Source organism: Ciconia boyciana, chromosome 4 (genome assembly GCF_034638445.1).
Source record: "Ciconia boyciana chromosome 4, ASM3463844v1, whole genome shotgun sequence".
NCBI classification, from domain to species: Eukaryota; Metazoa; Chordata; class Aves; order Ciconiiformes; family Ciconiidae; genus Ciconia; species Ciconia boyciana.
Window position 1 is genome coordinate 45,998,826 of NC_132937.1, and position 121,896 is coordinate 46,120,721.

The 121,896-nt window shown below is 41.3% G+C and overlaps 2 protein-coding genes across 3 annotated transcripts; one reads left to right on the plus strand and one right to left on the minus strand.

The window, feature by feature from the left end:
* The first annotated feature begins 33,458 nt into the window (after window positions 1-33,458).
* On the plus strand, window positions 33,459-35,188 carry TMEM252 (transmembrane protein 252). The gene is made up of 2 exons (XM_072860925.1): window positions 33,459-33,736; window positions 34,831-35,188. Exons 1-2 carry the CDS (start codon window positions 33,459-33,461, stop codon window positions 35,186-35,188), a joined length of 636 nt encoding a protein of 211 aa, XP_072717026.1.
* A 7,097-nt stretch (window positions 35,189-42,285) lies between these two features.
* PGM5 (phosphoglucomutase 5) lies at window positions 42,286-121,323 on the minus strand. Of its 2 annotated transcripts, XM_072860138.1 has the most exons (12): window positions 120,895-121,323; window positions 110,401-110,563; window positions 107,718-107,864; window positions 105,088-105,213; window positions 102,370-102,560; window positions 101,328-101,482; window positions 99,400-99,447; window positions 72,207-72,322; window positions 62,985-63,120; window positions 61,823-62,006; window positions 55,643-55,777; window positions 42,286-43,857 (listed from the first exon to the last, which is right to left on the minus strand). In XM_072860138.1, exons 1-12 carry the CDS (start codon window positions 121,153-121,155, stop codon window positions 43,768-43,770), a joined length of 1,752 nt encoding a protein of 583 aa, XP_072716239.1. In that variant the 5' UTR covers window positions 121,156-121,323; the 3' UTR covers window positions 42,286-43,767. The 2 variants fall into 2 exon arrangements, with proteins under 2 accessions (XP_072716239.1, XP_072716240.1); XM_072860139.1 differs by lacking the exon at window positions 99,400-99,447 and having other exon boundaries at window positions 120,895-121,321.
* Window positions 121,324-121,896: the final 573 nt, after the last annotated feature.

Sequence of the window (121,896 nt, forward strand, 5' to 3'; positions counted from 1 at the left end):
AAATTATGCCCATGATCATTTCTGAGGTGTGACATTTCTTGTATGCAGGAGAAGGGGATAAGGTGCAATGCTTCAACCACGCAGGTTGCTTAGAGAAATGGGAAGATGTTCCTATGGAAGAACATGGGAAATGGTTGCCTGAGTGAAAGACGTAGTATATTAAGAAAATTTCCTGCTGTGCAATAAAAGTTAACATAAACTCTTTCTTTGTTTTTTAAAATATCACTATAACAGATGAATATATAAAAATAATTATATATTGATATATAAATATATGAATATATAAAAATATTGTGCCCCTGTGAAAACCCTTTTGTTCATGAAAAAATAATGTTTAAATGCTGAAGTATGGTAAAAGTTCCCAAACAAAAATGAGTGTTCATGAAATACTTTCATTTTATGTCAAGTGTAACCAGATGTAGAACTACATTATGCTACCTGCTGTATCTTTTGAAAAAGTCACTTTACTTCTAACTGCTCAAAAATACTTTAGATGTCACTGAAAGAGCAACCGAACCAACATTACAGTCTGGACAGGTTTATACTAGTTTCATGCTTTGCAATTTACAAATGATAGTTCTGATTACAGCAAATCTCTCCAGTTGCCATTCTCCGTCGTAATCTGTAGAGCACCTACACAGTATTCAAGGCAAAAGTCTCTTCTGTTTTTGAAGCCACAATTATTCTATTGTGTTGTTCCCCTGAGCTAATTTGGGGTTTGGTCATTTTTTTTTTATTTGGAGGAAAAAAATTTTATTAAAACTAACTCCACTCCTGTTAGTCTTGCAGACTACCCGTATCACGTGGAAAGGGATTGGTGCTCAGATTTGTGTTAAGACAGTGAAACAAGATCCCTGTAATGTCATATGTGGTGGAAGGGGGAAGAATCAGCAGCAAAGCCGGTTTACTTCAATTCTACATCCAAGACAAACTTTCCAAATCTGCACTCCGCTTCAGAGGTCCATGAACAGGTACATGGTGCATGACCTAAATCAGCGTGGTGTAGGCAGTGGCAGCTCCCATCTGTGTCTCTAAGGTTGTTTCTGAGCCCTGCAGCTCTGGTCCTTCACAGTGTTCAAGCTTCACCTCCAAACAGTGGCCACTTGTGTGCAGGCATTGAGCTGAGCTGTGGAGAGCATCTCCTCAGGCAATTGGTTTTTCAGTAATTAACAGCCATCAGCTGTTGCTGGCAAATTGTTATGTGTGTGGCAGATCCTGGTCCCCCAGGCAGCTCTGTTCTAGCTCAGTAACCCAGCCCAGGACACACTGCAGGAATTGTAGGGTTGCTATAGTGCCATAGCAGGGACGCTGGTGACAGGGGTCAAGCCGAGTCCCAATTTGTGGGACTGCAGGAAGCTAGTGGTGAGGTTTTATGTGGGAGGCATTATTGCAGGAGGTGTTATGGCTCCTCTTTTGGTTTGGTTTGTTCAGGCATCATTGGTCAGGTACACGGGGACTCCGCAAGCAACTACAGACAACATAGAAGCACGAGGCAATCATTTTATTGACTAACACCTGTGAAAAGCAGGTAGGCTGTAACGAGCTATTAAGCTGAGCACTAGAGTGCTCACCACCCTAGGCAGGCAGGATGGGCAGGCAGGTACCTGCATCCATGAGCCATTAACAGTCCTGTCTCACCACCCGGCTGCCTGAGTCAAGGTTATGCAGCAGTGTGGTACCAGAGCTGGGACTTGCATCCTTGGCAGACAGGCAGCAAAACCCTGGGATGGGAGAAGCTTATAGAAGAGACACAGCAAGACACTGTTGCTGAGCTCCTACCTCTGGGGGAAGTAAAGAAAATTACTGCTGTTTTTGTGGGGCAGGGGGTGTTGGAAAGTACAGTCAGTACTGCCTCTGCTGCAGATTGCCCTTATGCCCTTACGCCAGCTGCTGGCGCTTGCTGGTATCTGAGCAACTTGGTTTGAACTAAGTAATAAGTATTTAAGGAGTTATAACTAGATTTTGGGTTTGTTCTAGCAAGCTTCCTTGTTCTACAGCAAATCTTGAAGAAAAAGCAACCCGAAGTTCTGCAGGAGCTGGTAAATACTGTGCAGTCTCACTTGTTGAAAGGATGACAGTGTTGAATTTTTATATTTTACTTCAAGAGGTTTGCTAAAGGACTTCTGGACTGTGCACTTAATCAGACAAGGTTTCTTTTGAAGTAAGGACTGATTTAGGATTTATAGATTGTACATAGGGGAAACAAATAGTAGAGAATCTGTCAGCTACTGCTTGCTTTTGCAACCCATGAGTACAAGCCAATCCCACAGCAGGCAAATGTCACCTCTGTGTAGACAGGAGGAATGTAAGCAAAGTAAATTATTTTGTGACAATATGGTGTGATTTATTTTGCATTCATGTTTTGGAAAACTGCAAATACATGTATATCAGTTGCATTCTACATATAATATGTTTTTGGATGCAAAAGAAACTAAGTTCAAGTAACTTTCTGCTGTGCTCAGCTTCTGGTGCTTCTTTTTTCCAAATTTTACTGTTATTTGAAGGCAGTGGTTTTATTGATGTATGTCTGTGGATGTCTGCTGGAAGAAATCATACACACTGAGTTCACACCGAGTTGCTGCACACCAGTACTGATATGTATGCTCAGAGATGATAACACAGAGGTAAATTTTCTACAGTTGTACTGCCCAGAGGCTTTCTTTAGCAGCCTTCTGGAAATGCAATAATGATTATTACTGCCTCCTACAAATACCCAAATTATCTGGCATATATGTATCAGATGGAGGCTTTTTGTTATTTTCTGAAAGCAATGGAAGTACATTTCAGAGCTCTGAAAGAGTAATACTTCATGGAAACAAAATAGCAAAGGGAACAATAAAAATGACTGTTGCCAGCTTATTAATGGACATGTTTGTTCACACTAGGAATACACCAACGCACATATCTTTCTTTTGCTGAAAGTGTCCTGTGTCTATTCCTGGTGAGAAGGCCTCATCCCTCACGCTATGCCATAAGTAAACCCAATCTTGCCAGAAATTCTTCAGAAAAATAAATTCTTCAGAAAAGGGGCCCTTTAGTGTCATCTCTTGGTGAAGTGTGGGAAGAGCCCCTGAGCACTTCCAGGGTTCATTGCGCTTCTGTGGAATATACAAGTAATAACATGGTACATTTTCAACTGAGGTCCCATGTTACCATGGCATTATCTGGCAATTTGTATGCTGCATACCTCTATAGTGATATAGGTGTAAGGGTATGTTTCCCTTATTTCAGCTCTTCAGAAATATCAAAATATAGTCCACACACCATAACTTGGGCTGGATTTCCCAGTTTGACAGCCAGCTGTGCCACGGGCGCGGACAAGGCAGCTGGCCCTGCGCAGGAGTGATGCTGTGCACCAGGATGGAGGTGTCCAGCAGAGCCACTGCTTGGGACAGGACAGTGCAGCCCCCTGGGGCTCCGTCCACTCCAGGAGGTTTTTTGGGCAGGAAGTCCCCTCCCGCTAACTACGCCAGGTCCACTACTCTGCTTCAGCCACTGTTTTACGGTGGGTGACCACTTTTTTCAACCATATTGTGCCCCATGTGATTTCATGCTGTCCTGTGACTGCCTGCAGGACCAGCTACCCCACCAGTGTACCCAGAAGCAGGTTGGGAAGGGAAGCCCCCACACTGCTCCAGGCAGCATCATACCCCATGCGCCTTCCTAGCACAACATTCTCCTACCCAAGGGGAAAAAGGGTTGGGGGATTTTTAAGCCAAATGACAGTGTCAGATATCCCAAGACCCGTTCCCCTCCTTTTGCATGATGAACATAATTATGGTGTTAAGGATGCCAGGAAGGTTTTTGGGGTGAGAAATATCTGTGAGCTTTGTCATACATTGTATAACTACAGCCATGGCTGTAAATACTATTGCTGGCTCTGCTTGCCTCATAATCGTGCAGGTGACAAGGGTCAGGTGCACCAGCTGCAGGCTCCTGTGCAGGTCTGGGGAAAGCTTACAGATTTTACAGAATGCTTATGGTTTTCTGTGAAAAGTGCAAGGCCTGTGTAGGAAAACATCACAAATGTAAAGTCTGGAAGTGTGGGCTGCACGGTGAACAGATCTGTAACGTAAACCAGCACCAGTGTTTTGTGCCCACGATCAAAACTCCAGAGGCAGGGCAGGGCTGTACTATCAATGATCTGGGACATGCAGGAAAGCAGGACACATACCCCAAACTACATTTTTGCCATGGAGTTAGGACCAGATGCCCACTGGGATGCAGAAGAAGGGGCAAAGAGGGAAAGATCTGAATGGGAATGGGAGTTTGAAGAGGACACACATCTGGTAGACTTAATTCAGCTGTTTATGGACACAAAGTTTCAGAGCCATGCTTTCCTAACAGGTAATGCCAAAGGCTATGGTGACTACTTCATTGCTAGTCAGCTTCTGAAGGAAAAAATGGATGTGCAATTTATCCCTGAAGCTGGTGAACTCATGTGCATAGAAGTCACCAGCCTAATTATGCATTTCACTGACTCTTTAAATTTTTTACCCCAGCGTTCCCCAAGCTTTGGGTATCAGGGTCTGCCCATTATTTTCAACACTGCTTAAAGTTTTGTGGGGCCTCTCCAACCACCAGAACATTATGGAGTGGATGGCATGATGTTTGAAGAGAAAAAGCTGTTCCCAGCATGGCACACAGCTAGTCAGGAGAAGATTTCTGCCTTGCAAAAGGAACCTAGTTACTATTTCTAGCATGATGTACACATTTTGAGGAAGCCCTGCAGATTGAAATTATGGTGATGATCCATCTCACACTCTGAGAAAGAGGGCAATGGAAAGGTGGAGGTTTATCACTGTGGAGATCCCTTCCCGTATACCGTGCTGCCCTCTGCTTGCACATCCATGTACCAGTTTATGTGCCTCAGACCTAACATTGCAGCACTCCTCCCTCCATGTGGCATTTTGTCCGCATTACAAAGCAGCCCCCAATGAAGAGATAAACTACTGTGATTTTACTAGCCTCTATCCCTTCATCAATAAAAGAAAACCATACCCTCTTGTGCACCCCAAAGCTGTTTTTGAGAATTTTGACACACTGACAGCCTGTTTTGGGATGGTCAAAGCAAAGACCTACCTGCCTCATGGGCTCTTTTTCCCCTGAGAGTCAATGGCAAGCTATTTTTTCCCTTATGCTACTCTTGCTCTGAAACCTGCCAGGCCTCCTGCACCTGGTGATGAAGAAAGAGCCCATGTGGGCACCTGCTTTTCCCAGGAGCTAGGAAAGGTTCTGCAGGAGGGCTACAGGCACGTTTTTGCAAGGTTTTGCATGGAGGGGTAGCAGCCTCTTCTCAAATTGCATAAAACTGCACCTCCACCAGAAGCAGGAAGCACCAGGCTACCCAGCCTGGTGCACAGATGATAAGAAAAAAGCTAAATATGTTGAAGATTACAGGCAGAAAGAAGATGTCCTTCTGTGGGCTGAACATATTAAGAAAAACCCTGCCAAATGCCAAATTGCAAAACTGTTTTTAAATTCTCTGTGGGGGGAAATCTGGACAGAGATCCAACCTCCCCAGCACAACCATCATAAGAGTTGCATGTTTACCTCTTTTCTCTGGCTTATGATGTGTGCTTCTGTCATTTTTTTGATGAGGGATTGATCCTTCACATGGCTGCTGATCATATGAATGAGCTGCATGTACTCTCGCACACAGCGTCCATTCTCAAAATCGGGCTGCAGCAGTCTCGCTGGTCTTTGCTCATCACCATGTGGCCCACATACAGCCACATACAAAATTTGTATCACCATGTTGAAATGGTTCTTAGCATAATTGCGGCTAAAAGTGTCATTATTTACACACCCAGTAACAACAAACTCCAGCAGCTGTCCCAGAAACAAATTTTCCTGGCTGCTGACATGACTGCTGGATGGTATGGTGAGGACTTTCGTGCCCACCCGCTCCATAACCCGCAGTCAATGGGCAAGGACACCACCACTTGGCCTCTCCATCTGATGCTTACCTTGAGATATAGTTTGCGATTCATGGGCCTATTGGCTGGTTCTTCTGGTTCATGTGGTCCTTTTTGGGAATACCTTAGGGTATTTTTCTTATTTGAAATAAATAGTTCACTATTGTGTCCACACCCAACCAGTAGGCTTAAGTCGCATAACCCAACTCAGAGCTTTCTCCAAAATCCCATTTCAGATTCAGTCTGTAAGAAGTGGGTGGGATATAAGCTGATGAGATTCAACTGCAGCATTGGTCAGCTCCAGTCCCAAGGGCTCTGTGGGCACACAAGGCCAGCAAATTAATTTTTCACCATTTCCGTTACAAGGATGTAAGTGGAGACTAGATGCTATGTGGACCTTGAGATCATAATACAGGGAAATTTTTGAGAGGCCTATTATTAAGGCCCTGAGTCAAAGCCTGCTTAGTTAACAAGAGTCTTTCCTTGCATTTCAGAGATTTGAAAAACAGCATCCTCATGCACATCCTAAGCTACCCTGATACTATGAATCATACACTTTTAATGTATCACTAACATCTGTCTCATTTCATACTAAGGAACTTGGCGAACAGAGCACAAACAGGATCTTTACTAGCTAAAATATACAGGAAGTCATCCACAGGGGGAAAAAAATACAAAAAAAATCTACCATGTAGCCCAAAAGCTTGGACACAGACACATTTTGTAGTAGTCATCTATTAAGATTTCTCAAACGACTATGTACAACTTATGTATCTCAAACATCATCTGCCTAATTATTGTGAACTAAAGGGAAAGCAAAATTCAGACCTTTTGTATCCTACCTTTGTTCTTTTCCATTTTATTTAAATAGCCCATAGAATTTCTCTCTTTTTCCTGTTTTTTGGGCTTCTTTATTTCTTGCTTTATAAATCATTATAAAGGCCAACCTCCACCTGGTTTCATCTTCCTTCCTACCTACCTGCTTGCTCTGTGTGATTCAAGTATGCATTCTCCTTTGTAGCTAATGAACATGGATATATTTTTGGTGCGACATCTGCATTGTATTGCTACCAATAATCCAATATCATGGATTCAATCTCAGATAAAAAAATCCTCCTCTTGGGCAGTACAATGTAACAGTGTCAGCTTTGCTTTCTGTGCATGGCATGTGCTTTTCTGCAATCCCACTCAGTAAGAGAGTGGAACTCCAACTTAGATAACCTGTATTTTAGGACTATTGGTTATAAATACAGCTCTCTGACTGTGATTGTGTTACTCTCAGTTATGTACTACATGCAGCTAAGGTCTTTTATCCTGTATTTAGTCTGCTGTCTCTTCTGCTCAAGGGTATTTTTTTCACCTCATACTTTTGCAGCGCCTCACACTATTCACATGAGGCCAGAGTTATTGGGTGGGGAAACTGCACAGGGTGAAAAGGTGCCAGCACTGTATGGAAATATGCATTGAGAAAGGAGGATTTCAGGTTATCAGGGAAGATAAAGAGATGGAAACATTATCAGTAATTTTTATTTTTAAGAACATTATAATCTTTTCAGGTTGCTATTTAAGAGATAACAGCTAGGAAAGTGAGCTGAAACCCTTAAAATGGACATACACTTCCATAAACATTATGAAGCAATTTAATTCTCAATTTATTTCACTCACTGGAGAAGATAAAACACTCCCATAATCACGTTTTTCCAAAGCCATGGCACACAGTTTCCATTTTCTTGCCTTGACCTGGAGCATTTAGTTTAATTTCCATCTTGTTAAGAACAAAATCTTAATTAAAGCAAGAAATCTGTTGGGGGGGGGGGGGGAGCTGGTTTACAAAGCTATATCCTACATACAGATGAGTAATTAGACTGCACTAGATATGGTGGTTTGCCTTTACCACCGCAAGATGACTTACTTTCATCAGATAAATATGAAAACAGAGCACAACAGAGCCTTAACATTAAAGTTGTCATTAGCAGTTCAAGATGTTTTGAGTCACACCAAAGGAAATGGCTCCCACAGTGAGATCACAAGTTGCACAGTCCAAAGCCTGGCTTTGTTATTGCACAGTTGGGGGGGGGCAGGGGGAATAATTAAAGTTGCATTACAAGAAAGTAACAACACAAAATTTCATTATTTCTCTTCTAGTCTGACCCTCCCCCAGGAAAAAGAACTGAACAGCAACAAATGTTCTTTGAAAAGAGTATGTTTCATTCTGTGATAATGTGTGAATGACAGGATATAGCAGAATTAAAATTGAGGTGTGAAAATGAAGACTCATTGGATAAGGGGACCCATGCTGAGTGTGTCTGTACTGGAATGGCCCTGTCCCTATCACCTGTGGTACATAACCAACTTGAGGGAGTATAGAAATACAGCCTCTCTCCTTTTGTCACTGCAGAGTTGAGACATGGGGAAGTAATAGGCTTGTCAGAGTTGCAAAAAGCTGCACAGTCCCCAGTTCTGGTCAGTGCTCAGAAACACAGCTTTCAAGTGTATTTGGGCTGTTTCATCATGAGAATCAGGCAGGTCTGGTGTGGTGGCTGCCCCCCAGCCCTTTGAACCAGTGGAAACAAGGAGGCAGAAACACAGCCGTCTCCATAAGGGGTCATTGCTGTGTGAAGAGAGCAGACGAAACTCACAGAAAAGTGAGGGGAAAGAGAACAAAGGAAGAAATACATGAGCGGGAAGGAGGGAGAGGGCGGTAAGAGACAAAATGCAGGGATAAGGGACCTGAATCAGCAAAGCAGGTAAGGAGAAAGGCGCCTCTTTCTAAAGGTGGTAACCCTTCCACGTATCTCACAAAATACATAGTAAACAATCCCAACACACAGCAAGGAATACTTTTTTACAGAAGACAGAAGACATTCACATTTTTCAATAAAGCACATGCCAGCTGGCTTGTGATCTATGGCCTCCTCCTTTCGGTAGGAGTTGGGGTATCTGACCTGCCCGCCGAGCAGTTTGAACTAGAGGTGTAAGAGAGCATCTGGATGCACGTCGGTGCGGACTGCAGCTGTGAATCCCGCAGGTTAGCTCAGGACACCTGGTGTGTTTATCTTGCCAGCTCCACACTTTTATTACTCACTAGAAATGCTGCCAAACCTGAGGCAACGTGCTGATAGCACAATTTGTCTTACTCATAGTTAATAATGGACTTATAGAAACGAGTTATTATGATAATCACAAAAATTTAAAAAAGAGGGTGCTTTGTCAGCATGTGATACTGTATCCATGGTGAAATGGCAGTTCTCTGAATTCCCTTCTCTTCCCTTCCCACTGATTTATCCCACCTGCTCACTTCTGTGGCTTCTGGGATTTGCATTCATACCTGTTTTTTTAATACTTTGATTCAAGGAGTTGCCTTACAACGAGAAGCAACTAGAGAGACTCCTCTTAGTGCAAACTCGTACAGCACTTGGAATCACACTGAGTTCAAGAGCTGGTTTTTAATGAAAGATAAGTATCATTCATGGGCAGCTCTACAACAACCAGAGGTTAGTCTATTTTTCTTTTTGGTAAAAACCAAATGAGCAAGTAAGATTGTGAGATTACTTTGTGAGATTACTTTGAGGATCCAAATCCAGCCCCCATTAGGCAGATATTCAAAAGTTCCTCACTCACTGGTAATCATCCCATGTTCGTAGCACAACCCTCTCTGTAATTCTGCAAAGAGTAACATAGAAACCAATGCACTTTCTCTGTGTTTAAAAAAATGATTCAAAGCTCTGCTTTTTCAGCAAGTGGACTGTGATGATTTTGGAAGAACCACCTCCTAAATGTGTGTTTCACAGAGACTAGGCTATCATTTTGAGAGACCTGCTGTAACTTCATCTTTTTCCATTAGGCTACATAATTGCAAAATAGTATCTCCTTTCCTCCAAGAATTACTAGGTCAGGTTCTCCCATTTTTTGGAGGCTGGATTTAACAGTCGTACCTGTGGGACTTAAGAACCACACCACAGACTCACAGAATAACTCAACTTGGATGGGCTTCCTCAGATATCTTGTCCAATCTCTCTGCTCAGAGCAGCATCAGCTCGAGCAGGTTGTCCAGGACTGTGTCCAGCTGCGTTTCAAATATCTCCATGGATGGAGGCTCCACAATGTCTCTGGGAAACTTGTAGCAGTGCTTGATCACCCTCATGGCATTAGTGTTTTCCTACGTTCGGATGGAACGATGTTTCAGTCTGTGCCCATTGCCTCTTGTCCTGTCACTGGGCACCACTGACAAGATTTGGGCTCCATCTTCTTCTTTCTCTCCCATCAGGTATTTACACACATTGAAAAGATCCCCCTGAGTCCTCTCTTGCCCAACATGAACACTCCCAGCTCTCTCAGCCTCTCCTCAGAAGACAGATGCTACAGTCCCTTGATGATCTTCATGGCCCTTTGCTGGACTCACTCCAGGCATTTCAGAGATTGCTTGTGCACTGCTCTGTTGCACCTCCAGCACATATCTGGGTGGTTCAAGTCCCCCAAGAGGACCAGGGCCTGTGAATGTGAGTCTTCTTGCATCTGTCTGAAGAAGAATTCATCTACTTGTTCTTCTTGATCAGGAGGTCTATAGCAGACACCCACTACATCACCCAGGTTGGTCTGCCTGCTTGACCCATATGCTGTTCATTGGCTTCTGACCCACCCCAAGGCAGAGCTCCATGCATCTCTGCTCCTCACTCACATAAAGGGCAGCTCCCCCTCCTTGCCACCCCATCCTCTCTTTCCTCAAGCACATCTATCCATCCACTGCAGTCCTTTTTGTTCCCTATGCTGCATGCATTAGTGTAGAGGCATTTCAGAGAGGCACCCAAGTGTCCTGATTCCCCAGAAAGGGCGTGAGAGTGCTCCCCCTAAAGCTGTTCCCCAAGTGCTTCCTTCTTTACATGTCTATGCTTGAGGTGATTCCAGTGTCCATTCTGTTTAGAGACTACAACTTTGAACATTAAGATAGTGCATGTAGAATAAATTAGATTTAACAGATGTGTTGTGGTTTGTTTGGACTACTTCCAGCTTGTATTCTTGCTGCCTGAACATGTATTTCTGTGGGGCTCATGACAATGCTCTCCACAGCCATCGATTCCTACTATATTTTACAAAAAGGCTTGAGCATGAAGTAAACAGCAGTCTCATGCACGCTACATCTTCTCTGAGTTCACTTCATTCCTTTGAAGAGATCCCTCAAAACCTACAAACCACTCAGAATGTGCCCCGGTGTTAGGTTTGAAAAATGACTGACCATCCTCCTGTGCTCCGGCCACTCATTTTCACCTGCTCTGTCAGTGTCAGCATGAGCCAGAGCTGGGAACTCATTTGGCTGAAAAACTACTCAAGGAAAAAGGTTATTCTGAGTGGGATCCATTTCCCAGCGTGCCCTGGGGAAGACCTGCACGACTGCTGGTGCTGGCACCACTGCAGGCAGCACGGATCAGCGGTGGTGGCAGCTTATGCCCGTGTTGCCACTGGAAAGCTGTTTGTGAAACCAGACCACCACACTTGGCAGCAGAGCTGCTTCACAAGTTATTTTTCAGCTGGCTCAGCTCACTAATTAGTTTATTTTTTGCATGAATATGTGTGCTGGCATGCTGCTGGAGAGGCTGATGGGGGGTGGAAGCAGCAATGGGCAGCCAGAGACATGAGAAGCAGCAACTCCTCAAGATGCCTCTGCAACCACAGACATACATTGCCAAAAAAATCTTCCCAAATCTTGGCTGAAGTGCAGACTTTTTTCATAGCTTGCAATTCAATTCACAAATGCCTAAGCATTATCAACCCCCAAATGAGTATCCGTACTTATTTTACATTTACAAAAATCCGTATCACATTTTACATCATAGAGATCTCTGTGTTAAAATATTTTTTTGCATCTTTTATTCTTCATGGAGGGGGATTTTTTCCTCTACTTGGAATGAAAATGCTATCTGTTATTTATTCAAAGTTGAACAGTATTTTATCACTTTTGCTCAGAAGTTTTAAATAACTCAGAATAGAAAGCTTTCGGGTTTTGGCACTTTTTTACAAGACCTAGTGCATTTGTACTGTGCCCAGTGTGCAAAAATTTGATTAGCATGTAATTCTCTAATTTCTTCACATCCTTCATGTTTCCAGAACCAGGAAAAATAGCAAAGTAATTTTTAAAAACTCCCAAATTTGCCGCTTGGTGGTGACTTCAAAATCTAGAGTATTAGGTGGAGCTTTAGTGCTGAGACTGTATTGAGAGCTTTACCTCTTCACTCTGATTTTGTAATTCACACAATAAATTGAACAGTTTTATGTAATTGGCTGTGATGATGACAAACTTCTCTGGTGGGATCAGCTATTTAAAAAATGCTAAATAACTTGTTTTAATGCATTTTGTATTTGAGTTAGTTTGATGTGTATTTCTTTATTTAAGTGTCATGGTTTGATCTGCTTCCACTGTGGCTGGAGGGCTTGCAAACATGTGCCCATATCCTTGCTCTCAAAATTAACCTTACATCAAAACAGGATTTTAGAGAACACTGGCTCATAGAACCTAAGCAATTAGTGGATGACAGCAATATTCTTCAGCTATGCTTTAGATAGTAAAGATAGATACTGATCTGGTCTTCTGCAATGAACAAAAGTATTGACCAATAGCATGATTTAGGGGAGTGAAATATTATTAAAAAGCTGAATTTTTAATACAATCTTATGCCCTTCCCTCCTCTCCCCCCAAAACTAAGATCTATATAGGAGTCTTCCAGTTCATGTGCAGACATTCTGCATTTAAGGATAACAAGTAATTTCAAAGAGCTCTCATTTTCCTTTTAAAAACACTGATGTTTGTTTTCAGCAAAACGTTATAATTTGCTGAACATCACGAGTCTGAAGAATAATAGCAGAGTTAAAATGCTGCTTATCAGAAAAGAACTCTTCACATGTTGAGGTGTTTTGTAGCTGAGAACTCAAAGAAAAGAGCAAAGTTTCCAACAGCCAAACCCTGTAAAGATCTTAGGTATCTTTCCTGTGAGAATACGTTACCTATCATGCTTTTCATTACATTGATAATTTGAAGATTTTCTTTGCTGACCTCAGCACTTCTAGAGGAAATGATCCAGAATAAAGTCAGAAAATAAGATTAAATGAAGCTGAAGGCAAAGTAAATTGCAAACAAAGGAGGTACTGAAGAATAAGTCGAGAACAGGAGACCACATCAACTTTTGGCGATACGCAGAGTCAAGGGTTAGGGATAAAGGGAAGCAGCATTCCCTTTTTCAGTCAGCATGAACAGGACCTTTACAGTTCAGGAAAGTGGATTACAAGGATACAGGAGGGAGTCAACTAGAAAGGTGGAAAGTAGTGAAAAATGTTGAAAATATACAAGTACTGGATACTTTCTCCCTCTAAAATATAGTTATCTTCATTAAGCAAATGACATACTATAAAGGAGGGATAGTCTGCAATGTTTCCAAAGTGAGATGTCTTATAATAAACTAGCTGATCAGCTTAAAAATAATAAACCTACTTACACATACTGCTTGATACTAACAGAAATGTTACACAATATATCATAACATGTCTAAGATTTGTTTAAATGATTCAGCAATGAAGTGGACAGCAGTCTCTTACATTACATGATTTCAAACATATAAAAGGTGGCATTCTGTGAGCATCATAAATATGGAAAAATATTGCCAGCTACCTTTCTGCACTAATAAGCATCAGTCCTCGTGACAAAATCCTTATGCTAAATGATACTGTGCTGTTAGAGAAGAGCTTGCTGCTAGAATATGAGTTAAATACCTTGTTGTATCTCATGGTCACCATGACAAATAATGGCAGTTATGCTCAAAGTACTAGGTACTAGATTGCTGCCTTCTAGGCAATGCCAAAGAAAGGAAGGACTTAGACCAGAAGGTGCCTGTGGAAGTCACCTAATCCAGCCTTCTGCTCCAGGCAGGGCTAACTGCAAAGCTAGGTCAAGTTGCCAGATTTTAAAAATCTGAACAGGGGGAGATTGTACAGTCTCTGCTCTGGAGTTGCACCACTCCCATGCTTCCTTATTGCAACTTTTACTTATTCACTCTTTTTTCTTCTACTGTTTCACTTCTGAGAAAAGTTTGGCTCTGTCTTCTCAATAAGCTCCCTCCAGGTGGTGGAAGGCTGCTTTAGTTTCCCCACCTCATCCTGCTCTCACTGGGCTGAACAAGCACTCCTCCCCTAGCTTTTTCTCATACACCACATGCTGCAGCTACAGCTATTTGAGTCATCCTTACCTAGACTTATTCAACTTTATTGATATCTGTTTTATAATGGGGAGCTAAAATTGGACACTTCATTGCTGTTAAACTTGAAATTTTCTGGTTTCAAATACCAATGCAGCAGCAATAAAGAAAGAAGTTGGCTTTGCAAAGAGGATTGGGTAAAAGGCAGGAAAAGCTGGGAGAAGATGGTGACAAAGAACGGGGAGGGGGGGGAGAAAGTGAGTGAGAATGAGAGGTAGAGAGCAGCACTTCTGTCTGAGAAATAAAAGACCCTACCCAGAACAGAGGTATGAACTGTTTCTCCTGTGGGTGTATAATCAACAAGTACACAGATGGCAAAAGGTGAAGTTCTGCCCTTTTTCCTGCCCCAGCTGCCCATTTCTAGCTGCTCCTTCACTTGGGTCCAGGAGTTGAGCAGCTGCAAGGTGAACCAGATCAGCAGAAAAAGGAGAAAAAAAAATAGTTCCCTTCTCTGATTCACACTGTGGTCATTTGAATATGAATGCTGGATCAAATGGGAAGGGAGGGAAAGAGGCTGGGAAGGACACGGGGCAGTGACTGTGAGCTGGGAGGTAGGCACATAATCCCTTGGGTAGTGGTTTATGCTGACTGAAGAGCCATAGCATTATTCCAGAAGCTAAATTACTTCTGCACAATGTTTAATAGGAGCTGAGGAGTAAATAAACAGGACTTCAATTCTTCTTCTCCTTCAAGGTCAGATTATTGAAGGCTTTGAAGGATCCACATCCCTGAAAAATCCAGGGGGTGAGTCCAGACAGAAGAACCAGTTCTGGATACATGCAGTAATATGAAGACAGGGCTCAACAGCTGCATTTTTAGAGGAGGAACCTTTGAAGTTGTATTTTTAATAGCTTTTGGTGTGCTTCAGACAAGTGAACAGATTCAGTGATTGGGATGTGACAGTAAAGGCCACAGATATCAGGAGCGTGGGACGTCCTACTTATGAGACCTAGCATGGATCAGGTGGATAGAAACAGTGGTCAGTGATGGACATGGGTGCCAGCTGGGACTGTCGTCTGGGAAGAGGGAGCTGGGGAGGCAGCTCCTAATGAGTTAGCTGGGAAAATGACACATTAGCCATCAAGCTAGCGCAAGGTATCCTGCAGGTGTATGGCTCACATTTTTTCTTTCTCCAGAGAACAAATGATCAATAACAGAAGTGAATTATATTGCTGACACAATGAATTGGAGGCCAGCTTCACCTTAAACTTTGCAGGTAAAATACCCCTGAAAAACCTTTCATGCCTCCTGCTTTGGAGGTAACATGCTGGGAAGGAAAGAGGAAGACAGACATTATTTCTCTCAAAGACAACACTGTTGTTTTAGTTAGAGTATGTTATATGAGTTTGCAAGACAGTAAACTGTGGTTCAGGTTCATCTGTTAACATCAATAAGTGAACTTCATAATCCTTACAGGGTTTATATCCTCCTTTTATGGAAGCCTGTTTATGCAAAGTGTCTTGGGAATACAGGACAGGGAAACTAGTCACTGCGGATGTGAATTCACTGGCACTTAGTCCCTTTCTATTAAGCTATTTTAATAGCTGTTACATTTTTTCCCCTCCTGATTGTGAAGTGAATCAAGAATTTCCCTCTTCTAAGCCTACTCATTTCCAGGCTAAGTTTCTTCCTGGCTATTTTGAATACTTTTTTTCTTGTGCTTCCATCACTAATATTTTTAATAATTCTTTTTCCCCCCCCTTGGTGTTCATTTGTTGATGTGTTTGTAGACAATAACCACATTGCCTCTCCGCTTTCCTTTTGCCAAGTACAGCATGTCCAGCACTTTCAGTTGCTTCCTGTACAACAGGCTGTTGATTCACCTGTTTATTTAATAGCACTTCCGTGCATCTGCTACAGGCTCAGAGGATCCTTGACCAGGATAACGTAAGTTGTGCATGGCATCATTGCCTTGAGTATGGATATTAATGTTTCTCCACCCCTGCAGAAGAGATCTTCCCTGATGCCTCCTATGGTCGTAACTGTCTGTATTACGGTTGCGTCACCAAGCCATGATTGTCATCAGCAGTACTGCAGGTTTATCCTCTCTCCTCTTGTGAAGCCATAAATCTTCTCTGTGAAGTGTTTATCTTTCTCTGTGTAGTGCTGTTGGTTCCTAGCAACTTGAGTTAGTCCAGTACAACATGCATTCCCTGCCTCTTCTGCTTCTTACTAAGAACATATTTGATTCTATTTGCATTTTCTCTTTCAGTTCCTCTTAAGTCATAAGTTCAAGGTGGAGCTGCTGTTTGACTCATCCAGAATTTGCTTTTGGTTGAGCTGTTTTCCAAAGAAAAAGTTATTTTTCCTTTTTTTCCCCTTTTTTTCCAATTTTCTGGTAACTTGCTACTTTTTTCCTGTGCCTTCCATTCTTTATGTTTTCAGTCAAACGCAGTGGCTTTCTTAGCTTCTTTCTGAGTGTCATCATATCATCCACCAGATCAGCATCAAATACCTTAATAATCTGTCCAAAACAAAAATCTGTTTTACACCCTGTGGTCTTACTAGCACTGACTCTGCCTCCAGCATCACCATCAGCTCTGGTTCTACTCTAGGGTTCTACTGGTTCTACTACTAGGGTTTCTAGTACCAGCCTCATCAGCTGTACCATTTAAAATCTCCCTAAACTTTATACCCCAAAGAATAAAGGGGTATAAAGTTTAGGGAGCTTTGCTACCTTTTCCCACTGTGGCTATAGATCCCAGCAAGGGGTAGGCAGTGGGGTGCTGGACCACAAGCACAGTTTCTACCTCCTCTATGAAGCATCAAGGTCAAACTGATAGCAGTTGGAGTTGTTGATGTATTTGGACCTCCATGCTGTTGCAGCCCAGGTTGTATCTTAGGCATGCATAGATCACTCTGTATCATCTCTTTGACTAGAAACAGTGTTCACCCTGCTTCTCCACACCTGGTGGAAGGGCTCAGCCAATGACTTCAAAAGAGGCCCACTCCTTTCCTTCAGATCATTGATGACCATGCTACCAGATGCCTCTTCTGAGGTGGGAAGTGCCCATTAGTCTTCTCTAAGTGTAAGGCTGGTGACCTACAAAGGAGGCAGAGTTTGCATGTGCCTTCTGTGGAGCTGGAGATGTTCCTGTATCGTATATGGGAGGGCATCTTCAAATCATGACACGCAATGCCAGTATGGTATCCTGTACCAACCTACAAGGAGAACAGAGATCCTTCCTGAAGAAGTGAAGTTAGTCAGCTTTTGCAGTTGGACTATCAACCTCTAAATGCACCTGTTGGTGGTGCATTTCAGATCCTGCAGTCCTAACAGACATTTCTTCTTGAATCATCAGGGGGATATCAGTCTCCTGCACTCCATTTTCCCATCCAGGAGACATCTAGATGTAGGCCTCCTTGCTTCGTGCATTAATGAGCAGTGCTGTGTAGGTACTGCCTGCCAGTATCAGCAGTTCTGGTTTCTGAACTGAAAATTGAAGAGCACTAGGACGCTGCTGGTGCTCTGCTGATGTTCCTAGGTCCACTCACCAAATCGGAGACCTTCATCTCTAACCTCTGCCTGCTAGGACTCTCCATATTATTCTGGCCTCTCTTTTTTTTTGCTGAGTATGGCTGACAAATTTTCCCTCAGGCATGCCTGTTCATTCACACAAAAGTGTGAAAACTTTACACAGTGCAAGCTTTATAGATGCTACAGGCTGTAGCTTTTTTCTGCATCTTTTCTACTTAAGATTCTGAAAAGTTACACCTGTAACAATTAAACTCTAACTACTTGTTAGTATCTGATATTTGATTGTAGAGCTTAGCCAACCTACTGGAATGACATCAAATAAGAAGAGTTTCAGGAGGTTCAATCTAATTACTTTATAATATTTAACTGTATTTGAAAGCAAATAGGAATTCTTGTTTTAATATTAAGCCTTGCAGCAGAGCCAAACAGCTAGCTGTAAACTTTTTATGCTTTGTTAGAACAAGAGCTATCAGCAGTTCCTTCAAAGTTCACTTTTAATCTACTTTTGACAAAACAAACAAAGTCTTACAGCCAAGCCTGAAGACCCAATTTTGCTCCTGCTGCCAATGGCAAATAGGCATCAGTGCCAACAGGACTGTGCTTCAGTGCCTTCCTCTTTGTAAAACTAAAGACAGATTAAACAAGTGCCCAGGGTAGTCCTCACCTTTCCTAGAGGAGGGCAGCATGGTTCATATGGGCAATGTCATATGTCAAATGTTTGCATGCTTATCTGAGCCCTGTTTGGAAGTATCTATAGAAGGTGTATGTCTTGCCTTGATTCCTTGCACAAAAATATATTTTACCCTTAAATCTCAATTAAAAAAGCAAAGAAGCTTAATCTTAGGACAACTGTCTTCTCTATGAATGAAGTATGTAGGGGGAGTGAAAAGAAAAAAGAAAAGATTTTTTAAAAATTGACATATAAACTTTGAATTAATAGTATTGCTTTTACACTTTCTCCCTAAGTAAATTTTTTCCCAAGACATTTTACAGTGTCATTAAACAATATAGTCAGCTAATTACATACTATAGCCCTGCTTTTTAACTAACTGGTGATTGTACACTAATTTATGATTAGAAGTCTGCCAAAATCCTTACGTGTGTAATGGTGGATTAAAAACTTTCTGGAAGATGAACACTTCAGTAGGCACACCATCTACACTTTCAGTGCATGAACAAAAGGGAACTTGTCTCCTGTACAGAGGATCTTTATTCAGCAGGATCAAAGTTATCCATGTTTGCTAAGCAGTGCTGTAAATTGTTTCCTGCTCAGAAGACATGCCGATACTACTGTCCTTGAGGCACCACTGAGTAGTAAATGGTTGGTAAAGAGCAAAACGGAAATGACTGCCCTATGTACCTTGTAACTCGCACCACACAGTCAGACAGTCACCCTCTTTTACCTATGGCTCTAATTCTTATGCCTAAGTAAACAGAGAGCAAAGCCTTTTGTTTGGTGATTTTTTTTTGCGTTTTAAAAGCTTTCTATTTCACTGTACACATAACAATTTTTAACCCTTAATTCTACAGAAAGAACCATAATGTCTGGTTCCATAGGAATGCATATGCTTTTCATAGCTTTCCCACGCTCTTGGATATCATGTAAGATGTGGCATTTTTAAAGATGTGAGTATGAGACAAATACAGCATGCCTGTATTTCCACTGGTATAGCCTTCCTTTATAACTTCTTGCAGACAGAAAAAGACAAACATCATCTACTGATATTTTTTTGACACAGGGAGCTAGCATTCTGTTTTTGACAGAAAGAAATTAAAAGGGAAGCCATCTCATCTGCTGAGAATCCCTCATGTTCATTTCAATTTTTTTAAAAACTACAAGTTTTAATAGATTCATTAACAACCTGACAGGCAAAGGTAATTCCACTTTCATTAGGGAACTGTCTCTTTTTGTGTGTGATTTTTTCTGACTAGCCAGTTCACAACATCACTCTAAACTATTAAAATGTTATCACAACCACTGCATTTCATTCTTTTCGTAAATAAACAAAACAATAAAATTTGGAAAGAATACCTCGAAAACATGAACATGTGAGTTATCAAAAAGCAAATTTAAACATTTGTTAAAATATTATGTGTTAAAACTCAAGATTTTCTCAGTAAAACTTAATATCTAACTTCTCCTTATTTTTAGTATAAGTACTTATTGTCTGTTTGTTCTGCCCACTTCTGGGGTAGACTATTCTCAACTGTTCAGGGAAATTTCTCAATAAAATTCCTGTAGCTTACTGTTTTCAATCAATTATTTTATCCCTGCTCCTTTCAAGTATTTGTAGAATAAATAAACTCAGTTTCCTTTATGCAGTTCAGTCATTCATTCACAAATAGCAGCTAGACCTTGAAACACCACAATGTCTTCAAAGACAAAGAGTAGCCCTGGCTGTGTTCACACATCTAGGTTTGCACAGGAATCATCAAATTCACAGGTTGGGAACTGTTCTGTGAAATGTGATTTTCATGTTCATATTGCTTCTGCTCTCATTCAGTCTTAAACTCTGCTATGCTCTCAAAACCATTGTAATTAATTCAGGTATGATATGGAGAAGAGACTACATCTGCAGTGCTTAAAATAATTTCCCATGCCCTCAATTGCAAATTTTTAATGAATACTAGAATTGCTAAAGGTCCGTTGGTAAAACTGCACTGAATTATTGACAACAATGTACAATACCTTTAGAGTCATTTATTATCAATAAATCATGTCAGCTAAGCGTGCTAGAAGGTGAGAGAAGAGGAAAAAAAAATGGTTTAAATTCTGAGTTTTCATTTCATTAAAAATAATACATTTCAGACTAGAGCAAAATGGATAATCTTGAAATTTCTGGTAAAGTATCACTTTTTGGTAGCAGCAGCACATGTGACCTCTAACCTAATGTAACCCAGGTGGCCTGATATTATCTTGTATCATGCACTATCACATGATATGCAGCTGGGACTGCTACATCCCATGTATTTCCATTAAAACATCTATTTATTTAATTTTCTGATTTTAAAGTTTTCCATTTTATTAGTATTTTTTAAAATATCTTTGTGTTTCACAACTTTCATAAAAATGTGTATGTTTTCACAAAATTCTTTTTGAGAAGCACAATTCTAGCAATTGGTTTCTGAGAAAACTGCCTTACAGGTTTCAACAGGATACAGGATAAGCAATGACCTTTTCAAGTGAAATGCAAATTGCAAAACAATCGCAGTCGTCAAATCATCCAGTGGAACATCCATTAAGTCCATCTTCAGTCAGATTTCCTAAGAAGTGCTTTTTGTGCATCTGGACTGCTACCTTTTGACCTTGGTCTGCAGCCAGTTCTACTCGGCAAACTTTACACCATGTTAGCTATTCCCTTTTCCCACCTGATCCTCATTAGAAGCAACTTTCTTCCTGTTTTGTAAGAGAAATAGGAAACCTGCTCATCCAATCTGATGCAGTCCAAGACACTCACTGCCAATAAAACACTCTAGCTGCAAAACATTAGGGGAGTTGAAAAAGGCCAAGAACAACATTACAGAAAATCTTAAGTGACTGAAAATAAGAAAAATAATGGGAACCCTGAGAATTAAACTGCATTATGGGGCTATTTCATCTTCTCATCTTCTCTTCCTTTTTCTTTATATACCTACTATGTGAGATGCAGTAATTTGAAATCAAGTGCTGTTTTCAAGGATAAGTACTTATAGCCTCTGCTCATAGACTTAACTGACCTCTGGCAGAAAGCACCAAACTGCAGCTTGCAAAAATAGGAAGGTCTGCAAATGTGAAACAACCGGCACATATATAGCTTTCCCATAAAAAGAGATCCTTTATTTTTTCTTCTCCGACAGCACCACAACCCCTCATTCCCCGGTCATACCTCCATCCCCAGCTTTCATGCAACGTTGAGCAGTCGCCTGTTCACGGCACCTTGCAGTCACACTGCAAGCCTGCTGCCTTCCGGGGCGTGCTGGTTCTGCTTTTGCCATGCTGTGGAGCCAGTAGCTGCCACTGACAGGTCTCACTTGCTTCTCCTGAATTTTTTTTAGAGTTTCTAGGGAAGTGGCTGGGATAGACAATTGATTTATTTTTCCAAGGCTGAAGTTTATCATGCAAACCAGTTCTTCCACAAATGTGAGGTGTAGCCTAGTCATTGGCTTTTGATTCTTCTGAGAGTTATAAAGATTATTTAATCTTTGTAACTTCTTCATTAAAGATTTTTCAGAATACCTCTTCTTACTTATTTTCCTAGGATAGAAAGGGAATGTACCTGAATTCTTAAATTTTTTCACATACTTAGAATATAATTTCCTGTTCAGCTTTTCCTGTAGTGATTAACTTAGCCTGCATCACCACAGATGTGGTGCTGTCATGTTTCAACTATAAAATTAAAACAAGCAGATCAATGAGTACCGATCAATAAATAGAAAACAGTAAGTAAAATGTGTTTTCATCAACATAATTATTTCAGTAAATACTGTGTAGTAGCAGAAGGACAAGTACTACAGAAGATGTGAATTACAGTAATCACCTGAACTTTGGATAGCAGTCATGAACAACTCAGTATTTCTATTTATGTATGTGGGTGGTCTGTAAGATCTGAAACATCAAAAGAACAGAAGTAAGAAAAATTATTTTGTAAACTAAAATATGTTTAACAGATAGAGAGAAAGTACAAATTATACAGAAAAAAATGTTATTGTAAATTGAGATGGATCTGTTAGCCTGTGGGAAAATAAATTGCAGGAAGAGCATTCATCATATTTGAAACAACGAAGCATGAAGCAAAGGCACTCTGAGAGGCAGTCCTACACTAGCAGGGAGATGAACTGGAGGACATCATATTCATAGAATCATAGAATCGTTTAGGTTAGAAAAGACCTTTAAGATCATCAAGTCCAGCCATTAACATAACACTGCCAAGTCCACCACTAAACCATGTCCCTAAGCACCACATCTTTTAGATATCTCCAGGGATGGTGACTAAATCACATCCCTGGGCAGCCTGTTCCAATGCTTCACAACCCTTGCCATGAAGAAATTTTTCATAATATCCAATCTAAACCTCCCCTGGCGCAACCTGAGGCCATTTCCTCTCGTTCTATCACTTCTTACCTGGGAGAAGAGACCAACACCCATCTCTCTACAACCTCCTTTCAGGTAGTTGTAGAGAGCGATAAAGTCTCCCCTCAGCCTCCTTTTCTCCAGGCTTAACAACCCCAGTTCCCTCAGCTGCTCCTCATCAGACTTGTGCTCCAGACCCTTCACCAGCTTCGTTGCCCTTCTCTGGACAGGCTCCAGCACCTCAATGTTCTTCTTGTAGTGAGGGGCCCAAAACTGAACACAGTATTCGAGGTGCGTCCTCACCAGTGCCGAGTACAGGGGCACGATCACTTCCCTAGTCCTGCTGGCCATGCTATTTTTGATACCAGCCAGGATGCCATTGGCCTTCTTGGCCACCTGGGCACACTGCTGGCTCATATTCAGCCAACTGCTGATCAACACCCCCAGGTCCTTTTCCACCAGGCAGCTTTCCAGTCACTCTTCCCCAAGCCTGTAGCGTTGCATGGGGTTGTTGTGACCCAAGTGTTGGACCCAGCACTTGGCCTTATTGAACCTCATACAATTGGCCTGGGCCCATCGATCCAGCCTGTCCAGATCCCTCTGTAGAGCCTTCCTACCCTCAAGCAGATCAACACTCCCACCCAACTTGGTGTCATCTGCAAACTTTCTGAGGGTGCACTTGATCCCCTCGTTCAGATCATTGATAAAGATATTAAACAGAACTGGCCCCAATACTGAGCCCTGGGGAACACCACTTGTGACCGGCCGCCAACTGGATTTAACTCCATTCACCACCACTCTTTGGGCTTGGCCATCCAGACAGCTTTTTACCCAATGAAGCATACACCCATCCAAGCCATGAGCAGCCAGTTTCTCCAGGAGAATTCTGTGGGAATTGGTGTCAAAGGCTTTACTAAATCTAGGTCAACAACATCCACAGCCTTTCCCTCATCCACCAAGTGGGTCACCTTGTCATAGAAGATCAGCTTGGTCAAGCAGGACCTGCCCTTCATAATCCCATGCTGACTGGGCCTGATCATCTGATTGTCCTGTACGTGCTGCATGATGGCACTCAAGATGAGCTGCTCCATACCATTCCCTGGCACCGAGGTCAGGCTGACAGGCCTGTAGTTCCCTGGATCCTCCTTCTGGCCCTTCTTGTAGATGGGTGTCACATTTGCTAACCTCCAGTCACATGGGACCTCCCCGGTTAGCCAGGACTGCTGATAAATGACGGAAAGTGGCTTGGTGAGCACTTCTGCCAACTCCCTCAGTACCCTTGGGTGGATCCTGTCCAGGCCCCTAGACTGGTGTGTGTCTAAGTGGTGCAGCAGGTTGCTAATAATCCCCTTGGATTATGGGGGCTTCATTCTGCTCCCTGTCCCTGTCTTACTATTTGTTGCTAATGTATTTATAGAAACATTTTTTATTGTCTTTTATGGCAGTAGCCAGATTAAGTTCTAGCTGGGCTTTGGTCCTTCTAATTTTCTCCCTGCATAACCTCACAACATCTTTGTAGTCCTCCTGAGTTGCCTGCCCCTTCTTCCAAAGGTCATACAATCTCTGTTTTTTTCCTGAGTTCCAGCCAAAGTTCTCTGTTCAGCCAGGCCGGTCTTCTTCCCTGCCAGCTCATCTTTCAGCACATGCGGACAGCCTGCTCCTGCACCTTTAAGGTTTCCTTCTTGAAGAATGCCCAGCCTTCCTGGTCTCCTTTGCCCTTCAGGACTGCCTCCCAAGGGACTCTGTTGACCAGTTTCCTAAATAGGCCAAAGTCTGCCCTCTGGAAGTCCAAGGTAGCAGTTCTGCTGACCCCCCTCCTTATTTCTCCAAGAATCAAAAACTCTATCATTTCATGATTGCTATGCCCAAGACGGCCTCCAACCATCACATCACCCACAAGTCCTCTGTTCACAAACAACAGCTCCAGTGGGTGCCTTCCCTAGTTGGCTCACTCACCAGCTGTGTCAGGAAGTTATCTGCCACACACTCCAGGAACCTCCTAGACTGTTTCCTCTCTGGTCTATTTTATTTCCAGCAGACACCTGGTAAGTTGAAGTCCCCCACGAGAACAAGGGCTAGCAATTGTGAGACTTCTGCCAGCTGCTTATAGAATATTTCGTCTGCCTCTTCATTCTGGTTGGGTGGTCTATAACAGACTCCTACCATGATATCTGCCTTGTTGGCCTTCCCCCTGATTCCTACCCATAAACACTTGTCATGGTTTAGCCCCACCTGGCAAGTAAGCCCCACACAGCTGCTCGCTCACTCCCCCCGGTGGGATGGGGGAGAGAATCTGAAGAGTAAATGTGAGAAAACTCGTGGGTTGAGATCAAGACAGTTTAATAGGGAAAGCAAAAGCTGTGCACAAGCAAAGCAAAACAAGGAATTAATTCACTCCTTCCCATGGGCAGGCAGGTGTTCAGCCATCTCCAGGAAAGCAGGGCTCCATCAGACGTAACGGTTACTTGGGAAGACAAATGCCATCACTCCGAACATCCCCCCCTTCCTTCTTCTTCCCCAGCTTTATATACTGAGCAGGACATCATATGGTATGGAATTGCCCTTTGGTCAGTTGGGGTCAGCTGTCCCAGCTGTGTCCCCTCCCAACTCCCCACGCACCTGGCAGAGCATGGGAAGCTGCAAAGTCCCTGACTTAGTATAAGCACTACTCAGCAATAACCAAAACATCTCTGTGTTATCAACACCACCCTCAGCACAAATCCAAGACACAGTCCCACACCAGCTACTATAAAGAAAATTAACTCTGTCTCAGCTGAAACCAGGACAACACTCAACCCTATCATCACCTTCATTAAGCTCTAGACAATCAAAACACTCCCTAACATACAGGGCTACCCCACAGCCTCTCCTTCCTTGCCTATCCCTTCTGAAGAGTTTATAGCCATCCATTGCAGCACTCCAGTTGTGCGAGTCATCCCACCATATCTCTGTGATGGCAACTATATCATAGTTTTCCTGCTGCACAATGGCTTCCAGCTCCTCCTGCTTGTTGCCCATGCTGCGTGCATTGGTGTAGATACACTTCATTTGGGCTATTGATCTTGTCACCTTTCTGGGGGGAGAAGCCCTAATTCCTGCGTGACCATTCTCAGGTACTTCCATGGTTTCTAACACATTCATAACTCTTGCATCTTTGCTGTCGCATGGATCTTCATCCCCTACCTCCACTGAGACAGCAGACCAAAGGACCTTGCTAGCACACCATCCCTCAAACATCAGCATGCTGCCCTCATGCAAGCCTGGTTTTATTCCTCTTGCCCTTCAAATCTAGTGTAAAGCTTTTTCAATGAGTCCTGCTAACTCCTGTGCAAAGACCGTTTTCCCCCCCTTGAGACAGGTGTACCCTGTCTGTCGCCAGCAGGCCTGGTGTCATGTAGACCGACCCATGTTCAAAAACCCCAAATTCTGCGGTGACACCAGGCTCGGAGCCAGGTATTGATCTGCTGGCTCTTCCTGTTTCTTCCCTCATCATTCCCTGCAACTGGAAGGACAGAGGAGAACACTGCTTGTGCTCCTGACCCCTTAACCAGTCGTCCCAAGGCCCTGCAGTCTCTCTTGATTGCCCTCGGACTTCTAGTTGCAGCTTTGTCGCTGCCTACCTGAAAAATCAATAATGGCTAGTAATCTGAGCAGGGTAGGAAGTTTTCTCTTCACGTCTTTTACCCAGGCCCCGGGGAGGCAGCAGACTTCCCTAAGAAGTGGCTCCGCTCGGCATATTGGGCCTTCTGTTCCCTTCAGAAGGGAGTCTCCCATGACAATGACCCGTCTTTTTTTCTTTATGGAAGCAGTTTTGACGCAGGGTGTAGACCGACTTAACCTGGGCAACACCTCCAAGCTAGATGAACCGTCGTCCTCGTCATTGTTCAGTTCCACTCGCAGAGCCTCGCACCCATTGTGCAAGGGCACCTGGGAAGGTGGGGCAGTCACAGAGGAGACGCCCCTGCTGCGCCGGGCAGGAGCTCGTCGCCATTGCCCCTGTCCCTGAAGTCACCGTGTTCAGCCAGGCGGAGAGAGGACGGGGGATCCTCCGTGTCACGCGTCCTGTCTGCCTGCCGGGCCTGTCCCAGGGAAGGTAGGGTGCGATTCCAGCAGTCTGTCTCTCTCTCACTCTCCCTGATACTCCTCAACCCACTCACCTGCTCCCGCAGCTCTGTCACTAAGCGGAGGAGCTCCTCTGCCTGGGTCCACCCCCACGGGTGTGCTCACTGCGGCCGCCGGCACTGCCGTAAGAGCAGGGCACACCCTGCAGCCGGGCACCTGGGCCTGCTCCCGCCGGAGCCCTGTCTGGGGGCCTGCGTCAGCCATGGTGGGCGCAGGGCTTAGAGAGGCCATGGCTTTCTGCCGGGTGGATACCATTGCTCCCTGGTCGAGCTGGCAGAGCTTCAGTGCCCTCCCTGCACGCCCTTCTGTGTGAACTGCTGCGCCATGCTCTTACTGACACACCATGCCCTTGCTGACACACAATGCCCTGGTCGCTAGTGCTCCCTGAGGGCTTCTTTTATACGTGGGGAGGCTTGGCTGCTGTCACTCCTGGCCCCGTCCACGTCTCGTCTCCTGGTGGCTCTCTGGGCTCCCCTGAGGTTCCCCTGGGTCAGGAAACCCCTCTGTGCACCGTGCTGGAGCGCTCTGCTGCAGATCGTGCCAGCACCAGAGCTGCTCGCCTTGGCAATATTAGGCAAGACAGATGTAAATTACATGCCCATTTAAACAGTTTATTTTAATGTGTTTCTGTCACTTGCTTACACTTTTGTAGTTACTTTTCTGGTGAGCAGGCACACAGCAACACCGACTCTGCCGTGGCTCTGAGGGGTCCTGCTGTGCCCCACCTGCCTCTTGTGCCCCCAGCCTCCGCTCTCATCTCCCCTGCACAAACTCCCAGTCCCAACACATCGTTTTGCCCCTCCCGGTCACTGTTTTCCTCTGTCACAACTGAGCCATCTCCTTTAAAGACCTGAATTTTGTGAAACCAGTGGCTAAACTAACCGTTTTCTGTGATCCCCTGGTCCCTGACAAACCTGCACCTCCACACATGCTAAGTGGCAGCTCATGACAGTGGGAATTTGCTCCACTTTATGTCTTCTGCCACGGAGCAGCTCTTTTAAGGGATGGGATCAGTTTGTTGTGCTCATCAGCTGCTTTTGCAGATGAATTTTTGCTGTATTTTGCAGCTTGAACCTTACTGAGCAGTATAGGGAGGTGTGAGCTGCATGTTTTAATTCCCATCAGTCCCACGTTAAGCAGTGGGGGAGCAACCTATGAGTGGTATTCAGAGCACAGCATGGCTTTGAGGTAGCTTCACATCTAGGAAACCTGCTCACTAAGAGATGTATGGCCTCCCGCTCCCTCTTCTGGGAGCTCCCAGACACCCCTCAGGGCCACCCTGGGTCCCAGTCCGAGGTGCTCAGCTCCTTTATGGACTGTGCAGGGCACGCAGGTGCTTAACATCAGCTTCTTAGGCTTGCTGCCCCAGGGTTATGGATGGAAACACCTAGTGCTTAGACATGTAAATCCTTTGTTGAATCCAGCCTGATACCTGTCAGACACTAATATTCTTCACTGCTGCCTTATCTTGACAATACAGAGGGAAAAAGTGAGATGATATCCCCTCTCAGAGAGCAGCAGTTATTATCTATGTATGCCCATTTCCCTCTCATGTTAATGTCTGTATGTATGCATATGTATAGATATGCATCTATCATACATACCTCTGTATGTTCATCCTGGTTCATCCTCAAGGGCTGCTGGAACACATCTTCCAGAAAATGTGCAGGCTCACACAATGGAGGATTAATGGCTGGTAGGCACCGCCGTGAAAGCAGCCTGCAGCCTGCCTGCAGTGAGACATGTGAACTGAGAGCACGTGGGAAATGAACTTGTCACACTTACCGCCAGTTTCAGAGCAGTATAGCTATCACATGAAGTCATGCCTTTACTGCAGGATGACAAGAGCAGAATTCGTCTTCTCCGTAGGGAGCCTTCATTATAAAAGAACTAAAATCCATTAAAAGTACTAATACACAACATTCACTCCCATTTGTCTAAGAAGGAAACACAGTACAGGAGAGCTCACTGTGAACAAGATTCACTGTAAACTTCCGCGACACAAAGATAAAAATTTTATAGCTCATTACAAAATATGCATATGCAAAATTCAGAGGAACATACAGAGGAGTTTTGTCTTATCATAAGGATCAGAAGATTAACCTGGCATTCAGTTAAGGTGCATTCTTAGTTCTAATTTCAAGGTAATTTTTTTTTATTATTAATCCATAAGAAATAGCATAGAGCATACGAGCATGCAGTGCTGAACTCCTTCGACAAATAAACAGGTTCTCTGTGTATCTACACTCTGCTAAAATGCTGAATGATGCAGCAGTCTTATCTGCAGCATTAACTCAACATGTCAATTCACTGGGTTGTTCCCCCTCAGCCTCCTCTGTAAAGGGTGCGGTGAAAGCGGTCACACTGAGAAATAACACCCCACTGCCTGCACACACACCAGACTCGTGTGCAGCAGTTCGGCTGCAGGGGAAGCATCCCGTGCTGTCAGTGCTGCAGTGGTCTGAGCCTCTCTGCAAACTGCTTCACTCACTGTGTCGCGGATGGAGTGTTCACGGCAGTGTCACAGATGGAGTGAGAGTGCACTTCAGTTGTAAGAGAGAAGTAAAAATATGGTTTATTGATACAGAATAGGGAGTTAATAAAGTTCAATGTGACAGTGGTTTAACAAGATTCGATGGCAAGGTACATTTGATTATTTACTGCATAGAGGACAGGGTCAGACATAACTGTCAGGGAGACCCTCCCGTAGAGTCATGAGATTCAGAAAAGGACCCCCTTGCCTTGCTTTCTAAAATCCTTCTCAGAGAGGAGTCTATGTACAGCTAGATCCACTCCTAGTCCCAGACTTGGTCAACAGTTTATGTCTAAAGGATTATATGTGTGCAATCAATCCTTTATATCACTTAGCTAAGATTTCAAAGTTTAGCATGCTGGTAGTCACTTACCAAGGATCTGTTGTGGCAAGGAATCTCTCAACCTCAAGGAGTAACCTTGAGAGGCGTCCCTGCTCAAGGGGAGATCCTGGCGCGCAGCCCACTGCCATGCAGGAGAGTTCAAAGGGCTTTTGGGCTGCTCACTATTTATGGGGGGGTAAGATGATTGACCCATAGTCACATTTGCATGCCAACCAACCACAGAGATTTTAGTTTCTTCGGTGGGCACATCACACGATAGCCCTAGGCTTTTGTGTTGTTATCTGTTTCCTGAATCCACTTTGAGCCAGATGCAGCCATCATGACCAGATGCATCCATTACGATCACCACTGGTGGTTATCACCTGAGCAGGGTAGCAGGAGATAAAGGTCAGAGGGTGCGGGAAGCACACCATCACAGGTGGAAGATAATCAGTTTGCCCTTTCCAAGGCAAAAATGGTGGTAGCCCAGCAACGTGTAAAACTTACCTGACTCCAGCCTGGGGTGAATGCTGCAACCCCTTTTCCACGTGGTGACAGGGGCCAGATCCAGTCTGGAAGTGCAGATCCAGTGTAGGCATCAATCAAACTATTATTTTGGCAACAGGAGAAGATGCAGGGCTCAAGACTCAGTGACAGGTTTTTTAGCTGTAGGTCTGCGTGATGGGAAGTCAGCATGGTGCTTTGCATGGCTGATGCAGATTTTTAACGGCAGATGAAACCCCTGTCAAGCAGGCCAGAAGTTTTGAAGCAGGAGCAGAGGTCCTAACCAGCGCTGTTACACAGTCCTGGATCTGCAACAGCTGGATGAGAAAAAACACATTCCTGGAGAGGCAATGGGAACTTGTTTTGACCTTTCAGGGACATGCAGATGAGGGGCAAGAAACACTGAGATTCAGGTTGCTACTTCTTTCCAAAATTTGCTATCCACCTCCCCAGTTGAACAGCATGATTGGAAACCTGTAGCAGTGGTACTGAACAAGCCGCAAGCTTCCAAGGGGAAGTTTGCTGAGCAACTTTCATTTTTATTCATCTATGAGCAGTAATGACAATGTATTTCCCAAAACTATTAGCAGATTTTCTGTGAGGACGTAGCCCAAACTATAGACATAAGCACATAATTATTACCTGCTTCCCCAGCTACATCACATGAAAATATGAGGAGAGATTTGCCATTGCACATGCTGCAATCAAGGGTTAAGTGGAGACATCTAAGTGGAACGTGTACAACAGTTTTGTGCATCCAAGGCATCTGGAGATTTGGTGTATTTAAATATGTCTGTGAATTGCTATTGTGTATTATGATCCTGAGATATCAGTCTGTCATGTCCTCATGCCAGAGAGTCACAAGAATATTGACAGCCTAATATGTTACTGATAAGATCATTTCCTTCTTGTCATAATTGAACAGGGTAAATATGATACAGGAAACTACACATGAATGTAAGTTTCAAATACCCAGATCAGGTGACTTTTGGTAAAGGAAAAGGTGGCTTACAGGAAGTATGACCTGAAGGAATTGCAAGAAGGCATTGGAGAGTGGGAAGCACTCGTCTTATATCACCTGGTTTATATATCAGCCACAGATTAGCTGGCACTCACTCATGCTCCTACCTGCACGTGAAGTGGTGCCACACTTCCTTGGTGTTGTGTAGGTGGCTGTAGCCAAGGGCTGAGAGAACAGGACTATTTCAACTTTGGCAGGGTTTTCCTCCGAAATGAAGACTACTCCAAATCACTCCTTACCTGAATGCCTTCCTTAGGAAGGGCAGCAGCTGGTCTTGCTGGGTTTTCACTTTTGCTATGATATAAGAATGACCCACCGTAGAAAAATTCTGTCTAATGATTATATTGTTTAATGAGATTTGTTCTTGATGTTGACATCCTGACAGATCCTGAAAACAAAAGTGAGAATGGCTTCACAGATCCTTTGAGAACTAAAGAAGCAGTAATGGTGGTGGGAGCTTGAAATAATTGTACTTGATCAGAATGTGTGGCAGCTTTGTACCAGCTGCTGTTTCCTTATAAATACTCTGATTTGTTGTAAATGAACATCCGCCACATTTGGATAAACACGGGGCAGAAAAATTCAGTGCTGGTTGAGCAGACATGAAACGTCGCATGAGATACTGTAAAGCTTCTGTGAGATATAATGTGAGATTGTGTGTGGTGGTGCAGCTCACACAGGTACAGCCCAGCACAGGGTTAGACAGGTGACCCAGTACTTTCAGGACTCCTGGCCAGTCAGAAATCAAAACTGTCTCCTCTAAGTGGAAGATACAAGGTTCAAGCACACTATTGAAATTGCCTGTGAAGAGCTTCCCCCTCCAGAGCTGCAGAGGTCTACACTGGGAAGAGCTGGAGCCTTTCTCATCCCATCAAACTTGACTCCCTCTTTCAGGATTTGCATAAATGACCTACAGCATCTAGACCCAAGCAGTATATTAGAAAGTTTTATTACATTGGCTACAGAAGTCCTACAGCTCCCTCAGACTGCAGTAGTGAAATAAAGAGTCCACAGTAGGTAGCAAGGAACCCTCTTATAGGCCACAGCAGAAAATTCTCATAATCATTTGTTGTTACCCATACATAACTCACCTCATTAAATATCGCCCAACAATTATCTGCAATAAACTCGTTATTGCAATAAAGATTTGAGCCTGAGCCTATTTTTTGAATGGTACCCTGTTCTAGTTTGCTCACTGTGTGCAATGGAGATTTTACAACAAAACTAGGCAAGATCTGGTTAATTAGTCCATTGTTGAAAATATTCAGAAACATAATTAATAATGTTCCAAATAAGGTAGCATTAACAGACAAGGCAAGTTCTGATTATGGAGTTTGCTACACGCTGTCAAAAACTAATGGGTATACTGTGCAAGAGAAAATCCATAGGCTAATTCTAGAGATTATTTTTTGCATTGGAGGTAGCAATATTTAGGCCTAAAATCTGTTGGTAGCAAGCATCTCTGAATTTCAGATGTCTAAGTATATTTGGAAAACTGAGTATAGGTGTTCCTGCATAGCTTTGAGCACTGACCTTTTTGAAAATCAGTCAATAAAAATTTCTGGAAGAGAGAAGAGAATAACAGTAAAGGAATCATAGTACAATTGAACCTGCAGACAGAGAAGGAGATTTCTTGTATGCCTATGTCCTTTTTTGACATTATGCAATTTTTATTTCTTTCATTTTATATACTAAATTCATTGATTATATCACATTGCAAACTAGAAATGTATCCATTTTCAAAGGACTATTAAAAATATAAAGCCAGTTGAATAATGTGTTAAAGACAGAAGGAGACCAAAATCCAATGAAAGATTAAAATGCATGATTAAGAAAGAAGTATATTTTCCCTTCAAACTTTTAACAGGGAGTTATGAACAGGGTTTTTGTTGTTTGGGGTTTTTTTAAGACAAACAAATACAGGTCTCATTCATAAACTAACAAAGTGTGTAAACCATTGCAAATTGCAACACTCAACGAATGCAGCAGTTCAGGACGCACTCCAGAGATTACAGTGGCAAAGGAAGGGTGCAGGAAGTTTCTGTTTCCTTTCTTAAAGTTGGTTTAAGATTACAAATTAATCTCAAAAGAGATTATGAGTATCTCAAAGAGTTAATGAGTGTCTTAAAACTGCCTGTTTCTCTTAATTGTCCAAAGGCCAGTTGATCCTAACGTGTATAAAATACCAATGCATGAAGATGAGAAGCACAGCTGAGATAGCCAGCAAACAAACAGCAGACAGGAACCAAGTGCTGTGTCTGCTAGGAAAGATGCCAAAAGGTGTTTTTACCTGCATTCGTCTCTTAGTGCTCTTACTCGGTTTCTCCATTATTTGTCTGGGAGTCCTTTGGGTTTCCACAAGTTCCTCCACATGCAGATGTGGAAATAAGGAGCTGGTGTTTTATTGCCTGTTAGCTTTGGGGTTCTTTCTCCTTGTGACTGGCATTTTCTGGAGCACTGTCCATGAAGTCTTGAAATACAGGGGCCTCAGCAGCATCTTCATTCGAAATCCTAGCTGTAGAGAGCTACGTATCAGCACCATAGACAGGTATGTGTTGCAGTACTGCTGCTGATCAATTGGGAGGGAGGGATGCTGTTTTGTAAACATACTGTGAGAAGAAAGAAGCAATACGAGGTTTTTACAGAATAAAAAGTATGTAGCCATTTTGTTATGTTTCTATGGAGAGAACTGTAGTCTGAAATTTGATTTGCTAGAGCAAGCAGCAATGTGCAAACAGCAATTTGTGCAAACAGTACAGAAGGTAAGGTATACTACAGGAAGCATAGCAGGTTGCACGGAGTGGTCCAAAGCTATGCATGGAGGGAGCAGGTGCAGCTACGCCAACTTCATGGAGCTCCTGCAGGAGCATCATTAGTTCCATCTCAACAGACAATTCCAGATGTGCTGCTGTGGGATATGTGCTCATATTACTTATCACCAATGAGGTATGCAGGGAGCTTCAGCTCCCTATATGGTCCCTGCTAAAGTTTTCTTGTGTTATTTTCCCTGCTATTTCTGAGCAAAGTCTGATGCTTTGAGAGACAGAGTTTCTTAAACTGATTGGCGTTATGCCTGACAAGTCTTTAACAGGGTATCACTGGATACAAATTACTTTTCCCGGACTGTTGGGTAACCTGCACCAAAAACACCAACAATGGGTGCTCTAAAAGCACTATAAAAACTGCAATCAGCAAATTTTGGTTAGATAAGAAGAAACATGCAAAATGTATTTTTAAACTGTGGAAAACAATGGTTATTGTAATAATAAATAACTCACTAATTTAACCTACTTTGGACAGTGATCTCTTTCTTCTTCCAAATCAAACTTTTCTTGGGCACTTGTTGAAACACAAGCATGAGTGTTTGTATGGCATGGGTGAGAACTCTCATGGGGAAGGCTCATCTTTTTAGAATGCTGTGTTTTAATATAACATTTTGCAGAAAGACACAGGTAATGATCACAGATATACCAACTGTTTTATATTAATGCATTCTGTTGACCTAAACCTGCTTAGGTTTCCATTTACAGTTTAAGCCTCATCTAAACTTTGGAAACATAACAGACAAAGCATCTAACCAAGCTCTCTGAGATAAATCACATTTCACCATGATGTGTTCCTTTTTGGTTTGCTTTTTGCCAGGCCTGACTTCTATCCCTCCTCCTATGAAGACAGCACAGATCCTGAAAAACAAACCTCCCCGCTGCCAGTTGCCTCCACACTAAAACAGCAAGAAGTCATCAATATCCCTCCACCTCCATATAGCGAAAGCAGTGCAGAGTTCATCCGTGAAACTAATGAGCAGGAACAGCCACCACCATATGAATTATCTGTGCGGCAGCTACGGCAGAAGCAAACAGCTGACCAAGACTCAAACCCCGGAGAGGAGTCAAATTCTCATCCATCCACACAAGAAAATAGTTACCAACAGGATGCAGACTGCCAGGGGACCTCAGAAAGAGCAACACCTGTCAGAACATCTGAGACAGGCAGTGGGTAAAATCCTGCATCTGTGAAGCAGGGAAAATTGGAAGAAGATGCATGTCAGCGATCCCTAATAGTACACCACTTAGGGCAAAACTGCCCAGGAAAAGCATTGGCCATTTGTGTGTTTGAGTGGAGTTGGAGGGGATATATATAAAGGTGCTCAGTATTTCAAAGCAGAATGAATCTCCATAGAGATAGAAATGATCAGGCTGTATCTTATAAAAGTCAACATCACTGGCAATAGGAGTTCCTTATGCTGCAAGATAAATGAAGCATCAGGCTACTACCAATCTTAAATGTCTTGTGCCTCTTAAGGAGTTTTGGCTGAAAGTCCTCATTTGTGGTTTTGTAACATTAGCTGACTTGGGAAACCTATTAACTCAGCTTACGTTTGGAATTTATAAATTATTTGTTGTAATTGATTATTCTTGTATCATATGCCTTTCAAGTTACTTGTTTTATTTTGGGGTACTAAAAGCTGTATTTTACTATTGAATTAATTAACAAATTTTGTATTTAAAACAGATGACGTTTGCTTATATGATGCAAGGTGTCCATTATTCAGGATAAGCACACGATACAATATACACAATACACTTCATAGCTGCTAAACAGACAATCCTGGTTATGCCCACAGCTCCTCAAAGGGAACTAGCAATTGCAGGAGGAAAAACCTTATCTGACTCACTCCTCTGAGCTGTCTCTAAAAGCAGTTGCTTCCACTGCTGCTTACTCAAGACTGTGGGAGCTAAGAAAGGGGTGCTGTATCCTGTTTCTGACACAAGTGGCCTCATGGTTAGGGAACAAGTACCAGAAAGAGGACAGGCTTGGACTCATCCTTCTTCTGTTACATTTTTCCTTCCTTCCACAAAATCACTGAGGCAAATTTGCATCCAGGCCACTGTCATCTATAATTCCAGATGACAAGAAAAATTTCATGGAGGTTCACTCAGATTTAGACCTGCAACACTGACTATAGGTGGAGTTTTACTTTCTGTTGCAGAACCAGTGGGACAGAAAAGTTATCACACTTTCCAGATGCCCACATACCCTAAGAAAATAACTTTAGCATTATGGCTGCATATACATTAGAAATGCAAGCCATGGTGGTGATGGTAACAATGACTAAGGCCAGGGAAGTGACAATCATGTCAGTTTTTTCTTCCAAAGATTTTCATCCTTTATGGGAAGGACCTATAAAGCTTCAGTTGATGTAAGAAGAAAGGAAAGCAGGATAAAATAGGGTGGAGAAACTACAGAGAGAGGAAAATGAATTCAAGACAAGTTGAAGAAGAGAAATGTATTAAAACAATCACAGGCTAAAAAAAGGGTCCCTGAAGAAGATAGAAGCTGATAGAAGATGCCATCAGCATATAAAGATTTTTCAAAGTGACTGAGAATCGGCACAGCACAGAGGAGAACAGTAAAAGCCAGAGGAACACTGCGCATTATTTCCAAAACAGCTGAAGTGACGATCTCCTATGCCAAGTGTCTGTGTTACAGTCTTATCTCCTAGCTCTACCATATCTGCACCCTGAAATCCCTTGCTTCTTTACTCCAGGCCCCCGGATCCTGAAAGCTGTGGGCACTGCACAAGTATTGGTGCAGGGATCAATCACAGCAGATGAGACTGATTAGCCAGGAGACCTGCCATGGCAAAATGCTCGTCCTGTGCAAGTTCACCTTTGTTTTTGCTGTGGGAATCTAACTTTTCCGCCAGCTAATTTTTAAAGCAAGCCCATGTGAGTGGGAAATAATTGAGAATACAGGTAGCTCTGAGACAACTTCCTGCAAGAACTTTCCAGTGATCCCATGCTTTTTTTAAATGACTTACTGACTTTCAGCATAGAAGAAGCATTTCGCATCTATGGAAATTGTTTTTCTCTGCTGGATCATATGTCTCATTAAGAAGTTGAAAGACTTTCTGCTCTAATGTACCCCACTGCATAGATCTAATTTCAGAGGTATAGGGTGCGAGGTATGGCATGATTTCTTTCATGTAAAAGCACCTAAGTCATATAAACCCTTTGCATAAATAAGGCCTCCTTCTCTAGTCCCTTTAGTACAGGGAGGGTACAGCACCTAGCCATTTCTTATGTGCTTTCTCACATTTACTTAAGGTGAATAGAAGGTTGATCTTGGACCACTTTGCTATAACAAATGAGATTCAGATTCTTTCCACATAGTTTATGGACAACCGGGTAGAGCTAAACCTCTCTTCCTTTCCCCCAATCCCAGGGCAGTCCTGCAGTGTCACTTTTTAGCTCCAGCCCTCTGCAGATGTTTTGAGGTCTCAATGGATCCAGAAATGTGAAACCGAAGGTAACTGCATCTTCAACCTGCAATATGGAAGGAAGTATTTGAGACATGAATGTTATTGGGATAAGGAGAAAATAAAGGCTAATACCTAATATTTTGTTTGATACAATCTATTTTTCAGTTTGTCTTTTCAGCTAATGAACTGTCTGGCTATGACCTTAATGGAAAATGGTGGGGGCAATTAGCTCAAAAATGTCAACAATCTTAAAGCAGCAAAAGTTTTTGAATGGTTTGCTTTTGATCAGCCTTACTAGCGTGAAGTCATCTTTGCCAAGAATAGCAGCTAGAAGTTTTAGATTAAAAGGAATTTTCTTTGGACTGAAGGATATGAACTGGTCAAACAGGCTTCAGAACAGAACAGGTTCTTTCAGTGCATTGACAACAACTTCCTGACACAGGTGATTGTATCAGGACAGCCAACAAGAAGGTGTGTGGCTGTCCTGATACAATACCAGAAGAAATGGGTGGGCATGTGAAGGTCTTCACTGCAGTGATAGGAGATGGTGGAGTTCAGGATCTTGAGAGGAGGGAGAAGGGCAAAAAGTGGGACCAAAGTTAGCAGAGCAGGCTTTAACCTCTTCAGAGATCTGCTTGGAAGAACCCCATGGGTTATGGCCCTGGAGAAAAGGTGAGTCCAGGACAGCTGTTTGATTTTCAAGGATCACCTCCTTCAGGCTCAGGAATGGTTCATCCTGAGATGCAGAAATCAAACAAAGGCAGCAGGAAGCCTGCATGGATGACCAGGGAGCTCCTGACTAAACTCAGATATGAACAGGAAGTGTATGACAAGTGGAAGCAGGGACAGGTGACCCAGGAGGAATATAGAGACACTGTCCAATCATGCAGGGATGAGATTATGAAAGCCAAAGCCCACCTGGAGCTGAATCTGGTGAGGAATGTGAAAGGCAACAAGAAAAGTTTCTACAGGTACATTAGGTGAAAGAGGACATAGAAAAGCCTGAGGTGCTCAATGCTTTCTTTGTCTCCATCTTTACTGGTAAAACCAGCCTTCAGGAATCCCAGGCCGAGACCAGAGGAAAAGTCTGGAGCAAGGAAGACTTACCCTGGGTAGAGCAGGATCAGATTAGGGAGCACTTAAACAAACTGGACATACACAAGTCCATGGGATGACTTGGGATGCATGCATGGTACTGAAGAAGCCGGGCCATGCCATTGCAAGGCCACACTCCATTATCTTTGAAAGATTATGGTGACTGGGAGAGGTTCTGAGGACTGGAAGAGAGCAAATGTCATTCCTGTCTTTAAGAGAAGAAGGAGAATCTGGGGAGTTACAGGCTGGTCAGCCTCACCTCAGTCCCTGGGGAGGTGATGGAGCAACTAATCCTGGAAACCCTTACCAAACCCAGGAAGGACAAGACGGTAACTGGGATTAGTCAGCATGGATTTATGAAGGGCAAATGATGCTTAACCAACTTAATGATGTTCTGCAATGAGATGACTGGCTTAGAGGATGAGGGGAGAGCAGTGGATGTTGTTTGCCTCAACTTTAGTAAGGCTTTTGACACCACCTCCCATAACATCTTCATAGACAAGCTGACAAAATACGGTTTAGGTAAGTGGACAGTGAGGTGGATTGGAAAGTGGCTGAACAGCCAGGCCCAGAGGGTTGTGATCGCTGCTACAAAGTCCAGCTGGAGGCCATTCGCCAGCAGTGTGCTCCAGGGGTCAATACTGGAGCCAATACTGTTAACAACTTCTTTAGCGATCTGGGTGATGGGTGCACCATCAGCAGTTTTGTGGATAATAAAACACTAGAAGGAGCAGCTGACACACCAGAGGGTTTTTCTGCCATTCAGAGGGACCTGGATGGGCTGGGGAAATGGGCAAACAGGAACCTCTTGAAGTTCAGCAAAGGGAAATGCAAAGTTCTGCCCTGGGGAAGGAATAAACCCAGGCACCAATACATGCTGGGACCAGTGGGCTGGAAAGCAGCTCCACAGAGAAAGACCTGAGGGTCACATGCTGGACAACAAATTGACCACTCGCCAGCAACTCATCTTCACAGCAAAGACAGCCAAAGGCATCCTGGGCTGCATTAGGACGAGCATCACCAGCAGGTGGAGGGAGGTGATCCTCCCCTCTGCTCAGCACTGCTAAGATGCATCTGGAGTGCTGGGTCCAGGTCTAGGCTCCCCAGTACAAAAGAGACATGGACATACTGCAGTACCTCCAGCAAAGGGCCACGAAGATCAAGGGACTAGAGCATTTGTCATGACAAGAGGCTGAGAGAGCTGGGAGTGTTTGGTCTGGAGACGAGAAGGCTTGGGAGGGATCTTACTGATTTCTGTAAATACCTGATGGGAGAGAATGGAGCCAGGCTCTTCGCAGTGGTGCCCAGTGACAGGACAGGAGCCAATGGGCACAAACTGAAACACATGACATTGCATCTTAACACTCAAGAAAGCTGGGGGTTTTTTTACTATAGGAGTGGTCAAACACTTGAACAGTTTGCCCAGAGAGGTTGTGGAGTCTCCACCCTTGGAGATAATAAAAAACCCGACTGGACATGGTCCTGGGCAACCTCCTCTACCTGACCCTGCTCTGAGCTGGAGGATGGACTAGGTGATTCTAGTCCTGATGCACTAGATAGTCCACTCCAACCTCAAGGATTCTGTGATCCCACGGTTCAGGTGAGTACTGCTGCCTTTCAAATTGTCTCTGAATACAAAGTGCTTCTCATCCTGCCACTATCTCTCTTACAGAAGGGCACTTCTCCCAAGGTAAAATGTAATTACCATTTAGCTGTGCCGGCAGCTGAACTGGCTGGTATTTTATGACTTAGCTCAAACCACATGATGCTGAAGAGCAGATGCTAGAAGCCTGTGTGGTAAAAAGCCACAACCATGCTCCCCAATGAGACTACGCCAAACAATTTGTTGCTTCTAGTCACATTGGCACTACACTCTTCTACCGTTTTCAGTAATTCAGTCTCAGCTATTGGTCTTTGTAAACTGTTAAAGTAAGTTATGTCAGTCACCAATTCATACTGCTCCCAATTTGCCCTTATTTCCCGCTAGTGTAGACTATTGTTTATCTTAGATCATGACAGCAGTTACTACAATACACTGTCATTAAACAGGTGAGATTATAGACAGTTTTCTTTAATACCAAATATTATTAAATCATTCTTAGACTATGCTCTCTTCCCACCTTTACTTCCTTTTTCTCTCTCTCCCTCTCTCAAATCAGTTGTTGTGCTAATAGTATTATTTTATCACATCTATCTCTTTCCAGCTGAATCCAGCAATTTGTCCTCTCCTAATCCTCTCTGCCACCTGCTGCCTCTTTCTCTGTTCCTGGTACCCACCCAAGCCCTGTCTTGGTCAGCCCTCTGCTAATGTACCTTGAAATTGTTCTCTCTCACTCTGGTCTCTCTGAATTCCTCTTTCTTCTTTTCCTCCAGCATGCTGGGAGTATATCTTTGTATTGCTGGGTACAGAAAAATCTCAGGTTTTGGGAAACAGAATTACTGTCCAAGTAAACGTTAGAGCAATCACAGCTGAACAACGCAGGAATCTTGCAATTTTCAGACTTGATAAAAATGTTAATCCAAGAACAGCCACAGAAGGCTCTGGGCCTCTGTCATAGTGCCCTAGACACTGTGATAAGACAACCAGTATTAGTAATAGTTTTCTGCTGCTAGATGTATGGTCTGTTTTTAGAACCCTTGCACCTTTGTGTAAGTTCATGTATGTTGCTCTTTTCCATGCATTCATCCCTCATGTTAATAAGTAAAACACCTCAGGAAATGCAGCACACTTTAAGAGATTATGGCTACAGTCCTTCCCCAAAGACATCAGATACAAAGATATACACTGTACTTCAGCCTTACAAAGTTTTATTCACCTTCTTGCAGAGAAAAGCAATCAACTGGTGGAAAATACCAGTTGTTACGTTTTATCAATATCACCAGTCATCATAAAAAAGGGATGGTGCGTGGATTTGGGGTTAGGCTAGTTCTGGAAGCCTGCTGTTTGACAGCTATTCAAAACCACACACAAACAGCCCTTTTCTCCATTTCAGTATAGAGGCACAACTATTGTTTCTGAAGCCCAGGACAAAGTCAGTACTGAGATTTTTAAATATATCCTTTGTTCATGAAGACTGCCTTCATGAAAGCAGACTGCCATCTACTGCAGCTAGTGCTCTAGTGACTTTTTGATCAAAGCAAAAGTATGCTTCTTCACAGTCCTGATTTGTTCCTCATGAGTCTTCCCACCGCATCTTGAAAGACACCTGGCTTCAGTGCATCTTATTTTTCAAAGTGCAAGTCCCAGTCCCAGAAGCCTGGCAAATGGGATACTTGGTACTATAACTAGCTAGTTCACCATGTGATCAAAAATTATTTCATTGTCAGAGAATGTGTAAGAGATTTTAGAAGTTCTTGGACTGCCTTTCAGAACGTTCTTCCATGCAGCCCAGTAATTTGAACTAAGTGTCATAATCCAGAGTATGTCTAAACTTGAACATGTGTGATCCACTATTTAGGAGCTTCCTATCCTGCACCTAGAGGAGTTTAATCTATAAGAAAAATGAAGATTAGATAAACAAGGTTTCTGTAAAGATGAATATTCTTACATTCAAAAGTAGATGTCCAAACTGTGTGAGAATGCCATGATTGTCTCCAAAAAAAATCTTTATAAAAAGAACTAAAGCCTTAAAATCTCTTTGGTTTATGGGAATACTTAATGGTAAGGTAGAATACTATGTGAGAACATTAGTACCTCATTTGTTTAGAGTCAATTAAGTAGATAATATAATTGTATTAAAAGCAGTTTTATTAGGGTGCTTGAAAGTGCAGTGTGTCTTGTCCACAATTATGTATTAAGACAGAAATACAGCATTACTCTTTATTGTGTACTAAGTGCCATAGCAATTTTTTGACAGAAGTGTTGAAAGAAATCAAAACAGTTTCCTTTGCTGCAATATTATATAAATTGCACTAAAATTTGACAACCACAATGAATTGAAACACACTGCAAAGAGGCAAGTTGCACAAAGCCACCTTGACAAATGATACAAGTGACCACACTGTTCCCAAGGAGCAAAGCTTTCAAACAAGTCACATGCATAAAGTGTTTCTGTTCTTCTTCAGAGCACAGTATTATAGCTAGAACTGCAGTATCATTTCACAAGCAGAAAAATGCTGATGTCCATATCCCCAATATCCTTCTCAGATCTATGCCGGGACATCTCTTCTGCCTTTGCACTCCCCAAGTTTTTATTCCATGATCCACTGTTACAAAGAATCTAACAGAAACTGTGTCCAGCTGGTGAATCAGACAAGTATTTCTACTTAATCCATTAGTGTTTGTTTTCATTTCCTCTTCACTACACACTTCACTTACCACTTCATGGTAAGTGTAGCGTGAGTATTCCAAAGACTTAAAAAACTTCCATAACTCCTTCATGAAAAATTGCTGAACTTGCAGTGATTACCTTTCAAACACAGTAAGCACCAATATCATCTGCTGACATGAGGAATATTGCAAAAGACAGCCAGATTCCACACCCAACATATTTCTGGAAGGACACAATCAGCTTCTATAGCACAAATGCCTCCCTTTGGAGGAAAAAAAACAGAGTCAAAATAAAAGGCACAAGTCACATTGATATGCTTTGAAAGCAGGGGTAAAAAAAATATATGGGATAACCCCTTCTTTGGGAGCACGTGCAAGTGTGGATACAACACTGCTGCCAGCAAGCATCTGTGAGCAATGGGAGAGCCAGGAGAGGAGGAGTGGTGTCAGGTGAGGAAATACACCCTTTGCAAAGCTTAGTATACAGCCCTTATGTCTCAGATGTGCTCTGTATACCTCTTTGTAAACCAACAAGAAGGTGATGAGGATCCCAAACAATATTCACCAAGCGTGTCTTTGCTTTGCAACTCCTCCCCCTCTCTCCCTAACTGAAATTTCCCCAATCTTTATCACAGCATTCAAAAACAAGCAGTTTTCCTTTCTGTCACATTGCTGACAACATTTGAAGGTTAAGGCCTCTGTCTTTGGCTATACTGTTATCTGAAATTAAGGTATTGCAGGTAAAACAAAGAAGTCAATGCACTATTGTATTTGGAGATCAATGCAAATGAATATGCTTAATATTATATTGAATTTTTCTTCCCACCCTACCTCTACCCCCAAGAAAACTTTTAAAATCATACAAGGCACAAATGGCTAACACATTTCAGCAAGGTCCTGTCTCTTCCTTGCTGTTCCTCTTTTGGCCCTGGTTTAACAATCTTCCATGGCTTCAGGTGATGACAGTGGGTCCCTTTCGCCCTGTCCTCTCATGAATCTGAGATATTTTCAGTGCGATTGCTATAAGAGGACTCAACACAGCCTAAAGAGGAAGAAATACATTGAATTACATAAAGCAGAAATATCAACAGACATCTTATATTTATAAATTCCCCTTTTAACAGTAGTATTATATAATAATAGTAAATCATAGAATAATAATAAACACTGACACAGTTACAGTGTCTATATTGCCATACTTGATATAATGAAGTATCATGCTGAGCATATGTTTTGTGAAGCGTTACACTGAGTATACCTAAGCTGTGCAGAAAAGAGAAACCAGTAAATACGCTATACTGATAATGTCTCTATGTAACAGCAATTGTGGAGCTCTTGTGAAATCTGCTGTACAAAACAACCTAGAAATCACAAAAGTAGAATTATTTCTATTCTGATGAGTGGAAGCCATGTATATAAGATTTTCTTCCTATACACACTTAATCTGTGAAGCTTAGGGTCAGAAGGTACTGTAACAATTACGTTAACAGATATCACAAAAGTGTGTTTTGAGTAATAACACCTGTAATTGTATTAAATAGGATAAATTTCAACAGAAGCAGCATGAACTCTCAAGTTTCAGGCTACAGACCTTATTGAATGGCCATGTGTATGAAACTGCCTAGATGGGTGAGTGCAGATAACAACTATGATAGTACCATACAAAAACCAAGTAAAATATAATTTTTCAAATGGTAACTGAATCTTCTCTCAGTTAATTAAATGATATACAAAGATCATATATTTGATTACCAAACTAGTAAGGTAATTTTATGACCCTCAAAGATTTCCCCCTGCTGCCTCTTTCAAAAAAAATACATTCTGACTTTAACCTGTCAGGTTTAAAAATCAAATGAAACAAAACTGTAATTCTGGAGAGCTTAAATTTACAGATATCATTTTTATAAGCTTAATATAATCAATGCTTTGAATCTGTTTCAGCCACCTAACAGTTTCTGACAGTATGAGGTGTTTGCTTTATGTATACAAATAGTCAGATGGTTAAATCAAAAGTGAGGAGACGAACTAACTGTGCAAGCAGAGTAATGGAATAACCCCATGAATGCCATTGGTGTCAAGTGAGTTTATGATCAAACTTAGTTATGCACAAGTGTGAGCAGTCTGACATGTTATTGTTCAAAAAGCTCCATATTTGTAGATATCTGTCTACTGAATAATCGTTGAAGCAGAATACAAGTCCATTAAAGTCAAACATGCTTAGAGAAGATTAATATGCAGAGCACAAATTTGCATCTGTGGGCAAATGCTGCAGAAGTAAATATTAAATGTGCCAATTTATAAGGTCTGGATCATATCATTTCTTCCCTCCAGCAACATGGATTAAGGAGAACTGAAAGAAGACCAAAGCATCTGAAGTCCCTCTGGCACTCCCCTAAGAAACCTCCTCCTTATTTAATCTAAAAAGCACAGGAAAATTTAAAAAGCAACCCAATGACCAGCTTTACTTGACCCTGCTTTCTTAAGCAACGAATGCACTCTGAAGAAAAAAAACAAAACCAAACAAAACTCTACACAATGCTTTGAACAGAACACAAAATCAAATGAGTTTATGTGACACCCATTTACATAAACAATTTAGCTGCTCTTCTTTTGCCAAGTTGTTCCAATTACTACTAAATATTCTGCTTGTTACAATCATGCTTCTCAACAGAGAAAGTTCTATTTTAGTTCTGTCCTCTCACACTTCAATTTAACTACATTTTCTTCATCCTGCAGATGTAAAAAAAACAAAAGTGCATTCTCTTCGGAATGGCAAGAGCGGGGCAGAATAACAAGGAACTAGAGCTGTATATGCCTTTTAAAAACTCCTTTATCTCTGCAATTAATAGTTTACATTACAGTTGCAAAAGACAAATCCCAGCCAGCAATCATTTATAGTTAATATTACTCTAGAAAGACTTCTATATCTTAAAGAGATTTTGATTTTAAAATATTTTTCAAATAGTTCTTTCTACATAAGAAATTGTAAAACTTTACTATTGACATGTCAACTTGACATGTCATTGACATGTCAACATGGCAACTGCAATCACCCCATACGTTAATAACGTATTTATCTCTTGGAAACTGTTTGGGAGATATGGCATGTTATCCTTTAGATAAAATTTAAGAACTGAATATTAACAGAACTGACTTAAATCAGAATTTTGCTTTAGTAATAACAGATAGAAGTTACACGTCTAAAAAAATAACTAGTAGGAATGATTATTCATACCAGGAAACACATCAAACAAGCAGATATCTAAAATAAGGCAAATAACGATCAAAAGCCTTTTGCTTGGGAATAATCTGTACCAGAGCTGTCAGAGGTGCATCATTCCTGCTTGGCTCATGTAGCATTTTTTCTCTCTGTGATCTTGCAAGAAAATTCCGTACAACTCCCTTTCTTCTAGTCAAGTTCTCAGATAAGATTTGCCCCATGATGCACCCAGTTTATCAAAGGCTCAGGCAGGGCTGAAATGTACCTGCTTGCGGGTTAAAAGCTCAGCATGTGTCTGGGGTCTGGGTTTAGAAAGTGTTTTTCTCAGAATAGGTGGACAAATGCCATCTACATGTCAAGAAACAGCTTGTGAAAACCTACTATGTGTAGCACTTATGCTAAAACTTGCCAACTTTCATCAAAAATTCATGCAGTTCTGATGCAAAATCATCTCTCCAGACTTTGCCTGGAAAGCTCATGAATCTTTTCTTTTCAGCCTCTCCCCCAGTCTGCACTGAATTTCAGTCTTGTTAGGAAAACCAAATGTAGGTGAGTTTTACACAGTCTAGGCATGGACATTTTCCATAGGTCTCAAATTTACTTTTCCCAGTCCAATGTAAGTCTCAAAAACAAGTTGCCCCATCAGTCTCATCAGTGAAAAGAATTCTGCAGAATTTATCTGGGAAAAATAAAACAAAAAAAAAGCTCAGAGAATGGTAATACCCTCAAATAGGATCCAAACATTTTAGTGAACACCAGGTAACTACAACTCTCTTATACAGTTCTCAAACGTTTGCTTTGTCTTCTCTTCCTGTACAGATCTGCATTTTGCATTCAACAGAATGTCTACCAGTGTTATTTTGGGCTCTCTCAGCTTTACATATACCCAAGTGAATGTACAGGGTGGAACACTAGGAACACAGGTCAATTATTTGTATATATGTCAGTATTTGTAAAACATTAATCACTAAACCGTTTGCTCCCTGTATTCTGGGATCACAGGGAGAGGTAATGGAAGGCCATTCAAATTAGCCAGTCTTAAAATAATGTCCTATTTGGGGACAAAGATCCAGCATCAATCAGCTAAACCTTGTGTGACTGTTACATAGGTATTTAGGCACATGAATTACTAATAATCAAAATTACACTTCGGACAGTAATTATTTCAGAACAAACATTCATACCCTGTGACAGATTTCTAAGCAGAGCTGGCATAGTACTACATGTTCCAGAAGAATTCATTTCCCTGGAACAATTATTAATGCCTCAAAATTAAAGAGAGATAAACAAGTGGCTTAGTACAGCATGAAGTCGTCAAAGAAGGGCTACAGTTTAACTTTTGGAGCTCTGTAAAGACAGAAGATGTGCCAAGTGTTTTCCATCTCTGCATCTTCCCTCTCTAAAAACTGCTGTCAAACCCCAGATTCCACCTCTTCAGCTGCTTGTCTATCAGATTTAGTACCAATTAAAGTAGTTTTCCAGTTTGTAAACGTAGCCTTGAGAAAAACATGCTTGCAGAATGCTTTGAAGTCACCAAAAGCTGTAATTGCTAAGTGGTGGTGGTACTATTATCGTATAAATTATGACAAGCCTTGACGTTTCAGGCATAGGCTAGAAATCCTTTTATCTCCTAAGACTTAAATTCATTCTCAGTCCTTCTCTATCATTCAAACATTACACAGAAGGTTGCTCAGAGAGGTCAGAGCAACTGAGAGAGCTCTAAGTCCTGGAACAAGGACAATAACTCCTTCCTTTCTTACTTCTTCCTGCTCCCACGTCATTTTCTCTTGCTTCATGTGACTGATTAAAGCTGCTGTTAGCCATTTGTAACCTGGGCAACAGAATCACTATCACATGAACTAAGGGAAAGAAAAAGAAAGGCAGAAGAGAGGGGCAAATCCCTGAAAACATGTTTTGATGGTCTTACCTTTTAGGAGCTTTTCCTTTGTCTGTAATGTACTTTAAATTCAAACCAATACACTTAGAATGCAACACTAAAGTGATGGAAGAGACACAAAGAATGGAGTGGAACAACGACAAAGTGAGCTCAGCACTAAGGTCACACAATCTGGCACCACAGCTGTACCTCCTGCAGGGCGACTGCCATAAGGGCTCAACACACAGCACAGCTCAGCATGCCTGCTTGGGTCTTGCATTCCAAAAACCAGAAGTCTTTGGAAAGATTTATGCTACAGCCACCCATCCTAGAAGATCTAAGGAATGTGGACAGCCTGGTTCATCATAGAAAAAACTGGTCTGGCTCCGTAACATACACAGCACTGGCGGTGTTCACTTTATTACCATGAAGCAGCACACTCATCACGGGAAAAGGAAACTGACCTCTCTACTCTTGTGCATGGTCTGCCTGCTAACTCAAATAAAATTACAATAAAGGTCAGCAGGCCAGCTGTTCTGCCCCTAGCAATAGAGGAAGGCAAACATGAGGGGTGAAAAAGACAGGAGGAAAATGTAAACTGAGTGGTGCATGGAAACATCTACGTTTGCAACAGATTAGTTCTCTCCTAGTATATTCAAAGAGCTTTGAGTGAAGATTAGGTTTAATGAACTCATTTCCTTGATTCATTAAATATTTTATAATTACTGTCACATGAAGTATTTTCCCTATGTAATAGGAAAACAGACTTTCCTTTCCAGTTCCAGCTGATTTAAAATTTGTTCACTGTAAGGCTTTGGGCAGAATCAGAAGCTAAATTACCTGAATAGCACAAACATGCTGTGTTACCTAAGAGTGATCAAACAGGTGGAAATCTCCGTATCCCACGTCCCCTCAAAGAAAATCTTATGAATTTTAATAGTAAAGGCAAAACTTTATATGATTTCTCTGGACCGTACTCTATGTTTTAATAGCCGACCAGAGCCATGCTAAAAGACCCAATGCTTCAAAAATAAATGAAGAGGCAATAATTCTCTAGCAAACTTCACTTGTGCTTAGGGTTGTAAGAGTGTCTTGACAGAATTATATAGAAAACTTTAATTTTATCCCCATTAAGTGATATTGGACACAAGGACTTCTGGGTTATTGATTTCAGTTCCCTGCTCTTGGACAAACTCACATCATAAACAATTGCTTTATATAATCACGATATATATACATATATATATAGTCATAATCCTTTCATATACCGACCAAAATCGACCTGAAAATCAGTTTGTTTTTTACTCTGCTACTTGCCATTCAAAAATTGTTTCAGAAATTCAGTCTTTGATTTATCCCAATGATTTTTCCTTTAATTGGCATGCCTTTTCGGATAAAAACACAAAGAAACGACTCCTGCCACAAAATCTTTACTTGGCAGCTGCTAATCTAACGATTCTGTAGCTAACTAACCGTACTTCACTATTCTTTGGCAAAAGTAATTGCAGCATTAGTGACTCACTGCATCCCATTTAAAGAATACCTGATATAGACTGCATAGGTCTATGACAACACCTATTTATTGCTGTTGCAATTCACATAATGAATAATAATATACTGTAAACAGAGCTAGTTAGTCCATATTCACAACAATCCAGATTATTCACTACACTATTCCCAGGGCACTTATCGTGCAACAGCAGCACAACCATGTTGTTGAAGGACACACTGGATTTACAAATAAAACAATTCAAAACAACTCTGCATAATGAGTCATTTCTTTCTTGTTCTTCATATATGAAACTTCCTGTTTGAATCTTACCCAAGTTCAATAATATATCCAGGTGGCTAGACAAAGGACAAGAAGATATTAACCATGTATGGAGATCTGCAAATAACAAATAATTACTTGATCCATAAAATGAGGCTATAAATGAGCCTAAAGGTCAATAAACTCTTATTTTAGTACTTCATGCCCATTGAACATACCTCTAGATTTTCCATCTGTGTTAAATTTAGCACAGCCAATAACTCTATTAACTTCAGAAAAAGATACATGCCAATGCATAAAGGTCCAAGACTTCAGGTAGAGGCCTCTCATTTGTTATAATGAACTGAACTTTCTGAAATTGCTAGTTGGATGCCTATTTGACCGGTTAAAACAAAAGAAATAGTATTTTTAAGGAAATCTTCCAAGTTAGCTGGAAAGCAATTTTCTCAGGAATGCACAGTGATGAGAGGCATCACCAGTGACAAGGATCATCAACAGAGTGGTCTTTCATTCTAAGGGGAACACTCCAGTTTTAGAAAAGCATTGGGCATTGTTTTCAAGACTTTGTTTTAGAACTAGATTGCATCACCACTATAAATTCCATAATTTTAAAATGCTTACACTGAATTGTTTTCAATATAGTTTGCACAGAGCATGATCGTAATTTTTCTTTATTGCTCCTGGTTTTTACTCCTGTTGGTACTGGCTTATAGGAAGAACTGAACTACTCATGGAAAAAAAAGTAGCCACTCCTTATCTCCCAGGTGACCATGAAATTGCTTCTGCCAGTTTCCTTCAATGGATTGCTCAACAGCCAGAAGCCACCGCTATTCACATTTATCTATGACCTCAGACTTCTAATTATTGGCATATTTTACTACTTTCCGTTGGACTCTTATTTTGTTTATCAGGCAGTTGTCTATGCTTAATTTATTCTAGGTGGAAAGTATTAGCAATTAATTGTATGAAAGACGCTACTAAAATAAGATTTGGGTGACCCTTACATTCATTAACAGCTACTGTTTGGCCTACATATAAATTGGCACAAAAGGTCCTTATGAGCCTTGCTTCTGTCTGGTTACAAGAATGCTCTTACAGAAGCTCTAATGTTTCTGAAGGAAAATAGACACTTAAAGGCAATAAGGCCTGAAAATCAGCTCTTCCTGTAAGATTGTGGAAAGTTACACAGTACTGAAGCACAATAAAGTATGAAGAGAGCTTCACTTGAGCACCACTCACTTGAATGTCTCCCTGGGGCCAAAATTAAAAGGCACAGCTTTGAGCAGCCCCAATAGTGCTTCAAAGTACATCAGGCTTTCTGATGGGTATCAAACCAAAGTAGGGCCTACAGCTAGCACTCTCATGGTAGTTGAACCTGGATGATATTGAGCATTGTTACAGATCTTTGTCCAAATTTTATTCTGGACAAGGGTTCATCATAGAACAGCCCAGGTTGGAAGGGACTGTGAAAGATCATTTGGTCCAGCCTTTTGTGAGAAAGGATTTACAGTCATCCATAGAAATACAGCACCTTTAATGTGAATGATTAATTCTGTCTACCTCAAGTGAACAGTTGTTTTTAAAAGAAATGTACTTGTATATATTGTCTTTACAATATGTCTCAGTTAACACTTAACTCAGAAAGTGCCATAATGTCACACTGGTGTTTCAGGACAATATGCATGTCTCAGCATGCATACTGGAAGGTGTGGTTTAGATTTCTGCTTATCTGTGGAAGATTTACCATCAACAGTTACACTGTCAAAGAGAACAGAAGCAAACTAGAAAAATGTGAAAACTGCTGAAAAGTTGGCTGATTAATTTTGGAAAAGGCTTTGTCTGAAAGGAAAGGGGAAAAAAAGGACACTAATATGAGGCAAATGCAAGCTAGATACCATAATGGTTCCACAAAATGGCACTGTAACTACCAATATAAATGAGCTGTCTATCAAGACAGAGAGATTTATTTCTTGTGAAAAAGAGCCAAAAAGATGACTTAGGGTACTTTTGCCTTTTGTTTCAGGTATTGACTGCAATTGTCAACAGGCAAAAACATGGAGCAATGCAAAGCATTCATCATGTACTTGTCTATATAAACAACAAAAAGAAGGTACTAGAAGGAGGCGGTCCAATAAGCAGAAGCAACCAAGTGTTCACTTAAGCAGCCAATCATCAAATAATTTTAGGTCTTGGTTTATGACATAAAAAGTATGGAAGAGAGTTTTTCCTGATCAGCTGTTCCAGGCAGAGTTCAATGATACAGAAGCTACATGTAGTCATCTACCCAACTACAAATATCAACTACACTTAAAGAAAAATAAGCATTTATCCCACATGTAACAATTTCCTTAAATACTACAGATAAGGTATATACTTTACATACTTCTTTACGTCAGTGCTCTTTGAATAACTGGTCACTTATGCATATGTTGACTATGCCCCTATTACTGAAAGTAAATAGGAAACAAAGTGATTAAAACTTCAAATCTGTCACAGCTCTTCTAGATGTACATGTGTCCAAAGCAAAGTAAACAATAAAGGAATCACATATCAGGAAAACTATGCTGCCCCTCCCAGCAATGGTGGTTTCTGAAAAAGGAGTTTGATATTCACTCTCTTCCACATATTCCACTGAAGATTATCAGATGTTCCCCTGAGAAATTTTTAGTTATTTTTGTACTAACATGAGGATCTCCTGAAATGAAATTTATGCACTCCCTTGAAATCCACCATCTGCCTGTGGGATACAATCTATGACCTCGCAGGTCCTAATGCCCTCATGTTGTTGGCAATGTATCCAGCCAGGGCAAGGAAAGAAGAGCAGTGGGAACTGTGCAATACTATACAATGAGAAACCACAGAAAGAATTTATTGCATTAATTGAGAAGAAACTGCTATTTGTCCCAGATTTTGTGCTCATGGCAAGAGATGAGGAGGGTGTTTACAGTACTATGCATTTCCTGAGGCAGTCTGGATGTTAAAATGTCTGTCTGCACTGCATGAATGCAGGAAAGTCCCTGCAACAAGTTTCAAGGTAATGACGTTCCTACCCCTGGGATTATCTGTTCACTAGTGAATACCCTGGATAAACAGCCAAAAGTGTAACCAGCTGATAGGCTCTGGTACGTGTATAGAAAAGAACCTTCCAGCCTTTTTTCTGACCCTAGGAATAATGGACCCTTTTGGTCTAGAATAAAAGACCAGACTCTGAAAGCCCTGAGGGCAGTGATAAGCCCTCCTGGCCTTGCCCAGTCTCCCCTGAGGACTCCCCCCTGCACCCTGCCCATGGGCTCACACGTCCCATTCCAGCCTGCCCCAGGGGTATTATTCCCTGCCTGCGCTATGCTGTAGGAGGGCTTGTCTCCAAACTCATCTCTAGTTCTGCTGCCTGGGTGGACCTCAGACCTGTGCTATAGGTAGCTTCTTTCCCTAAAGGACCCCTTGGATGTACATTATAGCTTGTCTCCAGTTCTGACTTTGACCCTGTCTCCTGGATGGACACACACTGTTGCCTTGTCTCCAGCCCTGTCTCTGGTCCCATCTCCTGCTGCTCCAGACGGACCCTGAACCTGACCCATCACTTGCCCTGTCTGGGATGGTAGATGGAGCTTGTATCAGAGCCTTGCTCTGCCTGCTCCACTTGTCTGCTGTGGGACTGTCCCCTGGACAATGAGGGCACTGCCTGTGCTGTAGCTGCTCTGGGTGCCTGGCTCCTATCACCTTGTGCAGCAGCCCCATTCTTGCTGCTCCCTGGACAGCCTGTGCTGCTGGTGAGACCACTAGACCTTACAGTGGACTTTACGCAACTCTCTCAAGCAAATCAATGCAGAACAGAGATGAAATGTAATGGTAGGGCAGCACATTCCTCATTTTTTGAGAATAACCTCTGCTCCCTCAATCTAGTCCCTTCACAAGTGGAAAATTCACTGGGAACATTTGCTATTTTCCACTCATTTAAAAAACCAAGTGTTAAATACTGGGCATTGATTGTAGGTTACTTTAGGAGACACCCAAGTCTAAACTCTGCCAGCACATCACTTCTCTCATATTGCATACCTTGTAACAAGTAGAACAATCTGTTTATGCAAAAAGGACTCCATTTTAAAAGGCACATTCTCATTTGTAATTAAATAGTCAAAAGTTTAGCTAGATGAATGCTGCAAGTATATGCTCTATTGTTTTCTAGTATTTTTTGTTGGGATTCGTTATACAGGAAACATGTTCAGATCACACTTTCTGTGTCACATATCACAAGGTTACTGTAAGTCCACTGCAAAGCTCTAAAATGAACTCTTAGTCTGTCTCTTACCATGACTTATTTTCATTTCATCTATGCCTTGCCTACATAGCACAAAGAACCATATTTAAAATGGTCAGCTTAATTGCAACTGATAAACAATTTGTGCTGTAACAAAATTTGACATAGCTGTGGTGCGTTGACCTTGGCTGGCTGCCAGGTGCCCACCAAGCTGCTCTATCACTCCCCCTCTATTCTTCACTGACCTTGGTGTCTGCAGAGTTGTTTCTCCCACATATTATCACTCCTCCCTCCCTGCTGCTGTTTCACAGCGTTTTTTACCCTTCTTAAACATGTTATCACAGAGGGACTACCAACATAGCTGATTGGCTCAGCTTTGGCCAGTGGTGGATCCATATAGGAGCCAGCTGGAACTGGGTCTGTTCGACATGGGGGCAGCTTCTGGTGCCTTCTCACAGAAGCCACCCCTGCAGCCCCCCCACTACAAAAACCTTGCCATGGAAACCCAACACGGTAGCAAGTCCGAATGGGGTTGTAGCAGTGTTCTTCCTTGGTCAAAATATATTTATAACCCTGCTAGCTGGCTAAACCTGGATGCACAGAAAAACAATAAAATGGCTAAAAAGTGGTCCTTTACTCTGTTGGAGGCTTAACATTGTGAGTATTCTATCTAAGGCGTTACTGAGGATGCAAACTGTTTCTTTAAGAAAAAGCAAATACAATGAATAGCTCACATCTGCAGGAATGGAGTCTGCAGCATTTCTGGAAAAACTGAAGCACTTTTCATGACTGATAGACAATTGTTCAATAGCATAAGAAGAAACTCGCTAAGTTTATGGTGGGAACCTGGTGAAAAAACAATGTCAAACATTTACCTAGGGTTCAAATGCATTTCACAGCTTTTATGTTTTCGGAAATTTGCATTTGCATTCCAGTCATGAATAGACAACTACATGGGACTTCAAACTACAGGGTTTTGATTTACTACAAGCCAAATGCTTATGCTCTCTTCCATGAAACATCCTTAGTCCTCTCTTGTTGTATATCACAGCATGAAGGTGTTTTACTGGGAAAAATCTGAGAGTTCAAAATGTGATTTATATTATGAATTGGTTTAGGCGTCTGCTGGACTATACTGCAACTTGCTCTCAACCTTTACTCTTCTTAGGAAAGAGTCTGGTTATGATATGAGATAATTCTCAGACAGCTGCAAGTCTTTCCCTTACAAGGAATCCCTACATTGTTTAGACTCTGGAATCCATATTTCCCAACTGTACTCTCATCATGAGGAATCCCTGGGATGCCATAACTCAGTGATACCCAGATAACCTGCTTGAAAAATAATTATCTTTTTTTAATACGTTCTATAACCCAGACTACAACACTTGCAAAAAAATGTGTGAAAAATTAAAAGTAGCAATGGCTTCTCTTAATAGACTGAAAGTCATAGCCCAGCATTTATCAACGGGCATCTCAGCCCTTGACATTCCTGTTGTGTTAGATATTACACAAATGTATACTAAAACTGCTGGTCCTGCCTCAAAACGTGTACCATCACATGATTAGGAAAATCATCCATAAACACAGTAAACAGGGGTCAAAGTGATGAGTGTTCCTTCTGCTTAAAGATGAAAACCTGTAGCCATTGCTGTTACAGAGGAAGTACATTACTTATCGACTTACTACAATGCTACTGCATTACCTGTGGTTCCTTATTGTGTTGGCTAGGATCCTTTTCATAACTCTCTGCATAGATCCGGAGAGTAGCTCTCACGTGGCTAGAAGCACTCATTCTGAAGATGAGCCTGGAAGCATCTGAAAAAATAATCCGCAGCCCCTATAGGAAAAGAATGAGCAGCATATATGTAAGATGGCAGTACCTTTACAAATCACAGTTCACTGCTTTAAAATAAAAAGTGAAAGGAAGAGTCATTTGGATGCAATTCCTCTTTCCCTGTAACTTTGGACAACTCATTTATTACTCTTTTTTCCCCCCCTCTACAGACTAGAAATGATGCTGTGTATTCCCTCCCACTCATAACAAGGACTCTCTTACTGCTGTTTTTATTTTCTTTAGCTGATTTGTTCTTGTTCTGTGTGGCAGAGCACAAAATCAGTGGCCTGAGAAATAGTTAGAAGATCAGCAAGGATCAGTGGCCTAAGAAATAGCTACAGAATCCCAGGATCAAAAACCAGTTGTCAGTAGTGAATACAAAAGACAGGATCAGTTGCTACCCCTCATAGACCATGAATCAATATCTGATTACAAGAATTTCAACAAGAGTCTGTAGTACAACTTGGGAAACTTAACTTAAGGTGTTAATTAATTTCAAGTACACTAATTAATGCACATTAACTGTGCATAGAATAAAAAGGATTTATTATTAATTAACTGTGAATTTGCTCTTTGCGCCCATCTTCACCTCTTTTTTTCTTTCCTCCTCCCCGTTTCGTACTGTATATATGAACACACTCTTCTACAGACCACAGACCATATACTTGGATCCACAGTCAACTAGACTTGCTGTACCGGAAGGCCATTAAGGCCAAAGGACTAAATTGCACAGTTAAATAGTTGTAGTGTTTCAATACTCTACCAATTCTGCACTAACACGCAGTCTAGTTCCCTTTCTTAGGTCCCTAAATGGTACCTAAGGGTACCATTTAACCCTTAGGCTAAGTGCCACCTCTGCTATGCCACTGAACTTTATTTCCCCTTTTAGTCCTGCTGTTGGCATATGCCTAGTGCATAAACTGAGATCCTTGCTACTTTTGCTTAAGGGGCAGTAAATCATCAAAAAATGAGAGAAGATAATTAAGAGAGAAGCATTTTATTCTTCCAGTTTTATCAACTGCTTGAGAAGACACTGATGTTAGCAACACAGTGCTCCAATATTCTACAGAATAAGTAGAAAACTTTGTTTCCTCTGGTATACGTCAAAACATCTTCAGCACCATGTAAAGCATTGTTTGGCTGATAATTACAGAATCATAGAATGGTTTGTGTTGGAAGCGACCTTTAAAGGCCTAGTCCAACCCCCCTGCAATGAGCAGGGACATCTTCCACTAGATCAGGTTGCTCAGAGCCCCGTCCAACCTGACCTTGAATGTTTCCAGGGATGGGGCATCTACCACCTCTCTGGGCAACCTGTTCCAGGGTTTCACCACCCTCACTGTAAAAAAATTCCTCATTATATCTAGTCTGAATCTTCCCTCCTTTAGTTTAAAACGATTACCCTTGTCCTATTGCTAGAGACCCTACTAAAAAGTTTGTCCCCATCTTTCTTACAAGCCCCCTTTAAGTACTGAAAGGCTGCAATAGGGTCTCCCTGCAGCCTTCTCTTCTCCAGGCTGAACAACCCCAACTCTCTCAGCCTTTCCTTATAGGAGAGGTGTTCCAGCCCTCAGATCATTTTTGTGGCCCTCCTCTGGACCCTCCAACAGGTCCATGTCTTTCCTGTGTAATGCCCATTAACACTAGAAAATATACAACAGGAAAATATCCTACATGGATAAAGTGTTAGATTAGATGGCCTAAGAGATATTTTCCACCTCTAACTTTGGTGATACCATGAAACTTTTTTTAGCTGCCAGTATGGTATTATATATTAATTTTAACATGTATTGGCAACATAAATGTATCTAGTAGTCTCAATATGTACAGCATAAGTGACAAACAGAAATAATTTACATTCAGAAGATTGAGCTTTAGATCCTGTTTTTCTAATATTTGCTATTAAGTCAACTTTGTAATGAGATGGTTCAGTTGATGCTGATCAACTGACCAGGCCTAGCAACTCCCACAATGACATGACTAGCACGACCACTTGAATACTTTTCCACATATTCCATGTTTATCTGGCAATAATAACAAGCCATCTTGGTTTAGTACATCTGAAGTCTCACCACTCATTAAATTATGGTCTTTGGAATAAAAGGACTTATAAACACTCCTCATAACTCTTCCCATAACTTTATGATGCAAAAATGCTCCACCAAACTACAGTGTCTGCAGCCAGTTTGATGTTACAGTTAACGTCACTTGGGATATTTATGCAAGGTATATAGACACACAACCAACATTCAGACAGTTCACTGTACTACTTCTGAGCTTATTATTTTATTTATTTTGCCTTTCTCAGGGACACATGACTGACAGTATTGATTTTCACACACTCATGATGACAGCTAATATTTGTCTGTAAGATTAGGATTCCTGCCATAGAGCTGAAAATACTCTGTAAAAGGGAATTACAGAGACACCGTGGCTGTACTCCTTAAAAACAATAATCCTAAGTGACAGGGAGAAATCATATGCTAAGGAAACAATGGCCTTCAGAGCTGGACTGTCAAAGTCAACTTTTAAAGTCACAATATTTACAGCTGGAGGTTTAGTTTAACTCATTTTTCAGACAGCCCAGCAGCAAAAAATCTGACTGTTGACTCTCCCTTGGAAACAGTGATTTAAACACTAGCAAAGCTTTTCACTCAGGAAGGCCACAGAAATTAATGAGAGCTATTAAATTTTTTGTATTCCTCACTGTTTTCTGGAAATTATACCTAAAAGCTGTGAGTTACAAATATTTGTTAAAGCCAAAAAACCCAGACAAAAACACTGTTACCAAATAAATACGAAAAAGCATTGCCTGGAGAATAACCTGTGACTCTACATCTTGTGTAAAGACAATACCAAACAGGTTTTCCACGCTTGTTACAGAATACCCAGTATAACATACAAAAGTTTTCCTTTTTGACATTTTTGGGCTTTTGTGGTCAGCAAGGTCAAAGCAAGCTGGTGAAATTGCAAGCAGCCTACTTACTGTTTGTCATGATGGTATTTTTTCACCTGACACAAGCTCCGTTAATTTAAAGCCACATATTTGCTATTTAATATACAGAAGGTGTCAGCTCCATGAAACATGAAATTTTCTATGCAGAATTTATAAACCAACACAAGAGGAAAAGAAAGAAGAGTAACACACTGAAAAGCCCACAGGACAGAATAACTTCTAGTCTTCATAAAACAGGACAGACTATTTGTCACTAACAAGAATAATGTTTTCTTATGGGAATAGATTTTTTTTTTTTTCTGGAAGGAAGCAGATGAAAAGATTCAGTACAGCTCCCACACTGAACATCTGCAGATATTTATTTTAGGCAAATTGGGCCTGCTAATGGATATTAATGAGCTGTGTGGAAACTCTGAAACAAAATTATGTTCCATGATTAACCCACTGGCTTTGAAGCTGATGTGATGGAGCTAGTGCTTCACAGGGATTTCTCTCTTTTACATTACAATCCAGTTAAACAGCCTACTGATGTATTAGTACCTATGAAGCAGTCAGAAAACTAAACCTAGTACATATTGTACTATGTAGTTTGGTTTCCAGTGGTTTGGGGTTTTTTTCAGTTACCAATTTCATAATTAAATAAATAACAATAAATTAGCATAATAAGTTAGCATGAACAAGACTAAGCAGCAAACTTAAAGCAAAATATCTTAGGATTTCAAAAAAGATTATTTAAGTATAATGGCAGGGAGTAACACCAGTAGAAAACCTAGCCTAGCAGCAACATATTAGACACAGAGACATATACATAAATTAGGAGCATGTAAAAGGGCTATCCTTCTACTTCAAAATACTGCAATTATCACAATTTTTATTTGCTCCTCTACAGACCCTTGAGTGTCCCCTAGGCATAGCAGGCCACTCTCACTACTCTGACAGGAAATACCTTATCACTGATATACGATTGAAATACCATTCTGAACAGAGAAGAATTTTTGCCTTATCTCTGGAGAGTTATCTGAAATAACTTTTTTCCAACTTTTCCAATGCCTGTTTCCTGACTCTTGCTCAAACTGAAATGCAAAAAAACCAAGACTACAGGCAGAGCCCTTTGCATCCCAAATCTAATGAAGGAGCAAGAAGACCTTAATTAACTTTTAATAACAAAACTCCAGAGTTTTATTCTGTGAATCTCAGAATGTAAGAACGCTTCATTACAGAGCTCAAAGTGAACCATTATAATGGGCAACTTGTACTTCTTATCCTTCTAATGCAAATTTCACAGGAAAATGCAACTGGTCCAATTTCTGGCTTGCAGGATCCTCAGGAGCAGCACTATTATGTGCTCATGTGCGCAAAGGCTAGCACAATATGACTTTAAAAATGAAAACAGTCTTCAAGAACAGCAGAACGTTTCATTTAATTTTATGCCTTATTATTGCACTGTGATAAACAATAGTCAGGGGTTTCAATAGTAAGAACGAATTAGAAGCTACAGTCTGGGTGTACTGTTTGCTGCCTATTTTGTTGTTGCTGTGTTTGTTTTCTGAACCTGCTGTTTATTAACATTGATTAATTATCATCTAGCCAGCTTCTTATTCATGAGATATAGTGCAGTTAAACTGAATATAAATCTCTCTCCCCTGCCTACTGGGGAACAAAACTTTGAACAAGTTCCTGAAAACACAGCTGGAAAATCTGCATGAAGCTCATGACAGTCAGAAAGAGGCACCTGCATTTACATGAAGAGCAAGCTACCTGAGGAAAATGGCAGCAGTGAACTGGTGTTTCATTTGCATGGATCAATGTCCTCTTTATTTTATTGTGCTTGGAGAATCCCACTGAGACTGCAGACACATGGAATGTGTCCTTGCCAAAAGACAAACTGGTTGAACTCTGCTCTCAATGAATACGTGCTTCTCCCTATGAAAAGACATGCTTTCTGGTTTTATGGGCTCACTTTCAGAGTCCATCTGAAAACAGGCCAAGTCATGTTTCTCTGTTTGTGTTACATGGTGATATGATTAGCAGTTATATTCCAATTTAGGACAAGGTCTTTGGATTAAAATTAAGGGAAAGAAAAGTGCACTGAAAATTCACAAGCTGTTTTTTAAAAGTACAAGGGCCACAAGTCTGCCGTGCCTGTAATTTTCCAGTGGACTTGGATATGACAATATCCTCGTATCTCGTTTCAGCAGTAATATGCACAAAGAGAGTAGCTCAGTGGCAGGTGGGCTGCCTATATTTTCTGGATGCAATGGAAACTATAAAGACTCCGAGCAGAATGGCATGACAATAGTTTTAATGGCTTGTAATATCATTTGCTAGGGTCTGGTCAGGTCAAGTAATTTACAAACCAGAGAAACTAGGACAATAAAAATAAACAGCATAAAATCAGAACACATTTTAATATGAGTCATAGCTCATATTCAAGATGTTTGAATATACATTTACACCTAGCAAAAGTACATGGTTAGTTTTGAGATCATCATGAATTTCAGAACACTGAAGGCTCAGTTTGAACTGCAGTTCTCTATACCTAAGGAATCTGATTATGGGCACAGCCCAGAAGGAACACAGAATCAGTCATTTGGGCTAGAGAAGTCAAACGTGCCCACATATGGTACAATCCACTAAAGTCTTCTGCATGCTATTGGCTACAACAGCTATTGTGCCTTAATTATGCAAACCCTGTGGGTCACCAAGAGCAAGAAAATTTTAACTTTTTTTGTAATGTATAGCAAGTGGAGATTTCAGATAGAAAATAGAAAAAGGAGAGACTGTCTTTCTAAATGACACTTCACATTGTTCAGGAAAGGGAACCCCCCCATACGTGCATTGCTGTCAACAGGGACTCCATCCTCTCCTACATTCTCTGTGACACTACTACCTCCAGTTATGCACAGCAAATGCAAGCTAAACCAGAGGTGGATTATCTTATCCAGACCGAGCTACTCTGAAGTAGGAAATGCAGTATCTATCAGAGCAAAGAAAACACCATCCTATAAATAAATGGAGAGGCTTGCCAGCTGAACATATTAGAGACGATATGACAGTTGCAAAACTTTGCTACTCCACCACTACAGCCATACCTGTCTTTTGGTCACAGTGCCATCCACAGGATCTATGTACTCAAAGCTGTCTGTTCTTTCCACACTGTAGATATTGTTACCCACAGCAAACTGCTGATGGCTGAATGATTTGTCAGTGATCAAAGCTTCCAGGTCTCTCATTATGAAATACGCTGTTCTGGGTTCCAGTGCTTCATAATCAAACCTTGCACATATATTAAAAAAATAGAACCAAGAGGTAAGTCCCCTACAGCTGAGAAAACAGTTCTGCTTTCACAAAACTCAATATACTTACAATTAGCAATTTACTGCTTACTTCAAAAATCAGAGGTGGACCACTGAAGTATAGATGGCAAATTAAACCAGCACACGCATGCAAGTCCTGTGTGTGTGCAACACTGTGTGTGTGCACCACAGTTCTACACTGGCCACTTGACTCTGAGTCAACAGAAATCATTTGGAAAATGCACCGTTTCTAAAGTAGCATAGAAGATGTCATTGATACACAGCTAGCTTTCCAAGATTAAGGACACAATAAGCGTAGTGCCCAACAGCCAAGTGAAATAGAGAAAACTTTGCTACAATTTTTGAGGAACAGCTGTGTGCAAAAGACCTTACGGATATGTGAACTCCTCTGGATTAAGTCTATTCTGAGAGAGAGAGGCAGAAGCTAAGATGTAAACGACAGTTAGAATTCACCCTTTTGAGTCTTTAATAAAAATGAGTACACATTCAGATCTTTGGAGGAGTTCTCCTGAATTAAAAGTAGGCATAGCTCCAGTTCTCACTAAAACCCTGTCACATGGAAGCACATACAAATGCACGAGTAAATCTTGCTGGGATTTTGACGTTTTTTCAACACCATGTAATGAACTATGCCTACAGATTCCACAAGTAAATAATTCAAATCTTTCTGCCATTCGATATCAGAAAATTCAATTACTCAGATACTAGAAATGACATACACCTGCTGCTCCTTCAGTAAGTAAATAACTTCTACTGCCACTTACTCATCAGAAAAAACCTGCCTACAGAACAGTGAAGTTCTGTGGCAGATTTTTATTCTGTGGACACAGCAAATGCACACCTAAATGCAGCTGAGCACAGCTAAACAAGCCATGGTTGTAGCAGAATTGTCCTATCAACTGTGTAAGTTCCTGTGCCTTTTCCTCATTTTTCTCACCTGCAGTAGTAGTGCCGGCCAAATTTTGCCCAGTGATCCCTGACAATCTCCTCCACGCTCTGCTTTCGAGCTGCTAGGATTGAAAGCCAAACTAGCACAGCCCATAGTCCATCTTTCTCTCGAATGTGATCAGACCCTAAAGAGATATACATAAAGCACATTATTTGGTATCACGGCACATCAGAAAGCAAGGTAAAGAGGCTGGGTAAATGTCTCATTTAACTTTGTATGTCACATAACAGTAATCAACAGTACTAACCTCAGCAACTCTGATATCTTCCAGACAGACAACCAGAACTAATGTTTAAAATGTGATTTCTTTATATATGACAAAGTCCATACTCTTAAGGTTAAATAAAAAGATGTACAAGTATTTGAATAGAAATGGTAGCAGTAGGAACACATTTCTCGTCATAATTCCCGCTCACTGACATACAGGGTGTTTTCACATCTCTGGTACTGTTTTGCAGAACTGGGCTAGGTATGCAAACCCCTGGCCATGAACCACAATGTTCTGAGTTACATGAGTCAAGTTCAACAGCATCTCCTTATCTCTGCAGATGTTAATCTGTCAAGCTGCAAAGAAAGGATTTTCCCATTTCAGGAAAAATGAAGATTTCCAGAATGTGCATGACCTCCCATGAGGGCAAAAAACAAGAGTCCGAAAAAATGTTTCTGGGAAAAAAAAAAACAAAAGCAACAAACAAACCAGAGAATAGCACTTCTTCCTCTTTCTATATTTCTCCATACCTCTCAGTGGTAAAGATGTTTGGATGCTCAGATCTAAATCCCTTCCTAGGTTTATATTTATGAAGTGAGAAATTGATCCAACAATGGACACTAAGAACAATTTTGGAATAACCCACAGGATTTAGCACACACTCTCAGATGTGGGAGGTACAAGCTCAAGTCTATTATCTGAATTCAAAAGAGCACAGACTTGATCTTGTACTTCCCATGACGAAAGCCAAAATGCCAACTTGGAGTAATAGCTGCTCTGCAATAGATGTGTAACATATCTTAATCAGAAATTCTTCTATGAAGCTAAGCTTTGTTAATAATGCAATGTATCAATCAGCAAAAAGTTTCAATAAAATCAGTATTTTCTAACAAAAGATTATTTCATGGGAAGGTTCTTGGTCATCTTGGCAAGTGCCCTCTTCTTTTGGATAATTTAGAACAAGCTTCTGTGGCAATATGTATCTAACCCAGATTACAAAAAAATCACAAGGAAGCATGCATAAGAATTAACATAAAGATCCAAGACATCTGACACTCAGTAGATACTGATGACAACTATATAAGCTAATAGAGGCATCAAGTATGTGGCCATTGCTCTGGCATAATAATACTAGATTTGGTTGAAGTTTGTTAGCTGCAACCTTATCATTTTCTGTCTAGTCGCACATTATTGAAACCCTGAGTACAAAGCAAGTGCAGTAATTCACAAGTTTTGTTTCCTCCATGAATTACCTACCAATCAGGGAGGCAACCAGTTGGACTATCTGTGCCCTCAGAATATAGCTAGCAAAATTCCTCCAGAGAGGAATCTAAAAAGTCTTAGGTTGAAAACCTGTTTTATGAAGTATCCTCCTTCCTCAAACACAAAAATCCTGTGGTAGCAAGAGTGCTTTGCAGTGCTGTGGTTTTATGTAACAGCCTGCAAGGTCTACACAGTCATCTGTCAAAACGGCTGTGTTTTGCTACTGCTAGAGGACATGGTTCCCATAATATAAATTGATGCACTGAAGCTGTTAATCCTGTGAAAAACTGTCAACAGAAAATTAAAGACATATAAGGAAAACAGCAAGACGTGCGGACAGCCATTGTGATTCCTGGGGTTCAGTCTTGATGTCCATCTTCCAGTCACTGCTGCTGCCTTGGACTTGCAGCCCCTCTTCCTGGGAGACAGCAACAGCCACAGTAGCAGCTGCTACTCATACACATTTGCTAAGAGCCCATCGTCCTGGGCCTGCCACAGCTCTGCCTCCCACTTAGTCTTCTTGTGTTACGTTCAACGCCGGAGGATGTTGAACGAGACCCCCAACACCCTGAATCTAACATTAAGCAAGTTAACTACCACAGAGTTAACTAAATGCAAATCACTATTTCAGCACAATATCAGAGCTGTATAGGAACGATTACTGAAGACTTGTGAAGAGGAAAAAGACTTACATTAAGATTATGTTTGTGTCTGAGTTAGGTAATGCAGAAAACAAGGACACTGAATACTGTAGATGGATTTAAGAGCTGAGACAGATGGTAACGTTCCTTTGCATTTACGAAGTAGCTGTCATGATAGTAAGAATACTTCCTTTCTGCCACTTTTTATCTGCCTTGATCTGTCATCTGTGAGCTCTCTGCATCAAGGGCAGTCTCCTACCACAATGAGCAGAGCTATGGGCTGGTCCTGGAGGAGCTGCTGTAGGAAGAGTGACAGCTCACTCTGTTCCCTGCTCCAGAGTCCCCGGTGCTGTGAAAGCATGGACTGCCAACTAATCAGAAGAAAAAGGGCAGGGTTATTTATGAGCTCTCATATCTTTGCAAATAGCTTCAGATAAGAAAGGAAAACAAACGCCACTCCACAGGAAGTCAGCCCTTCAGACAATCAGGTCCTCGCCTTTTCTACTCCCTCGCTGCGGTAACACAGTAGGTCAGCTGAGGGATGCCTTCCACAGAAACACCAGCAATATGGGCTACAGATAATAAAGTCAGCTTACTCGTAGGCAAAGCAGACGGCATGGTCACGACCATTGTTATTGTAGCCAAGAGTCTGTTCCCAGATATTGGTGCAAGTTTTTGCCACTGCCACCAAAAGAGAGACCTAGAATAGAGCTGTCACTTCCCACCAGCGCCCATCATTCCTCTGGTAGCAGCAGGAAAAGTCAGCGGCTGGGGCTCCCTGGGAAATGGGAGCACCAGGGGCTGCCCCAGGGTGGCAGGCAGGGCCCGGCAGCCAGGGCCCATCCCACCGCCCCAGCCGGGAGCAGGGCAGCGGGGGGCACCGGGGCAGCCCCAGCCCCAAGCATCGGGCACCTTCCTGGGGACGGGGGCAGGCTGCGGCCAAGCCACGATGTGGGACCGCAGGTAGGCCTGGCCCATGGCCAGGCAGGGCAGGGCTGTGGGGAGCTGGAGACCGGCCCTGCTGCAGGCTCGCTGGGGCAGGGGCTGATGGCCCCGGGGGCTGACGTGGGGTCCTGGGCCGTAAGCAGGGTGGGGCAGCCCCAGGGGGCTGGGCACGGCCCTGCTCACAGCAAGCTCACCCCAGCACGGCTGTTCCTTTCCTTCTTAACCTGCTTGCCTCTCCTTTCAGCCATTCATCCTTAGCACTGGAAAACTCAAATTCACCTAAAAAGTCATCTCTTTTGCTGATATTACCAGCAACTTAAACGGCTTAAGTGTCTCAACAGACACCAGCAAGAAGTGGAGACATGAGCTAAACACCTCAGCAATTTGTTCCAATGTAAACGATCATTTATTCTCCTGTTGTGTAACACTCCGCAGACTGCAGGCCAACAAATCGTACAGTGAAAGGCACAGCATTCATTCAGCAAAGTGGTCTATACATCATGACATCTGTGCAACGGTCTGAACTGAACACCAAAGAAGAGACGAGTTCTGATTTAACAAACACTTTGAGTATGTTTCATTGAACCAAAATGGTCCAGTGAAACATGGACAGAAGAATTTTTGGAAAGCAGTCTGTTGTGCTCTGAGCCTTGTTCTGGCATGGCTTAAGCTCATAAATCTCTATGAAGAGGGATAAGTGTATACATGTATCATTCTTCTGATCCATTTAGCAGCTTTAGCATGTGCTGTGTCCTTGTGTGTCCTTCAGGAGGACATACAGATTGTTGCTTCTCTGGAAAGAGAAAGCATTGGAAGAAAGCAATCCAGAGGCAAAAGTCTCTATGGAAAAGCTGGAAACAACCCAACTGTTCCTTAATCACCGATTAAGAACACTAGCCTGATGTGAGTACAGGGAAAATAATCCTGTGTGCTCAAGTGTCTCAGTTCATTATTCTTCATAGGAGGAAAATTGACAACTAGGATTTCTCAGAAATTGTTTATTCCACCTCTTTTATTTCAGCAACATATCTATCAACTGGGTTACTATATGCACATATGTTGTTCTATTTATTGCCCTTCTTTTAGCAAATTAAAATCTTTACCGCAACTCTGTTAGTAAACTCTGTTTTTCACCTGCTGTACCGTTGTCTGTAGGTGTCTTTACTCTCTCTCTCACTTACTCCTACTGCCCAGCCGACATGGTAGAAACTCTAGGGAGGGAGCTAGTTCTTCTGCCTCAGCTCAGCTAACACCATTCTTCTTTGCTTTTTAGATCCGGTATCTGCTGCTGTGGATCTGCAGAGGCAGAGCTGCCCTGTGCAAAGGGATCAAGTAAAACGTGCCTCGCAACTATGCATTCCTGAGATTGCAATACTAATAGTCCTCCTGGCTTGCTGAGGGTTCTCAGCAATCTCAGGATAATTCCCAGTGATATTTTTAATTGAAACAAGGCATTAATGAATTCTGGACTCTGTTTAAGGAGCTGAAGCAGAAAGAGACAACAGAACAGAGGAGTCAACAAATATTTTTCTGATTATCCCATTATATTTAATTTGCCTTCGGTAAGGGGAATTATAATAACTGCAACTACTTCAACAACTTATTTTTAAGTTAATTTGTCACATATTTCTCCATATAACAGTAGGAAAAGTTATTTTTTACTACTGCAACAGTCAATTGCTATGGCCGGACTCAGAGTAAACAATCTGGGAAAAACTCTCAGAGAGAGTTCCCATTCATAAAGGAGTGCTCAGTTTAAACAGGCTTAAACAGAAGTAAAGTCTTGAGAGGCAGTAGCCTGAGAAACAAAGTAAGATCATGCAAAAATGTTCATATTATGATTTTTCTGGTATTGGAAAGCTGTTGGGCATGCAGGCTGTCATTTACTTGTCTAATGTATTCTGTATCTGAGATTTCCAGTTCTGATAGAGACAGTGAGCCCTGAGGGTCATATGCATGAAGAAAATGTAATTGCTTTTCCCTAAATTAGTTATCTGTGTCTAGCATATTCCGTTCTGTAAATGTGATTTTAAAACAAAAATCTGACTGAAGCGAGTATACAAACTCATGGTAAATAATTTTGTTTGCACACACTTTGAGTCTTACAAATTTATCATCCAGCAATCTGAAACTTGATGATATTTTAGGCAAATGGAGATTTAGGGGCATTCTGTTATGTTCCTTTATTCAAGTTAATGAGATTATTTTAGATTTGTGTTACTGTAACAGATACCACCAAACAGCTTTTTTAAAGCTTTCATTCATTTCAGCAGCAGCACATTTTTCTATTCTCCACTAGTTCTTCTTCTACATAATCTTGCAGGAGAAGACAGCTGACGTTAATAGCATCTGGAAATTCGGAGATGAAGCATGCAAACTTATGAAAGATGTAGCAATTACTGAGGTGGCTTAAACTGCAGAAAGATAAATCAGCCACACAGATCTCCTAATCCTGATTAATAGTTTGCTGATGAAATTTAGAAACTAATTGCTGCTGCTGACGCCCTTCTCTGAACTGTGTCCTGGGCATTAGTCATAGAACCAGAAAGCTACTAACCTCATCTGACAAGCTCCCCACACTGCTACAAAAATGGAAGAAGTTTTTAAAGCATTGGTTGAGGTCCAAGATCAGCTGCCAGAAAACAAGTCTGGGAAACACTGCCCTATGGGATGTTTTAAAAATCTTTTGTCCTTTTATAGCAGAAAATTTGCTTTTATTTACTTGCCAGACCAAAATCCCTTATGTTATAAAATCAGGCCTCTGTATTATTTGGAAATTCCATCTGGGCTGGATTACCTGGGTACACAAGCAATTGGTCTTCAGTGCTGTTCGGTTAGTTTGATGACAGAATGTGGACCTGTAAAACCCCTTTCTCTTGCACAGAACAGCAAGTTTCCCACTCTGATCAGCTATATGGTACATTTCCTTAAATATTCTATGCTGAAAGCTAAAGAAGTGCCAAGTTTCAGTTCCCTAAATAGATATGATTGAGGGGAAAGCTGTAAAATTGATTCAAATGCCCAATACTGGCAGAAACTTGTGAGGGTCATGCAGCTTAGGACATTACTAAAAGATTCGCAATAAGGTAAATATTTATTGCTAAAAACAGCTTGCATCGCTAAAGTATTGGTCATCTACAGACCAGACTGCATTTTACAAATAACCCTCCTGGCATATGAGATATTTTCAGACAGCTGCATTGAATTGAAAGATGATAAGGAAACTGAGGCAGGGAGAAAAACAAACTTCAGGCATCATAGTCATTGCATAATTCCCCTGTAGGCACTGTCACAACTCATTTACACAGCAACTACACACGCACTGAGGAATTTAAACCCAGTGCTCAGGTTGTCTGGATGCCCATGGGATTGAATCTTGAGGGTTCAGATTAGCCTTTAGAAGGCACTGGCTTAAATGGGAGGTCAGGATGATTTCTGCACTGAAGAGCTGCAGGTACCACAAAAGCTCATCTGCCCAGAATGTGCCGGGATGCACAGATTAAATATTGCTGTAGAGCAGCTCTTCATGCTGGCCAGCAATAGGTTGTTCAACCACCCTTAGAATTCACAAGAGACAGAATTTATCAGGAATCTGAAGAATTAATGATAGGATAGGAGAACCAGGTTAAGACAGGAACACAGCGAGTGCTGGGAATGCAGAGACTGGTCTGAGGTCAGGAGACAGGAGCTGCAAAATCGGAAGGGAGGCTATAGTACAAAATGCACTTCTTTTAGGGCCCTACAGAAGGATAAAAGCAAAGGAAAAAAGTCAAGTGTAAGAACACAGAGAAGTTAGAGGAACTATCTTGCCTACCTAGAACAGACAAACTCCAGAGGCCCTTCCTCGATCTCTGTGAGACACCTGTCCCTCTTTCCCAACTTCAACAACCATCTGATAGGGTAATAGTTAGGTCAACACAGACCACAATGCCCTCAGTGTTTCAGTAGATCAAGCCCTGAAATCACTTCTCTTGATTCCTGTACAACTGATCTGCAGGGCTAAAGTCCACCAATGCTTGGGAAAGCCTGCTTAGCAAAACCTGAACATGCCTTTTCAATGTGCTAGGGAAATTTGATGTTTGGCTTTTTTTATAACTGCACCATAAAATTTTAATGACAAGTCTCCTTAAAGGAGACAAGGCTTCTACTAAGCAACCAAAGATTCCTCCCTTCTCGCTGAGACAGAAAGCATCTGCAAGAGTTGTACTCAACATCACCAGATGGTCAGGAGCCTCACTTCCCAAGCAAAACGAGGCCTGAGGCAGTGGTTTCTCATGGCATATGGCACATAGAGGCCACCCCTGCCTGCTATACATATCTCTACAGATAAAACTGCATGCAGCAGGAGATGCTGCACTCTGTGGGCTGAGGTACCCAGATGTACTTCAGCCTATGGGAACTCACCATCAAACTCCTACAAGCTCCTTCCAGCCAAAATCCACACTTCCCTTTCTTCAGCATGATGATGAAGGCAGGAGTTTTTTTCCAAATAATTTGAGTGTTAATGAGGTCATACTGATGTCTCAAGACCCACCCAAGTTTCATGGAAATATTTGGGTTTGGATGAGCAGGAGGAACTTCAATAGTTAGAAGGAAGGGCTACAGAACTGGCCTGGTGAAAAAGCATCAAAAAGCAGTGAGAGTCGAAAACTCCTAAGTCCAGACCTCTCATGGGCAAATGGAGATGCACTCTAATAACACACCGCAACAAATGGCAGTACATTCTGAAACGTACAAGATATTCCTGCCCCTCTCTCCAAGTTAGAACTCACTCAATGACCTTGCAGAACACCCTTTGAAAATACCTATTCAAAAGATACATTCAAGGCAATATAAATCTGTGCCTGTCACATCAATTAAGCCAAGGCATCCAGGTTGCTAATCATGGGACGTTGGTTCCCATTCACAACAGAAACAAAATAAACATTCATTATTAATTTAAATTCTCTTACTTTTTACAGATAGACATCCAAAGAAATCTAACACATTTTTGGTTCTTCCATCATAGTCCATTCCAATAATTACAGAGAATTAATGACAGGCTAACACAGCAAGTAGCCTGTCTCTGGCCTAAAGGTATCCTCATTTTTAAAAAAGCAGCATTCTGCTCTAATTGACCTTAACCAACAAACTTAATACTAGACTTAACTCAATCAAAGCAAAATGAAATTTGTAACCAAGTTTTACTGCATGATAAATTACTTTCTATGAAAAGCTGTAGCCAGTGACTTGTACACCAAAATAAAGAACTCCATGGAACTCACATCAAAATGTAGAATAAATTATTACCCAGGCAAATGGTTAAGTTATTCTGATATGTGGTCATTCAAAACCACTTATACCATAACCCTACTAATAAATAAAAAGAAGAAAGAATTTCTGTGCCAGAATCTAGGAAAGAAAAAAAGAAAAACTGTGAAATTTATTCAGTTTTTCTCATAAACCAAAACCACATTTGTGCAGATTTACCAACTACATATTTTAATGGTTTCCTCTAATTCTTCCTGTCAGTACTGAATTCATGAGGGATCAAATTTGCCTTTCATACTGCATTCTATTGTTTGATTGGTTCTTGGGACAGATAAGGGACAAATACTTAGGGAAAACACAGATGCTGACTTGTAACTGAATTTCTTCTAATTATGACTTTATCCGAGTTTTGGTAATCATGATGTTCTAAAAAGGGACACCTGCAACAGGTTTGATTAGACATACCATTAGACATACCAATCCTTATAGTCTGAACCCTGAATCACATTAGGAAAAAACACATGGATTTTGCCTGGTTTTCCACAGGCAAAATCCCTCCAAATGCTGTTGCAGTCTATGAAAAGACTATTACAATGGCACTGGTGAGACCTTTCCACATTATGTTCAAGTCAGAAGAGAGTGCCAGGCACCTTCAAAAGCTGTCTGGAGAGTGATAAGATTGCCTATGGCTTCTGAATGTGCATCTTCCACATTTTTTATACCTCAAGGTAAAGAACACCAGAGTTGCAAGACGACCCTCAAGATGTGAACAACTGACAGTTCTCTGTTCCAGCACATGTCAGAGTTAATTTGCTGATTCTTTTGGCTTTGACTTGAGGCACCCAGGAAAATTAAAAGTTGTCATTAAAAGTCTGTGGAAATTTTTTATTATGCATTACATACCAGTGCCAAAGCTTTCCTCCCCACAAAGCGAGCAACGTCCAGAGTCCATGAGATTGGAAAAATATCTCCATCCTGTTGGTGTCTCATACACAGGAACCTTCATTACTTTTGCCACTCTGGAAAAGACACAATAAAACATCACACGATTAAGACAGTGTATTTTTTACATATGGCTTGAGATCAGTTGAGGAATATTCTGGGTCTTGCTGCATCTCCTGACAGCTGGGCTATAAGTAAAAGAAAAAACAGAACAGATCAACAGCACCATTCAAAACTTGTCTCAGAACCTGACTTCAGCCAGAACCCAGGTATGTTTATACACTAAGTGTAGTATTTTGGAAAATGTAGGACCTCAGCTCAATAGACTTTACCAGTATCTTTCTCTTGTTACTGAGCAAGAAACAGTTGTACCTAGAGATACACAGTTTTGTTATACTAATACTTTAATGAAAGTTAAAGCATCATGTTAAAGTACCTTCCTTTACAAAAAACAGGTGGCCAACACCGATATACTTGAAAGACCTTTTACTTCTGTTCATGTGTTCAAAGCCAAGACAATACAGGAATGTTTCCATGATGCGGCATCTCCTCTAAAAACGCTTTCCCAGTCTCAACCTGACTCTGAACTTACTTTCCCTGTATCCTCTAATGCACCTATATGAAATATTCCTGCTAACTGGCTGACCTGTCAATATTTTCAAGAACCAAAATAAACCACCATATGAGCTGGATGTGCTTTCCCTTCCCCAGGTTGTTAACTGGTAATTATTCCTGTTACAAACTATAATAAAAAATCCTTTTTTGGACTAAAAAACAAGAAAGAAGAAAAAAATAAACCCTCTAAGGAACCCACTACCAAGCTGCGATTTACGCAGAATAAATATTACCATTCTTCTTGTTTCTAATTATATTTGCTTGTTTTCATTGTGTGCCTAGGATTTTCAGAGCCAACTCTTTTTTAATATGAAAAATAACACTTGAGATATGGTCAGGCAATCTGACTGACTAAAAAGGACATTACGATCTCTCTAGGACTGCTGCAGCAATCACACCTAACAAACATTTCCTAAATTCCACCCCCACAGAAGAATACGTGACATGAGACGACTTACATAATTTTAACTGCAGTCAAGTCCAGGCAAAGCAGATCAAAGTGGGATTCAATGTGCTTAACACCATCAAACTAGAAGTTACGTGTTAAGGCGAAAGCAGTCACCTCTCTGATCGACAGAGTGACACCTCTTTTCAGACAGTCCATCATCTGTCTTAAAGTAGGCATGTAAGGTAGATGGGATGAACTGTCCAAATATGCAAATACTGACCCTTTCAAAACCTGGTACATAAATGTACCTAAATGACAGTTCAGCCCTTCAGTATTCTCTCCAAAATCTTTACATTGTTAATCAGCACTGGTATTAAGTCTCCAAATCCACTTTTTTTTTAATGTAACTAATATCCATTGCTAAGTCTCCTCCTATTCAGCCTAGGTGTTTGTTTTTGTACTTATATATTACATCTAAAAAGAGTGGTTTTTATATGAGAGTAAGAATTGCTGATACTTATTTGAAAAGAGCTGAAGAGGTACCTGGAGAAAAATATATTATCACAATGTTTAATCCTAAACTTGGTTTTCATGTCTCTAGTTTAGAGGTAGAGGCAAGTGTATACCTCCTTGTGTTTATACACCATTAGCTATATTATTGGCCCTTAGAAATGCTGCTGCATAAGGGAGGTTATACAGTGCAGAGCTGAACAGGCTTCTGGCTGGCTCTGCAAAAAATCAAGAACATAAAAGGATTTAATCTCTGTGTGACAGTAACTTCAGGCTGGGAAGAGGACTAAACTAGTATGCCAAAAACTAGAAAACAATCAACCAGAAAACAATGGCTAACATGCTGGAAGAGCAAAACTCTTGAGGTAGCCTAACAATACAGCAGGAATATTTCTGCTTGCAGAAATGTTCCCACATCCTGGTACTGTTTCTGGAGAAGGAAATCCTTTCCCTTTCACTTTTTTCTATTCTTCTAGTCTGGGGACAAACAGCCTTGGATGGACCTATCTTGACCAGCACCAAAGGCTTCCAGGGGCTGTAATGGTTTTCAAAGACTTCTATGCACTAGGCTAGCACTGAAAATACACATGTTGATTCTGCTGGCATTGGGCTTACTTTAAACTAAGCCTTTCAAATAAACAAAAGTAATATACATATAAACATATACATACAAAGTTTATAGTGAAATATGACAGACTGTTCCTTGCAGTATTTTTTTGTTCTTGACTCTTAATATTTTAACAGAGTAAATAAGTAGAAGCACACTGGAAATTAAGCATACTCTTTTTTTATTGCCATTTTACTGAACTAAAGAATCATCACTGGAAGTCTCAATAAATGCAGAATGTGCCTTTATGCAACCTATAGACATTTAAGGTGAATGATCCCCCCAGGAAACATGAGAGGGGTTCCCACAGGAAGATGCAAAAAATTGTCAAAGCTGCAGACTCAGAGAAATAATGTGCTGCATCAGATCAAGCAAATAACAACACAAACTACAGGAAAATACCCTCAGAGGAAGGAACCTAGTATTCTGTAACTGGGAAATTACTAGATCTTCAAAGCCAGGGAAAACAGGGATTAAATGTGGGAAGGGGGAGGGATTTTTAATGCTCCTACATCTACATCTTTCTAAACCAGAAATATGAGTGGTATGACTTCAGTGCAGAGAAAGTAAAAAAAAAAAAAAGTATCTTCATTTACCAAAACTTTTTTTTCACTTTACATTCACCAGTCTGCTTTCTTGTAGACAAAATGACAAAATCAGAGCTTTCAGTCACTGCTACACCAAGTAGCCAGATTTTTTTTTTTAAAAAGTGCCAGCTGAGACAAAAGGTTAGCATCCCTTGTGGACCAAAATTTGGAAATTAGTTTCTATGTACCACTGAAGATTTCCAGCACTACTTAATGCAGCATACGACTTCATGACAAGCTTGAAAGATACTAAGGAAATATTTTATTCTGCTAGGCAAATAAATGCTTAGGATGAGGGTTTCTGGAACTTATAATTCTGCAAGAACAATTGCTGGTGAGTTACAGTAAAGGTTTTTGTTTTATCTATAACAAATCACAGATCCATTAATTACAATCTATGATGTTTTAGCAATGTACCTTCACAGGACAGTTGAAACAAGTCTCTATATACACAGCTTCTTAAGTTGCTCTTCTTTCTGTACATTTACACTGGAGTCCCTAAATTTAGGGAGTTAGAAATGGAAAGTAAAGCGGTTACCATAAAGATTTTATTGTCTACATGAGATCTCTTGGTCAGACAGGATACTACTTCTCTCTGAAAGTGAGTTTTGGAACTGGTGCTGCAAAGAGTTTATATCTTGCAGAGGTCTCACTCATCAGAGTAAATTTTGTATGTCCTTATATGTATGTATAATGCATCATCAACAAGATACTGATGCAGTAGTGCTCCTGTAAGGGCAATACCTCAGTCTCTGAGTTCTCTAGGTGAAGGTGTTAGCTGTCAAAAGGCCCACCTTGATGGATGGAATATACTTCCAGAGCAATGCAAAATAAAAACTGGAAAGAAATATGCCATATGAATAGGTTCATTTTCCTAGTCTATTTGAAATAAAGGCATTCTATTTACGTCTAACCACACAGTTGATATACCTGTGTTTATATGTTCCATGAGTATGAACTATGTAGAAGGAATACAACAAACCATGGACATTCTGGTTCTTGTTACCTCAGACATTTAATGGGACTGACTTCAAGCAGTATTCTTGCTTGCCTTCTTTCAGCATAAGTGCTCACTACATCAATGAGATTACACAATAAAGTTTCTTCTGTCTGTGTGTAGCTCTTGCTAGACTGGGAAACAGGGTATTTACACTTGGACCTAAACTGAAGGGCAATCACCCTAGTTATTCTGCCCATATCAGAGCTAAGGGCATTTATGTTCCCAGTATGCTGAAATACTAATTAAGGAGAAAAAAAAATATCAAAAAAGAGTGGACTGTACTTTTTGCAATTACCCACATAATTTTAAAATACATTTTGTGAATTTAAAAAAAGCAGGAACAGCTGTTTTTAAATGGGAAGACAATAAAGGGAGTTAAAATAAGAATATAAATTACTGTAAGGTTATATAGTTAAATTTACCCTCCTACTGTACAACTTCACTCTCATTTTTACTTTGAAGAGCTAGTTCCACACTACCTATACTGACCGCCCAGTTTTTATTAAAACATAAGGAGAACACATACAACACAACCGTGAGAAGCAGTTTGAGTTATTTAATCAGTAGAAAACAGAATTATTGGAGAGTTTAGTACCAACACAGAACTGTTAAGCCAATTCATAGCCATATGAATGCCATCTAACTAGGAAAACAGAGGGTACTGGACTCTTGATAGCCCAAATGATTTTCCTTGGAATTACAGTAAAAATATTATCCTGCTTCAACTATGTAAAAAGATAACTTTCCATTGAAAAAAAATGTTCTTTTATTTAAAAGGGTTAAAGGAATATCCTTGTGATACCTTTCTTTCAGTTTTCCACCCAGTGGAGACAACAGACTATTTTTCACAGATGGTCGAATAAAGCAAAGTGGTCCTTGAGGGTATCTCCCAGTCACTGTGGTTTTGCACTAGCAAAACGCCACTGACTTCAGGAGAATTACCTTGACTTACATTAATGAAAGTCAGAGGGAAGTTTGCTCCAACCTATTCCCTACATTGCCACAAAAAGTCCTGATGAATACACATCATGCAGATACAACAAATGGCCTGTGGCAAGCTGACTTCTTTGTGCCCAGTGAAACTTCTGTAACTTCTGAGAATAGATCAGTCAATCAAACAAAATTATCCTGCCAAAGTCGTGATGCCTGTTCACCACAAAGATAAAGGTCACAACACTGGGAGAAGGGCTTTCTCTGACAGGCCTCACGAACGGTTGTAAATGACTGGGTAGAGTTTTGCATTGCAGGTGAAATGCTGGCTAGGTTGAACTGCAGCCTCACGTTCACTCTGGAGGGTAAGCCTGAGGGAAGAAAAAGATATAAATGAAAGAATCACTAAAGAAGCGGCTATTGCATGTCCTTGTCTCTCTTGTCTTCCACGACCTGTAGGTATCAGCTGCATGCGTGAAAGATGCTCACAGACACTTGGCTGAGCAGGCTTCAAAACACAGACTGGTGTTTCATGGACACATTTTTTTTAAATTCTACTCCTCTCTGTGGAGCCAGTGCTGAGGTAGACAAGGTGCTGTAATTTAGAGAGCAACGAGCCTGATTCTGCAGAAGGCTATGCACTCTCAGGCCCTAACAAACAGGAATTGAAGGAATTTGTGGGACAGACATGTGGGCCACTAAAAGTGTGGGGTAACAGCATTTCGCAAAAGATCAAACCTCTGTAGTGGTTTCTTTCAGAGTTACTGGCTATAGAAGAACAAGGTTTCACACTGGGTCTTCTAAATCTCTACTTAGCCACTGAAGTAGACTGTGTTATCTAATCTCTAGCTGATAAAAGCCTCATTTGATTCAAGGCCTGAAGCATATTTTATTTTAAAGATGAGACTATGGTTTGACTGATCCTTCTTCCCACTTCTGTACTCTTTCTTCACACAAAGAATTAAAAATATCTCAAGTAAGGATCTGCATTTGATTTATCAAGAAAATAATTTCTGTAGCTGAAAATAAGTCTTCACACAGTCTAAGCTTGGCATACAAATGTGTTTTATTTGATATTTTACTGTCTGAGATGCTTCAAAATTTTTGTAACACTCCGGACACTTCTGAGATCAAAACAACTGACTTAGGTTTGCCTACATCAATTTTCCATCCCTTTATTAAAGATCCTGCTTTTGCTATTTTCTAACCATATCGTACAGTCTTTGCCTTGATGGACTAACTTAAGTGTACACGCAACCAGACCTAAAATTTCATGGGTTCATTCTTTTGGAGTACTAAGATAACATCCGGGTTTGAACTCCTATCATGCTGCCACAGTTTCTTTTCCATCTGATCATTTGCATTACTTATCTCATTCCCTCTCCAGCATTCAAATTTATTTTGCAAAGAATTTTTTTTTTAAACTTTATTGAAAATTTAGACACAATATTAATTGCCTTTTTAGTCACTGAGTCCCTATCCCAGTCTCACTGCATGATGTTTCCACCTGTTCTTTCTGTGGTCTCTTCTTGTTGATGCTGAAGAGCTGTTGCTACTTCATTTCTCAACTCTGGAAGTCTAATTCAGCTCACCTTTGGTCAGTTCCCTCTTCATTATTATTATTTCTCAAGGTGCAGGAGTCATGAACTAAATGGTTTTAACTTTTTTCTTCAGTCTCATCTGTAAGTCTCTCCTTTATAACTATGCAACTCCAACAGCCTGTGAGAAATTCACAGTAGTAGCAATGACAGCACCAGCACTGGCACCAACTATAATGTGAAATGGATGTTCTGCTTCTGGATGTTTTCACTCTGTCTGCACCGCCTTCCCTTAAAAGGCTTCAACTGCATACTGTGCAAGGAACAGAACTAAAACAACAGTCACCCCCCTTATATGGTCAAGTATTACAGTGTTACTCCTTCCCAGTCTTTAATTTATTAAGCAAAAAGCAGTGGAATGCTAAGCCCTCACACACAACACAGATAACTAGGACATATCACTAAGATAAGATGTAAACTGCCATGGCTGGCAGAGAGGCTGTCAGGAGCACAAGGCAGAAAAAAAATAGTTAGTGGGCAACAAGTTCCTTTCTTTTCTGCTTTCTAGTATGCTACATCTCACAGAGAAAGATGATACTAACAGAAATCAATAAATATAAAGTATCTGAAGACACTTTAGCTACAAAAGATCTAAAAACATTTGGCTTTTTTGATTTTGCTTCCTCCCCTTCCCTACAAAGTTTTAACTCTAAAATGCTTCTGCAGGTGCACTAAAGGTACACTAAATCAAGGTCTGATGTTCAGAGTTAGTTTCTGTCTTGAAAACTGGTAACTTTAGGTGGATTTTTTTGGCTGACAACAGTTCTGAGGGCAGTTATGGATTGCTAATAACGGCAGAAATCATCTCCTTGTCAAATTCTATTCAGGACAATTTGAATTCCCTTTCTATCAGTGGAGCCTCCTGGCACCCATGCAACGTAACTGTGGTGCCAACTAACTGTTCCAATATTCTCTCTTGCCTCTCAGGCTCACATTGGCCTTTCCCCATGTTTGAAATCTTTCAACAGCAAAAACTAAAAATTATCCCACCAGAAAGGCAAAGTCCTATAAACACAACCTACCTTGCTCATGCCTTGCAACACACAGCAACCATACAATACTAGAAGCTTACTTGAGCTACATAGAACACATTCACATTTGGCACAACCACTATACTCCAAAGATGTGAACTATTGTGTGGAAGGTCAGCCCCTTGGCTTTAAATTCCTAAAACAAACAAATTTAAAACTTTGTATCTCCCTTTAAGCCCTTCAAGTTCATTGGACTTTTTCTGTCTCCTGTAGGAGCAGACTTGAAAAGGCTTGCACCATCACAAGGATAGTTAAAACACTCATCAGGGAACTCAGGCTCCCCAACATACACACACTGGGGCCCTGCAGTTATTTACACTCCTTTTTGCCACCTATAGGCCATGGTGTGAACACACAGCTCAATGTTTCATACCATCAAGTTTTCCTGCACACAGACTCTGTAATATCTCAGTCAAATGTTACAACCACCTTGTGCAACATACCAAAAAGACAGCACTTTTCAAAGTACTTGAGACACTTTACAAAATGATGGTAAACTAATTTGTGTCCCAATCCCGACAGGCAACTTTCTGATTCAATCCCAGGGGGTAAAAGTAAATTCACGTGCCTAACTTCATAGCCAGCTACAGAGCCAGGGGAGCACTGCAGAACTGAAATGCATTTGTAAGTAGACCAACAGCTGCAGCACAGCTCTGCTTCAAATCTCTGAGAAAGGGCTGCAGAATGCCTCTGCCTCTTCCCTGCTCTTCAGGGAGAAAGTGGTCAAAGTAAAAATAGCCAGCACAGCTCCTGCTGAGTGTGCCTTTGCCTTCAAAACTAATGTGATAATCCTGTCCACTATGGGCAGGAGGTGCAAGGATACTTTTTATGGACACTGTACTTTAGGCTAGTGTCCCTAGTTTGCTGTGGAATGAACTGCCACTGATGCAGAATTCACTGGTGAACAGGGACAGTAAATGCACCTTTAACAAATACACGAAGCAGATGACATGCAAAGCTGGAATTTTTCACCCCATATTTGCAGGTGTTGCAAGTAGGTTATTGTTGTAGTGATCAAGATATGAAATTACTACCAATGTTAAAACTATCAATAGCATGCAAGTTACATATGTATTATCACAGTGAGATTGCTACCATCCCCAATTTGTGGACACTATGAGGCATTAAAGAATCTTTTTCTGAGAAGTTAAATCACTTCTAAGAAGTTATTGGAGGAGACCTCATACACTGGAGGAGACCTCATACATAGGCTTAGGTTTTAGGGCCTTGAGTACAGCTTTGGCTTATAAGTTCCTCTCTGAATTCTGGATGATAAAGCAGAGTCCCAGCAACGAGGTTCCATGGGAGAAAAAAGTTCTCTGAAGAGCTAAATGCTTAATTCAATTTAATTGAAGTTTGTGTGTATGGAAACTAAGAACTTTCCTTCTTTTCAAGGAAATACAGCATTAAAGAAATCCCAGCATGAAAAACTGGACTTTATCAGAAGCCTCTCCTTTAGACAGGAAACTGGCCAATGAGCCTAGAACATCTGTTTCTGCTCAGCCCGACTATCATGGTATGGACAGTGCTGTCAGCATGAAAGCACTGTAGCTCAGACTACAAAATACACAATTTTTTGCAGTCTCCAGAAAAAAAACCCCAAATCCCCTCTGTCAGCTTTTTAAAAAATCACAGCACTTTGACAGATTTTAGCATGGAACAGATGTTCAGGAAAGAATCAGAAATGGATACAACTGCTAGATGCTAGACTTTTGCACAATAATAATAAAATTAAATTTAATAAATACTGACTCAGTGGTGTTTGCTATGAGTAGAGCTACTAAGAAGCACTTTCTTGAAATTGCTTTTAACATTGGAATTCACCTGTAATAAATATATTAGCAGGTCAAGAGAAAAAAAATTCTTCCTGTCTTTTTTTAAAAGAAAAATTAATTTAATCATTAAAACAAATATAATGAGAAACTTCTAATTCCAGAAGTATTTGTGCTCTTATTATAGGCAGTGGAACCAGGTCTTATGTGAATTCACATCTAACTGCTAGAAATGATTCTCAGTTACTTTTTACTAGGAATTAGTTGAGTGTGAAATTCTGTTTCCAAACTATTAATAATTTTACCCTTTTGAATTCCTCACATGGCCAACCCTTCTCTTTTCTTTCCCTCCCATTGAATGATACAAGTTAGAATTAATCTACTGTGTTTAAAACTAGCCCAGACTGTCGGCCTGAATGCCTGTATCTGGACTGAGTTTGCTAAGAGCAAGAGTTTATTCTAAGTACAGTATTTATACAAGTGTCCTTTTCTGCTGAGTGTGAGGGAAAACACAGACATGACAAGATGAGAAGAAACAAGAAAGGAGACCAGGAACAAGCCTGCAGCATTTCTCAGGTGCAGCTCCACAAAATTCATAGCCCAAATTTTTGTGGGAGGAGAGGACTAGAGTGATTTAAGTCCTGCTGGACACTCACCAACCTTAGGCAGCTCTGAAGGTGCAAATGACAGTAAAACATATGTCATATTGTGCAGCTGAGCATGGTTGAGAACCTCATGGCGAAGAAGCTATCCGTTAAGCAGGAAGCAGTCTGGTCCCATCAGTGTGGCACTGTGCCCCCTTGGCTGGTCTCCTTCACAGGCCAAGTTTGGTGCTTTGCTAGCACAAACGCACAGGCAGTGGGACTCTAGATAGTGTCTCTGCACTGCTCTGTATTGTACCATGTAGACATAAGGGCTTATCCAGGCTTCCATGAAAAACACTGCACTGTGTGAAGTAGGCATGATTCAGGCTTTGCTGAATTACTGCACTATATTTTCCTTAGTTGGAGCAGTGTTCAGAATATGCACAAGCTTTATACTATTTCAAACTACAGTACTGCCTGTGGACACGCAACCCAGTCTACTGAGTTGTGTTCCTCCCACCCCTTCCACTTCTATGTCTTCTCATGTCTTTTCAGCCCTACTCCACCATGCCACCCACGCTGAGGTTTATGGAGAGAAGCAACCTAGGAGGTTTGTGCTAAGGGATGCTGACTCAGCCACAGCACAACTTCAATTTCTCTTTTGCAGGACAAGTTTTTTATACAAGGGCTCCATGCCAAAAAGTAATGAGGATAGTACATAATAAAATGGGGAAAAAGATAAAACATTGAAGTAATGGAAAAACTAGTACTTTTGTGCAAAATTTCTTTTTTCTATATTCTACATTCATTTTTTAAAATAAACTTTTACAAAAGGTTTTTATATTTCCATTCAAATCTCTGGGGGTTCTCATGAGTCCAAAAGTTAATTGTGCTTAAGTATTTTGCTGAACTGGTGCCAAAAGACAAAAGTCAACTATTTTGCTTTATTGAGTATTAAGCACCCATTATAAAGGAAGACTAGTTATGTATACTGTAAGACCTGTTTCCAAGAAATCTGCTACAAATCCAGTACCTTGCAGACAGAAATACTGCTCCTTATGAAGAGAAAAAAAATTGATGCCAAGGTGCATGAGGTCTGTGTAAACAAAGATAAGTTGTAAGGTTTATTGTTTTAAAGGGAGGGAAGAAGTAATTTCAAAGTGCAAAAACGGATGTGTTCATCCTCTTGCTTCTGATTTCTCTTCATTGTGTACATCTATATAGAAAAACAGGATGCTGCAGACACACCCTATACAGAAGCCCAACGATTCTTTAGTGTAACTAAAGCTAGCTGAGATGTTTATCTGTGCTGAGACTGTAAATTGCATGTGTTCCTCCTGCCTTCAGACCCCTCCTTTGTCTTTAACCAGAAGTACCAATAGGAAAATTCTGTCCTTTATATGACTTTATTTAAACTTGTACTCAAGGCCCATCAAACAGATTAGCTTGACCAGGTATCAGTCATCACTAAAAAATGAATTGTAGCTGAGACGGACTCCAAAGCTCACGGGAGGAAGGCCAGTTTGTCGGATCCACATGGGGGAAGAAAACTTTCTGGAATAAACAGTTACTCAATGTCAAGAAATTATTTTTCTTCTCTGAGTCTCTGCCCATATGGATTCAACTTACTTATGGTGACTTTCCAGCAATCTCCCAAGTCACAGGGTGATGTTTAAAAGATCCTAAAGATAGCTGGTTAAATAAGGAGCGTGTAAAACAGCTCTCCTTAAATTGGGGCATGAGCAACAGGCACAGGAGGAACTCAGTAGACTCCTTGCCCATTTTATCTCAGGCATGGGAATACTCTTAGGCATGCTAAAGTGTTGCCAAGACTCTCATCCATTCATTGGTAACAAACCTTCAATGTGCTGAATGATCCATTTGAAGAATTTCCAAAAATATATCACCAGGCTTTCCACAACTCTTTCCAGTGAAACAAAAAATTGACTTATCTGGTACAAATAACAAAGTTCTCTGAAAACATATGACATGTGGAGCTTGATTCATCCTGCATTTGATGGTGGCTGTAAGGATAGAAAAGGAAGGGTCTGATGGGTTAGTTTAAGCTGCAGCTAAATATTATTACAGTAAATTCAGCAGGACATTCTACCAATACTTCATTCCAGTGAGTTACAAGAACCTGAATTTACTCTCTAATCATGTTGGCTGAGTGATACCCACCACAAAGACAATTTTTGCAAAGGAGCAAAGTCAGATTTAAACTGGATGAGGAGCACATAGCTCACAGACTGGTAACAATGTCAGTAAGATCCTAGAATTGGCAAAAGCAAGCATGACTCAGGCCTCTTAAGCATTTCTAAGTTATGTTTGAGCAAAACAAACCATGTTTGTACAGAGTTTTGACAAAAAGAAGCTAAGAGAGCTTTAGGTGTACCTGATGGGGAGCAGATTCATTTGAACAAGAGGAAGTAATCTTACAGATCTATCAGCTCACAGTAGGCCTCTTGAGAACATACAGACCCTTATGATTTTAGACCACAATTTCTTGTGTTTCTGAATAACTATCTAAGGTATCTACAGTACTATTCAGCTAACTACAAAGGGTGTAGAATTAGCTCTTGATTCTGGAAGACTCAAGAACCAAGAGCTGGTGTGGACCAGTGCACAAGGGCTGACAACCAATGCTGTCTGGCCCACAAAGGAACTATCCTTATGATCACATCGTGCCCAGTCTTCCCTAAGAAATCAGTCTTCCCGTGGTAAGAAAGATACTGAGAAAAATATGACACTGGATGACGGCAGAGGTAAAACAATCCAGCAGACTACCCCAGCAGTGAGTGATCAGCCAGTCAGGGGCAGCTGCTAAAGAACTTAATTCTCTAATTTACAAATAGATCTATGACTAAGCTGATTTCCTAACACAACCCAGCAGTAAGTGTATGAAGACATTTGCTATGTCTATATTATTCCTCTCTGGAATTACAGAAAGATTCTGAAGGCCAGTCAAACCACCTGTAATGCTTGCACATTGACATTAAGTAAGGAGGCTCTCTAGCATATTACAGGAAACTCATAGCATGCTGTGAGTTTACCCATCAGAGGAACAATAAGAGTTACTGTGGAAAAAGAGATAGGGAGTGGCACCTTTAGCATGCCACCTGGGAGTCTATCCATAGAGTTCTGTCAGTCTTGGGCAGGGGGGAAGCAAATTCTGCCACAGTATTGTGTTGTTTGGTGGTAGAAAATAGCCAAAGTATGACGTTGCTCTCTTACTCTTCCTAGATGGAAAGTACACAGTAAAAGTTAAAAGGAAATGTGAAAAACTTGAACAAAATGGAAACAAGGAGCAAACAACAGGGCACTGAAAATCCCTTAAACAATATAAATTATGGTGATTATGGATGTCTCTTAACCTAGACGACCTATAATGATTAGTAATGTTTATGACATTTCAATAAAATGACATACTAGAGTACCAGGAAGATATTGCTGAACTTTGGTAGTTAAGAGATGGAAATAAATACCTTCTAGAGCACACACAGACAGAGCACAGGTTCCCATGGTGCTGTAGTCCTACACATACCACACCTGAGATCCATGCTACCAAACAAAATAAAGAAAAAAGAGCAATACTTTAAGGAAATTTACAGGCTGTGGCTTAGTCCACACTAACATTTTGGCAACCTCATGATGCTGTTTTAGAGGTAATAAATGCTACTTGGACAGCAAAACCCTAATAAGTTTCATCCACAACAAAGCCCATATTTCTTCTCAGAAACTCAAATGAGTGATATAACTGATGTGTGATGAAAACATGAAAATTCTCACTGGTCTCCCAGCCAAATCAGCTAGGGTAAAAAGCTATTTATGCATTACAGTCACAAGCTATATGTATGGGAAATTACTACTCTTCTCTTTAATATAAGTAACACATGCACCCCCCATGTATAATATGCAAGTTCATGAAAATGCCATCCTTGTCTTTGAACCGTACATTTCCAGGAACCCAAACTTAGGAGTTTGAAAACTTCTAACAAAAAGTATTACAGTAACTAATATTGTTTTCAACTGTTACTCTTGGTTACAAATGTATTGGAAAAGTTTGCACAAGATGTAGTCTTTGTAACTCTTTCTTATTATGGGGTTGTTTTCTTCAGTGTGTGGGATGCTAACAGGTGTACTCATCATGATGTTCCACACCAAATGCTGTTCTCATGTTGCTTTAGTCATCAGCTCGAGATTCAAATCCAAAATGCATAACTTCGCACCCTCTTTTGTAAATGTTTCAAGAGTCAACTCCCAAAGGAAGTACAACCTTCAGGACAGAGTGCCTGTGACTCCCTGCCTTGTGAAAACTTCATTGTCCCCTTCACACAAGCTCTAATAGAATGACTAGAAACAGCTGTTGACATATACAATATCTAGATATGGCTGTGCTAAAAGTAAGGATAAAGCAAGAGACAAAAGCTGCTTTGCTAAAGACCACTAGCAAACACAAGCATTTCTATGAGTATACAATGAGGGAAAGATGTGCTTTGGCAGCAACATATCCCAACAGAATTTTGTCTTTCACATAATAAAACCAGCTGGCACCGTGCTCAGAGTCCCTGTGAGGTGAAATTAGAATCATAGAATCAGAATCACAAAATATCTCAGGTTGGAAGGGATCCATAAGGATCATCGAGTCCAACTCCCCACTCCTCACAGAACTACCTAAAACTAAACCATATGACTAAGAGCGTTGTGCAGACACTCCTTGAACTCTGACAGGCTTGGTGCCGTGACCACTTCCCTGGGGAGCCTCTTCCAGTGACAAATTGTACACATATGTACTGTAGATCCACACAGAATCTGAGGTTTGATTGCAGAGTTCATAGTACTAATGAAGAAAAGTCCAACCATCTGGCAAGCATGTGGCCATGCTCTCCAGATGTACTGCAGTAATCCCTAAGGTTGTTCATGCCCTTTCTGGCTGAGACACAAGAATCACTTTTCATTACTATTTCAGCATTCATATGCCTATAGAGTAAGCTAACTCCTCCTTGTCAGTAAATTAAAGGATGCAGGGAATGGACGGCAATCAGGTACGATGACTTCTAGCATTTTCAGTGAATTTTTACATAAAAAATGCAATTCCTTTACAGATTCCAAGCTTATTTTAGCCTCCGAATTCTGCCATAGCTCAGCAGCAGAAAGATAATGCCTTGTTCTAGGAAAGATATTGTCCACTTCTTTTATAATTGCAGCTGACTGTGTTAGACAGTCTGTGCCTGTCCCACTCCCAACAGCATGGCCTGTGACTAGTTAAGCTCTGTGAGCAAAGGCAGGTTTTTTGGTATATAGATCCAGGAAAACAGCAGTCACTGCTACATGGTAGTATGCTGTATTAACAGCCTGCCTTGTTACTGGCTTCCTGAATAAGGCAGGCAGGAGGACAATCTTCTTAGTGGATGGAAAGAACAGAAACAAACAAAAAGACTCCGGTTGTTTAAAGCAAGCCTGTCCCTGGAAAGGGAAATTCACCTACCAATATAAGACACACCTGAGCACAAAATGACACAAATTAATTTCAGTAGTGGACTTTGTCCCATTAAGCATTTGGCAGAAACTTCATATTTAGTGCAACAATGACATGTCAGAAGGGTCTGTAACACATGCATGCTATGGGGAAAAAAACAAAGCTTGAACAAGGAACAACCAACACACAAAGCTTCCACACCTCCCCACCCTCAAATAGGGACATTTTCTGTTCTAGCCTCGAGTCCTGCACAGTCACAGCTGCATACAAAACCTTTGAGTTTTCCAGCAGTAAAAATGGTCTATGAAGGCAAGGGGGGAATGTTTTGTAAGTTCTCTTATTCTACAGAAACTGTCAGGGAGATTTTATTATACCAGAAAAGAGAAGAGATGTAATAAATGGAGAAAAGGGAGAGGTAATCTCCTTACATCCTTCTGCAGATACTTACTGAGGTGACCCTCAGTAATGTCACCACTAATAACTGGCAAGACCTATGGTCTTTTACAGGAAATGCAATAATCCCATGAAATAAGCACAGGGAAGAGACCCTCCATTAACTCAGGAGTACACATGGCCCATAATCATCAGCCTTTTCAGGCTTATTACAATGAGGTCAGCTGGTTCAAAAGGCACTGTGCTTATGCTCATTGACAAAGATGCAAAACAGATGTGAATATAACCACAACATGTGGTACAAAACTCTGTATTGACAGCAATTCAAATTGGGGTTTCAGTACTCTCGAATTGTCTGAATAATAGAGAAACAATAGGTTTCGGTACATATCAGAAGTTACTTGTTGCTTCCACAGCCTCTTCTTCATCTCCTAAGTACTGCAATACTACATCCATCCTCTCATGCAGAGCCAGCAGGATAGCTCAGAGAATGATCAGGAAAAAAACAGTGCAGTTTCTCCAGTTGGATAATTCCTTGGTTTAGAAGAAAATAAAAAAGTAAATAATTTAAGGCAACATCAAGGTTTTCTATACATCACCTTGCTGTTAATCATGGTAACTACAAGACTGCAAGAGTGCAGGCTAGCTCAAGAGTCTTGGTAGCATGAGGACTTTCCAGCAAAGGTCTCTTCATAGGGCCACAGCATTATAAAATAATTCAGATTGGAAGTGACCCTAGGAGGTCTCTAGTCCAACCTCCTGACCAAAGCAGGGTCAGCTATGAGATAAGACAAGGTTGCTCATGGATTTATCCAGTTGGACATTGAACAGCTTCCTTGTTTTAAATTATTATCGTTGCCTCTTGTCTTCCCATCATGCATAGCTGTGAAGTGCCAGGCTCCATCTTCTTGACAGCCTCTCTGTAGGTACAGGCAGCTGCTGTTAGGTCCCACCAAAGCCGTCTTTCTCGAGGCTGAACAAACCCAGTTCCCCAGCCTCTCCTCGTAGGGCCTGTGCTCCAGCCCCGATCTGTCTCGGTGATCCTACGCTGAACTCACTCCAGTTTACTGATGTCTTTCCTGTAGTGCGGATCCCCAAACCAGACACAGTATCTGGAAGTGGTTTCATAAGTGCTGAGCAGAAAATAATCACTTCCTTCACTCTCTGGGCCACACTCTTATTCATACAGCCCAGGGTGCTGCTGGCCTTCTCCAATTCCAGGGCACACAACTGGCCCTTGCCCAGCTCACTGCCCACCAGGGCCGCTGGCTGTGTCTGCACAGCTGCTCCTCAGCCCCTCTGTCCCCAGCCTGCATCACTGTAGGGCTCTGCCTTTTTAGGAGCAGGATTCACAGTTTGTCCTTGCTGAATTTCATCAGGTCCTTGTCCATCCACTCCTCCCAGCTGCCCACATTCCCCTGACTGGCAGCTATGCCCTCCAGCATACCAACAGGTACCCCCCCCCAATTTGGTGTCATCTGCAAACTTGGTTAGAGTGCCCTCCATCCCCTCCTCCAGACCACTGATCAAGATGTTAAACAGGACAGGTCACAGAACAGATCCCTGCAGTACCCCACTTTTTACCAGCTCATTAACCAAGGGCCCTTGAGCCTGACCACCAAAACAGATTTTTACCTATCTACCCATCCAAATCATAAAGTCCTGAGTTGGATACAAGAATAATGTGGGACACAGGGTCAAAAGCCTTGCTGAAACGGAAGTAACTGACATCTGCTGCCCTAACTTCATCAACATATGCAATTGTTTTACCACCCAGACAATCAGGTTGGTTAGACATGATTTATTCTAGTAGCTCCCTAATGATGCAATTTAGATTCAGACTTCCTTCCTTACACTAGTTCTGCCTCTTCTCTCTTGCAACCTGTTCCGTGGATTTTAGAGAGCAAGAATTAGTAAGTGCTCGGTGTAGTTGTGATACTTGGCTGGGAAGGGAAAGGAAGAAAGCAGTTTCACAACTTTATGATAGTGTTCACAGAAATACAGAAAATTAAAAAGGAAGAAAAAACTATAATATGCCATAAAAATAGACTGTTCCTACAGAATCACAGAATGGTTGAGGTTGGAAGGACCGTAGTCCTCTTTCATTTCCCCACAAAAGGAAACAGAAGACAATGTTTCTTTCTCCAAAATTAATCTGACAATTCAAGTGACTACAACGTAAAGTAAGATCTGTTCTAACAGGACTCTCAAACTTCTTCAAATAATGTTAAGTACCCTGGCTCTGTCACAGTCTTACAGAGATCTTCTTCAAAACAACCAGAATGTACAGAACAATTTCCTGTCTTCTTAATTTGTAAACAATCTAAGTAACTTAGCCGAATATCATACTTTAATACATATAAGAAATAGAATTTTAAACACACTGTTTTGAAATTCTGTGCCAGAAAAGTTTTCTTTTAAATCAGCAGGAAGCCTTCTCCATGAGGGTCACTCATTTACAAAAAAATCCTTTGATGGGAGAGGTTGCTCTTGGGCTGATACCAGCTGTGCTGTCCAGCACAGGCAAAACATGTTCAGACACGCTAATCCACGTGGGAGCTTTTCTAGGTTGAAGCAGAAAATAAGACTGCGTAAGTCCTTGAGAGAAAAGGAGCCTTTATTTTAAACTTTCTTTTAGTAGTCACAAAATCTTCATAACTGACTTGCTGTAAACTTCCTCAGATTGTTTTAATTAAATGCTTTTGGACTTTTTTATCAGGACATTTGTAGGAATTCCTGTTGTTTATTCATAGCTGTATACTTTTTTGAGATATAAGACAGATGCAGCACTAAGAAAACTGTGGTCTTTCTGTTACCCAATGTCTGTCTATTGCACTGTGCAAGGTCTGCTCAGAATGTTTTGCAAAAAGTTTATTTTTCTCAGGTAGTTTTTCACATGTGGCATATTAAGGCCAGACAAAAGTCTGTTTGTGAGAACTGCAAATAAACATATTTCTTAACAAGAGTCAATCAAGTTTACAGAACATATTTATGTCCCACCAAGCACCAAATCTTGCTCTCTCTTAACTTTGGTGGACAAACTGACCTCTTTTACAGCCAAAGCTTAAGCTGGAAACAGAACACTGCATAATTTTCAGCTCATCTTTTCCTTTTAAATTAAGAGAGCTTTCAATACACCTTTCTGTACTCAGTCCTGAAAGCTGCACATTGCACAACCAATGAACCTGCTCATTTTAGGCTAAGCAGCTATAGCTGTCTGCTCCAGGCACAGGTCAGAATGCAACTAGCTATGAATGAGAGTAAGAGTTGTATGTTGTGTAAGGCTACTCTGCAGCCTGCCATTCTTAACAGGGATCACTTGCCTTCAGGCTCAGAACTGGCCAGTGAATAGTCCCTGTCAGACCCAAAAACTATGCTGTGTGCCAAGTAAAAGGAGGTAAGCCACAGGACTGCCTAGCCTTTCTTGCCATTCATCCATAAAGGACAACACAGAGTTTTCTACTGATATTCCACAGGACACTGCCATGTTTTCTGTCCTTTTCTTCACAAGCAATGAAATGCAGCCACTGAAGAACACAAGATGCAGTATCAACTAATTCTCTCCTGGAAAGTTCAAAAGTATGCAATACATTGAAAGAGGGTCATTATCATCTTTGATGAGAAAGTATCTGAGAGTCTGACTGCTGCTGTCCTGAAAAGTGTTAAGAGTAAGCACTTACCCCACATACATCCAAAATGTGGCCTGCCATGACCACAGTGGCCAGCATGTCTTCATCAGTGCAGTCTAGGATAATGAAACACTGGATAGCCAAGAATACAGTGGGCTTGCAACAGTCAAATATACCACACTATACTAAAGAATACCAAATCCAGCATCAAAGTAAATACAAAGAAGGCAAAGACAGCTCATTAAAGATATACTTGAAAACATTTGCAATGATGAATCACCTCCACTGCTTAAAAAACATTCAGGGATGAAAGGATAACAGCTAGTTTACAAGCACATTGTAGAAGTAAAACTAAGAGGCACAGCTAACGAAAGGACATCAATGCCTTGTAATGACAGTTGGTTTTTTCTCCACAAATCTTTTCAAACATGTCATATCTGTGTAAATAAAACATTTAGCTGCATAACATATTTGAAAGCTGATACAGAAAAACTACCATTCTTTACTAGATATACAAGTATACAGAGGACATATGAGACATATATGGCTATTTTTAATATTGCAATGTTATTTTAAAAGTTGCAAATCCTGAAAAAATTTCCCATCACAGTGCTCAACAACTTTGTATTAAACTTCAAACATGTTAAATTATATTCATGAAGGTTTTATGCAGTTGTCCTTCTGCAGCTTTCCAGAACAGAAATTGTCCTTCTGCTCCATCTAATTTCAAACTGCTTGTACGTGACATGGACTCAGTTTGACAGAGGTGTCTCAAAAAATTCACAGCAAGCCTATTCCAGATAAGAGAAAGTGAGACTGACTTATCCTACTGAAGTAAGATAGAAAGAGTGAGGTCATGACTGGCATAACAAATCACAGTCACAGAGTGAATGGAGTATCAACCATGTAGAAAGTTGTATTTATAACCTAGAGAAGTCTTTATGTTGGAAGAATTCCTTACAACTCAACAGTAAAGGATATCCATGTAGAGAAAGAAATGCACAGTGCCTATCCTGCTTGTGGCACAAACTTCTTCATTAAAACAGATGATCAACAATACAGAAGAAAAGCAGATGGTTGCAAAGAAACAATAAGCTACAAATTCACAAGACAAGACAGACAAAAAAATCCATGAAGGATTTGTAAATGAAGAATTCAAGGAAATAATCACAAAGGCACAAGTGGAATGTGGTGTGCTGTTGTCCATGGCCAGAGGTATATGTTTCTTTAACTGCTACTGCTTGTTAAACAGTGATAAAAGGCCCCGTCCATTAATTCATCCAAAAACTTTTTTTCAGCGTTTACAGAGGAAAGACTAAGCTTTACAGGAAGAAGCAGCAGAAGCACTTACACTGGACAATACACCCCTCAACAAAAATATATAGGAAGGGTCCAGTGCCTCAAGAGGAAAGAAGGTCTCCTTGGGTCTGCATTCCCTGGCTGAGACCAGGGTTTAGACCACTGACTCCCAACAGCACTGTCCTTGCTAGTACCAGGCCCTGGGAACCACTTGCAAAGGAACAGCCAGCCCTTCTGTCTTCACCTTCCCATCAACCTATATCAATTTTTGTGCATAGCTTGACTTTGACATAACACAGTATGCACTAGCCCATTATTCAAGCTTCATTATGCCCTTGTGGCTTCCTTCTATTATAACTGTGTTTTAAATGACAAAGAGAAATATTAATTATTTGTTAGTGGAAATAATTTGCTTCTCTAGTGCTTCCAGGTAGGAGTGAGAGACAAAAGCAAACTGACATAAGCTGAGAATGAAGAGGGAACCTCTTGGGCAATTCCTACCAAACAGCCAACTCTTTCTTTGTTTCCTAATTCTCACAATGAGGTAAAAATTCCTGGAGCAGTGTTGCTCCTCTCTAAGCAATAAGAGAGAGCAACCCACCTGATAATAAGTAAGCAGAAATCCAGCCTTTGCCATAACTGGGCAAACTTTGCCAGGTAGTTGGGCAAAATAATTGTAAGAAGACAGTTAGTTGAATTAATCTTTTTCATCCTGTCCTTGTGTCATTCATTGCTGCTTACAATGCTTGGGGCTCCTGTCCTAAAGAAACGAGCATACAGAGCCACTTAAGCAAAGCTTCCTGCTGTGCTTCAGACAAAATCGACCCCACTCTAAACCAGCACTGTGAATTTAAGAGTTTCTTGCTGCCAGGGTTAGCCTCCTTCCTGCACCCAAGACAGCTTGTTTAGAGCTCATCACATCTCTGCCCTTCACTGCATGAAGACATTTCTTTAAACAAGTCAGAACAGTCACTGTCACTGCAGGCCCCCTTAAAACCTGCTCTAGCTGACCAGATAGTAAATGGACAATCAGCAGACAGAACACTGAACGTGTCAAAGTTGCATTAAAAGATGGGCTACCAGATGTAAAGTGGCAGAGTGCTGTGTGGTAAGGTGCTTAGCTTTGCTCAGGGTAAGTATAATCAGACCACCTACATGCTGTTGAAATGACCTGGCTGTAGAAACACGGTATCAGATAACGCTAGCCACAGTAGCGTTCTCTCAAAAACCCTCTTTTCCCATACCAACTTAACTGCTATTTTCCACACCCACCCATCTTAGTAATTCTTACAGAAACAATTTTTATTCACCCTTGTGATTCTCATTTTGTAGGCCATTAGCTAACATCCCAGTATTTCATTTCCTTTCCTGTTATGCAGACATCAGATAAATCAGAATACAAGGATATGAAAAAAGAACAGTTTGTTGAACAGGGTACACAGCTTTGCATTCCCCACAAGAAACAGAACACCAACCTAAGGGTACGTATCGCCAGAGAATTGAAGTCTGGAGACGTACTGCCACAATCCTGTTGATGTTGGAGCATATTAAAGCAGATGTTTCCTGTCAAGTGTTACACTCTCCCTACAGTACATACTAGTGTATTCCAGCAGTCACTTCAAGCCAACACATGTAAATGTTAAACATCTCGAGTGAATTCTCTTGTAATCCACTGCTCCATTTGTTAATGCAGTATTCCCAAGACACATTTAGAGTCCTCTAGATTATTGCTTCCTTCTGTTTAAGTTTAATAAAGCACTGTGAAAAGCTATTAAACAACACATCATCATACACACAAGTGAAAAAGTATCACATTTTCTAAATCCTTTCTTTCAAGTACTATGTATGATTTTTTTTTATGGCTAAGGAAAAGCTCTAGTACAATGACTTAGGCTAAACTGTGGCCACACAATATGGGCACACCATAAGAAGAGGTGGTTTTCCCATAGGAAGAGGTGGTTTTCATTTGCTCTCTAGCATAGACTTCGGGAGAGAGTCCCATGATCTCAGAAGACAGAATCCAAGTGGACAGGAATTGATCCAATTTCCTCACATAAGAGCTACTCTTATTACCAAGGTCCAGAAGCAGGCCAAAGGAGACAGTTGGGTACACTACAATAAGAAGATTCATTTTGTAGACACAAATCAAATTACACCTTTCAGACAATAGCGGGGCTCTGACAACTGAAGAATTGTTATCCCACAGACAATGGGATGACACCATCCAATACAATGAAGTATTTCTATCAGAATTCATCTTTCTCTCACGAAAAATAAAATAAGGGATATTCACATACAAGATCCTTTTGACCATCATTATCTCTGTTTCCCTACTCTGGTAACATCTGCTGGGAAAAGATTTCCAAGCGTTTTAATTTTTTATGGAGTAGTGACTGTATTATTAAATCCTAGTCAGATGTGCTTGAAGTTAGCATTTCCTACCTTCTTTAGGAAGACTAACAAGTAGAATATAAGTTTCTTTTCTCTTCCTAGGCACTAATTCTGCTATCCTACTGCACCTACTATTACAAATGTTGCAATGTCCTTTTCAGTCACCTTTATTTTAACACAGTTTCTCTATTTCTAGTGTTAGAGCAACAAAATGCAGAAAATAAGGAATATCAGCACTCAACAGCACAGTAGAAATCTTTTTTAAAGTACCCTGTTTATTAAGTGTGCTTTCCCTCCCTTGTTAATCAAGTGTTGTTCTTATTCTTGTCCATACCATTACATGCTGTAGATAACAGTTGGCTTGAAAGTCATTTTCCTTTATTTATTTCTTCTAATTCACTAACAAAAAAGACTTTTCAAAGTATTTTTAAACAACCATTCCCATGGAACTGAATGGTACTGCACATGCATTAAAAGCCAAATTATGACTAACTCAAGCTGTCATACTTCAAGATTAAATCTAGCGAGGTAAGTGGGACAAGTCTAAGAAACCCATGGATGTAGACTGGTATGAGTCAGAACAAAACTCACCACTTAATCTTTGTATATAAGAAGGTCTGCTATGCATCCACTACCTCACATGGAATAAATGCTAATTTGAATGAACGACAGTCTAGATACGAGAGAAATATTTAAGTATTTAAGGGATTTGGTTTAGATGTTGTACCGAGTGTACGCGGCAGGGTCTGCCAGTGGGGGGCCGCAGGGGTGGCCTCTGTGAGGAGAGGCCAGGGCTGCCCCACACCGGACACAGCCAGTTCCAGTCAGCTCCGATAGACCCACCACAGGGCACAGCTGAGTCCAGCAGCCAAGCTGGTGGCCCCTCTGGGAAAACATACTTAAAAAGGGCAAAAAGCTGCCCAGCAGGGAGGACTGAGGAAGAAGCAGCCCTGTGAACACCAGGGTCAGAGAAGAGGGACAGGGAGGAAGAGCTGCTCCGGGTGCTGGAGCAGACATTGCCCTGCAGCCCGTGGAGGGAACCACAGTGGAGCAGATGGCTATTTCCTGGCAGGAAATGCAGCTGGTGGAGAGCCCACACTGGGCCAAGTTTTTTCCTGAAGGACTGCAGCCTGTGAGGAGAGCCCATGCTGGAGCAGGGGAACAGTGTGAGAAAGAAGCAGCAGCAGAGGGGAGCTGCTATGGACTGACCCCAACCCCATTCCCCATCCCCCTGCACCACTTAGGGTGGAGGAGGTAGAAGAATGATGCAGTGAAGTTAAGCCTGGGGAAAAAGGACTGAGGGGAAGATGTTGGTTTAATTTGTGGGTTTTCTGTTTCTCACTATCCAAATCTATTTTAATTGGCAATAAATTAATTTTCCTCAAGTCGAGTCTTTTGCCCATGACAGTAATTGGCAAGTGATCTCCCTGCCTTTACCTCAACCCATGAGCTCTTTCCTGCTGTTTCTTCCCCCTGTCCTGCTGAGGAGGAGGATTGAGAGAGTGGCTGGGTGGGCATCTGGCAGCCAGCCAGCCAGCCAAGGTCAACCCGCCATAAATATTTGGATGCATATTTTGATGTCCATTTTAGAAGCTTCTAACAAAATCTTTAGCATTGGTATAACTACAAATAGTTAATAGTTGCAAAGAAGGCAGAAGCAAGCAGTTTTGGAAAATTATGGAAACAGGATAGATTACAGATAAAATCAGATTACAATCTGTAACATTTCACTCAAAACTTTTTACTTATTTCATTAAAATCACTATTTGGAAGTTCATTAGGATTTATTCCATTTTGACCAATACCCACAAGCTTTCACTGTCAGATGTTTCACTCACCTTAACAATTCATACTTTCTACTATAACTAGCACTATATAACACAAAAGTTTTCTTCTAAAGACAAGAGTGAGCTGAGGGATGAGTGGAAGTATTAAGCAAGGAAGACCTACCCTCAGTAGAGGAGGAACACATTGGGGAACACTTAAACAAACTAGATGTACACAATTCCATGAGTCTCAGGTGCTTAGAGTCATTTCAAGGCCACTCTCTGTTATTTTCCAAAGGTTGTGGCAATTGAGAGAGCCTTCTGAGGAGTGAAAGCAAGCAAATATCACTCCTATCTTCAAGGGTAGCAAGAAAGAACATCTAGACAACTACAAAACAGTCAGTCTCACCTTAATCCCTGGGAAGGTGATGGAGTGACTAATCTGGAAATCATTTCCAAACTCATGGAGGACAAGAAGGTCCTCTATGAGTAGTCAGCATGGATTTATGAAGAGGAAATCATGACTGACCAACCTGAGAGCCTTCTACAGTGAGGCAACTGGCTCAGAGAATAAGGAGAGAGCAGTGGATATTGTCTATCTTGACTTTAGCAAGACTTTCAACTCTCTCTCCCATTACATCCTCACAGACAAAATGATGAAACATAGAACAGATAATTCAACAGTCAGGTGGATTGAAAAGTGGCTGAATTCCAAGGCTCAAATGGTTGTGATCAGCAGCACAAAACCCAGCTGGAGGCCAGTCACCTGGGATGCCTCCCATAGGTCAATACTGTGGCCAATACAGTTTAACATCTTCATTAATGACCTGGACAACATGGCAGAGCGCACCCTTAGCAAGTTTACAGATACAACACTGGAAGGAGTAGTATACCACAAGATTGTGCTGCCATTCAGATGGACCTCAACAGGCTGGAGAAACTGGCAAACAGGAACCTCATGGAAGTCAATACAGGGCAACGCCACCAAGCCCTGCACATGGGGAGGAATAATCTCTGGCACCAGTACATGCTGGGGGCCAGACAGCTGAATAGCAGCTCTTCAGAAAAAGACCTGAGGTCTTGGTGGGCCATGAGTTGACCATAAGCCAGCAATAAGCTTTTATGGCAAAGAAGGCCAACAACATCTTGGGTAGCATTAGAAGAGCACTGCCAGCAGGTGGAGGGAATTGAGCCTTCCTCCACTACTCAGCACTAGTGAGACAAAATCTGGGACCCTGTGTCCAGTTCTGGATCTTCTGGAGTAGTTCTGGGAAAGGGCCACAAAGCTGACTAAGGGATTGGAGCATCTGTCCAATGCTCCTACTAGGAGAGGCTGAGAGAGATGGGATTGCTAAGCCTCAAAGAGAGAAGGTTCAGGGAGGAAATCATGTCAATGTGCATAAATACCCAATGGGGGGTAGGGGGAGTAATGAAGACAGAGCCACTCTTCTAACGGTGCCCAGTAACAGGACAAGACACAATGGGCACGAACTGAAATTCAGGAAATTTTGTTTCTACTTATGAAAAAACTTTTCCACTCTGAGAGTGGTGAAATACTGGCACAAGTTGCCGAGAAAGACTGTGGAGTCTCCATCCTTGGAGATACTCAAAACCCAAGCGGACGTAGCTCTTAGCAACCCACTCTAGTTGACCCTGCTTTGAACCAGGTTGTTGGACTAGATGATGTCCAGGCATCCTTTCCAGCCTCCACTATTCTGTGATTATTTCCATCTCTTCTGCCAGAATTAATAGTCACAGTAGAGTTTTTTAATTAATTTTTAATGTTTTCTTTCCAGTGCATAAGCTTAAAGCATGAGCTTCACAGGGAGATATGCAAAAGGGTTCTGTGGTACTTGTCCCTGGAGCACATAAGACCAGTCCACTGGAAAGGAATAAAAGGGATCAAGAAACAAAAAAAGCAATAGATTTAAAGCATAGACTAGTAAGCAGTAACCTGAAACCTATTGTAGGACTTAAGCAAGCAGTGTTATCCATTCTTTTCTGAATGTTCTACTCAATATATTTTCCTTTCTGATTTTATTATATTGGAGGTGAGACACACAGCAGCAAACACAGAGAGGATGCTGTCCCTCACACTAACCAACATGCTGTCTGGTATCAGACATCACATTTCGGAAGAGGAAGGATTTTCCTTCCTATTGCAGAAGTACAGACTGAGGTTTTAGAATTTTAATACTAAACATTACACTGGTGTGCTAATTCTACATAGAATTGCTCAATCTTTCTTTGTTCTTTTTGCTTCATTGTATTGGGAATATTCTTGTCTTTCCAAAAGGCGCTATTTTTTTCTTGTAAGTTGCCTAGTTAGTCCATGGGAATGGAATCACGAATGCCTTACACATATTCTTTTACACCCACTGTCCCACTATAAGATTTTACTGACAGTAGTGGAACTGTCCCTTATGTTTACAGATACATGAAATTAGAATTCAGTTCAACATGAAACCTACACTGAGAATCAAGCTCTCTGTTAGCCACTCCTTCAAGCAATATGTGGATTTCAGACAATGACATTCTACAATTTTACTGAAAAATACCTCTTATAGACAACCACCTTTCCTGGAAGTTCAGCAGTTCCTCATGGTGGGCTTCACTGGGAATCCTGGAAGACACAATGGCTCAATAACTCATGCAGTGAACCTCTACGGAAGGTGTTTATGATACTCCTTACTGTGCTCCAATCCATGTAGGCAGCCAACATATAGGAAAAGTGACTTGCTTCAGATGAACTACTGACTGTGATTTCAAGTCTAAGCTGGGCTCTTCAATGAGTGAGTTCAGCACTGGCACTCATAAGTTAAGCAGGTTACACAATTTTGGCCACCAAAGCATGACAATCTCTGGACAACATAATGGCATTTTTACAGAAAATTAAAATTCAGATATTTTGGATTGTGATGTGTGTAAATGAGTCACAAAACAAAAGTGACCAACTTTGAAAACATGTAACTTTTAAATCTTCAGGAAAACAAAGACAATCACAGAATGAAAGAAAAAAAAAATCAAGTGTCCTGGATACAGACTACACACTTCATAATAATAAATATTTGTTAGAATGGCTGGGAAAATATTTACATCCTTCCATCATTATCAATTGCTCAATTGCTTTAATAATCAGACTTAGCTCCACAGAACTAAATAAGGCAGTAATCATCATGAGACTATCTGTGCTCTAGAAGGTCAAGCAAACATTGTCAAGAACATAATTCAAATAGTCGCAGTGTTATTGAAGGAGACTTCAGTACATTCATACTTTCTGACATATTTACCGAACTTTAAGAAAAGAAGACAGACAAACATATTTAAATGTCACTGTTTCTTCAAGTCTTACAGGAATTAAGATATCCTGGGTTTTATATCCAAAATGAACCTCTCTTTATTTTATCTAGTATTTCAATATAATGGTAGCTTTCACTTAAACAATTAGATTTTTGAATCTCTAAACAGAATAAACAAAATACAGCAAATCCTGACCTAACCATATTTCCTTAAACTGGACCATCTACCTACAAGTAAGGAATATTTCCCTGAAGACTCTGTCAAGCATTAGGGGAAGCTGCTAGGTCTGAATTTAGTAACTTTCAGAAATTTCCTGAATAGGGAAACACCCTAATATCCTTTCTTTTCAAAGAGCGATCAACCTTTTCACACAAGCTACATTTCACTTTAAAATTACTGTTCCCTGATTGGACACATTTAATGGGGGCAGCAGATCATTCTTGTGTTAGTAAAGCTATGCAACCAGATCAACACTGAGACACAATTGACTCAGTGAATGCTCCTTCCACACAGAATATATAAGGCAATAATATTTAGCTTCATCCTCTTATGCCAATATTTACAGCAAATTTAGGCCTGGATGAGACTTGTTCAAAATTCGGCTCCTAAACCAAGATGCATATGCAGCAAATCTTTTAACAGTAGATCAGACTTGTCATAAATAGCTTTAGGTATACTTTTAACCTGCCTTGAAACTGGCAATGGATTTCATGACTGCCTCCAGTCTTTTCCGGGACATTTTGTATCATAATAGATGATACATTTCAAAGGCTTAAAATAAGAGGGGATTTTTGTTTGGGGTTTTTTTAATGCTTGTTTAGTACAGAATTAGCACTTTATCTCTTTTAAACTTCCATGACTTTCATAAGAAGGGCTGCTAGATTGGGCTGTAAACCATTATTTACTACGAAAAAGACTAAAATTATTTGGAAAAGGGGTGTTTGTACTCTCAAAAAGATTTAACCTATTTGTTTCTTTTCCACGCTGTATTAAACTATTTTCATCCAAGTAAAGGATGGTAAAATTAGTCTAGGTAAGATCAAAATATCATCAAAACTAGTTAAAATAATAAAGCACATAAAGATTGTGAAAATTAGCAGCTCTTATCAAAAGACTTCACAATTTTGGAATTGCTATGTAGTACAAAACAGAGAGATAACTAATGTAATGACCAAGCTGATACAAATAAATGTTTCATCTTACTTGTCCAGAGCTGTGCTGGTAGGCATGCTCCTGCCAAATCCTCGGACACCCATCTGACAGAAGTATGGAATGCAAGACAGATTGGCAGCAATTATAGCCAATGAATCCGACGCATTAACAAAGAAACCATTTTGGCCAAGGATCATGTAGCGGTCCTGGAGAAGAAAATAAATTTTAAAAAGCATCTTAAACTCCATGTTTTGTGGAGCGGTAATTTCTTTTATTAGATCCACTGTAGGTAGGGAAAAAAAGAACTGGCTTTGGGTTACTTGCATCCCTCTTCAGGCAGAATAATTTATTGGCGTCATCCTGGCAGGTTTATAATCTCGCTATCACACCATCACTCCCTCCAGCCTTGCAAATCAAAGCTCCAGATCAGTCCCTAGCTTCAGCCTCCTACTTCAGTAGGTCTGTTTCTGCCAGGGAATGCCTGTGTAGGAGAATCTTTTTGCCAATGACTCACACTATACCGGGAGTAGGAGGGTGTTTTGTGTTTACTGACAACAGAATACAGCTTCTGTTCTTCAGAACCTTTTCATCTTTCTCCCACCCTGTCAGGACAGAAAGTTGTTTCTGTAATGCTTCGCTGTTTATAATGCTGATAATATGACATAAAAAAATTAAAACCAACAGAGATTATGATTCAGTGCTTTACTGAGCTAAAAATCCCTCAATTTACGATGTTAATCAAAAAGGACATAATTTAGTTACTACTTACTGTGACAAGCCGTCTATATAAGCTGTCTCTTCCTAACCAGGGAATAAAAGTGTTATACCAGTACAAGATAAAAACAGCCTAATATTTGAAGAATTATCATTCTGCATTCAAATCCTGCTTGATTTGCAGTCATCTGCAGAGACAAATTACAACATATGTGTCTGATTTACGGGTTGCAAATGCTATCATCTGTACCTGAAAGTAATACTGCTTTCAGCTTTGAGGGCTTACTGAAAAGCAAATAAATTATACTTACATGTACCATATCTGACCCCAGACAAACAACAACTATGGTGAAACCTCCAGACAGATCAAAATACTTACTCCGTCAGCATCAAAAGCAGCTCCAAATCCATACTCGCCACCCCTCATAGCCTCCAGCAATGCAGTTGCATACGTTAAGTTGGGATCAGGAGGCTGTCCACCAAAATCCTCCAGAGGAATACAGTTTATGGCAGAATTTGCAGGAGCTCCCAATTCGTCACACAGGATTCTTCTCACATAAGGTCCCATAACTGCAAAAACAGACATCTGCCATGCAGTCACAAAAACGTATGCTTGACATTCAAATTTTTCACGGCACCATGGGGACTTGATACAAGACATACTTTCAGCAATTCTATACATCTGTCCTAGCAACAAAACCCAAACTATTATTTCACAGAGGAGCATGTGATTGTCCCCCCAGTAAATAATTAATTGGCAATTCAGTATTAAAAACACAGCTGGCACTAGTGGAAGTGGAAAAGTAACCACTGAATGGTCAAAGGTGCAAGTTTTATTTACCCATTATTAAGTAAAGAAATTATCATACACATAGAGGGTTTTTTCTCACTAGAATAAAAATAAGGTGCTATTCTGTGTCCTGGAATACAAACAACAGTTTAACACGTAATAGCAATGAAAGTAAACAGTAGGAGAATACAAATGGGAAATAAACTTACCTCAAAATTCCAATTCATGTTAAGATTACAATAGGTTTGTCCACCATAGAATTTTACCACATTTTAGTTACTACCATGCAGATAATAAATAAAAACTTTCTCAAAACTAACTCCAAAATAACCTCTTTATTTTGTTAAAGATATGGCCAACTAAGACCCCAGCTCATGCTACTATATATCATAACTATTATTTGCATTCAGTGGCTGAATGGACAACTGAGTGCATTCTCTGCATCCCTGAGGCAGGTGTGAACAGGTCACTCAGAGGTAAAAAATTCATGAGTGATTGCTCGCTCTGTCATACTCTCTCCTTCTCCTACCTTACTCCCAAACCTTGCCAACTGGAGCAACTGTAACCTGAGGTAAAACTATGTGAGAAACTTGTGTTCAAGAAAATGTAGATGCTAATTCTGTAAAATATACAGTAAACAATGATTCAGGTTCTTATCAAGAGTAGAAGCCTGACAAATTACTCTTTTCTATGCCAGTGTTAAACTATCAATGTCTACAGACATAAAAGCGTATTCCAGAGGTGCAGAGCTAAAACAAACTTTGGAAGACAGTTTGTCCACATACACATGTGGTCCTCTCTAATGTTCACTGTATTGTGGCTGGTGACTTGCTTTTGGCTAATGCATCTCATCCAGAAAGTCTTTTGATCTGATGCCACCAAGAGAAGGACAAACCCCAGCTATCTTTGGTAGATAGCTCCAGTGGTTATTCACTGTTACCCATAAACATGTGAGCTACATTTCAATTTGACTTTGTCTGGCCTCAGCTTCTCACTATTGATTCTTTTTGGTATTTTTGAGAATAGAAGACTGAGAAATAATTTTTCTGCAGGAAAATAAACCCTTTCTGTGTTGTATAAACAAATATTCTTGTATACACTTACTGTAGGTGTACTATGTATTACAGTATGGCTATTTCTCCATCAAGATACAAAGTCATAAAGCCAATTCTCTATCACCTTGTAAACAAAGTAAACAAGTTCAGTCCTTCAAAATTTTTCTGATGCATCAGAAAAGTTTTTCTAACCCTGAGCCAGACTATGCATCTTTTTGACAATTTTTCAACACTCAGTTATAGATCTGGACATCAGAGCTCTATGAACTATTTGAGTAAAAGTCTCTCCAGTACTGTACATGACAGGAGGCAGTGCCTTCCTCATTGCTCCCTCTGCACTGTTCAAGGACACCATCTTTTGCCACAGCCTGGCAAAACTGGCTGTTCACACTGACTGTATGCCCACTATGATCTTTTTAACAGTGACATCACACTGTACCAGATAAAATGCTTTACAAAAGCTTTGTAAGTCTATCCAGCTCCCTTTATTGGTCTGTTTTTGTAATCCCATTAAAGAATGAAACCTGGTTTGTTTGATGGAATTTTTTTTTCCATAAGATAATGTTGAACAGCATTACTTACATTCCTATCCTTCAAGTCATTATCTGTAGAAACCTTTATTTATTTTTTCATGATGTAGCCTAAGATAGATCTCATACTGATTTATGTTTCTGCAAGTGACACAGCTTATAATTTTTTAATATTGGCACAAAATTGGCCCCCTTGCTGTCTTCTGTGACACTTTCTTTCATCTTGCCACCAGTACACTGAAATTTTTTAACAGTTAACATTAGTGAGACAGGTCTCAGCCAACTCTTTAAAGACTCTTGGGTGCAATTTATTCAGACTTAACTAATTTTATACCATTTAGAATTTACTCTTAGTAGAGGCTGCCTTGTAACCTCCTTGGTTACTGCACACTGCAACATATACTTCATCACCCTCTCATGGCAAGATTACCTCATCCTGCTTGCTTCCAAATGCAGAAAGAGAACGTTTATTGGACATATATGCCTTCACTTCTTTATCAAGAAAGACAAACCTGTTTGCCTAATAAGGGACCTAACTCGTTAAGATTGCCTTTGTTACTAGTATAATGTTCAAATCCTTTCTTATTACCCTTAACCTTACTAAAAACTCTGACATTTATACACTGTACCTTTATTGGGAAACTATTGCAGTGTACCATCTTTACTGGGAAGCTATTGCAGTGTACCTACAGTTTTGTCCTGATAGCAACTTAAGTTCATACCTCCATTCATGGCATCAATCCTTATTTTAATCTGGTTGGGTCCGGTCAGCAAATTTCTGATTGCATTGAAGTCAAAGATACTTCGAAGGAGATTGAGGTAGATATCCACAGAATCAACAATTTCCACTAGAAAAATTAGGTAGAAAAAAATCACTACAGTTCACACATGGGAAAGTATCTCTTTCAGCACACTTCCACCAGCCGTGCACCTCAACTAAAATCAGAGCGTGCAACCTCTACATTGCTCTGAAGCCCATAGAGACAAAGTCAAAGACTTCCACTGATTACAGTGTGGCTCCCATCAAGCTTTAAGCCTTGCAAAGATCAACAGTTTTGCCTGCTAAAGCACTGCAGAGATAATGTAAGTTGACAGTTCCTATTTCACTGAAAACATTCATGAGAGTACACTCTATCAAAAGTAAACTCTTTATCATTCACTAAATCACTGAACAACTTTTCAAGCTAAACAGGTTTATTCTCAGAGGATGGAAGATGTCCATGCTGAGTTGAAGCCAAATGTGCGATTCTTCTGTCTGACAGCAGTATCTATCTGTATCATTCCATCAGTAGAGACATACAGGCTATTATTCTCGGTTTTGGCACCTGGAATATCTGTCTCCAGTTTGTTGTCAATCTACCACTCCACTTTTGCATTTTATATCTCACTGATTTAGGGAAGTTACGCTCAGATACAACATCTAGTTTTGCTAAGGTCTTGCTAATTTGAATTCTAAATTCATAAAAGCAGATAGCTCCAATTTTTCTAGTTCTTTTGGATGTAAAACATTAAACTAAAATGAAATAATGAAAGTGAGTCTGTCATAATGAAAGCAGTTATCAAACAACTGTCGAAAGCCATGATTCTCAGTCATCTTGGAACCTATTACTTTTCCTGATTAAATTAAAAAGCATATATTATACATATGTCTTTTATCTGGTTAATGAGTATCTTGAAATATTTTAGTTACAAGTTAAATTATTACTTAGAATATCAGCCAGTTTTCCTCAGAAATACTGACCTCACCCTAATGCTCTTCTTTAGGATAACACGAAAGTGACACAGACATTTTTTGAGCCTGAGAAAAACACTTAGAATAGATTGTAACAATACACTTGAATGGAGAAACAATAAAAAAGGTTCTCGAGGCTGAAAAACAACCTGTAAAACGTATTTCAAAATGAGTTAATTCTACGGTACATGTTGAAAGTCTCAAAGATTCACTAAAATTCCATTACTGCATATCTTCTATGCCCTGCTCCTAACGATATTTAAGTAGGCTCTAAGCTTTACACATATGAACAAATGCCCCAACTTCAGTGGAGCTGTTCACACATGTTAAGATAAAGTGCATGTAGGATTAAAGTCTAAAAATTATTTTAGCTCCTGCCAAACTCAACTGGTTTACTCTCAGTTGCTTCAACACCTCTGTAGCCTTGATTCACAGGAGTTCGTTCATACAACTGAAAAAGCAGAAGTTTTAAATACATCAGGTAGTATCTTAAAATACTTTTAAAATTATTTTCATTCTTTATGCACTTTCATTCTGCATTCAGACCTGTGGAAACTATATTTATTCATGGACTTGTAAGCCAATTACATTGCTTCAGTATGGATTCCTGGCAGCATTACTGTTTCAGGATGATGTATTCTGGGAAGAGATGACTGGGAAATGATTTTTCCTTAGAAACACATTCAGACAAATGGCAATTATTTTTAGTCTATTTTCATACTAGCGAGGGGGGCCAGGGTGTCTCATTTGCATTTAGAAAAATACAATTTCGGGAGATTAAAAAGTTGAAAAAGCAAAATTTAAAACTGTAGCAATCATATGATTCCAGAGTTGTGCTTGAGCTGAATTTTCTTTGCTTTTTGTTTGCCTGAAAAGCCAAACATGTTCTTTGCAATTAAAAAAAAAAACATAATTTAATTTATTTAAATAAAAAACTTTATTTATCAAAATGTACTTTGTCTCAAAACAGAATGTTTTGCTGGAAAATAAACTGGCTTTAATTCTAGGACATGAGGAATGAGGAAGAGTTCTTAAGGCCACACAGAGTTTAATAGTACTTGAAAGATTGTCTGGACCTGTTGCTTTGCTTTTGACTCCTTCAGGACAAAATGGCTGTATTAGCTCATTTTAAATCAAGTGTAGGCATAAAAGTATTCACATGCTTAAAATTAAACATGTGCTTAAGTACTCCCTTTACATTTGGAGTCACTGGATGTATAGTGCCTTACACATCCCACAACTTTTCAGAAAGTGTGAGCAAAGAATGAATAAACTGAGACTCCCACGAACTCTTTTGTCAATTAGATTTTCATGAGCAAACCATTCCTAGTCCAAAAATGTTTGTGTTTGGTGTTTAACTACTAGCAAGCCTAAGCACATATATTTGGCAAAGGTATTTGGCTAAATGATGAGGCCTGATGCACTTGAAGTTCGTAACTCAGCTTCCTTATGTGCAAAACAAACACAACACTTACCTGTACTGCCTAATATTTTGAGAACTTGTAGTAAGGCATTTTGAAGAATTAAAGTTCTGTTTAAATAATTACCCATTATCATTCTGCAGCAATTCTAATATTTAGAATCAATGGATGTAGCATGCATAAAAGCACACACTGATACCTCGGAAAGGTTTGAATTTGTTCTCCAGATCAAATTCTTGTCTTCCTAGGCGTGACAAATCAACTCTGAGATCAGGACAAATGGCATATTCCTCCAAGGTTTTGCTGATTTGATAGATTTTATCTGAAACTATATCTGGAGCAGGTCCTATAAGAAAAAAGAATGTGGTGGGTCATTTTTTTTAAATGAAGGTTCCCTACTTAAAAAGTGAGTGCTATAGCAAACATTTTTCTTAATATATTGGAGTTATTAAGGAATAAACCCAAACCAAGAACTATAGTAAATAAGGTCTTTTCTTTCAGTGTAAAACAGGTTTAAAACATTTTTTGAAAAAATATAACATGGAAATACAGTGCATTACTCACAACATTTTTATTCACATAAGAGTATTTAAATCAATCATTATCCAGGGCAGAGGGGATGAGGGAACCAAAAAACCCACACCCATCTTTCTTCAGGTTTATTACTCAAAGACAGTCATTTTTTACTCTACACGGAATCTCAACATATATATTAAAGGACTGCCTGTCCTTCAGCAGCAGTTTCTGGTGTTTCATAGGGCTTTCTGCAAATGCACACTTGTGAAGGTGAGATAACTTTGTGTTTCACATTATTTCATTAGACAGAATCATCATTTTAAAAAGTCTTACCAGTTTGACAGTGGGGTTCTCTTGCAGTTTTCCTCCAATGGCTTAATGAAATGTATCTTTGTTAGAATTCTAAATACCTTAATTGCTTAACAAGCAATTATGACCTGGAACAGCTATGTCATTCAGAAACAGAAATCACATCTTACTTGTGCATTACTTTTATTGCCAAATCCTGAAGATTGGCTCTATTTTTAAAGATTTATTGTCAATCAAATAGAATTTGCAGGCTTGATGCAAAAATTACCAGATTAGCCATGCTGTATATAGTGCAAGAGTTGAGTCTGAGTTACAACAAAAGTCCTTTCTGGCTCATCTGACTCTTCATTGCTTACAATAAAGCCACACTTCCACTCTGAAAAATGACTTCCTTTATTCTCTTTCATGCACTCTCTCTCCTAATCCAAAGCCTCTGTCTTTTCAGTGCTAACTTCCCACTCCTCTAGCAATGCTGCTATATTCAGTGCAGCTTTGCCACGTAAATTAGTGTGTTCCATCTCAGATGCAGTGTACCAGATGGTCCAAGGCAATACAGTAAGTAACAGTCACTTAACTCTTCATTTGGCTTAGAAAATGACTTCTTACTCATCTAATCCAAACCTGTCCAAGGAGTGAGGATAGGTTTCATTAGCTCCAGATCATCCTTGACAGATGGATGTATTGTCTACTGATATTTCCAGCTGAGGAGATCCCACAGTGTCACTCTGCGTTCTCTCCTACAGCTACAGAAACAAACCACTTCTGCCTGACATGGATCTGCAAAATCGGCTGAGTGAGAATGCAGAGCAACAATAGCCTTCCCTAGGAGCTTGTTGTGGTGCCTAACCATTCTTATAGTTCAAAAGCCTTGCCTAATACTTAACCCACATTTTCTCAGCTGCAACTTAAACCAACTACTTTCCATTATGTCTCTGCTGATTATCATAAATAATTGAACCTTGTGACCTGTGCTGGAGGAATGTTTCATATTTAAAGCTTAACAGCCTGTTTGAATTTTCTTTAAAAAGGCAAAGTACACTAAAAAGAATGCCCCACCAACTGTTATCCATTTATCAAACAGATTTTAGGTGTACATGGTATTTTAAAGTTTACAGAGTGCTAATGCATATAATGGTTTGGCTCTGGTATGTTTGTGCTGTGACCCTGGCTTTCTCACTGTCTGACCTTACGCAGTCCCTTTAATCTCTCTGGGATTCAAGCCTATTCTGTTTATAAAATCACACTGGTTTAACCATGCGCATTTTTCAATTAAACAAGGGACAAGGAAGAAGCAACCCCTTCTCAAGTTCTCCCATCTTCAAAATGGGGAAGGAAACATTATTTTAAAAGCACTTTCAGTTTTTTCAGATGAAAAGCACTCTACATGTGTGAGGTATACAAGGTGTCAGCAGTTGTCACCATGATGTTTTACGGGTATACACAGATCTATAACATAAAACATACATAATGTATAACATACCTACATGTGTCAGCTTGCTGATTTTGGAAAACAAGACATAAGCTATATACATGAATCCCATTATTCAACAGTGGAATTGCTATAGTTAAAATGGTACAACCCTCTCCATGGATAAGAGCAGTTATTTCCTGCGTAAACATGAGAAGTGCTTTCTCCCATACAAGACAATGAATTATACTGCTTACAGCACTTCTGAAATTACATGCTTTAAAGTAAATGCCAAGACAAGCAACATAGAAATATGGGCAAAACAGAGCTCCCTCATAGGCATCTTTATAAAAGGATCAGAACTGTTACAATGTTCTACATAAAATGCTGTAAAAATGGGACAGCAAACCTCTTTTTTATAGAAATCTTACAGCTACCACAAGGACTTCAGTGAACATTTAATGCTTATTGTACAGATCCATGTAAACAAATACACTCCTATTACTGGAAAAAAAGATATGCATATGTTCTTCATAATTTTAACAGAATTAATGAAAAACATATCGTTAAAGTCAGCTAGTTATCCTTGTCAGCATATTTTCATCATACCAAGATGCAACGTTGTAATACGTTATTAAAAAAAACCTACCTCCATTGGCAACCTCAAACTTGACTCCAAACTCTCCTCCAGGTCCCCCAGGACCATGGCTAGCTGTTAGAATAATTCCACCAGCTGCTTTGATCTTTCGGATGATACATGAAACAGCAGGTGTGGATAAAATACCATTCTGTCCAATAACCAATCTGCCGATCTAGGTGGAAAAGGAAGTCAAAGTACTCTGAATGGTACTAAACTTTTGAAAATTAATAAATAAACACACACACACATATAGGTATACATGCATAGGATAGAAATTATAAAGTCCTAGTATGGAACCTATTCTTTTGCAGAGAAACATACATACATTAGTTGGTTACATGCTAATCTGGAGCGCTGACAAAAAATATTGCATCCTGGCACATTTACGCTCAGTGGCCTGTGTACTGACAGTGAAGCAAGAGCACAGCCATGGTAGTGATTCGCAAAGCTCCCAAGCATAGCACTGGGCTATGATCCTGCTATCAATCCTTTCCAGGATTTCCGTTTCCACGAACCAGCAAATCCCCTCAAATATCAATATAGTTTAGGGCTGACTGTGTGGATGCAGTTTGCAGGGCTGGGACTTTAACTAGCATAAAAGAGAACAGCAAGCAAATTGCCTTTCATGGAGCAGCCTTTCAGTGCAATCACAAATATCACTAGGACCTGTAGTCTCTGTGAGTCACATCTCAATTACTAAGACACCCTTGGATGTCCTGCCCTATAGAAAGTATTGCTCCTCCTCCAGCCATCAGTGACTCCTTGGCTATCCAGATGAAGAGGGTGTGTTTCCCAGGGCGCAGCTGAGCAGGGGAAGTTCCCACCATTCTTAAAGTAAAAAAAGCACTCAGGTGGTGTTATTAAACACTGACGCAACATGTTTGGTATTATGTGCAGTTCCACTGCAAGGTTCCAATTTCAAAACCTTGCCTTCATCCCCTACACAGATACTACAGTTTCAGCTCAACATAAACAATGTAGGAGACAACCAGAAATGTATTTACAAAGAAATATGAAAGAATTCTAGTTCCTGGGAAACAGGCAGGTACAAAAAAAGGAAGGGAGAAGGGGAGGCTAGTATCACAGATGAGAACTGAGGCAGCTGCATATGGAGCTTAAAAGGATATTGCCAAAGTTTGGGGTTTTTTAATATCCTCACTTAAAAAAAAAAGCCACAACCAAACAATCAAAAAAACCCTCCACCACTATTGAGTAGTACTTTGAGGGGGGAAGGAAGAGGCAGAATACTGAATCCTTCCCACTCCGCATCTAAAAGCAGACTGGGACTTCAACCTCAGATTTCCTTCTCTAGTTTGAGGGAGATTTGATAGCTCTGCTGTCCGTGTGGCAAACCAACAGCACGGGAGGTGTCAGTACCTGCCTCCTTTCTATAAAGAGCTGTTCCTTCATACACAGATGACCTTCTTCTGGGTCCAGCATTTGTGTGAGGCTCTTAATGGTTATTTAGAAGTGGGGTTCCAAATAATTTCAGAAAAGCAAAGGATTAATAGATGATTTATTTAGCCTGTTCTTGTGAATTATTTTAATTTAAAAATAAAGATTTCTACATTGAAATGACCAATTTCTAAAGTAAGCACGAGTTACTTTTTTGCTAACCCTCACAAAGCACAAACTGTGGTTAGCCATTTCAGAGAATCACAGAATCACAGAATTGTATAGGTTGGAAAAGATCTTTAAGATCATCAAGTCCAACTGTAAACCTAACACTACCAAGACCACCACTACACCATGTCCCTAAGCACCTCATCCAAATGTCTTTTAAATACATCCAGGGATGGCGACTCAACCACTTCCCTGGGCAGCCTGTTCCAATGCTTCACCACCTTTTCAGTGAAGTAAAATTTCCTAATATCCAGTCTAAACCTCCCCTGGTGCAACTTGAGGCCATTTCCTCTCGTCCTATCACTTGTCACCTACGAGAAAAGACCAACCCCCACCTCTCTACAATCTCCCTTCAGGTAGTTGTAGAGAGCGATAAGGTCTCCCCTCAGCCTCCTTTTCTCCAGGCTAAACGACCCCAGTTCCCTCAGCCACTCCTCATCAGACTTGTGCTCCAGACCCTTCACCAGCTTCGTTGCCCTTCTTTGGATACGCTCCAGCACCTCAATGTCCTTCTTGTAGTGAGGGGCCCAAAACTGAACACAGTATTTGAGCTGCTGCCTCACCAGTGCCAAGTACAGGGGGAGGATCACTTCCCTAGTCCTGCTGGCCACACTATTTTTGATACAAGCCAGGATGCCATTGGCCTTCTTGGCCACCTGGGCACACTGCTGGCTCATATTCAGCCGGCTGTCAACCAACACCCACAGGTCCTTTTCCACCAGGCAGCTTTCCAGCCACTCTTCCCCAAGCCTGTAGCGTTGCATGGGGTTGCTGTGGCCCAAGTGCAGGACCTTGCACTTAGACCTGTTGAACCTCATACAACTGGCCCCAGCCCATTGATCCAGCCTGTCCAGATCCCTCTCTAGAGCCTTCCTCCTCTCAAGCAGATCAACACTCCTGCACAACTTGGTGTTGTCTGCAAACTTACTGAGGGTGCACTTGATCCCCTCATCCAGATCATTGATAAAGATATTAAACAGAACTGGCCCCAAAACTGAGCCCTGGGGGACACCGCTTGTGACCGGCCACCAACTGGAGTAAAATCCATTCACCACCACTCTTTGGGCCCGGCCATCCAGCCAGTTCTTTACCCAGCGAAGAGTACACCCATCCAAGCCATGAGCAGCCAGTTTCTCCAGGAGAATGCTGTGGGAAACCGTGTCAAAGGCTTTACTGAAGTCTAGATAGACAACATCCACAGCCTTCCCCTCATCCATTAGGCGGGCCGCCTTCTCATAGAAGGAGATCAGGTTGGTGAAGCAGGACCTGCCTTTCCTAAACCCATTCTGGCTGGGCTTGATCCCTTGGTTACCCTCTACATGCCGTGTGATGGCACTCAAGATGATCTGCTCCATCAGCTTTCCCGGCACCGAGGTCAGGCTGACAGGCCTGTAGTTCCCCAGGTCCTCCTTCCGGCCCTTCTTGTAGATGGGCGTCACATTTGCTAACCTCCAGTCACATGGGACCTCCCCAGTTAGCCAGGACTGCTGGTAAACGATGGAAAGGGGCTTGGTGAGCACTTCTGCCAGTTCCTTCAGTACTCTTGGGTGGATCTCATCAGGCCCCACAGACTTGTGAATGTCTAAGTGGTGTAGCAGGTCACTAACCATTTCCCCCTGGATTATGGGGGCTCCATTCTGGTCCCCATCCCTATCTTCCAACTCGGGGGGGTGGGTACCCAGAGAACAATTGGCCCTGCTATTAAAGACTGAGGCAAAGAAGGCGTTAAGTACCTCAGCCTTTTCCTCATCCTTGGTCACTGTGTTCCGTCCCACATCTACTAAAGGCTGGAGATTCTCCTTAGCTCTCCTTTTGCTGCTAATGTATTTGAAGAAGTATTTTTTGTTGTCTTTTACAGCAGTAGCCAGATTGAGCTCTAGCTCAGCTTTGGCCCTTCTACTCTTCTCCCTGCACAACCTCGCTACACCTTTGTAGTCCTCTTGACTTGCCTGCCCCTTCTTCCATACGTCGTAGACTCTCCTCTTTTTCCTGAGTTCCAGCCAAAGCTCTCTAGTCAGCCAGGCCGGTCTTCTTCCCCGCCGGCTCGTCTTTCGGCACCTGGGGACAGCCTGCTCTTGTGCCTTTAAGCTTTCGCTTTCACCGAGAATTACAAGATCTGCTTTCAAATTTAAAAAACTGTGCAGAACAATGCATTCTATTAACAGATTTCTGCCCCAAGATATGATGATAGGATAATTGCTTGTCTACCTGGTTGTCTTTTCATAGTTTTTGCAGATAATTTTGAAGCTTATGGATTGTTGCTAGAAAACAGGAAAGCTATCAAAATTATAAGTACGCTTCATGGAAAATCTTCAGGGTTCATTTGACTTGCTCTTGCCACTATTGGGAAAATGTTTTGTTTCACTGTCTTTTTTTCTCCCAGGTTGGAACAATTCTGAAGGAAATGAAAAAAGAAAAAGTTCAGAAACAAAAAATTCTGGTTTCTCATTTTTATACTATAATGAAAATATTTTCCAGGGAAAACAAGTATCCTTTCCAGGAGAAAAAATGCAAATCAGCAGAATCCACATTTTCTGTTTCAACAGATCATTTTAAAGCAGTGCTTCCACTGACATGGTCAGTTGGTGAGGATGGAATGTATATACAGTTAACACATACACCACACAGCTGAACATCATTTCTGCTCACTTCAGTGGCATTGAACAATTTGCCTTCCTATTTAAGCCTAACAATACAGTTTAATTAACCTACAACTGAATGATTAAGAGCAATACCATCTTCCTTATTATAGAACCTGATGCCAACTATAACATAAATACTTTTGATTATTTGTGGAACAAAACATACCAGTGAATACAGTTTTCCCTCAAGAACAGATTAAACGTTATGCTTGTGCACTGTGACAGCATTTACTTGCAAGACACTCTATCACTTTCTGACTTTATGTCTCTCCTGCCTTCCCTCTCTTGCTTCTCCCTGAAGGTAAAACTAAGCAGTAATTTACAGCACATGTACTTATAAATCTCTCAATTTATCATAATTTACAGACATTAGGAGCAACAATAAAGGTATATTTCCTCCACTCCTAGCTCCAAGCCAAGTGAAGCAGGTGATTAAATGTTATTTCACTGATTACAGAACAAAATTGGTATCTCTCTTACTGATCAGACTTCTTCCCATTTATGTAATGTTCTTCCCATCTTTTAAAACTCTTTTAAATCTCCAAATGCTACATTTACATTTTATTTATTCAACTGTTTTGAATAATAAATTACTTCAAAAATACTTTCTATACAACCCTACTTGTTACCACAGAAATCCTATTCCTACTTTGTGGAACAAGGAAGATGACTTTTTTTTTTTTAATAGCAGAAATGTTTCCGGTTGTTGTGGGCTGACAACTGACTGACACACTTTTACCTCAGAAAATGCGTAGGGTAAAACTCCATCCATCATGAGAGGCTCTGAAATCACTAGGAGCTCTAGCACATGCTTTGACACACTTTTAGAATCAAGCTCAAGAAAGAAAGAAAACTTTCCATTAGCCACATAATTTACTGTTTTATTTAAACCAGTGCCATGTAAATAATTTGAAGGAGAAATAGAGATTTTTTTTCCCAATTGTTCTGAATTTGAGTGTGTCCTTTTATGGCTTCTTTGCAGTCCATGAAGCAGCTTTTGGACAACATGCCACGTCTTGCAAGACTGTTGTATTTATGCTGTCATTTAATCACTATTGCCAATTGTACTGAAGCATTAGAAAAAACACAGAACTTTAGGAAATAGACTTTAACAAACTCTCTTCCAGTCTATACAACAGTCTACCCATGCACCTTTATTATAAAAAGAAAAGCATGATGAAAATAAATACTGAAAATGTTTGTTTTGAATATTGTCTCTCCCTTTTTTAAACTATGAAGCATGTAGAAAGCTAGAGCAATGACTCAATCGTCCAAATACAGCTGTCAGAAATGGGTGCCAGCTCTTAAAACAGTATTGTGTATCGGTAAGCAAAAGGAAGATGACAGGAATTACATTTTGCAAAATGCTTGAAAACAACAACACTGAATCTATCTTGAGGTACTCAAGTACAAACGCATTTATACTTGCATACAGGCTTATCATGAGCACATGTTCTCTGTACTTCTAAATTAAACTGGTGAGGTTTAGATTTTTGCCTTCATGGACACAGAAACTGTTTTTTTAAAGTAACTAGAATACTTAGATTGTTCAGAATGCACAAATTACCTGGCACTATCTCTTCACCGTATTTTCTTTTTTTTTCTGTTCAATAGATGTTGCACAAACCAGTTTTCCCATTTTTCTGGATGCCAAATATTAATATGAACAGGAGTAATTTGCCTTCAGCATTTGTCACAAGGCTGTTATTTCTATACTACTTAGAAATATTATTTATTATACTAATTTCTACACTATAGAAATACTGCAATATTTAGTATTCTAAATTAAGGATGTTGAAAGTGAAATTACATGAATGATACACAGATATTTTATTTGCAGTGACTCCTGCAAAGAGCTTCACCTTATGTGAAGGTCTTCAGTGCTTTTACAAAATTCCCTGAGGACGGTGCAGACCTTAGAAGTGTACACACGCTACCCATCTTCCTCTGCTCTCTTCATTTCAGTGGCAAGAATGCACAACCTCATCCTCTCTTGGCCCAGAAACTGTTCATTTATGTCTGAACCAAAAACTAAACTGACATTTAATTAGTTTTAAGTAATGAACACTCAGATGTACAGACTTCTCACAATCTGGGCTAATGCAGTAACCAAATAATGTCCATGTACTGACTCACCATTAAAGTTCCAGTAATATCCTTCTGAAAATCTTGGACAGTTTCATAGCATGGAAAGATTATCTTTGGAATTCAAAACCTTGCATGGCTACGGGATCACAGGCATGTAATGTCTCTTCTAATAGTGTGTCCCTATGCCACGTTCTATTTTGTCACTCTGCTTTTAGTAGCAACAGCAGAAACAGAGACCATGATCCTCAGCAAACTGTTTCAGCTGAAAGAATAGTCACCCTAACAAGTACTTTACAAGAACATTTTTATGCAATATTACCACTTCCAGCTGTGCGTTTTCAGACAATTCAGTTGATTATCGTGGAGTCACTTAATGCTTTTTTTAATTATTTTTCCCAGTAATCTCTCACATGCCTCAGTCAATTAAACTTGAAAGACCATGACGCAAGCAGATTACATCCTGGAAAGCACAGGGCTGTGCCTTCCTATCTTTTACTATAGTATCCTAAAGATGACTGAGCACCACACTCAATGTAGAACCAAATATATCAATCATACAGGTCCAGGGAGGGAGGGCAAGATTTGCATGGAAGACCACGGAAAATAAAAACAACATGGTATTATAAAGAAGACAACTGGAAAACTCTCTGCCATCTCAAACTTCTACAGCATTACTAGCAATACTCTGTAATCTCTCTAGGATGTTGCTATGACTTTCCATATTCAGAGTATGATCATCAGCTTCTGATCTGCCACTGAGACGCACACATAGCAGCTTCTCATGTAAGCATATCCTAAACTTTGCATCAAAAATTAGACACCACATCCAGTTGATGGGTCTAATGGAATACTTGCATTTAATTTGTAGGGGAACTGTATTATAAACGATGGAGCCTTTTACCTCAGTTCTTCCAGACATTAAGGTATAAGGACACTACTACTGACAGGACACAGGTGAAAAGGGAAATGGAGCCTCAGATACTCTCCTACCACCCCACTTTGCAAAACTGCTTGTTGCAACCCAGAATGGTACAGGACCTCTGTCTGGCTTTCCTCACACTCCCCCACCCTCCCATGACATGCAGTCCCTTACCCAAATGTGTTTGCTACAGTCCCAGCTGTGTGACCCATCGACAGGTGACCCTGGTTAGCCACTTCCAGCTTTGAACAGAAAGATTTGGTGGAGCATGTGCTGACTACAGTTGCACAGCATGGACCAGCCTGTAGCTGTTGCCACCAGTGGAAGCCTACGCAGGCTATAGCTGTGGAGTGTGTACCTGCAACCCCAAGCTGGAGGGCATGAGCCAGAGGGACTGAAGACAAGAAGAAGGCAGGGCAAGCACTGGCAGCTGACTGGGCAGGGGGCCTCATCTCATTCCTTGTACTGGGGCCTATGCCAACTGTGCTAGGCTGTTAACGCAGGGGGAATGCGGGGTGAGTCACTGAATGAGAACAAGGGGAACCTAGCAACTCTAAAGGGCAATACATTTACAGTTGATAATAGAAAATCCCTTTTATTTTTGTACTCAGCAGGCACAATTAACCATAACACTCGGCATGTGTCTTCCTGGAAGGAGATTCAAGTTCAGTTTATCAGCACTACCTGGCTATCCCTCTCGTGGCACTCTGGGGTTGCTAAAGGTTTTAAATGCAACTTCAAGGCTTCCACACATTTCACTTGATCCTGCCTACACCAGCTCACTTCTTTCCTTGTGATATCGGCTACATGCCTTCTAATGACATTAACCTCATCCAAAGGGAGAGATGTTTGCCCTTAGCAGTATTCCCTTCCTCTCTCCCTGCTTACATCGCTCAGCACTAAACAATGCCTTCAGGGAGGTATAGGTATTTTCCCAGCAGATGTATTTTAACAGCCAAAGAATAAAACATACAAACAGTATTCACTAAGTAAATGTGAGGCTTATGCGTTTACAGTGTGCCTGAGAGAAACGGGGGTGAGGATGAGCAGCGTGAGAGGGGATGGAGCATTAGCACAGGGAAATGGGAAGCCTTTTCAGTATCAGTAGCACCCCACCAGCTGGCCTGCTGAATTTGTGAGGACTGTGTCATTAGTAAGAGTATCATGCTTGAATTCAGATATTTGTGGGAACTGTGAAGAGAAAAACTTGTTTTTTGCCTTCAGAAAACACTAGGGAGAAACAGTGTTTCTAAGAAACTTGCAGCAGCTTAAGAAAGGGGAAGCACTACTACAGCAAGGTGCCAGAAACATGTCAAACTGGAAACCTCCTGAGGTGAAAAAGACCTGATCTTCAGAGGAAACACAGCAAAATGGGGAACGTGACAGAAGCAGCAGGAAGGAGGCAAGCTGACAGGAAAAATTAGTCAGGAAGGAATCCTGAATACAGCATAACTTGGCTGACAAGCCCCTCATCTTCTAAACCCTAAACTTCTTGTCTTCCTCAGCACCTCAGTCCTTGTGGTCACCTTGTGGCTGTAACCCACTCTGTAGCTCCTACCAGTGTGCAAGAGCAGGCAAGAACATCAGCCTCGGCAGGGCAGCTCTTGCTGCAGGGCTCTTGCTTTAGCTGTTGCTGCGCTTTATCCCGCCTGATCAACAGGTACAACGCCAGTGGCCAGGCTTTCTCCACTGACCTACATGGGGGAAGGGGCTAGGGAGCAGCACTCCTCTAGGCCCCGTCCTACATTCCTTGCAACGCTCCACACACCAGCCGGCGGCCGCTGTTCTGTGCTTGCTCCCTGCATGCTCGTCCCCCGTCGCTGCAGATGAAACACCACCGCGCTACCCTCGCCAGTGTCCCCACCTTTGCCAGTGTCCCCCCCAACAGCCCTCCTCAAACCCTGGGCCACATAAGCCCTGGCCTCTACCAAGCCCCCACGTGAACAGTGAGTTTGCAAAAGCTAGCCAGTACATAACACAGCCAGTCTCTCTGAAATCTCAGGTATCACTCAGCGTCTGCTTGATAGTGTCAGCGTGCTGAGAATGAGCTTTAGAAATAAATTTTAAATAGTCATTATTTATACCAGGCTGGCTAATCCATATGTGACAATAAGTCAGCAGGGATAATTCAGATAAATATGGAGATTCATTTCAAAGCTGAAAGATCTCCTGGTTATAAAACAGGTCTGCATTTAAAGAATTGAGCTTTTGAAAAAAGTTAAGAAAAAGTAAATTCACTACAAAAAAACCCCTATAAAATTGTATCACTTCTTTTGCCATTGATTACCATTGATCTGGAGGATCAATTTAGCCATCATAACGTGAGACGGCAGCTTCAACTCTGCTTTGAAGTAGAAACTTCAAGCCTACCTTAGCTGATACTTCCACCTTTCTGTAGATACACACTGACACAGGAATGTGCATGTATCTACGAGAAGACATCGGTCTTCTTCCCAAGTTCTTTTCTATTTTCAAAACCACACAAGAAAAGTGGTAACCCATCTGGTCACAGAGGTATTTGCCACCGTTGTCTTCTTGCCTTTAGTAATTTGTTCGCAAGTGAACAATAGAGAAGAACAATCATTTTCCTAAGATGCAGCCAAAATGCTGAATTCCTCTTGCTTCAATAATACCATTTGCCTTGAGTATTTCTAAAAGATCCTGAGCAGTAGATACATGTCTGACACCTTCGTTTCCCACACGCTTATTTTTAATTCTGTTACATTTTCTCCTGCAGAGTCCACCGTGCTTTTCAGCTCCCGTTCCTGCCTCAGTCTAAAATAAGGTATGAAACAGTATGGCATGGCCAGCAGTCTCCTGAGGCCACCACGATCACCTCCGTTACAGGCAGGTAAAACCAGCCTCGCCGACGCCTGGCGGCACAGCCCAAAGGACGTGGGAGCCGGCTCCGGGCTGACGCGGGCACCAGCCGCGCAGACCCCCGGAACACAGCCGGACACAGCTCGTCTTACCGTCGTTCGTGCACCCAGCGCTACCCGGGCTGTGACACTACCAGGTTCTCCCCCGTTCCTACGGGACTGCTCGGCTTTTCCTCACCGCAGGGAGGAGGCGGCGCGGGCAGGGCGCGGAGCCGGCTGCCAGGAGGCGACGGGGACGCCCGCCTGAGGCGGGCCGGGGGCGGCTGAGGGGGCCCGGCCGGCGCGGCTAGCGGGAAGGCCGCCCCGAGGGGGCGGCGTGAGGGCGGCGGGGAGGGTGAGGGGGCCCGCTTACCCCGTTGGCCGCGGCCATCTGGACGACGATCTCGATGGCCGTCTTGCTGAAGTACCTGCCGTCGCTGCCCACCACCATGGTGCAGCCCTGGCGGTCGCGGAGGTCGACGGAGGAGAGGAGGCTCTGCACGAAGTTGGGCAGGTAGTTGCGCTGGCTCTCGAAGAGCCCCGTGGGCCGCCGCAGCCCCCCGCCGCCCGTGGGCCGCTGGTCCTCGTAGGGCGCCGTCTGCACCGTCAGCACCGGGATGGGGGTCCTCTCCATGGCGGCGCCCCGCGGTGGCCCGCTGCCGCCCGCCCGGCTGTGGCTCCGCTGGGGCGCGGCAGCCCCTCACGCAGGCTGCCTCGCCGGCGGCGGGGAGCAGAGAGGCGTTTCCCTGCGGCGGGCTGGCGCGGGGTCGGCCTCCCTCACGGCCGGCCCCCGCGGGGCCGGAGGCGGGCTCGCTCAGCCCTCGGCGGCCCGCCGGCGGGAGCCCGGCGCCGCGGGGGAGCCGGGGCGGGCGCGGGGTGCGCGCCGCCCCTTCCCCCGCCCGGCGGGGCCCCCGCCGGCGCCTGCCGCCCGCAAGGACGCCCGGGGCTTGCCGGTCCGCTGCCATCAGCATGCGGCGGCCCTGGCCAAAAATAGCCCTGGAAAGCGAAGCCGAGAATCGCGGTCTCCTGCCAGGGATGTAACTGGAGGCAGGGGGAGAGGGCGAGCCAGCGCGACACACTTGCTCGGGGGGATCACGCTCTGTCAGCGCCGGAGCCGTCCCCACCGACCCCCGCCGGCTGCCTCTCGCCCGGCCGGCAGAAGGGCACAGCCGCCGTGCCTCGGGAGCCGCGCACCTCCGGGCGGCATGGAACGCGGCCGGCGGCTCTCCCCTCGGGCGCACCTCCCAGCCGAAGGCAGGGGCAGCAGCCACTCGTAGCAGAGCGTCGGCCCCCCGGCTGGAGCGAGCCCGGGGGGTGCTGCCGTCCCCTCTTGCAGGCGAGAAAACAGGACAACAGGCGACTAAAGAGTGAACAA

What these genes read in the sequence shown, in the direction of transcription:
- TMEM252 (XM_072860925.1), top strand. Translation starts at nt 33,459, where the DNA reads ATGCCAAAAGGTGTTTTTACCTGCATTCGTCTCTTAGTGCTCTTACTC. An exon ending in CGTATCAGCACCATAGACAG is followed by an intron (nt 33,737 to 34,830) that starts GTATGTGTTGCA and finishes GCTTTTTGCCAG; the next exon opens with GCCTGACTTCTATCCCTCCT.
- PGM5 (XM_072860138.1), bottom strand. Translation starts at nt 121,155, where the DNA reads ATGGAGAGGACCCCCATCCCGGTGCTGACGGTGCAGACGGCGCCCTAC. An exon ending in CTGCTGAACTTCCAGGAAAG is followed by an intron (nt 72,323 to 99,399) that starts GTGGTTGTCTAT and finishes TGTCTTTTCCAG; the next exon opens with AGTGGCAAAAGTAATGAAGG. An exon ending in GGAGGAAAGCTTTGGCACTG is followed by an intron (nt 63,121 to 72,206) that starts GTATGTAATGCA and finishes ATATCTCTTTAG; the next exon opens with GGTCTGATCACATTCGAGAG.